Raw genomic sequence first — 144,179 nt, 5'->3', positions numbered from 1 at the left:
AAATGGACGATTGTCCATTAAAATAACCCTCAGTTGACCTTTTTTTGCTCTTGGCATGTACTTTCAGAGTGTTTGCAAACTAGTCAGTAACTTACATGCAAAGTACTGGCAACTGTGGCAATCTGCTTGTGACCAAAGCAATTACATGGAGGTTTTCAGTGCAGCACTTCATACGTCTTTGGTACCACTCATTCACCTGTTGCAGGCTTGTGTGACTCAGGCCTTAGTTTCTGTCACATCACGACTGCTGGTGTTTCATATTAAAATCAAATTTTTAAAAATTATTTTTGTGTGTGTTGGTTTCTATGTGGTTGGGTTATATCTGGACCTCCATCAAAAATAATGACTCAAAAATGTGTCTGTGATTTTTTTCCACCAATCCATGATTTTCACATCTGAAGATGTCTGCATGTTGTTTATTTGATCTCTGCAGACGCCCACGTGCAAAATCTGACGCCGTGCGCACCGACTGTGCTCGAGCTTCAAAAGCAAACCGGACACTAGCTTTGTGCTCCATATGTACTTCATGATGTTTAGATTAGTCAAGCAGTTTGCAAATGCGGTTTGCTTCAGGAGGTTGCCGTGATGCTGTGTATTCATTCAAATGCTTATCCACTGGAAAAAATGAACTTTTGTGGTAAAAAAAAAAGTTTAAATACTTACATTGCGAGGCGTTTAGTGTGCTTTGGAGATTGCCAGAAAATAGCAATGGCATAAATAGTTTTAAAACTGTGTGTTTATTAATCTAAACCTGCTGAGAGGCAAACAGTAGCTCCCTTTTTGACAGTGACGTGAATAAAGAAAATTTTATCTTTTTTTTAATGTAGGAGAAAGAGCGAGGTTTTAGAGACAACACGGACAGAAAATTGAGCATTTGGGCAGAGGACAGTGTGCCTGCAGGCAGTCATTCATGTGAGTACTTGCATCACTCATGAAGTGAGGACCTAAATCTGTTTGCACAGTCACACTGTGGGCAGAAAACAAGTCTACATAAATCATTACATTTCATAGGGGAAGACTTAAGTTAAGGATTAGGGAAAGTCTACAGGAAATGAATGTCAGTCTGCACGATGTCCTCTAATGTGATGGAAAAACAACTCTGTGCGTGTGAGGACTGACCACAGTGACATCACCGGCAGTGTTTTTACAGCACAGCGTTTCTCTGACAACCACAAAACAGTCACACAGAAGTCTGCACTGTCTGCAAACGTGTCATTCCACCTGTTGGAGCTTTTCATTGGGCTGCCGTGACTCCTTAATTCCCTTGTTTGTGTCTCTTCCTCACAACTCTAAGGATGGAAGAACTTCATTTTCCTAATGAGCAATGGGCTTTCGCTATGGGCAACAACTTAACTTTCCTATAATGAGGTGTAAAAACAAAAAGAGCAGCCGTTTTGTTTAAATAAGAGTGCATTTCATGTGATTTCTGCTCTTCCAACATTTATTATATTACAAGTCTGCTGTGGCCTCATGAAAAACGATTCTGAGAAATAACAATTATTATATTTTTACTAATGTCCACAGAGGGATTTTATTTTATAATAATCCTTCACAGACCTTAAATAACAAGCCGAGCTCAGCAGAATATGTTAAAGTAAGAGGCTACAGTGCAAAAACAGTCTGTGATTAAACTCCGGTAAGAATTGCTCATAACAACATTTTCCAGTGGATGATTAAGAACAACTGGTGAGACATGTAGCTCCATAAGCAGGAGTTTCTATTCACTTTTTTACGGGGCGTATGGATTCGAAGCTTTAATTTTTGAGTTATTTTCAAGTCAATCGATAATATAAAAGCTTCCTCATGTTTTTACATCTTACTCTTCGTCTCCTTGGAGATGCTCACAAGATTAATATCCAAAGTGATGGTAAACCTCACCCGATTCCTTGTTATACATCTCCGGAGACAGGAGAAAGCACGAGAGTGGGAATCACCTCGTGTGTCCTCACGGTGCGTTCAGGTTTCGGCCCCCTGCAGCTCTTCAGATTCACTTTAGCCGGAACACGAATGTGATCTCATCCCCCTGGTAGTGCTGTGTGTGGCTTTATGTGAAATGCTGCTCATATACAGATATGGATGTGGTATTTGGCTAATTCCTGCACTGAATGCCAGCTCCAGCATCCAGGCTTAAGCTTTCTTCTTGCTACAGTAAGCCATAAGCTAGTCTGAAGAAGGGGTAAGGCTGATGCTCAACATAAACTAGAAGACAATGAAAACAATCTGGCAGTGCACCACCTTTTATTCAAAGACTGGAGAACTTTGAGGCTTTTGATTTGCAAAACTGGAACTAGATTTCTTTTGAGACTATTTCCCATCATGTCCCGGATATAAATTTACAAGAACAAATATTGAAGACTGAAGTGGAAGTAGGGCCTTGGTGCAACATTTGACTGATGTCTTCCTGTATGTGATTGATCTTAAGCTGTTAAACATTCTGGATTTTCTTGTAAGTTCGAAGTTTTCTGGCCACCGTACACTAAATGATTAAATTGAAAAGAGCATGCCAGTTTCAAGAGTTTACTGTGACTCTCAGTAATTGCCTATGAGACTGGAATTGTTTGGAAACTGAAGGTGTAAGGCTGACATAAGTCACTTCTGCATAGCTTGTAGCATTTTAGCAAACATGTAGCACTATTGCACTTCTTGTGTCGACCTTAAAACAAGACTTTTAGGGGAGTATTTGGCTGGACATATCGAGTAATTTGAATACATGTAGGTTTTGCACATAATTTTTTTACATAAGTACAATGCAACCGAATCTGGTCAAATGAAATATACTTGGTTGGTATAAATTCACTTTGTACTAAGCATATTTTATTTGATGATTCATTATTTCAATAAGCAAACCTTTAATTTTCTATATTTCTGCTGCATTTTACTCAAAATTATTGCTTGACGTTTATGAATTTTAAGGCTTATTTTTGAGAGCAGGTCACTATCTTTGTGAATGAAAGGATTGTACAGTGTATAATAAAAACAGAAACAATGTATGTTCAGAACAGCAAGATTCTAAAAAATGCAACAAAATAAGCAGATACAATGAAAGCACAGTGAGTCTCAGTGAGAGCATGTAAAAAAACATCAGTATGCCAAAATGCTGACATTATTAGTGGATTAGATTCTCATTTGCATGGTATTTAATTTAGCAGTTGTTTTCACTCCTAAAATTCTAGTGTCACGATAACGCTTGTCTTACTCATGAAAGATGAGGCTGAAAATCTGTTTATTTCAGTTATTTTTTGGATGATATAGAAACTTTTGCCTGTTTAATCCCTTTAGAAGCTAACATGACGTAACATTATAATGTTTTTTTTAATTATAATGTAATACTGTTACAGAACTGACTTGTGATGATGCTTTCAGTCAGATTGCTCTTTCGTGCATTACAGTGTTTTATTATTATGCTTGGTTGATTAGGTTTGGAACTGTCGTGGTTTTACACATGAATGAACTGAACTTTTAAACCTTTAAAAATAGAGTTAAAACAAACCAGATGCAGTAGAACCGGCTTTTGTATTTTACGTGTTGACAACTGGAATCATTAAACATTGTTACAGTGGTTTTGTGAGTTGGTCCCTAGCTGTGTTACAGCTTTGAACAGAAAAATTAGGCCTTTATTAAGCCTTTCTGGTAGCTCTTCCCCACAATAACCTCCATAAAGGCAGTGTTTAGCTTGTAGTTTCAGGTCAGAGCTATTCCACTTTTGGTTTTGAGGTTAGACATGAATTAGTTTGCTGAGAGTTGACCTTGTACATTCTGCTGGAGGGAAATCGCAGCCTTCAAGAAAGCTCTCTGTGTGCAAATGAAAGAAAGAAAGAAAGACTAAGCAGATATTAAAACATTTATATGGAAACTGTTTGGTTAGACTGATTCGTCCAGTTCTGACCCCTCCTCCCCTCAACACAACAAAACAAGAATATATGTGAAAAATAGCAATGGAAAGATTTTTTTCTGATTTGACCTCTTTCAAAAGACAGCTGTGAAAATATGTGTATCGTATCAGTGTGCAACGCCTCAGAAACTGCAGTGAGGCAACAGTTTGTCACAGTGACATTTTTCAAGACCTTACAGCAGAAGAAGATACGGCCTGCACGCAATTACTCGTGTGGTTAAGAATGTGTTTTACTTTTAAACAATGTGACACTGTTTTGCAGTGAGAATATACAATTTATATATTCACAAATGCAAAATTTGTAACGAGTTTGTTCTGATGTTGGATCTCAGATTAATTCAGGGACAAACATCACACTATATCTAGTACTTTGTTTCAACATTTCTGCTGCTGGCTACCGCTTCGTATGCTGTGTGTGTCTTTGACCACTGTTATTACCAGTTCCAAGCCTCGGGGTGAGAGACAGCCACTCTCCGATGTCTCTCTGTCTTTTCAGATCTCCATTAGTTTCTTTTCCCTGTCCTCCCCTGAGGTTACGCTGTGTGCGTGCACGCACGTGTGTCTATGCGGTGTCTCTTTCAGGGAACAGTGACATACATTGGTGCCCCTCGCCTCTTTATCTTTAACCCCAGCAGGATTCAGAGCTTTCCACTACTCAGACGAGCTCCTCATTTGTCCACTCGCAGAAATAAAAACACTGTGGGAGCAAGACAAGATCAGATTATATAAGATTTAACATGGGGAGAACTAGTATCGTCAATTATGTTGTCACATAAGCTGAAAAGCATCTCTGGTTTGAAAAAAACTCTTCAGACCAGAATAATGGTTCATAAAAGATTTCATACACCACTGAACAATAACACACGCCTGGTGGTTCCTGAAAAGTTGACATACATTTTGTACATAAATGGTTTTTAACTAACAATAGTCAGTTAACATTAATAGTAGTGCACATGTTGAGTGAAGCTGGCAGTGGCTTGAGCAGGACCTGGGCATTGTACGGCCTCCGGGCCACATCCGGCCCTTTGGTTACCCCTGACTGGCCCACATGAGGAAAATTGAAATGAAAAATAGACAGCATGCGGTTTTCCCATTTCAACATCCAAACACTCCTTCATAAGCTCCATCAGGGAATGAATTACTGTTTTTTTTTAATTTGTGGGAAATGATTTTAATGGTGACTGCTGTTTTTCAAAGTTTATTTAGGTACATGCATGCAAATGACTAGAGCTTCACTGTAAATGCATTGAAATGGATGTTTGTGAGACATGTGAGTTTGCTAGACCTGAAAAATGTCAGCTCGCATAAAAGAAAAACACTGATGCAGAATGTAGAATTTTTAACAAGACATAGACTTTGAAATATTTATTTAATGAAGGCAGAGGCGACGTCATGTTAAAGATACAGATACAGGTACATGGGCATTGTACAGTGAAATTGGAGCGGAGCTTATGTCTAAGCAAATTTAGAATCCATACATTCTTACTGCGTACTGTATTATTTAATTCCACAGAAATTAAATTAAATTCCACAGAATTAAATAATACAATAAACATGTAATATAATAAGATAATTATTTAAATAGTGAGCAAAATAGTGAGTATAATAACATTAAAATAGCAAATATGAAAGTATAAATACTCATAAATACACATACAGATCTGCTAAAAAGGTTATTACACTTGTTGGTAGGTAGCAGCAGCCATGGAATGTGGGTGTTATTGAATATTTTACCGTTTTGTACTAGATGTAATGTTACATTTGGCACCATTGTACTGAATATTACTGGTGTTGGCCAGAGGGGCCGATGGCGCGATATGGCAGCCTCGCTTCTGTCAGTCTGTCCCAGGGCAGCTGTGGCTACAACCGTAGCTTGCCTCCACCAGTGTGTGAGAGTGAGAGTGAATGAATAGTGGAATTGTAAAGCGCTTTGGGTGCCTTGAAAAGCGCTATATAAATCCAATCCATTATCCATTAATATTACACGTTAGTTTGTGGATCGGATTGATGGGAAGAATTTAAGAGTTACAGTTTGAATGAGGGGAAAGATGCAAGAATGGCTGACGCAGAGTAGGAATCGACATCTAAACCTTTGCTAGCTAAGCTAAAAAGTAACAAGGACTTTTTTTTTACCAAGCTTCACACGTCCATGGATGGAGCAGTCTAGGCTAGCTTAGTTATTCTGTCATGGGGGATTTATCAAATGCCCTGATGGGGGGAAAAAGCATTTTAAGAAAAGGATGTTTTCCCTTCCCATTGTCGCCAGTAAGTTCATGCTCTGAGTAGTTTGTTGAGTCTTTTTCTGTAAAATCTTTACCTTATTATGTGAGCCCGCCAAAACATTGTTGAGAGGATGCTGAAGGTTATAGAAGACATTAGTTATAAGCAGAGAAGAGATTTTTTGAAAAAAAAATGATAGCTTGAAATTTGTCTTCTCAGTCAGGCTTGCACAAATAAGGTCAGCATGCATCACAGCACGAGACATACAGTTATGCAAAAATAAAAGATTTCAGAAGACTCGTTGCAGTTGTCTGAAAAACTAAGTCCTTGATTTAGTAGCTTGTGGAACCAACATTAGCAGCAATAACTTGAAGTAATTGTTTTCTGTATGATTTTATTAGTCTCTTACATTTATGTGGAGCACTTTTATTCCACTCTTCTTTATAAGGTTGCTTCACTTCATTGAGGTTTGCTGCCTTTTATTTATGCACAGCAGAGGCGGAGCCAGATATTTGAAACACCCGGGGCTTAGCCCAAAGAGTAGTATGCATGTGGGATTTTTTTTTTTTTTTTTTTTTTTTTGGGGGGGGTGTAGAAATGACTGAAAGATTAATAGGCTCTGTTCAAAAAAGAATGACTTCATATAGGGAAAAATATATATCACATGTGCAGGACACCTTAAACTAGTTTTTTAATTAAGCAGCAAGGCAGAACAAGGTCAGGGCTGCATCAAGACACGAGGACTAAACCCCAATTCAACCAGACCAAGAACTGATCCAGAATTAAAACAGGACTACAACAGTTCAAAATCAGGACTACTGAGGACTTAACCAAGACAGAACCAGAATCAGAACTAGATGATAGCAGCACTAAAAATCATCATAGACCTGCACTACACTTGTTTTTTAATTCTACCAAAGTCCACTATTTAGATTGAGAAAAGTTTATATAATTATTTAGCCTTGTTGTGCAAACAAGCTGCAGAACTTAATAAATACAGAATTTGAAAAATAACAAACCTAAAAAGAAACACTAGGTACGAGATACATGAGGACCTGTGATACGCTGATACTTGTGGTAAACGACCATTTGACTAACATGTGTGTCTCACCTGCTCTTGTTCATCTGTTCTGTCCTCGTTCTCCTCTCTCTCCCTCTTTGTGCTGACAATCATCAAATATACAGTTGAAACCAGATATTTACTCTTCAGATAAAAACACTTTTTTAATTGTAACATCAAATCAGACTAAATGTTTATTTTTTTAGATAAATATAAAAACATATTTGTTAACTTTAAGAGTAAAGAGAGAAACTGTCTGTGTTTCTTAATTGTAAATGGCACCAAATTGTATTCAAACTGAGCCACACTTATGGAGCTCCACAGTTCTTTTCCTGGTGTTTTGGTTGATATCTCTTGATTTTCCCATGTCAAAGAAACAGGCTCTGTGTTTTGCCTTATATGCATCCACAGGTGTGCCACCAATTTACTCACATGGACTCTACTAACCAATCAGAAGCTTCTTCAGCTCAGAATGGAATCGTCTGCAGTTTTCTTATTAATTAACAATAAATTTAGTGTACATGTACTCCTACATTTGATGAAAGTGATAAAAATAGCTCTGTCTCTCTTTATTCTGAAATTTAACTAATTCAAAATATATTTCAATATTTATCTAAAACAAAAATTTACTGTAAATTGATGTTGTACAGTAAAAATGTTTTATGTTTTCTCCCTAAAGTGTATGTAAATATCTGGTTACAAATGTGAATATCCTGCTGTGTACTGAAATCCCTCTTGTTTTGCATAGAAATATACTGAACAACATACAAAGCATAATATATAAAATAACATTTACCTGAGTTTTTTCTTTGAAAGAAGCCTCTAATGTCCATTCTTATATTTCAGTACATAACTGAAACCGATTTAGTCGGGGAGGGTAAGAACTGAAAATATGAAATAAACACACGTAAGCTAAGACTCTCTAAAAAAAATAGCATTTGTTCGGCTTTTCATTTCGCCATTTGTTGATTCACTTGAAGAGTGAGTAACGTAATATTGGTCAAGTGATCAGTTTGATATCTTTCGTGATGCACCGTCATATTTACATTATTTGTACGGTACGAATGATTTGCTTTGGTACCTGGTCAAACTTAAGCTCTCCTTAGTATGGCTGGCTCTGTTTCTCCAACAGCGCACTCACAGGCAGCAGCTGCCCCGCCCCCTCGCTCAGTCGCTTAGTGCCTGAGCTCGGATCATACCAATATCAGGGGGGATTCACGCACAGTCGTAAATTCCCACAGTGTGCACTATGTGCTTCGAATATTGTGTGTACTTTTTGTTTTATACAGTTGTCAGCCAGGCATCTAACTATGAAAAAATTACACTCCAAAATACCCCGGGCTTCTGACAAAACAACCCGGGCTTAAGCCCCGTAAGCCACCCCCACGCTCCGCCCCTGATGCACAGCTCTGTTAAGGGCCTTCCACAGGATTTCAGGACTTTAACCAGGCCATTGCAGCACCTCGATTATTTTCCTTTTCAGCCATTCTTTTGTTTGCTGGTGTTCTTGAATTCATTGTCCTGTTTGAGCTCTAGTTGTCGGACAGATGGCGTCACATTTGACTGCAAATACTTTGGTGTCCAGAGGAGTTCATAGCTGATTCAGTGTATGCAAGATGTCCAAGACCAAATCATCACCCCTCCCCCACCGTACTTGATAGTTGGTTCCTCAGGTTTCTAGTTTGTTCAGATGCAACTTTGCAAACCTAAGCTGTGCTGTCATGTTCTTTTTAGAGAGGGATGCACTGATTTTTTCACAGGACAAAAAGAAGACAGTTTACATGAAGTAAACTGATTAAAAATACCCAACCAAATGAAACAAAAAATCCCAACACCATTTATTTGCATTTTTTTAAGCATCGATGAGGTGAAGCGTTCCAATTCAAACCAGTTTTAGACTTTTCTAGGAATCTTTCCACGTCCTGAGAATGTAACTTGTCACCTTTTACTTGTAACCAGATTTAAACATAAAGGGGTGTTTTAAAAAGCTATGAAGGGCCGACTGGATTTAGCTTCTTGGCATGACTAGTGTAGACAGACACCTACTTGCGCTCATTAATGTCACTTTGTTCATGTTTCTAACTAGGGATGGGTACCGGTGTCCGGTGCCATCATGGCACCGGTTCTGACATAAACGGTAGTAACCAGACCGAAAAGCAGCGCACATTTCGGTGCTTTATTTCGGTGCTTTTTTTTTCCTGAGCTGTGATACACTTTTAGCCAATTGTTTTACGTTTCCGAGGATAGTAGGCGGGGCCAGGTACGTACGTTCTGTTAGAGCAGAGCTACGGATTAAAAATGTCCAAGGCGAAGCGTTAAAAGTCTGGCTGTACTTCACAGCAAAATATGCAAACTCAGCAGCCTGCAACAAGTGCTTTAAGCTGATACTGTGATACTGTCAAAGGAGGTAACACCTCAAATCTGATGAAACACCTGGCGAGGCATAGCGTTTTTTTTAAAAGCCGAGAAATGCACCGTATTTGATGGCAGCAGCAGCCGTTCTACTCTGCGTGAGTAGCTTAATGTTGTTCTTGTGTGATTGACGTTGAGTAGGTTAACCACGTTATTACATTAATGCACGTAAGGTGAACTAGCAAACATCATCATAGCTACATGCAGCTGTCTTCTTGTTTGATGGCAGATACTCCCTTCACCCTGGCCAAAAAGGCTAAAATGACCAAAGAAAAAGTGGAAAACAGTTAAACATGAGAGGTTTTGGACAAAGTTTGTGTTTTTTCCATTGTTTAAGCACTGCTTCCAGCCAAGAGTGATACCATATATGCCCCATAGCTGCAGAAAAGGCTAACATTGTTATCTTTTTACAAAAAAACAGCTGAACATGAGAGGTTCTTGGACCAATTTTGTGTTCTCCATTCTTTAAGCACCGGTTTGAGCACCGGCACCGTTTCAAAAGTACCGATTTGGCACCGGTATCGGATAAAACCTAAACGATACCCATCCCTATTTCTAACAGTGGCCACTCATGTTAAAAGTGTGACCACTGGTAGAATAGAAGAAGCCCCAGCGGCCCTAATGGCGTTATTCCCATAGAGCACTGTTGTAAAAAGGGTGTGTAAAACTGTTGACACCTCCAACTGCAAAGAAGGCTGATTATTATGTTTTTGTATCTATCTTTTTAATCCATAGCGGTATTATAGCTCTAACTGGAGCTTTATTTGGTCTGCTTCATCCCAATGTAAAGTTAAAGGCTGAGTGTTATGATGTCTGTTAGGTCAGTGATGCTCAGTGGGCTGCACAGTATGGAAGCGAGGGGGCAGGCGGGGGGTTGCCATCAGCTGAACACTTTTAATTCAAATGAGTAGGTGCCATCTTTGAGTTTAGTATTCAGTTCTCGACATTCATTATGGTCTTGCACTTCTGGATTTAGCAGTCACAGTCTGAGATTCACACACTGACAGAGATGATGGACTGCATTTCACCGCAACATTAAGGACATGCAGATGAGGCTGAAACTCAGTCAGGTGTTTCTTTGAAGTCTTTTCCAGGTTGGTGAGAAGCTCTACCTGAACATATTTCTACTTTTCCTCATCAGTCACGAATTACATTGTTGCTTGACCAGTGTCAGTGTGTGTGTGTGCTTATGTATGTATGAGATTATAACCCACAGCTGGCCTCTCTGATTACTGACTGCCTGGTCAGCCTGGATTAGACACACACACACACACACACACACACACACACACACACACACACACACACACACACACACACACACACACACACACACACACACACACTCTACAACTGAGAAGCTAAACACACATTTCATTTGGATCTTGAACTCTCAGTTCACTGACTTAGTCTTTCTCTGTCTGCGTCTTACTTTGTGCGTTTGTGTGTGTGAGAGTGAAGATGTGTGCATGTAGTTACCTGTGTGTGAGAGTGTGTGTGTAACTCCCAGCTCAATAGAGCAGATATATTTAATCCTTCCCTTGCTGAAGCTGATGTCAGCATGAGCTGGCTCTCTCGCTCTGTGTGTGAGTATGTGTGTGTGTGTGCACGCGCGCGCACATTTTTGAAGCTAATTCATCACAGTGGCAGATTAACCAGCTGTCTGCAGAACATAAAGTCCACCACTAACAACCAGCTGGAAGAGGGAGCGAGACAGGAAGTGTCTCCTGATAACTGAACCGTGACATGGGTTGTTTTGTGTCTCTGCCTTACACATTAGAGTGTTAGTCTCTATTTACCTTTACAGCGCTAAATTCTGCATTACCAGTGAGCCTCAGTCTCTGTGTCTAACAAGACACAGGGAAACTGTGCATGACGAATTAACAAAGAAAAATCTGGAAAGTAAAACTAAGGGAGATGTTTCAAGCTACGCTCCTGTCCGATGCAGACTGAGCTAGATCTAAAACTGTCTTCCACCAGAGATCACTCCAGCTAGTCTCAGGCCACACCTGTTCTAGTGGCCAACCTCACAGAAATCCCATGGAGCTAACGGCACAATGGCAGGCTGAAATGGGCAAAGCAAAAGAACCCAAAAGGCTCAAATAGACAGACTTATGAGCCAAGGCAGAGCAGCATACCCAGCTCCTCACTTTGGGATGCAGAACAGTCAACAAGCAGGCAGTTGAAAAGTTGAGGAGGGGGTTCAAGAACAAGCCTTCTAGTCACAGGAGAGGCAGATGAGCAACGCAGCAGGTGACTGAAACTAGAGAAAAAAGAAGAAGTAGAACAGCTTGATTCTGACAGCAGTTTCTTCCTGTTGAAAGGGAGTTTTTCCCTGCCACTTTCACCAAGTGCTTGCTCAAAGGAGGTTGTTTGATTGGTAGAGTTTTCTCTGTGTTATTGTATGGTTTTTACCTTAAAATATAAAGCCACTTGAGGCCCTTTCTGTTGTGATTTCACGCTACATAAATAAAATGGAATGGGATGAGCAGGGCCTTTACTTTTATTCCTCGAGCTGCAAACACCAAATACCTTTCCTAACATTATTTAAGTCAGATTTCAGTAATTTAAACTTCACAATGGCTCAGACTATATGAATGTAATGTAACCTGTCACAAATTCACATGAAAAAAAGATTGTCAGCACTGTTTCACACATTTTTTTGTAAAAATTTTATGTTTTTTATGTGCAGAAACTATAGTTTCACTCAAGCATAATGAGTTATTTTGTGCCGCTGTGCACACAGACGAAATCGAGTATCGATAGTAGAGGGAAGTAGACCTTGAGTTAGTGCCGTAATGATCGTGTCCCTGTATTTATATGAGTAATGTACATTGTGGCAGTAAACCAAACTAAATGAGAGGGTGTGTGTGTTTTATTGGAGGTCATGTGACTTGGCAGCGCTGCCAGGACAGCAGATGGACGCAGTCATGGTTTGACCTACACACACACATATGTCATGCTTCCTCTCTCTCCTTTTAGTCATTACTTCATCACTTTCCCTGTGAGCGTTTGATGCTTCGCGCTTTGTTTCACTCGTGTCTGTCCGTCCACCCGTCCGTCCCTCAGTGAGTCTTCCTGTTTAAGACATCCCGATGTTTGGTGTCACCTTCACGCTGGCGCTGCAGGCAGAGCTGCTATGTTGAATCACTTCAGTGCTATTTTGTGACGTTTCTCTTTATTTCTTTGCTAGTGTCTTTAAGATAATCTCTTCTAGTAACACATATTAACTGGTGTGATTAGGAAATTCAAGTTTCAGTTTCTTTGAATGTCATCTGAGTGGATTTGCAACTTATTTAATTGAGAGTGACTCCTTACAGAGCTGGTAAACCTTTGGAGCTGGCACACTGACTCCTGATGTAGGCAAATTAAAATAACCCTAACCTTTTTGCACCGCTGTTTTATAGTTTTATATATTATTTTATAGCACATGCTTAGCTCATGTTCAGGTCAACAAAACCTGTATCATAAGGGTTTTTCTGATGGTCAGCTCTTCAATTCAAAGTGTCAAAGCTCATTCAAGTTAAAATGAAAAAGTAGATGTCTTTGGTGTTTAGTTATTTTAAACCTTAATGCAACTTTTGGGAGAATTATCTCCTAATAATTAAATAATTTGTGTTTCTCTCTCTTCTCGTCTGCAGGGATGAAGACTCCTCTCAGCCCCTCTCAGTTCCTGGACAGTGGTTACATCTTTGGCTTTGGAGGGATGTGTCAAGAGCTGATGGACACGCCCACACCTACGTCCATCAGTCTCTCTGTCCCACACGCTACATCCTCAGGTGACTGACTTGTTAAGTGACCGGCAGCACAGTATACCTCTGCAACTCAAGGCAAACGATGTAGTTTTCTCCTCTCGTCCCTGCTTTTCTTTTCAGGTCAGAGCGGGACGTACTCGCTGTGTGAGGTGTGCAACCTGCAGCTGACCTCTGCTGCTCAGGCCCAGCTGCACTACAATGGCAGGTCTCACCTCCGGAGAGTGAGACAGCTGCAGGCTGGAGACAACAGGCAGCAGGCAGCAGGTTTGTCATGTGACTGTCGTATCACAGCAGCGTCTGCATGAGCGCATGTAAAAATCGTACGATTAGTTAAATAACTGTTAATTGTGTTCCCCGAGATCCAAACAAAGATTTGAATGGAAAGGAAACTAAATAATAATCAAGTATAGCAGCAGCAGAGATTCTTCTTATTGTCGGCTCTTTATATGTTCTAATGGGTCTTTGATGTCTTTGATATGAGTAGGGGCCCAGTCCAGGTCTCTTCCCCAGGTCACAGGGCTCAGTTTTCAGCCTGCAGGACTAACTCCGACTCCCGGCTTAAGTTCAGGCCTCAGCGCTCCTTCCAGCACGACTGCAGGTAGGACCAGGGCGACATCTTGTTTTGCCTCACATTTTCAGTCATAAACTGACAGTCAGGTGATTCGTGTCCTGCGTGAGAGGAAATAACTAGTCTGTACTTTGCACTCCCATGCCAACCATCATGCCAGTTGTCAGGATACCCAGAGGGGCATTAAGAGCTAAACGGGACGTTAATTTGTAAAGTCTGACTGCTGTCTGCTGAGCAAGCGTGACTTTGGCTCATCATCATCAACAGCTGCTGCCCCCTGGGAGAGGTTACACTGTGGTGTGTGTGTGTGTGTGTGTGTGTGTGTGTGTGTGTGTGTGTGTGTGTGTGTGTGTGTGTGTGTGTCTGTGTGTGAATGCTAGATTGGAGATTGAGGTCTGACAGGATAAACTGAACCCGCAAGTGACATCATCACTGCAGTTTTTTACGCAGCCTCTGTATGTTTAGCTCCGCCTCAGCATCTGCTAGTTATGTCAGCATTGTGAGCTATGCTGTGGCTGCTGTTGTATAGGCTGTGAGTCCATTCACTCTAAAATATCTCTGTTAAATTGATTATAATTCAACAGAGCAGTTCGTGACGGTTCCCAGTAGCTCTCAGTGACTTTTGTAATTGCCCGACTTGTCTTATAGTTAAAATAGAAATTAATATATATGAATACCTCAACATTTTTAAATAAAATAAAATGATTTAATGGTTTGGTTTAGTCTTAGTATTGCTGGGTCCCAAATTGAAAGCAATCGTCTTTAGACTGAAAAGATGTAAATTCAGAATTTTAAAATCCTTATTAAAACCACAACATTAAAAAATCTGTAAGAGGTTTAAGAATATCTAAGTCAACTATTAATACAAATTATGAGGTCATACAATACAGTGTAAGTGTTCTGTGTAAAGTATTGATGGAATATGATACAGAATGTGGATAATGTACAGCAGGGATCGGCAACCCTAGGCACGCGTGCCACAGCTGACACACGAAGGGATAACTAATGGCACGGCCATAGCTGAACTGGCCATCGGGCTTACCGGGCATTTGCTCGGTGGCCCGATGATTTTTTTATTTATTTTTTTGTAACGGTATAAACAATCAAAGGTGGTGGATTGGCCAGATGCTGGCCGGTGTATAAAAATAACCCAGTTGTTTGGTGGTGGCTATGGCGTAGCTTCCACAGATTCAGTAACATTAGCAAGTGGTGGAGGCCAGCGGGTGGATGAGAGAAAGGGGAGGCAGGAGGAGAGACCCGAGGCAGCCGCCGGTCCGAGTGTCAGGTGAGCTGAACTTCAGGTAAGAAGTTATGACCTGCAGTCTATCTGGGTCAGATATAAACCAAGTTTAGGTGGAGTTTATTTTCGTTGTGCTGACTTTTTACTGTCAGTTACAATAACTCGTACTGCGTACTAGCTAGCATGAACTTTATTTTATTCATAAGTTAGTAGAGTTGCCAACCGTCCTGTAAAAAGACGGAATCGTCCCGTATTCAGAGAAAATATTACACGTTTCGTATTGAGGTGAAAAGGAACAGCTTGTCCCGTACTTCAGCTAGAATGAAAAAAAGACACAAAGCTGGATTTATTCTGCCTTTACGCTGCACAGCTGCCTCTTCTTCTCTCATTCTCTCCTCCTGCCTCTCCCGTTTCTACTTCAATCATGAAACTGATCAATGATCAGCTGATCGGCTTTTCTCTCTTGTTTGTTTATCGCCCACTTTGCGCCAGAAAGAGGAAACCAGCGGATATTGCGCTAAACAACAGCAGCACGTTTAAGCTTGATCAGCTGTTGTTAGAATTTATTTTATATTAATCTCTAGTATCAGCTGATGTTTGCTGGAGCCACAGCTGTAAAGCTGTTGGTCATGATATCGGTTTGGATATGTGGTGAGAGGGAAACATGCAGATGAAACCAGGAGATGTCCTTACTGGATCATCAGAGCTGAACAGGTGATGGAGAAACAGGTTTACCTTTTAGGTGACATGAATGAGTTGAAGGGAAGTTATGAACTGTTTCTGAGAGACAAATAACACCAGGATCCTTTTTTAGGTAGCTGACAGCTGGTAACTGTGCAGGGGCGGGTCTAGCAAAGTGTTGCCAGGGGGGCATGTAGGGCATTAACAGGGAGAGGGGGGCACAAAGAAATACTTTCTTATTTTCATTTAAAATGTCTCGCTGTTATTAAATAATTATCTGAAGCTTACAACCAAAGTTTTTATCTGATGTAAAATGTATAGAAATCATACATATACCAACAAGACTGTACATCACTGTCACAACAGCGTTTGTTTTCATTCAAAGGCTTTATGGCTTTTCCTATAATACCTGGTGGGCCGGTCTCTAGTCAAAATGCCCGGGCCAATTTTCTGTCCCAGTCCAGCTCTGGGCACGACACACAGTGAGTTAATCTGAGAAGGTGCATTAAAAAATAAATGGCCACACCAGCGGTGCACATCGCAAATTAGCTCGCACAGACACATTAGTTGTGCTGCTTCTTAATGACGGTATCTTAACTAACAACCCCAAGTACCAGATTCAACTTGTAATTGGCTAAAAATAACTTAGCCTACTGGTGAGAGGGACGTTGTTAGCTTTCCACATTCCGATGCTTCAGGAGCTTTCTGCTCAGCACAGCATCAGCACCACAGAAATACACGGATACATCCGTAGACTCAAGACAGAATTCACAATGTGTTTTCGGGACTTTCAGGTGTTTGTACCAATGTTTCCTTTTCTGATCAAACCAGAAAGGTTTAATGAGCAGTTAGATTTGTCTCGCATTAACTGGCTGAGTTAATGCCAGTTAATGCAACATCGAAGCAGCTGGAATCCACAGCTGTGCGTGTTCATGGAGCTTGCATTTTCACCTGCTGGACATCACTACCTGACAAGTTGAACTGTCTTCAGAACATTGCAGAGGCCTTATTGACAGTATTTGGCTCTACATATCTGTGTGAGCAGATCTTCTCTCACATGAGTCCTCAGGTAGCCGTCTGAAAGCTGGACACTCGGAGACCTGTGTCTCTGAGTGGGAGACCAGAGATCACATTAACATGTGTATCCCTGTATTAACAAAAATGCCATATTGGCCCAGTTTATTTTTCTTATCATTGTTGTAAGGAGACCATAAATAGCGTTTGCATTTTCTGTTGTACAGTTCATTTGCTGTTATGGATAAAAAGTGTCTTTTTTTTGTTTCAAAATAGCTGATAACTATTCGCTGATAGCTGCCAACATCTACGAACAAATATAGTGCTATGAAGTTCTTCTATATAGTGTGTAACTGTTCATATAGAGCATTATTAAATTTATTGCTAATGCAATCATATGGCACACTGACTTCTAAGGAAATTTTAGATGGCACTCATCACCAGAAAGGTTGCCGACCCCTGATGTACAGGATCCTAAATTGTTAGTCTGAATATAAAGATCAAACCCTTAACATATTAATTCCAGTAAATATATCAAAAGCATTTGAATTCTTTATAACAGAACAATAGCAGCATTTCTCGCAGCGCCTTCTGCTGGTGAAGTTACAGCTCACATGCCTCGACCCCATTTAGCTGTTTGATCGGAGGAGACTGGAACAGCTTCGGAGCTTCCTCAGAGGTTAAGCCCCGCTTCTTTAAAGTCAAGCTGCTGGTCAGCAGAGCGAGAACGTGTTGTAAGATGTAAAGGAGTTAAAGTGGAGCAGCCAGCAGCAGGTCATTAAACTGGGACATGGCACCGCTTCGAATCCACCCCGACATCTCTCAAATGCATTGTGAACGTTTGGACGTCTGCGTGGAGACTAATACATTTAGTCTCCACGCAGAGCTGCTGTCACGGCATCTTTGTGTGACTCTTCCTGTCGGACTGTTCCAGTTTGTTGCTGAAAACACAAAGACGCAGGACACTTGTAAAAGTGTGCTGTAGTGTCGAGTGGAGCGAGAAACATACACCCACTGACACCTGTGTGTGTGCGAGTGCAGCAGATGTAATTATATACTGTGTGTCCATATCAGTGTGCAGGGTACAATAACGCTGATTAAAGATTAAATCTCTCTCTATTGGACACACACACACACTCAGCCTGAATGATCATGTCGTGCTCTCTTTCTCTCTCTCCATTACGTGATTCTCACTCAACGATGAAAAGCTCTTTGGCCTGAACTCAGTGCTCCTCCAGGCCAGGCTAAGTGTGTATTTGTGAGTGTGTGCGGTGTGTGACAGTGACCTGGCTGAGCAGCCTATCAGCAGTCAGGTCGGATGACATCACAATCATTGTGCTGCAGGAGGGCATTTGCTGCTATCAGTGAGCTCCAGAGAGGATGGCTTCCATATAAAACTGCTGTAAATCAGAAGAGCAGATTATTTTGTTTCTAGATCATCATTCGGCTGGTTGTCCGAAGACGCCGGGTCCATAGAGTCAAGTTTGTCATTTTCTTTTCTGTTTTTCTTCTCCTTGCACGAAGAGTAGACCTCAGAAGTGCTCCAAAGTTACAAACTGTCAGTAACGGAAGGACAAAGTTATTACTCACCAATCTGAGAATTACCCAGACACTTTACTCAAGTAGAAGTATCACAATAGTTTAAAAATGCTACACAACAAGGCTTGCACTCAAGAAATAAGTACTGAGTCTGACTGACTCTATCGGTTCTGTCTATTTACTGGGTTGCTATTACTGACTCATGACTATCAAGTTATGGAAATGAAATTAAATGAATAAATATAGTAAAATGTAGTAGTGCTAAGTGATTCCAGTTCTGCCCGGAGAGAAGCCTGTATGTAATGATGCAGGTAAAACTTGGTCAGGACATTTGATGATATTATTACAAACCAGGAAAAGATGAAATACCACAATTAACATTTTCTGTCAAAGACATGTAATAATACATGAGTAGAGTAAAAGCTTATATCATAACTTCTGCCAAAAAAATAAGAAATACCCACAGAAACTGCAACAAAATGAAGAGAATCTACTAAATATGTGCACAGAATCTATGTGGGTAAAAATTCAAAACATGAATTACATAACAGGAGGAGGAGGACTGCATAAGATGGTGAATCATCCATGAATAATGCATGGATAATTGGAAATTCATGATCCTGATATTAATAAAATTAGCTAGGAAGCCAAATGGAAGTCATGGGTGTGTCACCTGCTGCTTTTCAGCTTCGTCAGGTGAAATTAAGTCTACTAAATTAAAAACATTTCCACATTGCAGATTTCTAATAAAAATACAGAAAACAGAGTCAAATATCTCAAACCAAAAAAATACTAATGGGACTGTTTATGAGCTGTTGTGCCAAAGTGGCTCATTATGTCAGCAGAAGAGAAGGAATATTAAAAAATAACCCTCAGGTTTGAACTTCTCCTGTGGCAAATCATTTTCTGGATCAACAAGTCTGCACTTTCAAGGCAGTGACAAAGTGCAATACTAATTCCAATTTGGAGCATGTTCAATAACAAACTTAAACACACACTCAGCTTTATATTCCTGTATGGTTTACATTAATGTTTAATGAACCAGCTGTGGGGAGTCCTCCACTGCCAAAACTGCATTGTTGTATATCCTGCCTCCTTAAGGAAGAGTTTGATCTTGTTGGATAAAGAAGATAAACGTCACACCCTCATCCACCTATTTCTCAACAAAATGATTTTAGTATATCTACATCTACATACACTAGTGTCTGTCTCTTTTCCTGTGTAAAGTACTTAAATTGTCAGTCCTTCTGTATGTGACCAGTGTGCAAACAAATACACTCTCTGGCCACAGGTCATGTAGGCATGTGTACATGGTTGAGACGACCTGCTGCAGTTCACCCGAAGCATCAAAATGGATGATAAAGCCGCTTTAACTGACTTTGAATGTGACACAGTCCTTGGTGCCAGATGGGCTGGTCTGAGTTTCTCAGAAACTGCTGATCTGCTGGGATTTTCCCACACAAGCCCCCAGGACAAGCAAGGTGTACCTAATTAAGTGGCGAGTGAACATTTTAAACTGAACCCATCAGTTAAGCTCAGGAAAAACAAAACCACAAATGGAAAAAATGTGTTTTTAGCTTAAAGGGAAAGAGAGCCGTGACTTTTTAGACCATGAAGTGTGGATGTGCTGTACTGAGTGTACTTACAGTATATTTTTTTGCGTCAGTGGCAATTAGTGACCACCAGGAGGCAGCATACACACTTGTACCCGCACAAAGACACATTTATACACCCACAAATTCGCTAATTAAATGAGTGAATTCCCATGATCCACTTTCTCAGTACAAATGAAGAGATTAACTCACATGAGACTAATTACATTTACAATATTACAGCTCCTCTCCTCTCTTCCTTACTCCTCTCCTTCATTTCTTTCCTTTACTTCCACTCTCTTTCTTTCTTGTTTTCTTCAGATCTCTTTGCCTCCTCCATATTCTTTACGTCTTTTCTCTTCTCTTCCTGTAGAAGGTATTCTTTTCTTCTCTTCCCTCTTTCTTCTCTATGTCTGCAGTGTTGCTGCTGAAAACAACAGCAGCACTGTGCATGTGCTTTTTGTTGAAAGTTTCTAATTTGTTTACTGCTTTAACTAAATGTATTTTGGTGATGTTCTGAAAGGGTGAAGGAAGCACTGCGTTTTCCATTTCTCGAAGAGGTGCGGTTATGAATACTCCGTAGAGTTTGTTTTTAATGAATGTTTGATTTTAAGAGAAGATAAAGCTATTTTATAGGGATTATTTGGAGTCAGAATTCATGTGAATGCACTTTGAAAAGTGGGTTTTGTGTTTGGAGTTTATAGAAAAGGGTGAAAGGGAAAGAGTCCTGGTAATTGTAAAAACTGAGTTTCTGATTGGATGCTTCTTACGTACAGTGAAAATGTCAAAATCAACCCTCTGTTTTTTACGAGATCTCGCAAAAGTTGAATTCCAACAATGGCGGCAGCTACTTAGTTGTAATATTACTCTTTCTGGGTAACAAAATACACTTTTAAGATATTTTGAGGCGTGAATGTAGCTGTGTAAACGTCATATATCTGCTCGGTTTACAAGACATCACATATTTGCAAAAGTGCTCCAAAATTTTCGAGATGTATGAAACTTTTTGCGAGATCCCGAGTTTGTTTTGCGAGATCTCGCAAAAGTCCGTCTTCATTTTTTTCTTCTCCCATGTCCCCTGCGGGGCGCCGTAGTTTTTCCTTTTGTCATCTGACTGTGTGTGCGTGAATAAGCTAGCTCTAATTAGCTCTCCTGGGCTAATAAAGGTCACAGTGTTGTGCTGCTCAAACCCCATTCATAATAAGCAGGGAAATAAAGAGTTATTAATAGGCACATATTGAAACAGTGTGTGCATGTTTGTTAGACAGCAAAGGGGTAGAGCAAGTGTTGATGTGTGGTCTTGTGTTGATGTATTCAGCAGTGTATGAATAGATCCTGCTGATGGATTCACACACTCATAGTGCTGTATGGTGATGACAACAGGCTCAGCAGTAGCGACCGGGTACGATCAGCTATGAACCAATGATCTGTGCCTCCCTGACTATATCCTTGACCACTAACCCAAAATAATTCATGACCATGTTGGTGCTAAGACACTGGTAAAAGACTAGTATGACCAGTATAAAGCTGATGCATGCAGTATGGCTGGGCTACACAGCTTAAAAGCTGATTAGTTTATTGACTGCTGTCAGTTTTGGCTTCGCCCAATCTACAATGTACCAAACCTGTGTCGCGCTTTCTATCAGTGGTAGGTCCACAGTACATAATAATTATTGTATAATATAATAAATACAGATAGAATAGTGTGTAATGATGTGAATCGTTTTGTGTTGTGTGTCAGAACAATTAAGGGGGATTGCTGAATGAAAACAGGAGGAGTGATCGTCAGGCCTGCAGGTATCAGGCTGTGATGTTCACCTTTATAGTGGACAGAAATTATTTTTTGGAGTGGCACAAATAATTAGAGTCTTATTGAATGCAGAACAGCTGATTGTTCTGTAAATAGTTTGAAATGGTTATAAAAAAAAGAGTAAAAGGCAAATGGGTGCAAGTAACTTTGTTGTTTGCAAAACTTGTGCATATGATTTTAGAATTGACAATTTATATTTGCATGTAAAGTTATAAAATATGATTCAATAAACATGTTTGTGGTTGTTACAGTAAAAAATATAATTTTTTTCTACTCGGATTTTATGTTTTTTCTCTGATTTTAGATAAATTGTGTTAATACAGAATGTCAAAATGAAAACATAACTGTAAATTCAGACATGTGAGGTTGTGCTGAAAAGGATGATACCAAACAAGGCAAAGTAAATAGTTTTTAAAGGTGAAATATAGAAGTAAAAGCAAAGTAATTAAAAATTGCCAATTACACCCTGGCCCCATGGTTAAACGTTTTTTTTTTTTTTTAAAGTAACACAATAGTTACTATTCAAGTAATTAATTACTTTTAGAATCTTGTAACTCAGTTACTAACTCAGTTACTTTTTTGAAGAAGTAACTAGTAACTATAATTAATTACTTTTTCAAAGTAACTTGCCCAACACTGGTCATGATGGCGTTCAGTTGCAGTTTTGTACGTGCACGTGGACAGAGATAATTGCTTATGCGGACACTTTTTTTTTTTGGAAACTGTTTGCGTGGACATGATATTTTTGAAAACAGTAGAGGACAAACCCTGTTGTTGGTCAGTAGATAAATAATTTGTTGATTTATTCCTTTCCTTTTTTTTTTTTTTTTGTCATGATGCCACAAACTGCGAGCGAGCGAGCAACCCGGTGACACAGAGAGAGACAGACAGAGAGAGAGAAAGAGGGATTTCCACTGAGACACAGGGGCTGTCATCACCGTTCACCATGAATATCATCACCTCAGTGATTCACATACACTGTGCACTCTGTCTCTTTCTCGCTGTGTGTCGGTCGCCCTCCTCTACCCTCACACACGTGTCTCTCCGCGTTCACACAAACAGTCAGGCAGCGAGTCTGCGCTGTTTGGTGTGGGATTTCTCTTGGTTAGTTTTTTATGTTATCAGGGGAGCAGATGATAGGAAAGAGGGAGAGGAGGAGGAGGCTGAGGAGGTGAGACAGCTGTCTTCCTGTACGTAATGTGGAGTAGTTTCATGAGTCGAGGTAGGAAATTCTTATTCTGTTTATTTCTGTTTTAACGCCTCATTGAGACGCTTTGTTCTTTGATGCTTTTTTTTTTTTTAAGTTCTGTCTGAAATGTTGTTTATGTGGGCACTTAGGTGTTTATGGGAGAACCTGGAGGTTATGACCTGGATTCACACTTTCAACTGAGGCTGAGTTTTGTCTAAAAAAGGTTGAAAACTGTTACTGTCCAAGAGAAAGACTCAGCTGTTCATCAGAGGATTATTATACATATTTAAGAAGGGTTATGTACACAACTCATTGTCTGGAGCTGGTTTCTAGCATTGCTATTTCAGTACACATAAGTGCACATTTTTATTCAATTGTTTTACTGTATTTGGATTTTTTTTTTTTTATCATTTTAAGACACGAATAAAGTTATTACAGGTAACTACAAGAGGGATATTAATGTGTGAAATTTGCATAGCTTCATCTCACAGTTTTCAACAACTTCACTACAGGTAGCACTACAGTGTGTTCAAAATTGGTACCTACATAAAGCAGGCAGATAAACTGACTTTTTCATTTCTAATTGGCGGAATTTCCACTCAGGATTTATACTACGTGCAAAAAAGGGAATGCACACAAACATATGAAAGTGGACTGTACGCCTGACTTGTACTGACTACCATTGCTCGCTCAGATATGTTTCAGAAATCTCAGTGTATAGATGAACATTTGGGTTCCATATAGTACATGAAGGTTCATAGACATAACTGTGTATCACATAAGAAGAGAGTAAAGCCCACTGACTCTGTGACTGCTTCCTGGCTGTTCTGACATTCCTCTTATAATAGATAGCGTGACTGCTGTGATTACATGCACGCTGCTGCTCATCACCACAGAGCATCGTGTGCTTAGGAGACAAAAACACACACAGTAGATTCCCTTTACCACTGCAACCATGTCTGGTTTGATTTATGCAGATCAACCTTTCTTGGCAGTGTCCACAATCTGTGGACTGCAGTACTGTGCAAAAGTCTTGACTCACCCCTCTTTCTTTTATATGTTGCTTCCAAGAAGCCAGACTTGCTTGTAAATTTTTTTAATGATCTCAAGTAATAGTTCTTTAAGTTTTTTGTGTTTTTCTTTGGACATTAGCTGCTTTCCCCTCTTATTTCCAGTCCAGTCTTTGAACCTGACCATTTTCAGAGAAACAATGACTTACAAATCATTCAAGCATAAAAAAGACGCCTAAGTCAAGGGACGAACCACTTTTGTGCTGGTTCATCTTAGCAAAGAACCAAATTTAAATTATATCTTTAAGCACTTTGTTACTAGCAGCCTGTTGCAAAAAAACTAGAATTTATCCAGTTTGACAAGCATGAAATAGCATTTTTGCACCAACAAGATGATTTCCAAAGAGCTATAGCCAAAACCTTGGCATGTCTCATCATGGTATGCATGTGTCCTTTAAAAATGTGAGGAGGCTAGAAATTTGAATGTCTGTTCTCATTCAAATGAGATATTTCCACCTGAATAAATATTAAATCTGACACCATAATGGTTTCTAAGTTATCTGAGGCCTTTCTCTGTGGCGTGTGGATGTTCTCCCTTCGTGGGTCTCCTCCCACAGTCCAAATACATGCATGCTAGGTTAACTGCTGATTCTAAATTGACTGCAGTTGTGAATGTTTTTGCGTTTTGCATTTTGTCTCCATCTCCATGCATGCAGTTGACTGGTGACCTGTCCATGGTAAACCCCACCTCCTGCCCTATGGCAACTAGATTTAGCAGGTAATGGTATATATAGATGTGCTCTGGCGAGGACTCTGAGGTTTACTGCTTTTGTTTTATTTAGTTAGCTGCATCGACTGTCCTACTGTAGTGTTTTTATTGCTTTCTAGCCTCTAGCTGAAGTGAAAAGGTGTAATTTGGGAAGTAATACAAGAGTACATCATCGGCTTAACTTCACATTGATATCTGACACCCTTGATCTCTGGTGGCTGCACTAACAGGTGAGTGATGAAATGGAGATAAAGTGAAGAGTCTGAGGAGTCTGTTTTTTAAGCTGTGTTATAGGGTAGCTTTTGTTGCTTTAGATTTCATTCATGATGTAGATATTAAAGTTTCACAATCTTGTCGCCAGCAGTAAAAAATATACTAGAAAAATATTTTTGAGAGGGCTACAGATCATATAAAGAAATACTGTTGCGGCTCATCTCGCAGCTAATTTCAAAGTAAAAGTCTTTTGTCTCGTGGTGTTTCTTTTTAGGGTTGCAGAACATGATAATTCTTAACCTTTTAAGATTTTAATAAAAGTGACCTTTCCCTAGCACTGCCCTCAGGATAAGCTTTACATTTTCAGCCCCCACTATAGAGTCTAAGGAATTTTCTCCTGCAGGTGATTGTGCTGTTATGTTTCTGTCTGTTTCTACTGTTTTCTCTTGAGTCTCAGACGGGAGCTCTCCTGTCTGCTTTCATATTCTTGATTGGTCTGCTCTGGGTGTGTTTGTCTTCTTTTTGGATGAAGAAGGTTCCGAACATGACCTACTTACACACACACACACACACACACACACACACACACACACACACACACACACACACACACACACACACACACACACACACACACACACACACACACAAGCTTGTTATGCTAATGTTTGTGTTTCTCTGCATAATAATAATGCAGTGTGATGTCTAATGCTGCCGTCAGCAGATCCACACTCTGCCTATGTCCCTCCACAGCTCGTTCTCTGTGGATAAGGAATGTCTAAGATGCAGATGAAGGTAGTGAGACGAGTTCTCCTCCCAAAAGGATCAGTGGTGTATTAATATCCTGATACTTTCAGGCTTCATGTGCAGCTGCAGTGGTTTCAGCTGCAGGGTTTTCTGCAGTGGGAAGCAGGTGATGGATACTGTACTGTAAAGGATGTCCTGAGGCGGAACTCCGCACATAGAGGCTCCACTCGTAGGCTGCTCACCTGAACCTCTTTAGTGACACATGAGTAGAAAGTGGGGGAGCAGGGCAGGCAGGTTTAGGACCTAAGGATGCAGGATACGGGACTTCTGAGTAGAACTGAAAGCAAACCTAAGTAATCCAACAAGAAACAGAACCAGGGAGAAAAAAAACATCCCAGAAAACAGGAAACGCATACCTTAAATATACACATGAGGTAAGAGCAGAGTGGAGACGCCTGGGGAACACAGCTGAACAGAATCCAACTAATGAGTCAAGGGAAGCAAAACTGAACGTAACACACATGGGATGAGAGACTATCAAAATAAGAAAACCAACAAACACAGAGACAGAAACCCTGGCTGCTACTAATGATGACATTCATAGCTGCTAAGCAAATATAGAAGTCGTGTGTCATGGTTGGTACATACATACCATAACATAACATAAAACATTATGACTTCATTGTTTTCATAATTACCAACAGCTTCAAAATTAAGTCACAACTGCTGCAAACAAACCAATAGATATTGATTGAACAGACAATATAAAATCCTTTAATATCAGTAATCTGTATTTGCCTACTGCCTCAGATGAAAATGTCTGTTATGTAGAATGCCTGTGTTAGATGAGCGCAAGAAATTGTTTGTTCAACAGGACATCATTTGTTCCAGTGCAGGCTGTCACCAACATATACACACATACATGATAAACAGTTGGGACTGGTAGGACACAACGCCCATGATGGAGTTTTGAATTAATGGGCTGGTATTTACAGCTACGTTGCTAACTTTTTAGACAAAGACACATTTCTGTAATTTTACATCTGTACACCACCACAGTGGTTTTTAAACCAGGCAGCTACTTTCAGCTTTAATTTAGTAAATTGAACAAAAATACCGCAGTAACTGTTTAGGAATCACAGCCACTTTTAGACGTAGACGTGTTTTCAAAGGCTAAAAAAGTAATCAGACAAATAAAGCCACTTCACTGGTGCACAGAAACAAAATTGCAGAAGTCGTGTTATTGTCTAAGAAGTTACAGATCTAACTGTATTCAGTGGTTTTCTACTGTAACTGAGCACCGAAGGCCCTACTAGCTGCATCAATGCGCTGCTTTATTCTATGCCTTTAAGCACCTTCTAATTACCACAAACATACTCAAACTCTGATGGATGCTTTGGGAGCAATTTGGAGTTCAGCGTCTTATCCAAGGACACTTTGAAGTGCAGACTGGAGGATCGAACCACTGACCTTCTGCTAAGTAGAGGACCTGCTGTGCCTCCTGAGTATTTTTGCACTGGTGGGGTATCCTTTAACTGCGATGCTTTTTCCCCTCAGAATTTTCCATTTCTGTTGGGAACGTCGCTAAAACTTTCCCACTCCAAACTTGAATGAGCCAGCATTTCTTTTATCTAAATAACAACATATCAAACACATGGTTACTTTTACTCATTGCTTCCGCTGCTGTCGTTATTTTGATGTCGTCACATGAGCTTTCGCTGTGTCTGCACAGGTAGCCGATAGCCTGGCAGCAGATTCCCAGTTTCTTTTGCGCTACTGCAGCTAAAATATTTGAGTTTCTAAAAACGCCATAAGCCCTTATTCCATTTTAAGTTAGCAAAGGGACTTGCTTTTTGTCACCAGATGGGGAGGCGGGTGATTTCAGTGTGACTGTGTAAAAAGATTTATGTCCACACAACATGAGTAATATACACTCACGCAGACACACACGCACATACCCGTGGTAACCGTAGACGTGTGAACCGGCAACTGCTCTGATCTTATCTCACACACACACACATGCACACACAGCAGTGACTGCAGCGGGGTAATGTAATCTTTAATCCTCCGGTATAATCTGTAAGTAGTGTGTGTGGTCGTCTTTTCTTTCTCTCTCTCCCTCGCTCTCTCGCTCTCATCCCCAGGGATAGAGTTACTTGTCTCTAGAGGAAATAGCAGCAAGGGATTAGGAAGTAGCACACACACATAGAGAAACACACACCTGACGTTGAGGCTCGGGGGTCCAGATAGCGATGACACATGCCACTCTTGTTCCAGTCACCTGATACGTTCCCTCTCTCTGTCTTTCTCGCTCTCTCTCCCTAACACACACACACACACACACACAGAGTACATGGTGGGTGTGTTTGGCTGTTTGCATGTTTGTTAAAAGACTACAGCAGTGTAACGCGGATAAGTAGAGTCAAACTGAATAAATGCAGAAGGAAGAGGAAGAAAAGTGGGAACTAAAACATCAGGACTGAGATAAAAAACCCACCCCCAAAAAAGACACCTGGCTCAGGTAGGACCCTTCAGTTGGTTTAAATCTCAAATAAATATCTCGGTCTTCAAGGCCATCTCCATTGACATCCTCTCCTCCTCTTTCATCTTCATCACATCCTGCAGTGTGGAGTTACTTTAGCTCCGTCCATTCTAATAACTTTAGGGTCTGATTAACAGCACCAGATGTTTCTCTTTAGTCTTCTGAGCTGGATGATCATATGTAGAGTGAAGCTGCATTAACAGTGTGGATAAAGACATACTGAAGATTACATCACAGACAATTCTCTTTTCCAGAGGAGCATTTTCTGGTTCTGTTCCCCGTCAACATCCACGAGGAACAGAGCCTCATGGATGTTGACGAGGAATTTTCTGAAACACCAGATTAGTGATGAAGACAGCACGAGCTTTAATCAGATTCTCCGATGTTATATTCCTTTTCCGTTTGTCTTCTGTCTCTGACGAATGCATCTAGGACTTTTTTTTGTCTTTTTAACAGTGGCTTTGCGTCTGTTTTTGGCTATAGATATTACACACCTATGATGGACACAGGGGAATCTTTACTGCAAAGATAACACTGAGCTGTCTTTATAATGAAGTCAAATTAGCCAAGCTTTACTTAGTCTAGTCTCAACAATACCACTATTGTCAGATACTATTTCTAATGCAGTTTTGAGACCTTGATAAACCTTGATAATGCTAATGTGAAGACCAACCACAGTTTAAAATAAGGTAAGAGAAAACGTTCTTTATTTAGCTCATATTTGAGAAGTTCTTTTGTTACATCAGTTAATATAATAAGAATAATAATAATAATAATTATTAGTATAATAATTATAATAAAAACAAGTAAGGAACTAAGGAACAAGTAAGTAATCACAGAGCCAGCCTTCATGCTGCTGCTCTGTAATCCTTCTGTCACATTTATAATAGGTTTATCACGTCTTTATCACGCTAATGTCAAGTTGTCACAGCTAAGACATCTAAGTTTGCATTAAGAATGACTAACTAACTAAATGCCAGTGACCGTCATACAAATCTTAGACTGTAAATAAAAGATAGACATAGCCACCGTGATATCACAGATGGGTCTGACTGTCGCTATCTTGGTTAGCAGACTACATCCGTATACTGTCTGTATGCTGTCATCACGCAGACACCGATACCTGCTATTTAGTGCTAAGATCCTAATAAACTGCTAAAACTTTACTGGCCAAAACTAGAGCACAGATGTCTTCGGCTGGCTGTTAGTGTAGTTAATTGCTCAGCTAAGCAATATTATTTATCTGATAAGCCTTAAAAAATCACCAAAATGCATGAGCCTATAAAAATGTGCCTTGTTCTTCTGTTGGATTTTTGACCTTTCAGTGCATAATGATGTGTGTACAGTTTGTTTTCTGATGTCTTGTGCCCTTTTGAAATTGATTGGTATTTGGTATTGGTATTTACATTCAAGTATTCATCAGGAATTGAATGGACGTGACAATGGGATTGACTTGTCCTACAAAAAAGCACAGATCTTTTTGAAATATATGTTTAGGAATTGGGAAAAAAATTCTTTTTGACAAGAAAAGAATTGTAAACAGAAATCCTTCCGTATTAGTGGCTCAGCAGTGCTCCTTTCCACACTCTCAATCACTATAAATCAGTCTTTAACCTGCTACAAACACCAGAAATGCTCTGTGTATCAATTTATGCTGCTACTGTAAGCAAAAGGTTGTGTGCAGCTCAGCCGCTCCATTTGGATTTATACACCAGGGGCATGTGACTGATTAAATATCAGCCACATTTTTCAGTAACCATACCCACTGGGCACAGAGTTGCCCGGGTCAGATCACTTACAGGAGCCGCAGTCTGCAGCTCTCGGTGCAGCAGAGCACCGTGCAAGGTTTTCGTTTCTCATGTCTTTATCATGTGAGCCTCCAAGCAGAACTAACTGCGAGCGTAAATATGTGTTTGGATGTGTGTGTGAGAGGTGTGAATGCCAGAGATGACCTTGACTGCAGCCAGAGCCATAAATCTCACTGCTGTACGGGGAAACTCGGCTGACCAGCAGGAAGCTGGATGCTACAAATGAATAAAGGATCAGAATCAGTTTATAGGCAGCTTAATCTCAGCAGCTGCTGATGTCAGCAAAGGACACGCCAGGAGAGACGCTTTGATCATTTAAAATGTTTGGAGCTCTGACATGGTGTGATTTCTACAGGAATTTAAGGCAGGAATTTTGTAACTTCAGTGCTATTGCTCTAATTAGAAGATAAGAGAATTCCTGAATGTACACCTTTGACCTATAACGAGCGATCTGCACATTTCTAAACTTTGAGTGGAACAGAAGAAGCTACCATAGCTCACTAGCACCCTCCAATCATAGTGTACCCACACAGAATATTTGATTTATTTTTGATGACAACAGCTTCTTTCAGAAGTGTGTGGGTGGTTTCAGCTTCCTGACTTTCCTGTTAGCTTAGTTACAATTTTATTATTCACAGAGTCCTTTGGCCTCAAGCCAATAATACTCTGTAAGTATGGATTTACTGGAGCTGTTTCTTCCTTTTGTTTCTCACTTTGCAGAGAGTTTGACACTAGAATTGCTACCTAGCTAGCTGGCATGTAGCTGAAGGTGTAGAGAAGAAAGGAGGGAAGTTCAAAGCTGATAAAGCAGCTCAAGAAAACGAAACAGCAGCAACAGATTATGAGCTGCACGCCGTCTGTTTTCTCAAGACTGTGAATAAAATTAATAAATAACTGTTAATTATTGTTTAACCTGAGACATTCATTGTGTCTCGAGTGAAGAAAAAGACGAATTTTGATATCAAAGTTGAGATTAAAAATAGAGTAACAGACTACTTTCTTTCTCACATTGCTCACGTTTTCTTCTTCTTTTTCTTCCTCCCACCATTATTACTATTTGTAGTAGTCATAGAAGTTTGAAGAGGTGTGTTTACATTTTATAAGACCAACTAGTTTTCATCAAAAGCTTATATGCATGAACACACACATATGCATATACGCTGTTTGTGATTGAGACCCACTCTGTATCCCTGGCTGACTTGAGTGTTATTAATTAGCTCTCCATCTATACCTACAAGAAATCACAGTCTATTTCACCAAGAAGCGCAGATGACCTTTGAGTGCTTTCTGGAGTGGATTTAGCTGGTAGGTTCAAGTATCCAACCAAACTGGGCAATTCCACTTTTACTGGTTTAATCCACTCAGATCCAGTTCTAGTGTTAGACTACTCTAATTTGCTTAGTTAGGTTCCAGTTTTAGGTCATTCCAAAGTGGTAGGCGGTAAGTCTTCTGTGTAAGTCTTGGCAATTCAGTATTTGCCATTTGACAGCCATTTTGGTCACACCTCTGTGGCGTTATTTGGGTAGTTATTTTTAAAGGCCAGAGAATCATATCTTTAATTTTCGTATTTACTGGGACATAAAAGTTGCATCTACTGAGACGCCAGCCAAATCAGGTTAGAAAACATTGCAAGATATCATATACACAGCTACAAGACATTATGACTTAATTTGAAGCTCAGTTCTCAGTGCCAACACGGTCCATCTTTATGGCTGAAGCGTTCAACAAATGCCGTGCTAATTTAAATTCTGAATATGGTCAGCCAAGAAAAACAATGTCTTTGCTGCAAATGGCAAGCATATCTAACCACCACAGGGAGCATATCTATCCTGCCACCACAGAGTTTAAACAGTTCTGAACCTTTGCTGTGCACATGCATCAGTGCAGCAACACGATTGGCTCCAATGTTCCCCAGTTCAACTGTTGATTGGACGTTTTGGTCACAGGGGCAGAAATGTTACAAAATTCCCTCATAGATTTCTATTTCTCTTTATCTCATGATTTCTCTGGTTACAATTTCAGTGTCAGACTAAGTGACTAAGTGACTTTCCATCAGTCAATTTTATATTAGGCGCCAGTCTAAATTGGTCAGTGTTATTATGAGACAGGTGCAAACCTGCCAGCTCCAGTTTGAAGCGTCTCAACTTGTCAGCTTTTTGTTGCTTGTCCCACTTTGCAAAGTTGCACGCTGCGAATGGAAATAGTTTATTTAAAGAATCTTGTAAGAAAACTTTTTGCGTGTTTGTTTACAGCTAGTACCGCATCTCGGGGATCTTTTGACAAATCACCAACAGCCTGAAATAAAGCTGACTGGCTCATTAGTTTGCTGTTGGCCAGTTTTCATGCTGGTTTATCAAGTGTTTCCATGGGAGTGCAGTAGCAGATGTTTAGATCAGTATTTTTAGCAGCTTCTTAGAACAGCAACTTAGTGTAAGGGAGAAGGGTTACTGTGTGTGTGTTGTAACCAGATCTCAGAGGACAGAAGGACAGAATTAAGACCACTCTCTCAACACTCTGTTCATCATACTCACACATACTGAAAAATATCTTCAATTCATACCTATCACGAGTGGTCTACACCAGAGGCTAACAAGTAATTGAATTCAGCAGGTACAGTCACAACATAAAGCCAACATATATTTGCATCAGGAAACATTAAGGCTAGCAAAATAGTCAGCCAGCTTAAGATACAGGATTTGTAAAGGCTTAAAGGGTCCTCAAAAAGTCCTCCAGGATGTCAAAAGGGTCCTTGAAGAAGGTTAAGCCATCCTTGAGTAGTTTCAGGGAGGTCATAAAGAGGTTTCTGTTGTCCTTTAGGGAGTTTCACCATTTCTTTAATATTACTAGAGGACTGCAAGATCTCTATTGTCCCAGAATTCAGGAGATGTCACACCTCAAAAAAACAGAAAATCAAGTAAAAATAGAGTTTAATGCTAATGAGATCACTGAAAAGAGAAAGCTGCTGGTTGAGGTTGAGGAGGAAGAATGCTTAGGCTTTCTTGAAGTGGTTTCTGTGGTTCAGCTTGTTTTTGTCTTTAAAAAAAAAAGTTTCTCAAGCATTTTTTCACGTGGCATCGGTGGTGTTTGAAGAGGCTCCAGTGGTTCTCCTGAGTGATTTTTAGGTAACCTTAACATTGTGGCTTTATTACATGTTAATAGGCTTTTTAAATTGGCTGAACTTATCACCAAGGTGGTCTCAGTGGTGCTTAAACAAGCTCTGAAGGCATTATAGCGGCGCATCTGAAGGAGCTCCAGTATGACGCAGTAGGTTAACAAATATTTTGGTTGTTGTAGTAATGACGGTCTGCAGGACTTCTTTTTTGTAACCGATCCACCAAGCTGACACAATAGGCCACATTTAAAAATAGACACTAATGTGTATTTACTATCATAAATAACCCCCCGGATCCAGATCGTGATCTGAGCCGTATCTGCCCACCTTCACATTCGATTACAACACCGTCTCATGTTGTTCTGAACTTAATAATCAGCTGTAGTTATAAATACAGACACTGACTCACAGTGCTGCTATATGAGGATAAACTTAGAGAGTCAGCAGCCTGGCACACAGCTCTTCTACAGCTAGCCTAATGTTACACACACACACACACACACACACACACACACACACACACACACACACACACACACACACACACAGTATTTAAAGTCTGGGTGGAGCTATAGTGAATTTTTTGTTGGTTTGTTCTGAATAAGATTAATACATTGTGACTGGTTTAATGTGTTGTGGATCACAGTCAGTTACAGCTCATCAGAATAGATTATAATAGGTCTTAAAGTAGAGTTGTATTTCTATATTTTATTTCTAATCTTTTATAATGGTACAATTAGAGTTCATGTAGAGTGGATGTAAATGGGTTATAGTACTCACATGGATGCATTAGAAGTCATAAAGAGTTGGCCAGACTGTTATTTAAAATGGGATATAATCAGGTTTACCTTCATTACATTACACTGGACATATGCACTAAACCAACATGACCAGAAACCTCCTCCTACTCCTCTTCTTCCACCGCCTCCCCCTCCTTCATCAGGCCTGATTCAGATGGCATCAGTGTTTCCACCCACACACTGTTGTTACAAAAGATTTCACTGCAGGGCTTTGACATGCTGTAACTTTAAACATACACAGAATAATATGCTTGCATCAGGTAACTAGCATGAACTAGCAGCAGCAGGTGGATTCAAACATCTTCAACTGTTTTCCTAAAATTGCTCACATGTAACCGCCCTCCAAATAATCCACTGCTAATAATTCATGGCAGATTTAGAGTACTCAAGTTTTGTTTGTTGAAGAAATGTTTTGTAATAGTTGTGTATAGTGTGATGTGGTCAGCTTGGATTCTGCGTGAGCTCGGTTAGTGTACTTCCTGCCTTTTGAAAGTTTACACATCTTTCTGGCCGAGTGGCAGCTGGACACGTGGACTCATTATGTGAGCCAATCGTTCGCCCTCTCTTCGCTTTGTCTTTCTGTATTATTGCCTCTCTCTGCCCCGAGCAGCTGCAGCTCCATATGTTCTGTATCCATATGTTAGGTACTGTTAAGCAGATCTGCTGCTCAGGTTTCCAGGTCGTAACTCCAGAGATATCAAAGATGAGCTCCTTTTGTTTGCTCTTCAGAGAATATGCCAAGAAGTGTGTCTTTCTCTTTAACAGGCACAGCTTTAGATATATTTCCTGATCCTTACAGATGGTTAATTTGACAAAAGGCTATTTATGAAATCATTATTCAACAAATTTTTGGATAAAAGTTCTTAAATGTATTAATAAATGTAATTTAATTTCACCTTCATAAAGTGTCAACAGACTAATGACAAAACAGCTGAGGAATCATTATTAAAACTCAATAATGGCCAATATTTTTAGCCAAAAGGGACCAAACTAAATCCATAACATCATAAAATGGCTCACCCGTTTTATGTAGCGTGAATACGAGTCAACCAGGGTTTTTTTCTGGATTCATTTCTAGATGTTTTCAGTATGGAAAAATATAAGTATATCCTTATTTTCGGATTGTGGTGTGACTGTAGCAACTCTGAAGTGAAATTTGGGTCAATATAAGTTTCAGCTTCATCCTTAAAGCAGAAACTCTGCCCTGCAAACCTTTGTGTTGTTGCTGTTTGTTTGAAGTGTGTGAAAACAAAGGTATTAGAAATCAATTATTTAAACTCCGTGTCTGTTCCCAGGAAGTGGGAGTGGTGCAGTGGGCGGAGCGTTGCCAGGTCTCATAGGTGCCACTGGTCCCTCAGTCATGATGAAACCCTTTCTGCCGTTTCCTGTTGAGACAACGTCACCAGTTGGACTTTTCCCAAACTTCAACACGGTAGGTGTGTGTGGTAGTGACAGGTGAGCGTGTGTCATAGCTGCAGGTCAAATAGATCGAACAAAAAAATCTTTCATGGTGTCATCAGTACTCGGGTTGAAACAAGCTCGTGACCTCTGACCTCTGTGTGTCTCACTCAGATGGACCCGGTGCAGAAGGCTGTCATCAACCACACCTTTGGTGTTACCATGGTACCTAAAAGGAAACAGGTCATCTCCTGTACTGTCTGCCAGTTGAGGTTCAACTCTGATGTAAGTGTGTGTGTGTGTGTGTGTGTGTGTGTGTGTGTGTGTGTGTGTGTGTGTGTGTGTTTTGTTTCTGGTCGATATACAAGATATAAATATAAATGAAGTGTTTGCTTATTAATACATTTACACGTTTGCTAGAAAATGTTAGCACTGTATCTTAGAAATGTTTGCTCATTAGCACCTAAAGCCTGTGTAACTGAATTTTATTGTCTGACTTTTAAATTTTCACTGGCGTTACTGTGGATGAAAGTTTATTCTCAAGTAGTTTATAGTTAGTCTTGCTGAAAAGGAGGGTCCTACCACTAGAGAGATGAAGTCTTTTCTTTTCTTTTTTTTTTGTATAATTTTGTGAGGTGCTCCTGGAAAAGAACAGGTGCGTAAGCTCAGGTGTAACACCTCCCCTTCCACACCCTAATGACACAGATCTGCGTAAACGACACTCTGCCCATTCACAGACGACTGCTGTGCGGGAACGAGCTGCCTCATTAGGAACATGCCAGTCAAACATCACTTATTCATGAGCTGGTGAAATTATTCATGAGTGAACATGAAAACAGGAATCACGGCTCAGAGAAGTAAGAGAGGAGCGTGACCTCTTATAGGGGAATTAGTCTTATGGGATGTGATACGAAGATTTTGTGTAAAGCACTCTCTAGAAGACTAGATAAATATGTGCCTAATTTGATAACAGACGATCAACAAGGCTATCATAATATAAGACGTGTCCTCAATGTACTTTATGAGAAAAACAATAGGGAGGACACTGCGCTGCTATCACTAGATGCGTGCAAAGCCTTCGATAGAATAGAATGGAATTATCTCTTACAAGTGCTCCCCAGATATGGACTAGGTGAAACATTCCTGAAATGGATCCGATTATTGTATACACATCCAACAGCACAAGTTTTAACTAACAATAACGTATCAAAACCCTTTAATTTACAGCGATCAACCAGGCAGGGCTGCCCTATGTCACCAATTCTCTTTGTGTTAGCAATAGAACCTCTGGCCATAGCTGTGAGAGCAAATGCAGGAATATCAGGGATAAGAATTGGAGGAAGAGACCATCTAATTTCTTTATTTGCAGATGATATTATATATATTTTTTGACTAATCTGAAAGATAGTAACCCTAATTTAGTAACATTAATAAAAACATTTGGAGAATTTTCAGGAAACAAAATTAAAAATTCTAAATCAGAATTAATGTTTCTTAATGAGGAAGAAAGAAGAAGCCCTGTGGTGGCCACCCCATTTAAAACAACTACAACAGGCTTTAAATATTTAGGCATTAGGATCGCCCCAAGCATCAAGGACATAACCTCAATAAATTATGATCCCCTTGTAGAAGAGGTCACGGAAATGCTAAACCGTTGGACAAACCTGCCTGTATCTATGATAGGCTGGATAAATATCCTAAAAATGACAATTTTACCCAAATTTTTATAATACTTCCAAACACTTCCGTTGCCTCTACCAACTTCATTTTTTGACAGTTTAAACAAACTATTTAACCAATTTATTTGGAATAATAAGAAGGCAAGGCTCCGCTTACAACTACTTTACTTGCCCTATGAAAGAGGAGGTCTCCAAGTCCCCAACCTCAGATGGTATTATATGGCTGCCCAACAACACCTCCAGCCTGGGTTGACATCGAGCAAAAATCTGTTCCAGATCTTCCCTTACACACTTTTCTATATTCTTCAGACACTAAGACATTAAGAAAAAAATACAAGGAACCCTTTCTTGAAAAATACAATTATAATTTGGCATGCAGCTCATAAATATGTGGGCGATCCTCCATCGCTTTCGCAATTTACCCCTATTTGGGGAAATGAAAAGTTCACGCCAGGTAAAAGTGATGGAGGATTTAAAATATGGAAAAATAAAGGCATTCAAAAAATTAAAGACCTATATGCAGATGGAATGCTGCTCACATTTGATCAGTTGTGTAAAAAATATTTAATACCCCCAAAGCACTTTTTTCAATATTTACAATTGAAAAACTATTTGTCATCAAAACTGCAAAGGATTGCTGAACTTCCACCACTGACAAAAATAGAGGAGGTATGCATTAAGAATACAAAAGGGAAAGGTTTTCTCTCTATATGTTATAATTTACTGGTGCTTTCCTCCAAAGACTCAGCAGCAGATAAACTGGATGCTTGGAGAAGGGAGATCCGAGAGGACATAGATGAAAATGACTGGAACCAGGCTTGCTTAAAAGCACAAAAACAAACAATAAACACACGCTTTAAACTACTGCAATATAAATGGCTCATGAGAACCTATATAACACCTGTCAAGCTTCATCATGTGTCCAATGATATTCCGGACATCTGTACTAAATGTTTAGTTGAAAAAGGAACTCTTCTTCATTGTCTATGGGAGTGTCCTAAAATCCAGGACTTTTGGAAAGATGTTATCAAATATCTGTCTGAAGTGTTTAAGGTAAAAATCCCTTTAAAAGGAAAACTCTATGTACTTGGAATATATCCAAGGGAATTTAAGCAATCGGGGAAAAAAACCAAATTACTGGACTATGGACTACTTCAAGCCAGAAGAGCCATTGCGCTATGTTGGAAGAGTATGGATGCTCCCTCCATGGGACTCTGGAAGAAGGAAATTGCAGTCTCTCTAGGCCTGGAAAGAAACATTACCCTTCCTGTTGCAGTGTGAATACCCAGAAAACGAGGACTCGCATTCATCTGATTGGCCAAAACGCCACGTTACTGGATGATGTTTCACTGTTGGGAAAAGCTGAGCATGATGAAAAAAATAGCTATGGCAATTTCTTGTTAACCTTCCTGCTGCACAGATGCTCCGGCTTTATTCAGAGAACGAGGGGGCTGCACATTTTTCACGCATCGCCAGCCCAAAAGTGGCCTCAGGTCCATCTCCTGTGCATTTAACATTATATGTAAAGTCCTGTTTTAATCAGTCCGGCTGTGTACACAGGTGGCCCAGAGGCCTGGATTTAATGTGTGCTATATGTAGGTCTGTAAATAAAACATAAATGTATTTTCATGCTTCAAGCCTATTGTCCTTGTTTTGATGTGTGTAATTCCAGCGATTGTGCTCTGAGCTTTTCCAAAACACAGGTGTCCTATAGCGTGCATGAATGCCTGCAGCTCCAGAGCTGCTGTGCTGCTGCAGCTTTGCTAGCATGCTTTTCTATGCCTTCTATGGTTCAACAACTACCCTGAATTACTAAAGGGAGATTAGCCATAGAGACCAAACTTTTTGTATGCTGTAAACATGTTTATGTCTTCTGTAAGGTGAGCACCTTATAAAGCAATGTACAGGGTTCATTGTTATAGCTGCTCTGAAGTGGCTTTTCCAGTCACTGACTGCAGTCTCTGGCCCTTTCACATCGGTTTTATTTTGGAGGATGCTGAATGGCTCAAATACAAAACTTAAACTTTTCTATTTCTACATCTCAGTCTCAGGCTGAGGCTCATTACAGAGGAAGTCGTCACGCAAAGAAGCTCAAGTCTCAGGAGAACAAAGCCAAGGCTAAGCTGTCAAATTCTGCAGAAACCAATGGGAGCGTCTGTAATCCTGCTGGCCCCGCCCCTCTTGTCTCAGCTGTCCCCGTCCCTCTTGTCTCAGCTAACAGCAGCACTAATCAACACACAGGTTCATTTTTATCCAGTAATAACACTGATGTGAATTATGTTACTGCTGATGTTTTTTTCAGATATTGTTTCATTTTCCTTCCACTCTTCTCCCTTCAGATTTCTTATCCAGAACCGCAGACACTCCGTCTCCTGTCAAATCTTTCCTCCTCCCCTCTACCTCCCCTCTCTCTTCCTCCTCCCCCTCTTCTAGTAGAGCAGGCAGTGAGCCTCCTCCATCCAGCCCCCCATCGGGACTCCCAGCTCCAGGCCTCTCTTCCTCTTCGTCATCCTCTTCTTCCAAAGTGTCTTCCGCTTCCGCTCCCGCTCCTGTCACCACCTTGTCTTGCCCTGCTCCCCTTCCACCTGCACCCTCCCAGGATGCTTCACCTTCAGTGGAGTCAGAAGAGGAGAAGGCGAAAAAGCTGCTGTATTGTTCTCTTTGTAAAGTCGCGGTCAACTCGCTCTCTCAGCTGGAGGCGCATAATGCAGGTGAGGAGAGATATGCACCTTTGATTTTATATGATATGCATTAGCATTAGCATGCAAAAACAAAAGCTTCTGTGGCATCTAGTTCTTTGTTACACCTTCATTTACAAAATATTGAATGTATGAAAATTGTCGGTTCTGGTGAATGTTAAGTTGCTGAAATTTAAATTGAAGTTAAAGGACAGAAGGATTGATTCATCTTTAGCACAGTACAGGAAATATGTACAAAAGTGGCCTGTAGAGTCTCTTGGCTCTTGGTTTCTTTGAGCATTGCACAGTCTGACCTTGGGCTGGATTTGCTGGAATGCCCAATCCTGAATAAAATCTCTCAGCGTACGATGGGAGATTTCACATTGTTTGGTAAATATCCTTATAGTTCTTCCCGGATTGATGGGCTGATAGTCCCTGATGGTAATCTCTTTCCTCCTGAGCATTTTGTTACTCATCGTCTTAATTCCCGTGGAAGTATTAAAGATGGACATATTTTTGACTTTGTTTGCATTTCGGCTTCGTTTTTGTTGAATAAATGTTGATATTGTGTAACATATGACATGTTGTAACTCATCTGTGGTTTTATTTACCTAATTTCAAGACCTGCCAAGTGTCAGCTCATGTTTATTATCTCCTGATATGTGAAACCCTTGAATTGACAGAGTGTCTTTTTACCATGGCTGTAAATCAGTGAGGACAGGTCCAACTACAATATCGGCTGAGCGGTTGTGCTTCTTATTTACAGTGCTAAAATAGAGTAAGCATCAGGTGATTAAACTAAAATAATACAAAATATGTCTGTTGTGCATCTCAGCATAGCGCTTCAACTAATGTTACCATCTGTAAATACCAGCAATCAAGTGATTAAGTCAACCGGAGAATTTTCCTGGATGGAGATTACAAATGCAGTTCCCACGAGGCCTTGTCCTGTGTTTACTTTAAGTCGGACCCAAAAACCCCCCAAAAGAGATTCACATAAAACCAAGTTTTCTTTTGAAAGCTGCGGGAAGCTCACTCGAACATATGCTGTTTTTTTCACTCTTCATATCTCTGAATCTATAAATTAGGTGGACATTTCAATTGCTGGTAGTTATTTTACTTCCTCACAGAAACATACCAGGGTATATACATTTAGCTATATAGCTATAAACACATTTAGAAAGAGGAGAATTTGGATTAATGACACTGAAAGGTGGAAGGAGGGTGTCCCTTAATCTCCCTCAGCGGCTCTGTGCTGCCCCTGCTTGGAGATCTTTGGTATCTACTTTTACTCCTGTGACATTAAAAGATATTCAAAAAACAAATGCTGTGCTTCATGCATGAAACACACACAAGCCTTAAACTTATTAAACTTGTTCATAATCCAATATGGCCAAAAGGATTTGTGGAAATCCTGGAATACATCAACAGGGAGAGCTTTCAGCAGAGTTTCTGCACTTCTGTTTCCACATTATGATAATCACACATGAATATTTATCCTCGGCAAGTCTTTTCTGGTTGATTTTTATAGAAAGCTTTTGTAACCATGAAGATAAAGATCAGTGTAAAAGCAGACGATGTGTACAGGTTTTATTTTGATGGAATTAAAACAACAGACCCATATTTAAAGATATTTTTACCTTTCGTGTTTCCTGAGTTTGTTTTCCTTTGCTTTCAGGATCAAAACATAAAACAATGCTGGAGGCTCGTAGTGGCGCTGGGCCGATCAAAGCCTACCCTCGGCCTGGAGCAAAGCTGAAGAACGGCAGCAGCTCGGGACTGAAGGGCTCCGGCCTGCAGAACAAAACCTTCCACTGCCAGATCTGTGATGTCCATGTCAACTCTGAGATCCAGCTTAAACAGGTAGAAACTCGCAGCAGGTTCACAAATATCTAAAGGAAGGCAGCTACAGGATTGTCAGACTGTTCATATACACTCAAATATTTGCTACACAATACTAAGGTTCAGTAAAACCAGCAATTCACCTCAGCATTGCTGTCACAGAAGTGATCGTCGTCATATTGGACTCCTTTCACAAGGTTTTACAGCGTCCTGCAGAGTAAATAGACACATATTGACATCTGAGGTAAACAGTGGACTGACAGCCTACACTCACTACAGATGAACTGTGGCCAGAGTTTTGTCATGCAGTGGCCACCGTAGCTAGGATAATGCACTTAAATTGTGAGGGATAAGAAAGTCGAACTCAACTGACTCTAAGCTGCACACCCTAGTGGTGAGATTTCACATACTGTACCTTTAATGTAGTTTCAGTTTATGTTTAAAGTTTAAAGTAAAAACAGTCTTCTCACAGTTACAACTGGAAAATTAATGTTTATTCATTTTATTTTGGTTTTTAACCCCTGGAAAGGCCTTTTGCTGTACATTATCCGACTAATGTGTTTAACAACTCTTTACCTGAAATGACAAATGAACTTACACTAGTGAACTACATACTTGGTTGCTTTTAGTTTGTGAATCATTGTGAAATCTTGATCCTTAATTTCATTCAGGTTCTTCTGTTCTTGTGCAGTTTATAGTCTCGGTTGCTGTTGGTCTTGTCTGCCCTCAGATTTGCTTTCACTGTGACAGTGTTTGTTGTTGTTGCAGCACATCTCCAGCAGGAGGCACAAGGACAGAGTGGCAGGAAAACCCAGCAAACCCAAGTACAGTCCTTACAACAAACAGCAGCGCGGCTCACTCACTGTGAGTGTCTCTTTACCTCCCTTCCTCTAATTAAGTATTATTATTTACTTTTGTCTTCATTCTGTTTTTTTTCATCGATGTCTCTTTGTTTCCTCTCCTCCTCTCTTCTCCATGTTTGCTCAGAAGGAGCTGGTGAAGCCTGCGCTCTCACCTTCATTCCTCTCCACTCCTTTTGCTCCACCATCTACTCCGCTCACCCCCTCTCTATCACTCCCTCCATCCTCTCTGTCCTCTTCCCCCCTCCTCACACCCACATCCTCCCCCCTCACACCTGCGATCTCTATCCACCCTCGCCCTCCGGCCTCTTCCCCCCTTTTCACAGCCTCCTTCCTCCGTCCAGCACCTGGACCAATCAGAGCGAGCCAAGGATCGATTCTCTTCACGCCGTACTGATGCCAGCAGAAGCGGGAAGTCATACCAGCGAACTTTGACATGCTTTTTGTTGCCACTACGGGGACATGGGAGACATCGCATTAAGACTGCAGGGATTCAAACCTGCAACCTCCCCACTAAGAAAGTTGTGAACTGTGAACTGCCTCTTGCCGACCAGAAGAGGGGATGTACGTTTAAATAACCTGAACCTGGATGAACGAAAAAACAGAATAAAAAATAACAAAAGAGTTCTTTCATTGAGACATGTGAAGTTCCTGGAAACCAAAAAATACTGAAGTTGCTCAACATTGTTTAGAAAGCACTAAGTGACCGTAGAGACCTGCAAAATCTAAAACACAGGGCCCACCTTAGAGAAAGCCAAGTCGAGAACAAATATCCGTTTTTAGCAGCCTGCATTGGCCAAAAAAATAGGCTTTTAATGTATTTTGATTTGTCAGAGCTGACAAGACACTGAATCTAAAGACAACCCAGAACCTGCTCCCAAACTCTTACCAACACAGGTAACAGTGCTGTTACTGATTTTTTGGGGGGTAGGTTTTGAGGAAGTTTGGACGTTTTGATGAGGCCAGACACTAAAGCTGATGGGAACATTTTGCTCGAGATCCCAGCTCGGGTTCTCCCTCAGAGTTTGAAGAGGATTGGAGGAGCTGTTCTATCACCTGCTTGAGGAGCTTAGCAGCACAAATAAGACGTCAGAAACTCAGCAGACGTCGTCTATCGTGACCTAACACTACTGCAGCTGTCAGCGTGCCCTCACTCAGATGCTACTCTCGTGTTTCACATATACATAATTCCTGAAGAAAGTAAAAAAAAAAAGTTGGATGGAGTACACAGCATTTTGTACTTATTGTCAACAAATCACATGAAACACTCTAAAAACAGTTAGACGTCCTGTTGTGCAGCTCCGAAACCTACATGGTTTACAATAAAACCTACATGGTTTTATTTATTAGTGGGGACACGGTGGTGTGAACTGTTTGGTTGAACAGGCGGCCTGTTTTCAGCCTCTGCGAGTGTTTGACCTACTGATCTGTTTGGTGATGTCATTAAAACCTTATTATTTGGTTACTGATGTATAAAAACTTGACCAAAAATTTCACTTTTCTCCTTAAAAAAGAGCAGAAATAAATAAAATAGCTTTTTATTCACCTGTTGTTCAGTTCTAATATCTCCCTGCATCCAAACTGCCAGGCAAGTATGCAATTCAATTTGTAAAATGTTTCTGTTTTTTGTCCCAAAACAATTACATTTTGATACACGTGAGCTACGTAAATACTAAAATCAGCTTTAAAATCCTTAAAAAGTGTAAAACATCTGCAACTGGTGACATGACCTGACACAGCACTACAGCACATCCTGCTCTGTGTCCTCAGTGGCGGCTACAGCTTCACCAAGTTGCACTAAAGCAGATATATTCTTTAGTGGAAACATGAAAAGCAGTTTAAACCAGACAGCTTCTCGGATCAACATTGTCACATAACCGTTAATGGTTATCCAAAGGTTTTGCTCATCATTGTCTCCGACTGTTTTCTGCTTTCTGTGTGACTAATGTGTGACTAGTGTCCCCGTGTCCTGTCCACCTGTCTCCGCTGCCTGTTGAAAAATGATTTTGGACTCTGGATGGAGAAAAGGGCCTTCTGTCTGATTCTTTTGTTTTATTGAACCTTCCTGCTGTCACTGAACTTTCTGGAGTTTGAAGCATCTGAGCAGAACTTTTCTGAAAGCTGAAGAGTTGGAGAGACGTTTTAAAACATTACTAGAACTTTCCACAACCTGCAAATAAGCTCACGGACTCTCAATCGATAAAACAAACTTTTACCTACAGCTTTAATTAATGCTTCTCTGGTTATTTTTGTGCTCTAATTATTTATTTTACATTGTGTGTTGTATATATTTACCTAAAGCTTTTTCTTGATTTTTCAATAACTGCTTAAATTAAGACTTTTGGTCCATTTAGCACTCTGGTCCAGGGATGGTTATCTCAAGGTGCACGATGAACCCATTAGCTTTTAAAGCTTTCTTTGGCCTTCATATTACCTTTTTTCTTCATCACTCAAAGGTCCACTTCTTGGCTGTTTTCTGAACCTCCAGCTACATCTCAGAGCTTTGGGTGAGGTGTGTTTTTGTGTTTTTCACTTGTTCTTTATAGTCCAGCTCTGTTACCCAGGATAATAAAAATAGACTTGATCTAGGAGCAGAGAAAAATCTGTGTTGTCAAACCCACTGAGTGTGTGAATACACGCCAGCATCGCAGGATATTTATCCAGTCTTCCAAGAACAACAGGAAAGTGAAAATTATGCCATCCAGAAGAGCTAAAATGTTTTTTTGGCCACAAAACCTTGAGTAAAAACACGACTTTACCCCGGCTTGCTTAATATGTGATACACAGAGGGGCCTGTTTTTTTGGCTTTAACTTGTTCTACGTGCTTCGTTACTTATTCAGTTTTAATGAGTAACAATAGTCAAATCCTGTCTTTAACCTCCTAAGACCCGAACTCTTCCACGACATGCATTTTTAATTTCTCTTTGATATTTGGGCTGATTGGGACCCGATGAATGTAAAAACAAAGAATTACCAGATTTTTATTTTTTTTTACCTGATTTTTGTTTCTAAGAAAAATGAGAGCCACATATGAGGATATTCATTTAAAATTTCGATAGACCATTGGCAGTATAATGTCCTCGTAAGTGGATATCAGGCCCCTGTACACCAAAATTGAATATTTTGGTCTAAATAAGCCAAAATGTGATGTCCACATATGTGGACGCCAGGTCCTAGGAGGTTAAACTAACTGTTGCTGAATTTCTGTGCTGCCTGATAAACAAAGAAGAACAACATTCAGAATGACGTTCGTATGTTTTCTTTTTTCTTTGTTGACGGGGTGGTTATTTATCTTGTTTTGGTGCAAAGCTTTGAGGCTCGATGAAAAAATGATCAATTTAAAGTACACTTTTCATCTTGTGTATGTTTCCTACATTTAAATTATGTTGTTGTAATGTCTGGGTGCTACGGTGCTGTCGCATTTGCTGATTTATGTAAGCATTAATCGATTTTTTTTTGTTTAATTTAATTCAATTTTCCGTTTCAGTCATTCAGGTCATGTGATGAAGCTTTAAGGAGACGTGGTTGAAGGATGTGGGAAAAAGCCTTTTAGAGGGCCTTTGAGCAAGCATTATCACACAAACTGTTCACAGGGTCCCAGATGAACTTTTAATGCTTTAATATGTTTGTTTTTCTGTCCAACACACTGAGCACTGGAGCCTCTAGAGGGCAGTAGCAGGACTTTTGGCTGTCAGTCTGGTGTACTGCTAGCAGATAGCTTCTTTTAGCACTTTTAACCTTCAGGTTATTGTTTTCACAGTTGCACTGGAAACCAGAGAAAATGTTAATGTTACTAATGATGTCATGGTGTCTCCTCATCAAACTGTATAACAAATACTCTGATGTAACGCGATGTCACAGGAAAGCAGTCAGATACTGTGCAGACAGGTCTACCTGAGGAACACGTGCCCGCTCAGGTAAAAGGCAGCATGTGATTGGTCAGATTAACACTGGTGTCAGTCTTAATGACTTTGGAGTTGAAGGATGGGTTCATATTTTATTTGCAGCCAGTACGGACAACATTATCAACGACACTGAGCAATGCCTCACAGACATGTGATTTCTGTGTTACAGTAGACTTGAGGAAATGTGAACCCATCCTTTAATGGTAAAAGTGGTCTACTACTGGATAAATGTGCTCATTTTCTTAAAACTTTACATTAATTTCTTCTACAGGGTTATTGGGTGATGTAAACATCAGAAGCGCAGCATGTGGTGGCCTTCACATGATAGCCTGGTGGCAGCATTGTCTGTGTCCTCTATGCTTTGTTGGGAACTCTTCCATAGCTTCACCTTCTTGAGCTAGTCTTGGCTGCTGTAGCTCCTCATTGGCTTTCTTTAGTCCTTTGACCTTGAAGTTAGTCTTTTGTAGGAAATTCCACATGGATGTTGCCCACAGCAGCTGACTTTAGTCTAGAAATGAGGACGCACACTATACTTTGGAAATGGCCTCAACAACCAGACACTGGAACCTGGCTTGTTGCAGTTCATGGGAAGTTTTTGTACATCTAGATAGGTTAGAGTGTGATCCCTACTACCTCTTTAAGCTTCTTTATGAGGTCTGAATTCTTTTCTGTCAGTCAGAAGCTTGAAGTCAGAAGTGGAGGACAGTGGAAAACTAGCTTTGACCCTCTGGAAGTCTGTTTGTGGTGTCTGTGAGGACCTTATCATCCCACCACCTACGGCGCTTTTTGACATCCAGTTAAGATGTTGCTCAGGCTGCATGAGCCTGGCTGACACCGCTTGCAGGATGCATCCTTTTCCTTGTCTCAGGCAATAAAGCTGCTTGGGATTGGAAAGAGGTTAGTCACAGCACACATAAGGAAGTCCAGCATGCCCTGCTCACAGCCCCAGAGCTCCTTCCAGGACTGCAATGGCTCTACTGCTTCAAACCTATCCTCATATTGCATTGGGTGTTAACACCTACTGACTCTATGTGTTAGTCTTCTTTTTAAACTCTCAGCAGCATGAGTTGCCTCTTGACTTTGGCTTTGTTAGACCTGACCAATGATTTTCTAGTGTTTCAAATATTCTTCTGCCTCCCTCACTGCTTGAAACAGTAGTGCTTATTAAAGGATGGTTTCTTTCTCTTTGGTTTTTGGAGGTTATCTCTGGTTTCATATACTTAATTAGAAATTTAGCACATTTAGAAATGATCAATAGCTAACACGAGCACATTTACAGCATTGGTGTGAATGTCACTACGCTGTTTTTATGTAAATACTTTTGTTGCCATGGCAAGAAAAAAGCACACCAGGCCTCACAGCTAAAAGACTGTATCAGAAAGAGAAACACGAGCAGAAAAAGTCAGTAACCCTCACATTTGGAAATCGTCATCGTCAATATTGAATTTTCTGTGTTTTCAAGTGGTCAGTATTTTAAATGTCTTCCTGCCTCTTCCTGAAGAACTTGAAGCCTCTCAGTCTTCCAGTAACAAACAAACAGTTTGTGTTTGTGTGTGTGTGTGTGTGTGTGTTTTCTATGCAGTAACTGATCTCACAGCTCAGTAACTTACTTCAGTTCTTGTGTGTCAAATCTGTGTTAATGATGGCTGTCTGACTCTTCTACATCAAATCAGCTGTTCTCAACTTCCTGTCCCATGATGTCATCAGGGTGCAATATTGAACTGATCAGATGCTGCTTTTCTCAGCACTTAAGGCTTGGTAGACTTTACATTCGGGGGCCTGTAGTTGCAACACTGGTATGAATTAAACTGGGATGCACTGTTTAAATGGTGAGTGTGTTTGTGTTTGAGTGTGTGTGCATTCTTGGAATAAATGTTGACTATTTGCTTTCAACAAAAGAGCCCATTTCCATGAACATCAATGTCATGCAAACAGTGAAGTAAATTAAATGTTTAAAGGAGCGGTTCACCCAAACTACTACACACAGGGCTTCTTCTTTTTCTTTTTAAGCATCTCATATATTTGAGATAACTACAAAACATAGTTTGGTGGAGTGTTATATGTGTTATTTGTCAATTTTCGCCAAATATATTTTAAAAGCGCATTCAGGTTTGAAAGTGGGAAGGAAAAACTGGTGACGCACACGGTTCAGCTTCGATACATTTAGCCAGCCCTCTTCATTCAAATCCTTCACGGTTGACCTTGAATGGAAATGTTTGAAGTGCGCTCAGAGATGAATGTGAAAGATGTCTCCCTTTATATTCCAGTCTTCCTGCTTTAGAGAACCCTTGTCAGCTTCTTTTTTTAACGAAAATTGTTTATTATGATGTGAATATGCAAATTATATTATGCAACATTTCTCATATTTTATTCCTGTAAAAAATTGTTTTCATTAAAAACTGCTGTATATCCTACATCAGCCGTGTTTATTCTTTTTGAAGTAAAAGAAGACTTCGATGAAGAAACGCTGTCACACAGACCCTACGCAACACTGAATTATGACCAAATGTTTTTGTTATATATACCTATGTTAGTCATGATGCTTTAAAGCAGCACTGTGTAAAACAGTCCTGCTGAAAGCTAACTCACGTGGGTCAGCAGAGTGGTTTTACTCTCCCTGCAGTTTTTTCCAACAGTAGAGTCCATCTGTTTTCTTTTGATTGTGCAACATGAAATCAGATACTTGAACTAAGCTATTTAAAAAACATTTTGACATAGGCATGATCTAATGATCATCAATATGTGCTTGTAGGCACTTTAATTTCCTGCTTTTGTCGCTGATCAAACATAAGTTGTTTTGGCACGTAAACTCAGCGTCAGGTGAATGAAGTCAGGACATCATCCTGAAGTTGCCCTTTCTCACACAGCAGAGATACCACTCTGTTTGGTTTAGGTGAGGGTGCTGCTGGGTACAGCACGTAGGAGGCAGACTAGCTCAAATGCAAATGGATGGACTTTGGTGGGTTAAAGACTGTTCCATCTGAATGCACCTGCTCATTTGAATTTTCATACACTCATCCACTGGGCAATGCCGTTGTCAAAGTTCAGGTCTGGATGTTTGAAAACAGATAAGTCAGCCTCTAAAGGTTTATTTTTAAATTTTTATTATTAAAACACCTCCCAAAATCCATTGACAAAACCTGAGTGCTTTCTTTCTAACATTCACTGTCTGATGAACACATCAGATGACAAAAATGTTTGTACAGATATATACAAATATACAAAAAATATAAAATCATGAAGAGGCTTTAGTGTCTGTTTTCTGAGCTTGGTTTGTCTACATGACAGCAAGGCGTTTAGCCTAGAAGAACTGCCAATTCAGATCCTGGTAGTGGAGCTAGTGTGTAAAACAGACATTCTGCATGAAGCGTCCTAGTGCTTGCTGAACATCTTATCTTCCTCTTCTTTTTTTTTTATTTAACAATTTTGTTGATTAACATGTTTGGTTCTTGAGGTTCTCCTGTATCCTGTTGAATCACCCAACCTCATATAATGCACTTGTTCCATAATATGGTGTTGGGACACAGTGACTTCTTTCATCCAAACTTGGGTTTGTGTCCAAACATCTGTCTGGAGACATCTTCCTCTCTACTTTAATGCCCAAACTTCTGAAGGCCATGAGAATGGACCATAAAACCCCTGCACCCAGCTTCCACCAGCAGACACCTGGCTCACCATCCTGTCTACTCACAGCTGGTGATCAGTCCAGTGTCCTTGGAGAGCTTTCTTTCAGCAGCTTTGCACAAGCTCCAGAAACACGGATTGCTCATCTGATTCAGACAGATGAAACCAGACAAAAACGTCTGGTTGCAGGGTGATCAGGGAACTTCAGCTGCTGTTCGAGGTTGACCGATACCTGCCAGGCTCTTGCTGAGGTCAGGATGCCTGCAGATGGTCATTTGTCACTGTTTGGATTGCTTGTGTTTTCTGATTGCTCCAGCGATGGTCCTCAGGACCTGATAGTCCCTTTGTTGTGTTGGGATGTGTGGGCATCTTGCTTTAGAACAATGAATCCCAGAAGTGTTGAAGAAAACATGTTGAAGAGAACAGATGTTCTGTTGCAAATTCAAACTGTGCCACATGTTTCTGAGGTTCATCAATGTTACTGTTCGGTAACATTGCAGGGCATCTATGAAGAACAGCAATCAGCAGCTTTACTGTGGACTGACAAACACCAGAGTCATTAAATCGTTCAACTTCTCTCTTTTTTTTTTTTACGTAATATTTACAGTTAATCTTAAAAACAACCTACTCAAAGGGACCATCTGGCACTGTAAGTCATCTGGTTTGATGACAATAGGCGAAACCCTAACCCTGTACTTGGAGACACACAAAAAGTAGCAACAACAAATTACAAATTTGATAAAACATGGTTAGAGTCAGGATCATCACTGATAATAACCTAGTGCTCAGAGAGTTAATGTAGTGTGTTTTTTTATTATTTCAAATTGAATGTCCTGAACCAAAGAACCTGATTAAAAAAAAAAAAAAGAATAAATTGCAACTGTCTAAATGCTGCACTCGCTCTGCTTAGACCTTTCACCTGTAAAACAGGCACTTTGTCTCTTCCTCAGCTGCCTGCTTTCTCTCTCTCTCTCTCTCTGGTATGATGAGTTGTCATGAGTAGCTTCAATGTGAAGTCAGATTTTTAAGGAGGAGAATGAGAGGAGTTAGAGGTGGAATTCTTTTTTCTTGCCAGGGATAAAAGTTTTGAAGCAGCAGCGAGCTCCTCCAGACGGAAGCTGACACTGATACTACACTGACAATAACTCTATCAAGTCAGCCACGATATATTGCACTCAATGCAGCAGTAGCTGAAGATTTTTTCTCTTTGACGCAACACAAGTGATTTGCACATATTTTAATTTGGCCTCCTTATTGGTATTTTTTTTTTTTTTACCACTTGTATGCACATTATTGTGACAGTATTAATGTTTTTTTAATCATTTGTGACTGAATTTCTTCAGTGACAATACACTAAAGGCTGAGAAGTAAGAAGCAGAGTGAACTAGAATACAACAGAGGCCAGTAAAATGCAGGATTATGAGGCATCCATCTCATTTCTTGGGACGTGGGGCCGGTTTCAGATGAAAGTCTTCTTTTTGCTGTGTGTCACCTGTCTTCCTGCCGGGTACAACATCCTGTCTGTCATCTTTCTGCTGGCTACCCCCCCACACCAGTGTTACATCCCAGCACACAGGAACCTGAGCCAGGACTGGATGCAGGCGGGATGCTGGCCTTCTTACTGCAGGTAAGAACTGAATGATTCTGGATGTAATTCACAGAGTAGTCAAAAACAATCACTCATTCACACACAATCTTTATAGTCATCTGTGTCATTTCTGTCAGTGCAGATGAATTTTACCTGTTTACACAGTTGTTGTGGGTCTGATGGTTGCTGCTAACAAACATGACAAAAGCCCTTTATTCTGCCCACTGCTCCTCTGCTGTTTGCAGCTGTAGTTGAATTACTTTGTTGTAATATAAGCGTGAGAGAGCCTCGCACTAAAACAGTCAGCTCACCTAAATCTGCAACAAGATATCCAAGTCATTTACCCCTGCTGGTCTCTTGCACTGCACAAGCTCATGACGGTTACTTTGTCAGTAACATGTTGTCCTCACGTTTGTTCATTTTTCTTCAACTCCCACACACATATCAGCACAGAGGAGGTAAAGTAACTATTGTTCGCAAAGCAGTGAAACTGATATTTAAGAAGCTACACATGCAAGATTTCGTTCTCAGCTGTTCTCAATGAAAACTGTTATCAGCAATGAGACAAGGGTGGACGGAGCGCTCAGATCTCTCACAGTAAAACAATGAAAAACTACAGCAGGGGCGTGTGGCTGCTGTTGCTGTTATGTCACACCAGACAATAATTGAAATTGTGCTGATGCATAAATGTAGAGGAAAGAAAATAATAACAATTTAACAATAAAAGTTTAAGCATTCACATTGTGTGTGTGTGTGTATATATATATATATACACACACAATGTGAAGGCAATGTGAAACTTTACTTTATATCGGTGCTCTGGATCCAGCTGTGATCCTCACTTTTGTCAGAACTGGTCTAACCTGAACTGATGTAGCCTGCTCTGGCACATGTCACCTCCCTGCTGCTGCAGTGCAAGTTGGCAATAACAAATATATTGTTTCCTGCTCAACAGGTGGCTGGGCAGCTGGAAAGAAGCAGTTGTAGCCGGTATGAGCTGGACCTGGTGCAAAACCTGTCTGAGCTGGGAATCAGACCCAACCTAGGCCAGATCTACAACTATTCTGCACTCGGAGCAAGCGCAGGGGTCATGCTGTCCAGCCTGAAGCAGGAGGAGTGCAAAGATGGATGGATCTACAGCACAGAGCACTACGAGTCGACTGTAGTCACTGAGGTACTGTTACTGTCTAAATGATATTGTTCAGATCCAAGTCTCCCTGGATCACAAAGGACTTCCTGGTTAAATTATATAGTGGCCTGCGAGCTTGCTGAGTCTCCTTCCAGTTGCAGGTTACATTCGCCTGTTTGCTTTATATTCCAGTGTACGCGTTCGATATTTTATGTTTTTATGCCTGCTTCAGAATATCTATTTTATTTTATTTATTTATTTAGGACAGTGCATGTTAATGAACATAAATGTAAAAAAAAAATGACATGAATGTAAACATGCCAGATTATAGCCAAAGGCTAATTTCCATCTGTTGTCCTTAAACATAAAAAAAAAATAGACATAATAATTCATAAAAATTCATCATTCATTCATAATAAAAACTCCATCACCAAACTCACACATACACACCATTCTGTTCCCAAATAAAACATTAAAACTATACAACTCATACATGATCACACACTTGATTTGTCCATAACCCGTTTTTAACCTTTGCCTTAAACAAATTGAGTGTAGAGCATTCTCTAACTGGTTGAGGAAGACTGTTCCACAGATGGCCTCCCTTAACAGAGAGGACGTTCTGCCCAAATGCTGTCCGTCTGTGGGGTATAAACAAGTCTCCTCAGATTGTAGCTTGAGTGGTCCTGTCTGAGCTTTCTTTATGCCTAATGAACTGCTTTAGTGGTGGTGGAGCAAGGGAGTGTAAGACTTTATATATTAATTAAACACAATCTTTTAAGTTTCACTAAGTTATTGAAGTTCAGTAATTTATGTTTTTTTTTAACACATGACAGTGGTGGTGGGAAGTTGGTTTTTTGTCAAGTAGTTTTAAACTTTTTATAAATGTTTTCAATAGTTTTAAGTGTTGTTGGACAAGCAAGTGACCAGGACGTCAAACAATAGTCCATATGAGAGATGATCATTGAGTAAAAATAAGTTTTTGCAACATTCATATTTAAATTATTACGTATATGATTAAAATTTCCATTATTAAATTTAAGTACCTGGGACACTTTATTTATGTGACTCTTGAAGGATAATGTTGGGTCTAGAATGACCCCAGGATATCTATATGTTTTCCTTGTCTTCTAGTTTAACCTTGTGTGTGGCAACCGGTGGAAACAGCTACTGACCTCTCTCATCTACTTTCTGGGAGGACTTTGTGGCTGTTTCCTCTCTGGACAGCTATCTGACCGGTAAATTTACAGTTCAACAATTCTCTAAAGTTATAGTCTCTAAAGTTAGCATAAATGCAATGTTTTTCATTAAAACATGTCTGCTAGTTAGCTGTGAGCTAGCTCATGTAGCACTTGGTAAAGTGTAAAGCTAAAATATGTCCAAAACATTGCATAAATCTGTTGGTATTTGTGTTATTCAACTATATGTTTGGATTTTTGGCTGCTACATGTTTTTCCACCAGTAGGGGGCAGTCACGAAAAAAGAAAAACTATGTTCGAAAAAGGAAAAGAAGAAGAGTGTATTTTTGGGCTCTGTATGTGAAAGCCACGGTTCTGAAGTACCCAAATAAACTCGGTTCTGCTGTTTACACCAAGTTGTCCTGGAGTGGTGTAACATTTTGGAGGTTCCACCGAGATAGTTTTTGGGACTACTTCACACAGAGGAACACAGTAAAGGAGCGTGACAGAGCAAAGGAGCTAATGCTAACGGATTGCGACAGTCTAGCTAATGCCACGGAAACTGTGTTTTCTCCGGTCGGATACACTGAGAGAGTTTTACTCGTCTTAGTTATCTTTCAAGCATGTCTGTGAACCGTGAAGATTTTTTGTTGGAATTGGAGCAGAAGTTATGTGGACTTTCTTTGGAAGAACTGCTCAGAGTATGTGAACTATGTAATATTACAGAAAAGGGCAGCAAAGAAATACAAAGCAAATCTCGCAGAGCTCTCGTTAAGCTTATTAGCCAGTTTTGTGAACGAGAAGAGCTTTTACAGCGAGAGGATGAAGGCATGTCGGTGCTTCTGGAGCTAAATGATGTGCTGGTTTTGCTGGTGGAGGCGCGGTCAGCGGCTGTCGGCGCAGGAGCGGTGGTCCGGTCTTCATCTTCAGACAGAGCGGAGATGACGGTGGAGGCTGTGCACGAGGAGCAACTGGCAGCGGCGCGGGCACCTCCGGAGCAGCGGACAGGGCCGATGACATCGCTAGAGCATCAGGCGGCTCAAGGGACATCAGCGGAGCAGCAGGTGGCCATGAGGACGTCGCTGGACGGCGAAACACAGCGCAAGGGGAGAGACTGTATTGGCAACAGCTGCTGTAATGTTTCATCAGGTGGATTCAGAAAAGACTTCAGGATAAGTGGACATGTGAGTGAGTCTACAGCTAAAGACACGCTGAGTTTCAGTAGCTTAGAGCACCAGATGGAAAGCGGCTTAAAAACGGGCTACTCTGAAGCTGTCATACGTGCCATCAGTCCTGGGTTAAAACTAAGGAGCTATTTGGAAGGGAAAGAAGATCTCACATTGACCAGCCTGAGACAAGTTCTAAAAGCCCATTATGCAGAAACGGATGCAACAGTACTGTACCAGCAATTAACCAAAGCTACACAGGGGGCAAATGAAACACCACTTGAGTTCCTGATTAGAGTGCTGGATTTGCGTCAAAAAATCCTTTTCGCATCTGAGCGCACCTAGTCTAGCCTAAAGTATAACAAAGAACTTGTTCAAAGTCAATGTTTTCAGTCCATTAGAACGGGTCTTCTAAATGACAATGTCAGAGCAGAAATGAGAGCATATTTGCAGGATGAAAACTGTAGCGATGAACTCTTATTAATGAAAATGCAAACAGCCCAGTACAATGAAAGTGAGAGAGCATTAAAGGCAAAAGCCCACAGGTCATTTAGAACAGGACTAAATGTAGTTGAGCAGAATGTAGCGCTTACTGATCCCCGCACAAGCCAGCCTGACACAAAACTGGCTAAAACCCTCAAAGATAACTCCTTATTTGCAAAAATTGAGGAAAGTAACTCAGCAATTAGGGAACTCACAGGACAGGTAGCTTCACTAGTGCAAACTGTCCAACGAGATAGAAGTGGTGATGGTGGTAGACAAGTCAGGGCGTACAGAAAGGCAGCTCAGAGACCAAAAAGGCGATGCTCTGCATGTCAACAAGAAAACAGGGACTGTGACCATTGTTTCAAATGTGGCAGTGACTCTCACTGGGCAAAGGGATGCAAAGTAAGGGGAGCTCAGAAGCAGGAAAACTGGGCGGGGCTGTGACTGCGGGACAAGCCACAGCTTTACCACCAATGTCCCAATGTGATAACATTCCCAAGGCCCAAAGCTTATCTCTAGCATCACCAACTGACTCAGGAAATCCTAAAATTAGGAACCAACCCCCAAACGTGTTAAATTTAAGTACCAAAAAAAGAAAAGTAGCACAGCTCGTGGGCAGAAAGTGTCTAGTATGGTGTAGAATGAATAACTGCAAAACACAGGCACTGTGGGACACGGGAGCCCAAGTTTCAATAATGAGTGCATGCTGGAAATCAGACAATTTACCTCACTTAGAAGTTCACCCCATCAGCGATTTACTAAGTAAGGATGAACTTTTAGACTTGAGAGCTGTAAATGGATCTGAAGTCCCTTTCCAGGGTTGGGTAGAAGTTAGTCTTAGCCTTTGTGATTCGAGAGGAAAAGCTGTAGCTCAGAATGAGGTTCGGGTTCCAATCCTAGTAAGTCAGGATGTGATGCAAAAACCAATAATAGGGTTTAATGCTATTGAGGAACTGATAAAAAAAGACACTACTCAGTCCAGTGAAAGCTTGTCTTTACTCAGAAACTCTCTAAGAGTAGGATCAAGCAAAGCAGAAGCACTGTTGAACCTTATCCACACCACCAGTAGCGAGATAGTTACTTATCCTATCAGATCAGGACGCAAAGCTATTGTCGTACCGAGTGGACAAATGTACGGCGTTAGTTGTTCCATCAAAACAGACCTAAAGGTAAAAAGTGAAATGCTTTTTGAGCCAGATGAAAACTTGTCTTTAGATGAGGGTCTGAAATCTAACTGCCAGTTGCTGTCTATATCAGGCAGTACCCGCAAAGTCAATATCTATGTTACTAATGCTACCAAACATGACATTGTGCTGCCACCTAAAACCCTTCTAGGTAACATAGAGAGGGTAACACATAGTTATCCTGTAAATCTCAAAGAAGCTCAGATAGGCTCGATTGTAGAAAAAGACAATCAGAACCCACCTAGCTCAGCAGAAGAGCCTTGGGAACCACCTGTCAATTTGGGCCACCTTAACACAGAACAACAGGCAGTTGTCTTGGAAATGTTAAGGGAGGAGTCAGGCGCATTTGCTAAACACAAAGAGGAAGTTGGTTACATAAAAAATTTAAAAATGGATATCAAACTCACTGATCAGATTCCTGTAGCCAAATCCTATAATGCGGTCCCACGTGCTCTCTATGATGAAGTAAAAAGTCACATTCAGGACTTGTTAAAAAAAGACTTTATTCACAAATCAACCTCACCATATGCCTCTCCAATAGTGTGTGTGAGGAGGCGGGATGGAGGCCTGAGACTGTGTGTTGATTATAGGGGCCTCAATAAAAAGACCATTCCAGACAGACACCCTATTCCACGAATACAGGAAATCCTTGATGGACTTGGCGGCAATAGGTGGTTTAGTGTGCTTGACCAAGGCAAAGCGTACTATCAAGGTGAAATCAGCGAAGACTCAAAAAAATATACCGCCTTCACAACACCCTGGGGGCTGTATGAATGGAATAGAATCCCATTTGGACTCACCAATGCACCTGCAGCTTTCCAGCGGAGCATGGAGGAAAGTTTGGAAGGCTTGAGGGACAAAATATGCACTCCATATTTAGATGATGTTTTGGTGTACAGTCAAACATTTGAACAGCATATTGAAGATTTGAGATCAGTTCTCAAACGTCAGCGGGCTTGGGGAGTAAAACTAAGACCTGATAAATGTGACTTGTTTAAAAATGAGGGCCGCTATGTGGGCAAAATCATTTCAGCAGACGGCTACAAAATGGATGACAAAGAGGTACAAGCAGTACGAGCTTTGAAGGACAACCCACCAACAAACATTAAAGAGCTGAGAAAGCTTTTAGGATTTTTAGGATACTACCGAAGCTATGTACAAGATTTTTCAAGACATGCAAAGTGCCTATATGATTTACTCTCAGTTGACCACACCCAAACACCAGCGCGGTCAGCCAAGGCGGGGCATGCTGCACCCACCCAAAAAATCATATGGAGTGACAGCCACCAAAAAGCACTAGACTATTTGGTGGATGTTTTGACTAATCCACCTGTGATGGCTTATCCTAAGTTTGAGGAACCCTTCATTCTGCACATCGATGCTTCAGAAGAAGGCCTTGGTGCAGTTTTGTATCAGAGGCAGGACAGTAAATTAAGAGTCATTGGATATGGGTCAAGAACATTAACACAAGCTGAGAGGAACTACAGGTGGCACTCAGGGAAACTTGAGTTTTTGGCACTAAAATGGGCTGTGACTGAGCGCTTTAGAGACTATTTGTTCTATGCTCCCTCAGTGACAGTGTACAGTGATAACAACCCTTTAACCTATGTTTTAGGCACAGCTAAACTGAATGCAACAGGGCACAGATGGGTTTCCGAGCTGGCTGATTTTAACATAACACTGAAATACCGACCCGGAAAAAGTAACGTTGATGCAGACTTTTTGTCCAGAACACCTTCTAGTATGGATTCATACATGTCAGAATGTACTGAGCTGTGTTCGCCTGAAGTGTTAAGCGCAGTACTGAATGCCATTGAAACACAGGAAGACAAACAACTGGATTGGATATCAGCCATAACATGCAATCCAGAAGTAAACAAAATACTTACAGAAAATCTGCCAGATGTGAGGATCACAACGCAGGAGCTATTGCAAGCTCAAAAGCAGGACCCTGCCATAGCTTATGTTCTTAACTTAAAGAGTACTGGTGCGAGTCTTGACAAGACATCAGCGCTCAAAACCCCTACAGGAAAACAGCTACTACACGAGTGGAAAAAGCTGTTTATCTCAGATGACGGGTTGCTGATACGAAAGACTGTGACTTACACTCAGATTGTGATTCCGGAATCGCACAAAGAACTGGTGTACAAACACCTTCACTGCGAAATGGGTCGCTTGGGGGTGGACCGTGTGATGAATTTGGCAAGGAGTAGGTTTTATTGGCCGAATATGTACAGAGATATTGAGTTTTTCATCACACAGGTGTGCAAATGTAATATTCAGAAAAAACCTACAGTTCAGTGTAGGGCCCCCATGTGTCACGTGCCGGCTACTGCACCCTTTGAAATGGTTTCAATAGACTATGTCCATCTCGAAAAGAGCAGGGGAGGGTATGAGTATACTTTAGTGTTACTTCACCAAGTAACAACTTCACCAAGTTTGCTCAAGCCTACCCTACACGCAACAAATCTGGCAAAACAGCAGCAGACAAAATTTTTAATGACTTTTCCTTGAAATTTGGTTTTCCTGGTAAATTACATCACGATCAAGGCAGAGAATTTGAAAACCATTTATTCAAACAGCTGCAGAAGTACACAGGAATAGCCAATTCAAAGACCACACCCTACCATCCACAGGGGAACCCAGTGGAAAGGTTTAATCGCACCTTGCTGTCAATGCTCCGGACCCTGGATGAGGAAAAGAAAGGAAACTGGAGTGACTATGTAAACAAAGTTGTGCATGCCTATAATTGCACAACTAGTGACTCGACAGGGTACTCGCCCTTTTATTTACTCTTTGGTAGACATCCACGTCTCCCTATTGATGTAATTTTTGGACTGAGTGAGACGAACAAATGCAAATCATATGAGGATTATGCTCACAAATGGCAACAACAAATGAAAGAAGCATATGACATTGCATCCAGAAACATTAAAAAGACTCTGGCAAGAGGGAAATCACATTATGACCTGAAGAGACAAAGTGCTGTACTCTCACCTGGGGACAGGGTACTTGTCAGGAACATGTCAGAGAGGGGAGGCCCGGGAAAGTTACGCTCCTATTGGGAGGATCAAGTTCACATAGTGATCTCTCAAAAGGGGGAAAACAGCCCTGTTTATGAGGTTAAGCCGGAGCGTGGTGCTGGGCGAGGCCGTATCCTCCACCGCAACATGTTAATGCCCTGTAATGCATTACCGCTTCCCACAATAACAAGAACTGAACGAAGCCACACTACACAGACACAAAAACAAAGAGACCTACAAGACGCATCGAACCATATAGAGAGCTCAGATGATGAAGAACAGTATTGGTCTCAGAGAGTGAGGCACCACCACTGTCAGCCTCAAGGGGATTTAATGGTGTCTGCACCTGCTACTGAACTGGACCAGGACCTTCAGCGAAAGAGCACGGAGCTTAGAGTGGATGCTGAAGAGTTTCAAGTAGAAATGGTGAATGGACAAGGTAACGCTGAACATGACACCTCAGCATCATCAGACACTGTTGCTTCGCCAGGTCAGCCCAGTGAAATGAACCCAGAACTGTCGGAACCGCAGCCGAGAAGATCTCAGAGGGAGAGATGTCCACGGAAAATATTGACTTATGATGCGTTTGGCCAACCAGTTCAAAGAGCAATTGGTCACAGTGTTAACCCATTGTATGCCAGTGCAGCAGCACCGCCATTCTATGACCAGTTTGGAGTACCTTGGGCAGCTCTACAGATGCCTTACTATGCAGCTTATGTGCCAGTTAGTTATTATTGAACTGTGAAAGAGTTTTTTTGAATTTAAATGATGTTACTTTTCAAAAATGTATGGGGACTTACAAGGCCTTACCAATATGGTGACACAAGTATTTGATACTTTTGGGATGGTAGCGTAAGACATTGGATCGTTATGTTTGATGAGGTTAATTGTGATTAAATGGTTACTATCTAAGTTGATAAGCTCCGGAGCACGTGATAAAGTGATAGTAATGTCTTAGAGGGTAATAATTGTATGTGGACTGTTGGAAACAACTCAGCATTGTTATAAGCCGATGCTTATCTGGTAAGAGAGTAACATGTGATTCTGTCACCTGAGGTCCAATAGTGCATCATGAAAGTGATCTTAAAGCACTGCTAAATCCTATTCCGACTTACGCCATCTCTACGTTGTCACAAGGAAAAGAGAAGTATAGTTGTTTATTTTTGTTTCTTATTGTCATGTTTCCTCAATGTTGGGACAACATTTATTTAGCAGGGGAGGAATGTAGCACTTGGTAAAGTGTAAAGCTAAAATATGTCCAAAACATTGCATAAATCTGTTGGTATTTGTGTTATTCAACTATATGTTTGGATTTTTGGCTGCTACATGTTTTTCCACCAGTAGGGGGCAGTCACGAAAAAAGAAAAACTATGTTCGAAAAAGGAAAAGAAGAAGAGTGTATTTTTGGGCTCTGTATGTGAAAGCCACGGTTCTGAAGTACCCAAATAAACTCGGTTCTGCTGTTTACACCAAGTTGTCCTGGAGTGGTGTAACACTCACACTGTACCAAATAAAATATGTTGCGTTCTTGGATAGTGGTCATGCTAGCTGCTAATGCTTTATTCCTTTTAAAAAACCAAAAACATAAATATATAAAAAGAAGAACATATGTGCTCATGTGGCTGATTGCGCTTTTGTTGTATTTGTGCTAAAGGTTTGGCAGGAAGCCTGTTCTCTTTGGTGCGATTGCCACACTTAGTATCTTCAGCCTTGCTTTGAAATTTGCTCAGTCCTGGGCCGTCTTCGCTGTGCTTTTCTTCATGGTTGGCATGGGTCAGCTCACCAGCTACATAGTTCTGTTTGTATTGGGTAAGTGTGTTCTCTTGTTTTCAGGATACTACTTTCCACTGGCTGCATGCTGTACTGCTGCTTTCTTAATCAAATCTCATTGAAAAATAAACCTTTTAATCAACAACTTCTGCCTCTCGGCCTGGGGCTCGGTCACTCTGGCACAACTGGCTGCCGGCGGAGCTCACAGGCACGTCACTGCAACCCCCCCCGGCTTCTGCTCCACGGCTGCTGAGTGACCCCTCATCTGGGGTTCTCCTCAGCTCTTTCTGGGACAGTGGCGCAGCTGCCCCTCTGTTGGTCTCTTGTGTTCTGGGGGCCTCTGGATGTCTGGAGTTTTGATCTCCTCCATACCTGCTTCATGCCCTGGTGGACGGGGCTGTGGCCCCCCACACCCTATAGCAGATCATTACATGAAGGAACCTTTTAAAAACAAGCGCGCTCATGCTCACAGGTGTACACACGGGTGCTCACACACACAAACTACACCCTTTTTGGCTCCTACCTCAAAGCACACTGTGTTCTGTTGATCTTATGTGCTGCACAATAATGTTTAATATTTAGTATTTACTTTTATATTCACATAGATCATTGTGATGTTGTTTATTATGTTGCTCTTTTTTTTCTTCTGCTTGTTTTCTCTTTTTTCTTTCTCAACAGGTGATCCAGGTGATTGATATATGTATTGTCATGGTTCTGGGTCAGTTTGACCCAGTATTTTGAGTTGTTATGTTTTGGTGTGTTTTTGCATTTTGGATTCTTTTCTTATTATGATGATAATGATGATTATGACTCTATGTTTCAGTTATTCTTGTTTAGGGATTAGTTCGTAGGTTTTTTGTTCTCATGTTTATTCCAGGTTTAGTTCAGTGTCTAGTCTGTCTCTGTGTCGTGTCTGCGTCTTTGTTTAGTGGTGTCCTGTTTCCTGTTTTACTCTGAAGGTTCATGTTCCTGTCTTATGTCAGAGTTTCTAGCTTTGTTCCCCCTGTCTCATTAGGTCTTATTCCTCCCAGCTGTGTTCCCCTTCTGTCTCTAATTCCTTGATGACTTCCTCAGTGTATTTAAGCCCAGTGTGTCTTTGTGTCAGTGTCAGATCGTCTGTTATCCTCATCTTGTATTTTCGTAGTTTCCCCTATTGTGACACTGTGTTTCATAGCCTGCTTAGTTACTCTGTGTTTATAGTTTTTCCATAGTTCCTTCACAGAGTGTCTTAGCCTTTTTAGATTACACAGTGTTCTCTGTCTTCTTAGTTTTCCCAGTTTCAGTGTTCCCTAGTGTTTTTGTTATGCCTTCAGCCACGATAAAGGCTTGCCTTATTTTGGAAACCTAGTTCTGTCTCCACCGTGTCTGCTCTTGGGTCTACCTCATTCTTCACACCGGCGCACCCCGCCGTGACATGTATTTTTTGTCTGCTTATTTTGTTGGTTTTTGTTTTTTGCCCTTTATCCACGTCCCTCTTCACCGCTGTTTTTCTTTCCCTCTTTCTTTCTCCCCTTTCTTTTCCCCAGTCAAATCTGTCCCGTATTTAGCAAGTGAAAATAAAATAAAATAAACAATAAAAAGTGAATCAAATAGACCATTACGGCAAGACTGGGATGGTCCATTTGGTAAAGTAAATCCGTTGGGCATCTTTCTTCGCCTTTAGACAATAATTCTGATGGCAAAAGAGCCAAACGGGACAGGCAAAAACAAAAACAAAAAACAAAAACAACTTCTGCACTCTTGTGAAATTTCCCCACAGGTTCAGAGATCCTCGCTGGCTCATCTAGAGTTCTCTACTCCAGCATGTGTTTACCTTTCATGTATGTATTTGGTATGATGCTGCTTCCTGCTACTGCCTACTTGCTCAGAAACTGGAAACACCTGTCGCTGTTAATGGCCCTGCCTGGGCTGGCCAGCCTCCCCCTCTGGTGGTAAAATGACCTCACTACACTATCAAGATTTTTTTTTGCTGGTGACATTTTCAGAGTTAGACTTAATGGAGAGTGTGCGATAGACAGAATGTTGAGGAATTTGTGTAAATGCGCTTCAGTGTAAAAAGTATTTTAGGTCATTTTCATTGCCTATCATGAGATTTTTCTTTCTGACCAAAAACATGTACGATTGTCCAACACTGATGCTTAAAACCAACATTAAGCTAAATGTGTAGCTTAGTGTCTGTTCGTCATCCATCCATCCATCCATCCATCACTTTCTTCCACTTATCCAGATGTCCTTTTGCTTCCTTGTTGGGGGAACCTGAGACAAAAGAGATATGTAATCTCTCTAGGTCTCCTTCATGCTGGGCATGCCTAGAAGGCCATGTTAGATGCTCATTTCTGCAAAACTGGATTTTGCTGTATGAGATCATTAAAGGGGGCAAACCCTTTAAAGTTCAGAAAATGGGTTTGGTGTGTTTGCATTCTTACCCATTCTTTCAGTCACACTTGTTTTCATAGTTGAAGGTGCAAACATAGATAAACTGGTAAACCAAAGTCTTCTGGCTCCACTCTCTGTTCACTACAAAGACCTGACATAACACACATTTTACAAGTGAGCCCACACAAATGCACTTGTCCATCTCATAGTCCATGTTCCCATCACTTGTATTCTAGATTGAGAAATACCCAAAGAAAGCAATAGTTAGTTTGAAGACAAACAACCACCAAAATGGAACTGAAGCATGGTCTCAGTCATCCCAGCCACTTCACACTCGGCTGCAAATATTATAATGAATGTGACCTTCTGATCACATTATCTACCAAAGGAGTGGACCCTCATTGCCCCAGCTCAGATCCTGATCATGAATACTGCAAACAGGATTGTAGACTCAAGACAAACCCGCTGACGTCTAGCACACATTCCTGCTCATTTATTTTCAGCATGGATGTTGTATTTCTACTGTGGATCAACTAAGCAAACACTAAATGCGTGTTTGAAGTGAAACTTTATACCTTTCTTTAGCGTGACTATGCCATCTACACCTATTTGGAGTAGATTTTCACTAATTTTACAGGTGTTCTTATTGTTCTGAGATAAATTCTGAACTTATATATTTCAACAGCAACTTAATGAATAATTAACACTGTCTCCGTCTACTCAGGTAGATGTGTTTTCACCTAAGTGATGACTTGACTGATGAACTGCAGACAATCTAGATTTGTGTCTGTCTGTCCACCAGGCTGATTCCAGAGTCTCCTCGCTGGCTAGTGTCTAAAGGCCGTTTGCAAGAAGCAGAACGCTTGTTAAGGTCAGCGGCTCTGGAGAACGGAGTGGAAGCTCCTCCTGTTATCTTCCTCTCTGCAAATGTAAGGGCTTCTGACATCAACTTTGTTCCACACTGTAAACTATTGTGGCCACTGCAATGACGTTTCTCTGTCACTGTAGGTTCAACAGTCTGATAGCAAGAAGGCTGAGACCCTCAATTTCCTGGACCTCCTAAAGGCCAAAAGCATTCGAAGTGTCACACTCATACTTTGGTTTCTCTGGTGAGTTGAACCTTCTCCTCTGCAGGTGCTCTCAGGAACTGATTTCTTGCTAACTACAGTATAGCATAATTGATAGTTTCATTATTCCGGAGCAAGAACATTAAAAGGAAGTAATCCATGTTTTAAAGGTTACTAGGGAGGACATTACTAGTGACTTCTGTGGCCGCCAACATCTCTTTGGACATGCTGACATCATCAGGATGTATTTTGAACCCTTTGAACAGTCAGTGACCTTTCCTTTAGTGCCATTCTCATGAAAACTTGATTTTTTTGCAGTTTTAGCTATTCCAGCCGACGGACCCTGCTATTGCTCATCCTGTAATGAAGCATCCATCATCCATCCAGTTGCCCCTCAAGAATTCACAAGACTCACTCCTCCTCCTACAGAATTGTTCAGAATTTAACTAAACTTACATATAATGAACATCTAATTCTGGGGTGTCAAACATAAGGCCTCAGAGCCAGAATTGGCACTGCAAAGACTACAATGTGGCCCATTGGATGACTTTATAAAATGTGAATGATGGCAGACATTTTGGACTTTTAACTGTATTTTAAGTTTTTTCTCTACTGATAAGAGACACCCCCTGTTGTCATTCGTACAACACCCAAGTAATTAAGTAATAGGTAAACAATAACAATCAAAACATAGAGAAATTCCTGTTTTTTCAGAACTAGTACAGAACTGACCGAAAGAGGTGCTTCCCTGGTTCATCCCAGTTCAGATCAATGTGGCTGTATGTGGCCGTCCCTGATCTAATGGGTCTTCATGCAAATTGTTGTCAAGGTTCACATCACATTTGCTGTTTTAATAATCATAACCTGTGAATAGCGATAGATTGTGAGCTGGACAAGTTTCTACGTCACCGACGTTTTGGTTTATTGATATATTCGACATTACAGCGTCTCAGTGATGCTAACAGGATTTAATTTCTCTCTCTTTTTTTTTTAAATTTTTTCTCTTGTTGTTTGCAGGCTTTCTACACATGTGACCTATTCTGGGTTGTCATTCAATATGTCTACACTCTATGGCAACCCCTTCCTGAATTACTTCTTGCTGTCAGCTGTTGAGCTACCAGCATACACTGTCAGCTGGCTAAGTGCATGCAGGCTTTCCCGCCGCCTGTCTTTTATCAGCTTCTCCCTGCTGGGGGCGCTAGCACTCTTCCTCATCCAGGTCACTCTGCACAGTGAGTGAGACCACTATAATCTAGTACTCCCCCGTTGCACTTTTCTCACTCTCTTTGTGAACATAATCATTAATTCATCTAAACAATAAATATTTTGAACCCATAATTGTTTGTATGGCCAAGCCCCAGAGTAACTTTGATTTTCTTAAGAGCCTTTTTTGGTGAGAAGCAGGACTGGACAGGTCACAAGTTCATCTCTGGGCCAATATGCCAGTAGTGCTCGAAAACACTCTTCATCAGATAATACACAAAACTGACACACAGGTACACTGCAAGCCTTTAAAGGCTCTTATCTATATCAGATATTATGACATCAACATTTTGTAAAATATGCCTTAAATGTTTGCAACCTGCATGCTGCTGTTGGAAAATAACATATATAGAAAATCTGGCCTGGCATTTAAGAGAGGGAAGGCTCTTTGACTATTGGTTAGTGTTTCTAAATAATTTGTTTCCATCCTCAAAAGCTTACGCTCTTTCCCCTCCCTCCAGGCCATCCAGCTCTCACCCTGTTCCTGGTGCTGCTGGGTAAATTTGGTGTTCTGGTTGGCACGGGCATTTTGTACATGTTCACTGGAGAGCTCTCTCCCACAGTCATCAGAAATACAGTGATGTCATCCTGTGCCATGCTCTCCAGAGTGGGATCCTCTATTTCCCCATACCTACTGCAGCTGGGTGAGATATTTGGGTTCAGATTATCTTTAAGGGAAGTCTTGGTGTGTTGAAAATAAGTAAAAAAAACAACAACAACCTTAATGCTTTGCTACCTGTCTCTAAACTTAGTAAACTGACCTGCAGGTTAGTGATGCAGTCTGTAGCAGACAAAGACTGACTTCACTAATCTTGTATAATCTGCTTTGGTCTTGTCCGCAGCTGTGTTCTACGAGTTCCTGCCGTGGATGCTTGTGGGTTCTCTCTCACTTGTCAGTGTCGTGCTCTGCTTTTTTCTTCCGGAGACCTTTAGAGAGCCGCTTCCCGACACCATCGATCAGATGCAAGCAATTCAGAGGTAAGTCTGTCCAACCTTATGACTGCTCTTACTGAGGGTTGTGTTCTGTTTTCAGGGGCATATTTGAAGCGCTAATGTTCTGTACATTACCACAATAGGTTTGTAAATGAAACAACTCAGATGCAGATGAAGTGCAGACTTTCATTTTTAATTCAATGGGCTGAACAAAGCATTGCAAATGTGAGGAACGAAAGTATTTTAACACAATCCTGCGATCATCCACCACTGTTTACCACTTTCTGTCTTTCTAGCAATTTCTCAGATGGGCGTTTTATCTACTTAATTGATAATGACATAATGAAATAGCCTTTGAGCAAAGGCTCCAATTACTTTTCGTCCCTTTAAAAAAGAGGGTAGCACCTGTTAAATAGCTGAAACCCTTAAACCCTTCACCCAATTTGAATGTGGATACCCATAAATGAAAGCTGAGAGTTTATACATTATGTCCATGTCTATTATATAACTATATTTGGAACATGTTTCAGAAAACAGTAAAAAAATAGAACTTGTCAGTGTCCAAATATATATGGACCTAGCAATATGTAGAAAATATTGGTGTTTTCCATATAAAAAAAAAAGGCAAAAAAAAAAAAAAAGCCACAAAGAATCAGCCGTACTGACACAGCTCTTTTCATCTGCTTCCAGATTCAGGTGGCCATGTGCCTTCAAGCCACCCCAGAAGGATGACATGAAATCAGCTAAAGACCAAACGTCTCTGCCTGAGATCATCTGTTCAACGCGCTTTTAAGACTCGGACACAGAAATGAATGAAGCTGCCTTCACCAACACTACCACCAACAACAGAATGTGAAACAAAAGACCTTAGTCCATTCTGACAAGATGGTTGTACTGTTTTCTGTCTCCATCATCTTCAAAGACTGTGAGAGAAACCGTAGAAACCTTCTCTCTCCACATTACAGAGCAAGGGGAGCTAATACACAATGAGTGTAATTTTTTTACCTTTTAAAAGCAAAGGGGGGAAAAGTTTACCACGATGAAGGTCTAGTTTAGCGTTTTTCCCTCCATCGTTTAAAACACCCGTGCCTTTGAGATAAACGTTATTGTCAGTCATATGAATGTGAATGTGTTTAAGAAATAAAGATCAGAAAATATACATTTCAGATGAAGATTTTTGTTGCTAGATTGCAATTTTTTGGTTCAGTCCTTGGTTCAGTCCAGCAGGACATATCAGAAAATGACATTAAAAACTGCTCAGACACAAATAGCAATTAGCCACTGGGTATGCACTCACCAGCCACTTTGTTAGGTACACCTGTTCAATTGTGCGTTAATGCAAATATCTAATCATCCAGTGATAAGACACCAACTCAGTGCATTTAAGCATGTATACATGGTCAAGACGGTCTTCTGACATTCATACTGAGCTTCAGAACGGGGAAGAAAGGTGATTAAAGTGACTTTGAATCTGGTGTGTTGACTAGCTGGTCTGAGTATTTCAGAAATTTCTATTGTAGGTTCTCTGCCTTACAACATAAAGACCTTTGAGTTGGCTCCTATTTAAATTAAACTGAATTGAACAGTAATTGCTGATTTACTGGGATTTTCCTGCACCACCATCTCTTGGGCTTCTAGAAAATGGTCCAAAAGAGAGAAAATATCCAGTCAGCAGCAGTTCTCAGGGTGAAAATACCGTGTTGCTGCCAGAAGTCAGAAAAGAATAGCCAGGCTGCTTTGGGCTGATAGGAAGGCAACAGTAAATCACTTGTTACAACAGGGGTGTGCACAAAAATCACATTGAACCTTGAAGCAGATGGACTACAGCAGCAGAAAACCTGAACAAGTTCCATTCCTGTGAGCTGAACAGGAATCGGAGGCAACAGTTTGCACGGATTTAAAATTGGACATCAGAAGGTTGGAAAACGTATCTTCTGAATCCCAAAACATTTAGAAGATTGGGCTAGAATTTGGAGTAAACAACGTGACAGCAAAGACCCATCCTGTCTTATCTGAATGGTTCAGGCTTGGTAATTCCAAATAAGTGGGTTCAAATGGGAACTTTAAACTGTAACATTTGTGCAGTAATTTAAATGAATCATCTTTACTCCTCTTTCTTATGTTTTGGCAAAACAAAGTACCAAGAATAGAGCTTTTGCACAGCAGTTTTGACACTTCATATGTTTAATTACATTACTTTAGGCTCTGCATAGATCAGAACTGTCATTCAAGTCAACTGTAAGGCCAAACTGTTCAGCATCAGCTTCTAAACTATAACATATCTGCAACTGATGACATGAACTGTACTACAGCACAGCTCCATCTGTCCTCAGTGGCAGCCACAGCCACCAAATTGAAATAACCCGGCATGTATTCTTTAATAGAAACATGTTCCTGGTATCATAGAAACTCCACAACACCACAAATCAACAAACATTTACACAGAGACTCAAGACTTTACCCTTCCTCTTTTAATATGTAATAAGTGAAATGTGAATGCACCTGCTGTACGTGTTTTGTTCAGTTTTAATGAGTAACAGCAGTCACTTCAGCTTCTTATTTAACGACTCCGCAGCAACTCAAATCAATGAACTTTCACACAGTTTCACATAATGGTTAATTCAGAAGTTTGTTCTTCATTGTTCTCACATGTTTCCGTGTGTTTGAAACTGTGTATTGTCTTTTAAAACATAAGGGACAAAGAGAAAATTAAGGATTCAAATTGTTTTGACTACAAAACAGGACTTTATCCTTCCTCTTTCAATATGTGAAACATACATTCACCTGTTTTCTTTGGTTTTAACTTGTTCTACATGTTTTTCTATTTTTTTTTTTAACTTATTCAGTTTCAAGGTTCTTTATCAAACTTTGTGTGGAAACTTGTTCCTCTTAAAAAATGTTTAACCCACAAATAAAGACTCCATGACAACTCAGATCAATGACCGTTTTATACAGTTTCACATAATGATTAGTTTAGGAGTTCCACATCAGTTTATCCGGGTTTCTGTGTGTTTGAAACTTTTTAACTAACATCCTTCAAAACATAAGAGCAAAGTGATCTTATGTTTATTTATCTAAAATGCTTTTGGATAAATAAGTTTGCCCTTTAATATGTAAATCATAAAGCCAGCTGTTTTTATGTTGTCCTTTAACATGCTTTACATGTTTTTTATAATGAGTAACAAGAGTCCTTTCCTGCCTTTGCAATCACCACAGTAAGAGCTGAATTTCTGGGCTACCTGGCAAAAAAAACATTGACTTAAAAAAAAAAAATCTAGCCTCAAACTGGATAAAACCTTCTCAAATTTCAAGGAAGCGCACTTGTGGGCTCCTATATGGGGGCTCCATTTTCCACCTCCAAAGGCTACCACTCTGTACACGGATGATTCTCTGAATGCGGTGCCCTTCAAATCCTCCAAACATACTTCAAAGATTCTCAGTTGCAGGAAACCTCAAAATGCATTTTAAAGCCATCAATCGGTAAAAACAAGCGCTTTCTCACTGTAAGATAAATATAAAAATAAATTCAATAAATTTCTTTAATTTGGAAAGAAATTAAAGAAACTTAATTTAACTGAACGTCAGATCTATACGAAATTTAATAACCACTGAAATTTTAGTGCTACTGTATTATTATGCATATTGTTTAACTCCACTATAAAATTCCAGTATTTGCATACCTCCAATTTGCTTTCAACTCTGTTAAGCCCTACCATTTACCCCCCCCCCCCAGCCAAATAATGTCACAAGATTTTTGACATGAGCACAGAGGAAGTGACAACACCCTGCAAAAAAGTCAGCAAAAGCAGATGCCACTCTATTATCGTACCCATATCTTAAGTTTTCTATTGCCAGGCTGAGTTGATCCGTCTTAACGCTGCAACTGTTTTCACAGGACTCTTTGCAGTTCTGTGAAAAACCAAGCAAAACCTTAAACTGTTACAAAGGAGTTAAGAGTGTAAGCAGCAGCCAAGTGCAGCTAACAAAACACACTTGATTAACTGATCATAAGCAAATGTAAAAACCCCTGTAACAACAGAAGTTTTGGCAGTTTGCTGCCAAAACGTTGTTGCAATACTTTATAGTCCTCAGTCAGAATTTGAAATATTAAAGTCATGAGATTCAAAGTAGAAAAAGACAGAGTATGACTTGTTTGGAAGGGTTTCCATTAGAAAGCTACTTCTTAGACCTCTGGAATAATGTCCTGTGGAGTGACGAGACCAAAGTAGAGATGTTTAGTCCTAAAGCACACATCAATGCATAGTTTTGAGACAACACAAAGGTCGAGGTTAGATGAAGTTAGGATGACTTGCTTTGGCAGTCAAACAAAGCAGCTTAAAAATAAAGGAAAAGTGATGTTGTTGGGTTTTTGCTGAAGAACTAAGAACTCAGCTCCGTTCAGAGTGCTCAGAGTTTGAAAATGTTTGGAGGAGCTATTCTCCCATCTGCTCAAGGACCTTCAAGCTCTTCTTCTTTCAGCTGCTCACTTTAGGAGTCCCCACAGCAGATCATGTACCTCCCCCTGTTCCTATCATCGTCTTCTGTCACACCATCCACTTCACTTCTCTTGCATGAATTTTGTCCAATATATCCACTCTTCCTCCATGTCCAAACCACGGCAACCTTGCCTCTCTTCAAAACCGTTCAACTTCAACTATCCTTCTCTTATACTCTTCCTGATTATCCTCGTATTTGATCAGGGAAAGAATTTGATTTTTTTTTTTTAATACAACCCTCCCAGTTGGGCGTGGGACTGGCACTCGGAGTATGCTGGCTCATGACTCATGACTCATGTTGGCAGGTTACCTATCAGAACCAGGATGCCAGAAAACTTAGTGGGCATGACTGGCCATGACCTAACATTATTTCAGCTGCCAGCATGCCTTCACTCAGAAGTGGCAAGCCCTTGTATGCTTAAAGATGCAGGATTTCTGCAGAAAGGGAAATTAAAGGATGGAACAGACAGCATTTTGCACTTATTGTCAACAAATTGCATCAAAACACTGAAACTAACAACATTTTTCCATCTCTAAAGAAGCTAGTCTTTCTGTCTTGCAGCTCTAAATCCTTTGTTTCCCACTGAAGACAGACAACTACACTTAGACTGTTTGCTGTTTTATTCATTTATGATTTGTATTTTTTATTTTGATACCAAATAGCAAAGATGGGTTTCACCAGGTCCATTAATTCATAACAGGACAGAACCCTCACCAATTACATTGTAACATGTTGTTTCATGTTTGCTGAATGAATTCAGAGGGCTGTGTATATATTTAATATATGCTGTTTATATGCTGTATCATTTAATAAATCAGTATTAAGCCATTCCAAGTGCTCATTTTCAAAATGTAACAGACTGTCCATTAATTTAATCGTATATAAGTTATTTTTCATTGTTATTAGTCAATTTTAACATGTTGATTCATTCCAGAGTTGTCTTTCTTGTGTTGTTCCTCTGTGCTCTTCTTGTTTCCTTCTTTCCACAGAGGAAGCTGGCTAAAGTCTTGCCTCTCACCCTAATCTCGCTCCACCTCCTTGGCTCCACTTTCCTCTCCTCCATCCCTTCAGTCTCTCTCCATCCCTCCTCTCCATCCTTCTCCACCCACCTTACACACACCTCACTCCTTCCTCCATTGTTTGGGGAACAATTATCAGATCCACAACAAAAGAGGGACCACCTCCAGGAAAGTTGAGTGAATGATTCTGATTTACTCGAGGAGACAAGAAACTGAATCTAAACACAACCGATCCTGTTCCCAAACTCAAAACAAAAAACTTTTCTTTGGAGTCTTTGAACTGCATTTTGTGTAGAGGCCAGACCCAGCTCAGGTCAGGCTGAAGGGGATTTGTTTGTCCACGTTGTTTGTCCAGGAATTGAGCAGCACAAACAAAATGAATTTTAAAAGATATTTGGCAGAATACAGCTTAAAATGTTTGAAGATAAAATCCACAAGCAACACTTAGTTAGCTAGCATTTATTCCAAACAAGGCTCATATATAAATATATTCATTGTTCACTGGAGAGTGAATGTTAGACAGAAAGCATTCAGGCTTTGGAAAAGAGTGCCATATAATAAACCTGTCCATTTACCAAATTCCCCACTCTCTCCATGTTGTTGATGGATTTTGGGAGTTGTTTTAATAATAAAATTTAATTTAAAAAATAAACATTTAGAGACTGGATTATCTATTTTCAAGCATCCAGACTTAAACTGCGACAACGGCATTGCCCAGTGGATGAATGTATGAAAATTCAAATGAGCAGGTGCATTCAGATGGAACAGTCTTTAACGCGCCAAAGTCCATCCATTTGCATTTGAGCTAGTCTGCCTCCTACGTGCTGTACCCAGCAGCACCCTCACCTAAACCAAACAGAGTGGACTCTTGATTAAAACAGTTGAATAATATTGAATTAAAAAACAAACATTACATAAAAACAGCAAACACACTTGTTGTAAGCATGATATTATTTGATGTCACCCAAACATGACAACAACATAATACTGCAATGGGAAATGGACTTAAACCAGTGCAGGATGCAAATGTTGTTACAAATGTTGTTAAAACTGAATAAGTAATAAAACACATACAGCAAGTTAAAGGACAACAAATACTTTTCATATATTAAGAGAGGGAGGCCAACGTTCCTCTGCATAAAAATGAGGTATTTGAACCCTTGTTCATGTTAAGAGGAATACATCTGCATTAAAGAATGAAGTTTATTAAAACGTGTCAAAGAGATGAGATGTGCTGTAGTATTTTAGTGTATGTCATCGGTTACAGATATGTTGCTCAAATTGGCCTCAGCATGACATGAAGCCCATGCTTTACTAATCACATTAAAGTGCTGTTCTTGTGCAGATTTCATTAATTGGAGTGAGGGCATGGCAACACTGAATTATAACCATAACTTTTTGTTATATATAACTATGTTACTCCAGAGGCTTTAAAGCAGCACTGTGTAAAACAGTCCCCCTGAAAGCTAACTGGTTTAGCTTAGCAGAGTGGTTTAACTCTCTCTGCCATTTTTTCCAACAGTAGAATCCGTCTGTTTTCTTTTGATTTGTGCAACATGAAATCAGACACTTGAATGAAGCTATTAAAAAATATTTTGACACAGGCATGATCAAATGAACAGCAATATGTGTTTGTAGGCGTTTTAATTTCCTGCTCTCTGTTGTTATTTTTACACATGAACTCAGGTTCAGGTGAATGAAGTCAGGACATCATCCTGAAGTTGCCCTTTCTCACACAGCAGAGAGTACACTCTGTTTGGTTTATGTCAGGGTGCTGCTGGGTACAGCACGTAGGAGGCAGACTAGCTCAAATGCAAATGGATGGACTCTAGTGGGTTAAAGACTGCTCCATCTGAATGCACCTGCTCATTTGAATTTTCATACACTCATCCACTGGGCAGTGCCGTTGTCAAAGTTCAAGTCAAAACAGATAACTCAGCCTCTAAAGGTTTATTTTTTTACATTTATTATTAAAATGCTTCCCAAAATCCATCAAGAATATGGGAAATAGACTAGTTCATTATATGGCACACTTTTCTAAAGCCTGAGTGCTTCCTGTCTAACATTCACTCTCCAATGAACACATTGGGAACAACTCTTCTCACCCAAGAATCATCATGGCAAGCAGACTGGAGCAGCCAGGGATCAAACCACCAACCTTCGTGATTAGTAGATGACCTGCTCTACTTCCTGAGCTACAGCCACCCTGAACTTTATATTCACAAAAACCTTAGCTATACTGTCACACATGTTCACTATGTTTAACCCCTTAATGCCTCATGTATCATATTTCATACATTTAATTTTTGTGAATTTTTGAGACACTATCTGAACAATGAATATATTCATATGTGAGCATGTGTGCTTGTTTGGAATAAATGTTAGCTAATTAAGTGTTACTTGTGGATTTTATCTTTAAACATTTTAAGCTGTATTTTGCCAAATATCTTTTAAAATGCATTCAGGTTTTGAAGCTGGAAGATAAAGTGTCCAGAGTTAGTAAATTCCACTAACTAATCATTAAAGAGGGAAGATTGTGTATGTTAATCAAACATCATGCAACATTTTTCTTATTTTATTTCTGTTATTTTCTTTTAAACTCATGTCATACATCTACCATTTTATTTTCTATTTGATAAAGAAATTCCTTGATACAGAACAAAAACAAAACTAGCCAGCCAAAATTAAGTTATGAACTTAATATTGTAATATATTTCTATAAAACTACTTGTTTAACTAGAAAACAAATAAAAATTATCATAAAAACAAAATCATTTGAGCTAGCTTATGCTAGCTCTTAGCATTAGCTAAATATAATTTAGCCACTTCTTGAAGTTGAAAAAAATCTATTTTGTTGCTCAAACATCTTATGAAATGATTTAATTGATAAATGTGAAAACATTTCAGTCATAGTTCATGGGTTTTAATGCACAACTGCATAAAATAGAGCTGCTGAGAGCTAACTTGCTCAACAGACTTCTCTGCAGTGTTTGCCTCCACTTTGCTAATCCATGTGTTTTTTGGTAACCCATCCATCCATCCATTTTCATCCGCTTTGTCCGGGGCCGGGTCGCGGGGGCAGCAGCCTAAGCAAAGAGGCCCAGACCTCCCTCTCCCCAGCCACCTCCTCCAGCTTATCCGGGGGAATACCAAGGCGTTCCCAGGCCAGCCGAGAGATATAATCTCTCCAGCGTGTCCTGGGTCTGCCCCGGGGCCTCCTCCCGGTGGGACATGCCTGGAACACCTCACCCAGGAGGCGCCCAGGGGGCATCCTTGTCAGATGCCCGAACCACCTCAGCTGGCTCCTTTCGATGTGGAGCAGCAGCTGCTCTACTCTGAGCCCCTCCCGGATGGCCGAACTTCTCACCCTATCTCTAAGGGAGAGGCCAGCCACCCTTCGGAGGAAGCTCATTTCTGCCGCTTGTATCCGCGATCTCGTTCTTTCGGTCACTACCCACAGCTCGTGGCCATAGGTGAGGGTAGGGACGTAGATCGACCGGTAAATTGAGAGCTTCGCTTTTACACTCAGCTCCCTCTTCACCACGACGGACCGGTGCAGCGTCCGCATTACTGCAGCTGCAGCCCCAATCCGTCTGTCGATCTCCGGCTCCCTTCTCCCATCACTCGCGAACAAGACCCCGAGATACTTGAACTCCTCCACTTGGGGCAGGAACTCATCCCCGACCCGGAGTGGGCACTCCACCCTTTTCCGGCTGAGAACCATGGCCTCAGATTTGGAGGTGCTGATCCTCATTCCCGCTGCTTCACACTCGGCTGCGAACCGCTCCAGTGCGAGCTGGAGGCCCTCACCCGATGAAGCCAACAGAACCACATCATCTGCAAAAATCAGAGATGAGATTCTGAGGCCACCAAAGTGAAAGCCCTCCGCCACTTGGCTGTGCCTAGAAATCCTGTCCATAAAAATTATGAACAGAACCGGAGACAAAGGGCAGCCCTGGCGGAGCCCATCACCCACCGGGAACGAGTCCGACTTATTGCCGGCAATGCGAACCAAGCTCTTGCAACGGTTGTATAGGGATCGAATGGCCCGTAGCAATGGGCCAGACACCCCATATTCCCGCAACACCTCCCACAGGACACCCCGAGGGACACGGTCAAATGCCTTCTCCAAGTCCACAAAACACATGTAGACTGGTTGGGCAAACTCCCATGCACCCTCAAGTATCCTGGAGAGGATAAAGAGCTGGTCCAGTGTTCCGCGACCAGGACGAAAACCGCATGAAGTTTTTGGTAACTTCAAGTCAAATTCTTGAGTGTAGCTATTATTATTATTTAAAAGAAATGCTTGTTAAGACTTCAAAACACTGACTGCTGCTGTAGACAAATGCCATCACTGAACAGATATCAGCCCTCCCCTATTAAATATCAGGGATGTGTGTTTATGCAGTTTTTAGGTACTTATATACAGGGAGTGGAGAATCATTAGGCAAGTTGTATTTTTGAGGAATAATTTTATTATTGAACAACAACCATGTTCTCAATGAACCCAAAAAAATCATTAATATCAAAGCTGAATGTTTTTGGAAGTAGTTTTTAGTTTGTTTTTAGTTTTAGCTATTTTAGGGGGATATCTGTGTGTGCAGGTGACTATTACTGTGCATAATTATTAGGCAACTTAACAAAAAACAAATATATACCCATTTTAATTATTTATTTTTACCAGTGAAAATAAATTAACATCTCCACATTCACAAATATACATTTCTGACATTCAAAAACAAAACAAAAACAAATCAGCGACCAATATAGCCACCTTTCTTTGCAAGGACACTCAAAAGCCTGCCATCCATGGATCCTGTCAGTGTTTTGATCTGTTCACCATCAACATTGCGTGCAGCAGCAACCACAGCCTCCCAGACACTGTTCAGAGAGGTGTACTGTTTTCCCTCCTTGTAAATCTCACATTTGATGATGGACCACAGGTTCTCAATGGGGTTCAGATCAGGTGAACAAGGAGGCCATGTCATTAGTTTTTCTTCTTTTATACCCTTTCTTGCCAGCCACGCTGTGGAGTACTTGGACGCGTGTGATGGAGCATTGTCCTGCATGAAAATCATGTTTTTCTTGAAGGATGCAGACTTCTTCCTGTACCACTGCTTGAAGAAGGTGTCTTCCAGAAACTGGCAGTAGGACTGGGAGTTGAGCTTGACTCCATCCTCAACCCGAAAAGGCCCCACAAGCTCATCTTTGATGATACCAGCCCAAACCAGTACTCCACCTCCACCTTGCTGGCGTCTGAGTGGGACTGGAGCTCTCTGCCCTTTACCAGTCCAGCCACGGGCCCATCCATCTGGCCCATCAAGACTCACTCTCATTTCATCAGTCCATAAAACCTTAGAAAAACCAGTCTTGAGATATTTCTTGGCCCAGTCTTGACGTTTCAGCTTGTGTGTCTTGTTCAGTGGTGGTCGTCTTTCAGCCTTTCTTACCTTGGCCATGTCTCTGAGTATTGCACACCTTGTGCTTTTGGGCACTCCAGTGATGTTGCAGCTCTGAAATATGGCCAAACTGGTGGCAAGTGGCATCTTGGCAGCTGCACGCTTGACTTTTCTCAGTTCATGGGCAGTTATTTTGCGCCTTGGTTTTTCCACACGCTTCTTGCGACCCTGTTGACTATTTTGAATGAAACGCTTGATTGTTCGATGATCACGCTTCAGAAGCTTTGCAATTTTGAGACTGCTGCATCCCTCTGCAAGATATCTCACTATTTTTGACTTTTCTGAGCCTGTCAAGTCCTTCTTTTGACCCATTTTGCCAAAGGAAAGGAAGTTGCCTAATAATTATGCACACCTGATATAGGGTGTTGATGTCATTAGACCACACCCCTTCTCATTACAGAGATGCACATCACCTAATATGCTTAATTGGTAGTAGGCTTTCGAGCCTATACAGCTTGGAGTAAGACAACATGCATGAAGAGGATGATGTGGACAAAATACTCATTTGCCTAATAATTCTGCACTCCCTGTATTTTGAGTTTGTCCGGCCAGCCATTCTTGCAGTAGAGTTTGATTTGTTTTAGTGTTTCGTCTTTGTCTTGCTGCTCTCTTATTTGTTGTAGTCTCTCCTCTGTTGCAGGAAGACCTGAAATCACCTGATGTGCATACAGATTCATTTCGTCTCTTAATGTCTCGTCACAAACAGTTTTTTCTGGTGCTCTGGACAGCACGTCTGCAGTTGCAATGTGTTTGCCTGGGACATGTGAGATGGTGAAAGAGTACCGCATTAATCTCATTCTCAGTCTTTGTACTCGTGGTGGCAGTTCGTCTAAGTTCTTGGAGCCCAAAAGTGGTACTAAAGGCTTGTGATCTGTCTCAACATGGAATTCAATGCCTATAAGAAAATCAGAGAATCGCTCGCATGCCCAGGTTATGGCTAGTGCTTCCTTCGCTATTTGAGCATACCTTTGTTCTGTGGGGGTTAATGCTCTTGAAGCGAAGGCCACTGGCTTGGTTGTGTCATCCTCTTGTTTCTGAAGTAGCACCGCTCCCAGTCCATAAGAGGATGCATCAGCTGATACTGCTGTTTGTGCTTTGGGGTTGTAGGGTGCCAAGTTCGGTGGTTTACTCAGTTCTGCCTTAATGTTGTCAAACACAGTTTGTTGAGCCTCACTCCAACACCGCATGTTTTTGGTACTGAGTAGTTCTCTCAATGGCTGTGTTTTCTCTGCTAAGTGGGGAAGGTACTTGTCTAGATGGTTAACCATTCCCAGGAATCATCTCACTCCACCCACATCGGTGGGTGCGTCCATGTTGCTGACCGCTTTCACTTTTTCTGGGTCTGCTTTGACTCCTGTAGTGTCAATGATCTGTCCGAGGAACTTGATTGAGGTCTTTGCAAACTCACATTTCTCACTTTTCAATGTCACCCCAGCTTTTGTGAGCCGTTCAAGGACTGCGACCAGTCTCTTGTCGTGCTGGGCCTGTGTGTCAGCATAAACCAGAATGTCATCCATTTGGCAGACAACTCCGTCCAGCCCCTCCAAAAGCTGAGACATTCATTTTTGAAAATGCTCAGGTGCTGAGGATATGCCGAAACAGAGTCTAATGAAACAGTACCTTCCGAATGGTGTGATGAAGGTTGTGAGGAGAGCTGAATGCTTGGACAAAGGTATTTGCCAAAATCCTGAGTTAGCATCGAGTTTTGAGAACAACTTTGCGCCCTCTAGCTGTCCTAGGGTGTGCTCAACTGATGGCAACATGTGTCTTTCTCTTTTCACAGAATTATTTAGTTTGGTCAAGTCCACGCACACACGCACTTCATCTCTGTTTGCTTTAGGTACTGGAACTCCTGTGTCAATTTTGAGCCAGCAGTCTACATGGTTAACTTTTATTTTAGTCAACCACGCATCCTCAGTTCTCTCTGAGGCTACTGTTCCCAAAAATGCTACCTCCCTTTCTTCACTGTCACCACCTGCTGCACGTGTTTCTCCTACTGCCCCAGGCCTGCACACTCTTGCATAGCGACCTTTCTTTTTACACTGATTGCAGAGTACCTCTTTGGCTGGGCACAGGTTCTTGCTGTGAAAGGGTGTCTTTCCACATTGGCTGCATTGGCTTTTCACATTCCTCTCTGTGTTTTGTGGCACAGTCTTTCTTGGTTTGAAGTGTTTTACTTTTTCTTTAATGACGTCCACATTACAAGGATTTTCCTGCTTGAAGTTTTTTTTAAGAAGATCCTGCTGCTTCTTAACAAGCTCACTTTGGTGAATCCGTATCACTGCTTTTTCTAACGTGAGCTCCGCGTCCATTTGCAGTTGCTTCGAGAGCCTCTTGTCTCTTATTCCAACAACGAGTCTGTCTCTTATCATTTCACTGTGCAGCGCCCCGTAGCCACAATGCTCAGCCAAGGCATATAGCGATGTAATAAACCCGTCTGCAGTCTCTCCTGCTTCTTGCTGTCTTTGGTTGAACTTTGCACGTTCAAAGATAACATTTCTTCTGACTACAAAGTGTGCCTCGAGTTTGTCTTTGAGAGTGTGATACTCACTCGCCTCCTCTTCGGTCAGGTTCAACGAAGTGATCACGTCTTCAGCTTCATCGCCCATTGTATATATCAGAGTGTTAACCTGGTTTTCGTCCGATTGTAGCTCGAGTCCGGATGCTATCCTGAACCTCTCAACTCAAAGCACAAGAACAAGCTCTGAGTACAAGATCCATAGAGGCTGGGGTCTATCACACCAGGCAAGACCCCAGGTGCAGGCTGTGTAAAGATGCCCCAGAGACAATCCAGCACATAACAGCAGGGTGAAAGATGCTAGCAGGCAAGGCATACATGGAACGCCATAACCAAGTGGCCGGCATAGTGTACAGGAACATCTGTGCCGAGTATAACCTGGAAGTCCCGAGGTCAAAATGGGAGATGCCCCCAAGGGTGGTGGAGAATGACCGAGCTAAGATCCTGTGGGACTTCCAGATACAGACGGACAAAATGGTGGTGGCGAACCAACCGGACATAGTGGTGGTAGACAAACAGAAGAAGACGGCCGTAGTGATCGATGTAGCGGTTCCGAATGACAGCAATATCAGGAAGAAGGAACACGAGAAGCTGGAGAAATACCAAGGGCTCAGAGAAGAGCTCGAGAGGATGTGGAGGGTGAAGGTAACGGTGGTCCCCGTGGTAATCGGAGCACTAGGTGCGGTGACTCCCAAGCTAGGCGAGTGGCTCCAGCAGATCCCGGGAATAACATCGGAGATCTCTGTCCAGAAGAGCGCAGTCCTGGGAACAGCTAAGATACTGCGCAGGACCCTCAAGCTCCCAGGCCTCTGGTAGAGGACCCGAGCTTGAAGGATAAACCGCCCGCAGGGGCGTGCTGGGTGTTTTTTTTTTATGTGTGTGTGTGTGTGTGTGTGTGTGCGTGTGTGTGTGTATAATATATATATATATACCTCATTACAGATGATGTGTCAGTAAAGGCAACATTGAATCCCTCCATCACACAGTAATTTATGAGAAGCTATTGCTTAAGGATGTCCTCTAAAGTTTACCTTAGCCTTATGCCACTTGTGGTCATACAAACAGTGACAGGAATAAGAAGTCAAACAGCCTGAGGAGTAAAATATGGACAGAGACAAACTCATGTTACACACCCATCAAAACAAAGCAACATGGAGGCTAATGAAGCAAACAGTCTGCACAGGGACTGCTGGAAGACAGAGATTAGTGCCCAAGTATTTCCTTCTATGTTCTTATGCCTGCTTTAGATCACCCTTATGTGTACCCTGTCTTCTAGTTTAACCTGGTGTGCGACAACAAGTGGAAACAGCCAATGTCCTCTCTCATCTACTTCCTGGGATCACTTTGTGGCTGTTTCCTCTCTGGACAGATCTCTGACCGGTAAATTCACAGTTTCAGCTCAAGCAGTCTCTAAAGTTAGCAAACCTGCAATGTTTTTCACTAAAATATGTCTGCTAGTTAGCTGTGAGCTAACTCATCCAGGACTAAATAAAATAAAGGATCTATCTTCCCAAATCTCGGTTACCTTTAAGTTTGAGCTAAATGAACTCCATTTTGTTGTTGATAAATCCTAATGTAGGTGCACTGAGCACATGACTCCTTTGCTCTTGGTTAATAATAATAATAATAATAATAATAATAATAATAATAATAATAATAATAATAATAATAATAATGTATACTTTATTGATCCCCATGGGGAAATTACTTGTTTTTTCTCTGCATTTGACCCATTCACTCAGTGAAGCAGTGGGCAGCCACTAAGCAGGCGCCCGGGGAGCAGTGTGTAGGGACAGTACCTTGCTCAGGGGTACCTCAGGGTAGCTGTCATGCTAGCTGCTAAAGCCCTGTTGAGGCTAATGGGCCTATTTTGAGGCTGTTGAGGCTAATGGGCCTATTTTTTAAGCATTAACATCTAAATAGAAAACTGTATGTGCCCATGTTGTGGCTGATTGCTGTCTTGCTGTATTTTTACAGTAGGTTTGGCAGGAAACCTGTTCTGTTCAGTTCCATTTTCATACTAAGTGTCTTCAACATCGCTTTGAGTTTTGCTCAGTCCTGGGCCGTCTTCAATGTGCTTTTCTTCATGGTGGGCATGGGTCAGGTCAGCATTTGCATAGTTCTTCTTGTACTTGGTAAGTGTGTTTCTTTATTTCTAGGATAGTCTGCTCAACTGCTGCTGTTTTTAATGTAATAAGCCTTCGGCCAACACCTAAAATGAAACAAAAAGGAAACCACTTGTCTTGTATTGTCAACTAGTCACAACCTTTGACTGACTTTTCTGATTTACACATGTGCAGTAAACAGATAACAGAAAACAAAATATTTTATTGGACATTAGTTGTAATATAACATTAAGTACAACTTCCTGATTTCCTTTAAACTTTGCCTTTTCGTCACAGGTTCTGAGCTCCTAGTTGATGTTCCAAGAGTTCTCTTCAGCAGCCTTGCTTTGAGCTTTTTCTATTCAGCTGGTATGGTGGCATTCCCTGGCACTGCCTACATAGTCAGGAACTGGAGATATCTATCAGTGTTAATGGCTTTGCCTGGTCTGGCCTGTTTCCCCCTTTAGTGGTAAATTGACCTCAGTACACTACTAGGATTTTTGTTTCTTGAGTATTTGCTGATTTTTTCAGCAGATTTTTTTTGTTCAGTATATAAAAGGTTGTTGAGGAATTTGTTGAACTGTGGAATGTGTTAAGCTAATGTAAACTAAATGTGCGCCTCCATCCATCCATCCAGTCTTCCATCCATGCATCCATCCATCCATCACTTTGTTCCACTTCCTCAGATGCCCTTTTCCTTCCATTTGGGGGATCTTGAGACAAAAGAAAGGGATTTATAATTTTTTATTCCAGTTCCCGTTCTCCCCATAGATCTCCTCCCAACTGAACGTTGTTAAAGGCTCATTTCTGTTTAAACCTGTTTTGATTTGATGATCAAAGTTCCAAGGTTGTATCTGCAATCTCATTCATTCAGTCACAGTCAAGCATAAAGTGTTAAATAAAAAATCTTTGGCTTCTGGCAAAGTACATTTTTCACAGATTTTTACAGTTATCATTATGGCACTCAGATGATCCACTGTGGCCACCCGTACAGGGACAGCCAAAAGAAGACGTTCGTGGCATCCAGATAATTTCTAACTCATCGCATCCAGATAATTTCTAACTTTTCCAGCATCTGCTTGATGAATAAATAATACTCTCTCAAACACAGATAGATGGAGCAGGAGGCTCTTGTATTTTTCTTCAGTTTCCACCTGTGCTGACTTGACTAATGAACTACACATTTGTGTCTGTCTGTCCACCAGGCTGGTTCCAGAATCTTCTCGCTGGCTAGTGTCCAAAGGCCGTTTTAAAGAAGCAGAACTCCTGCTAAGGTTTGCTGCTCTGGAGAACGGAGTGGAATTTCCATCTGACCTCTTTCGCTCAGCAAAAGTAAGAGCCTCTGACCTTATCCTTGTCCAACGTGTACCACACTAAACTACATTGGCTAATGTAATGAATTTTCTATGTGGCACATTGATCAGTCTCAACAGTCTGAACAGTCGCAGCAACCCGAACAACCTCAACAGCCTGAACAACCTCAGCAACCCGAACAACCTCAACAACCTGAACAACCTCAGCAACCCGAACAACCTCAACAACCTGAACAACCTCAGCAACCTGAACAACCTCAGCAACCTGAACAACCTCAGCAACCTCAGCAACCTGAGGTTTCTGGTTACCTGGGTCTGCTGAGGAACACAACCACTCGAAGTATCACACTCGTAGTGTGGTTTCTCTGGTGAGTTAAAGCCTTCCCCATGAATCTATGAACTCAACGAACTGAATATAAACCAGACTAAAACCACACACAGAAGTACACGTGAAACTAAAACTAGAGAATAGAAATATAAAGAAAACTCAGAATGCTGGTTTTGGGCATCAGTGACTCTGACATGTTTTACAACTGCTTATTGATGTAATTGACTGAGCGATCCTAACAGGATTCATTTTATTTATTTATTTTTTGTTCTGTTGTTGTTTGCAGGTTTTCTTTGAATGTGAGCTACTTTGGATTGTCATTCAATATGACTACTCTCTATGGCAACCCCTTTCTGAACTACGCCTTGCTATCACTAATGGATATCCCGGCACACTTGGTCAGCTGGTTTAGCGCAAAATATTTTCCTCGCCGCGTGTCCTTTATTGTCTTCTCCCTGCTGGGGGCGCTGGCACTCTTCGTCATCCAGATCACTTTGCACAGTAAGTGAGACCACTGTCCTTTTCTTGCTCTCTTTGTGAATATAACTGTCATTGTGTTGAAAAATATCAACACAATAAGCCTTTTCAACAAGGCCTCACACACACAGCCTCTATGTTAGAGGTGCTGCCCTAAATGAGATTTATAGACAAAATAGACAAAACAAGATTATTTGAGGGAAGGTAAACCTGCTCACCAAATGTTTGAAAATAACTTGTTTCACTCCTTGTAAGCTTAAAGTCCTTCTCCTCCCTTCAGAGTATCACAACATCACCCTCACCCTGGTGCTGATAGGTAAATTTGGAGTCCTGGCTTCTGAAGGAATCCTGCACCTGCTCACTGGAGAGCTGTCTCCCACAGTCATCAGGAATACGATGTTGTCGTCTGCTGCCTTATTCTCCAGAGTGGGGTCCTCTATCACCCCATACATATTGCAGCTGGGTGAGATATTTGGCATCACAATCACCCCATTTCCCCCCAACAAAAGAAAAAAAAGAAGAAGAAAAACGTTAAATTTGGGACAACTGTTACAACTGACAATACTCGTATTAAAAATGTCCTAAGCTTACTCTCCAACACTTTCTACTGGTCTTGGGTCTGAGAAAAGAAGCTATGGAGTGGGCTATGATGAAAAAAAATCTCTTTAATCAAATAATCCAAGACAGTAAATGTTGAAATTAAGTAAATTTTAAAAACTTCGCTAAACTTCGTTTTGAGGCAAGAGCGAGAAATGATTGAGAAAGTTGTGCAGCGCATCAAAAAACAGCAGATGGAAAACTGAACAACTAATTCTGTTTCAATATGTTTTTGTTACGATGTCTTTGTGCTCTATTCAGTGCCCTGTAAGCTTCTAATGATCTTAATAGCCGTCTGTTTTTCATTTACATGTTTTCAAAGCATCCCTACTTTTGTGTAAACATCATACTAGGATAATTATTCTGCAATAGAGCACTTTGTAGTGTACACAGAACCTTTGTGCCTTTTTTATGAGACAGGTGTCATTGTGTAGAGATGAAGTTTTAGTTCACTTTAATGACAAAAGCATCCTTAATGCTCAGCTTCTCAACTCTAAATCTAACAAACTGACCTGCAGCTCAGTGATGACAGAAGTCTGTAGCAGAGAAATAATCTGAATAATGGGCTCTGGTTTTGTCTGCAGCTGTGTTCTACGAGTTCCTGCCGTGGTTGACTGTGGGTCTCCTGTTAGTCATCGGTGTCTTTGTCTCCCTTTTCCTTCCGGAGTCATTTGGAAAAACGCTTCCTGATACCATCGATCAGATGCAAGTCATTAAGAAGTAAGCTTGTCTATTGATTATGCTAGTAATGCTGCTTTTGCAGAGTGTATATTCAGGTGCGTTCATGTCTGCACTCTATATAATAGATATCCTATGAATGGATTGTAATAAAAAATATATAAATAGGGAAATCTGGTTTGATTGTTTACTGCACTGTGGTCTTAAAGTGTTATGTGGGTAGGTCTGTGTCATGAGACCAGAATAAGAAATATACAGTTCATTTTGAAATATCAAAAATAAAGGTGGGTACAATGTGAAAAAAACTGAAATGAAAAAACAAAACAAATAATGCAAATATATATGAAATATCTATTGTTTAATATTGCCTAACTGATGCAGCTCTCCTCATTTGGCTTCCAGGTTCAAATTTAAAGGGCTCTGTCGCCAAAAGGATGATGGGAATTCAGCTGAGGCTCCAGCTGTCAGCGAGACTTCTCTGTCTGAGATCAAATGCTCAACTGCCTTCTAGAGCTTGAGATGCAGAAATGAACAAATGATTTGAATTTGCTTTTCTAGTCTTGTGTTAGTAATTGTTAGCCACATTTTTAACCATGTGTATGTTCTTTTTATTCTCTAAACTTTTTTTTAATATATTCCCCCCCCAATAAACTATACAGTGTCTACCTCATCATGTAGAAAGGCCCCAGTCATGAGACCAGGAAGACCAGGAACCTTCTTGTTGTGAGGCCGCAGCGGAAATTACCACAAAAACACTTATTCATCCTGAGCAGGAATATGGAAGTGAAACAAAAAAAAGAAAAAAAGAAAATTTTTAAATCAACTTGAATTTAAGTCGTGTGAGCAGTTGCCATGCTTGGATTATACGATTTAAAATTTGTGTTTAAAACTTACAAACTGCCGAGTCTTTTTATATCATTTTGATGAAATAAAAAGACTTTGATTGGTTACTGATGCTTTGGATTGTTGTTGGTTACATAATAGAAATAACAATAATAATAGAGATGATGATAAGAACAGTAATATTAATAATAAAATCCTAATAATCCTGATAAGAAAAAATGTGACTTGTGTGTATTTTCTCTTTCTCTATGCCGTCCATACAATAATAATTACAAAGACTAAAACTAACACTGAAACCAATAAAAGGTAAATTTAAAAAAAAAATCAAAATGAAGTAAATAATAATAATTATAATAATGATAATATAATACAAAACGAAACCTCCCATAGAGGATGGGTGCCAGACTAGAATTTCTACTACACCAATGTAATAATTCACAGATAAACAGTTAAATTAAACGTTCTTTTTTCCCACTATCACAGTGGGTCCATAGTTTTGTTTGTTTGTTTTTCAAGGATTTTTTCAGTCAATTAAGAAAAAGTTTTATAATTACATGACATGGTATTCTTTGCACTGAACTACCGGAACTTTTTCTGTACTTTTACACATTTATCATGTACCACGATATTTATATTTGTATTTATATTTATTTATTTAGCAAAGTGGCCACGTGTGTGCCCTGATGTAAAATGAATACTGAGGAAATGGGGAAAATAAAACTTTACACACACACACACACACACACACACACACACACACACACACACACACACACACACACACACACACACACACACACACAACATATTTCCAATGTTTCTGAAAAAACCAAACGAAAAAAACAAGAGGGCAAAAGTGTGCAAATCGTGGTTGTAAATAAATGCTGATAAGTAATGCATAAGTAAACATTGGCTCCTCTATAAAATGTGGTGAGAAATTGTTCCTCCAGGCATTTATTTGGAAAGTCGTTTTCACCGGAAGTCGCGTTCTTTGATTTGGCTACACTGAGGCTGCGCACAACAGCCAGCTCCAACGCCTGCCTTGTGAGTGTGTGTTTGGAGTAGGACTGCAGCGGTGTTGAAAGCGTACTGTGAGCTCGTTGAGCTCCTCGGTGTTTTTCATGGAGAACAGATTCACTATCTGCTGATAAATCCGCCCGAGAGGACACAGAAGAGGAGGAGTAGGGAAGAGAGAGGAAGAAGGGAAAAACTGCAGAGGAGAAGAAGCGACAGAGGAGAAGAGGAGGGGGGACTAGGAGGAGGAAAAAATCGGGACAGGGAAAAATGCCGCAGATTTGACTGAAAAGGTAAGAAAACGTGCGGGATCGATAGCTGCTGTTGTGGATCCCGGAGCTGCCGAGGCTGGGCGGGTCGAGGTTTGCGGTGAAGGGGAGGTTACGGCTGCAGCAGCCGCAGTCTGCAGCTGTGAATGTAGGTCATTGTGTCTGTGGGCCGAGCCGAACCAAGCCGAGACACACCGAGCTGGGCCGGATAAGCTGCAGGAGGACGAGGTGAAGCCCCATCAGCAGCAGCACCAGGAGGAGATAGACACAGACTGGTGCTGCAGGGACCAAATCATTTAATCTAACTAATACTACATCTGCTGCAAATAGCACAATGAACACCTTTGTGCCAAATCATAAATGTGACGCAAAGTTTAGCAGAGGAGTAGAACAGAAGATAGTGGAGCATGAGTTTATACTTTTTTTTTTTAAAAAAAGAGGTAAAAATGATAAAATATGTCATGACTGAAAGAATTTTGTTTTTCAAAATCTTCAACTAGTCAGAACTGTGTGATCATCAGATGTAATAAAGCAAGGACCCCACAGCTCTCCAGACACCAGATCGACATGACTCACTGTAAGGCCAAAAACAAGAATACTGCAAACACAAAGCTTTAATATAACTCCAAGTTAGAAGCTCGATAAAGTGCTGAGTGTCTGTGTGCCACATCACGTCAAGGTCACTATGTGAACTGCATGATTGCACTCAGCATGCCTGTGTAACTGAATAAATCCGAACACTACACTAAAATTAAAGGAGTTGCAATCCTGTGTTATGGCTTGCATGGGGGTGATTGCTGTGTCTCAAATTACAAGCAACAGAAAGCAGCTTAGATGGTAAGGAGCTAAATCTACAAAAACACTGAGATGGAATAAAAAAGGAATAGTTTGACATTTTTCTGTAGAGCCCACATTAAGTCCTCCAGCACTGCTGTAATTAACTGAAAAGCCCAGACTGTTCTTTAAAGGAGCACAGCCTTTAATAGGAGAGTGTGAGAAACAATGCAACAACTGTAGAAAGGGCGGGGGTTAAAAAAAATCACCACAGATGTTAAGTCGGCCGATAAGCTGACAGAAATGCAAACTGACTGATTTACTGGCTGACTGCTTGAACTGTGCTGACATGCCGATGAGGCGGGCAGTAAATCGCAGGCCGAGGCCGGAGCCAAGAATCTGAATCGGCCGGGAGAAGCGCCAGCTGAGAGAAAATCCGCACACGAAAATCACAGTGCTGCTTCGCTGATATTGCTCTGACACTTCGGAGCTGGACGCAGCTTTTTAGCAGCCACCCCCAGAGCTGTTTTTTATCACCTATGGCTGCTGTGCTCCTGCACTGACTTGCAAGGACGCTGTAAACTCGTTAGCTGCGGGATTTCTGTGTAGTTTGTGCACATTCTGGTCAAGCACCTCAGAGCTGTTAAAGTGTGAGCCTGTGGGCCAACATCTGATCGTGCAGGTTTGAAAACTGTGGTCTAGTGTTGGAGTTTATTGACTATCTCGTGTAACAGTGGGCCTCTTTTCCACTAACTCACACTGCTTTTAGCTTTAGAAAGGATACCTTAGACTTAAGGAGGAAAAACTGTCTGCATGTGTGTTTACAGATGTCTGCTGTCACAATGGAAGCGACCACCATCCTCCCCATTCTCAAGAAGAAGCTGGCCTTCTTGTCAGGTAAAACACTTGGATTTAAAAGAAAAGAAAATGAAATATCGACACCTGTTTCCTCAATCCTGTGGTCATCCCAGTTTGAGCTGTAATCTGATTCCTCCCCTCTCCCACCCGTCTGCCTGTCACTCTTTAGGGGGTAAAGACCGGCGCAGTGGTCTGATTCTGAACATCCCTCTCAGTTCAGATCAGACCAGCATGGAGGAGCTTAGCGCCACGCTGGACTACCTGCTTAGCATCCCAAGGTACACACAGAGACACGACTGAGGACAGTCTGGTGTGTGTCCCAGAGCAGTTGTGTCACCCAGAGACTGTTGGATTTCACTTTTAATGCTTTTAGACATGTTTGGGTTTTGGCTTGTCAGCGAGGAGCTGCTGGATTTGAACCCTGTGGCTCGAGTGTAGAAATCCAGCTTAAAGGATGATTCTAGTTTATTAAGTGTTACTATTTTTCAACTCGTCCTTTTTGAGCGTCCCCAGCACGATCTGACAGCGGTAATTCTTGGCAGCTCCACAGGTGATTCAGTCCCATTTTCCATATCTGGCCTCTTCAGCTCACGCTTCGTTTCTTCCAACACACGCTGGATGAGCTGTTTAAGCTCCTGTAGGTTGTTTATAGCTGACAAACTGGTATATAGATGGACTTGAAAGAGGAGCAGAAATATACCCGATGCTGGGAATGTGTGAAAAGCATATAAAACAAATAAAAAACAGTCTCAGGCTTTATTTTTGTTACCATTTGTACTTGTGAAGAAAACATAAAGTAGCCTCGGTAGCAGCAGCTTGGTGAGCTGGCTACCCAAATGATGCTCAAACAGGAAACTGTGTATGTAAATGATGGGGTGTGCGTGCGCTGTTGGTAACACACTCCCTCTCTTTGTCTGTGCCAGTGAGAAGTGTAAGGCTCGGGGTTTCACTGTTATCGTGGATGGACGGAAGTCTCAGTGGAACACCGTGAAGACTGTGGTGCTCATGTTGCAGGTAGAAACACATTTAGAGTCCCCGCAGGCACAACGCAGGCTTAAGCTGTGTTAATGCATTGGCTGCTATGGGTGTTCTTTAAAAAGCAGCGGGCTAATGATGGCGTTGATGCTGTTTCAGAATGTGATCCCACCTGAAGTGTCGTTGGTCTGCGTGGTGAAGCCAGATGAATTCTGGGATAAGAAGGTGACACACTTCTGCTTCTGGAAGGAGAAAGACCGTCTGGGCTTTGAGGTGAGTCTCTGAGCTGCTTCAGCTTGCAGCTAACTTTACACTTAAAACACGATCTCTCTCTGGAGCAGTGGGTTTGTGGATGTTGAAGATTTGTACCTCAAATGAAAACAAGTCATATTTTGCCTCACGTGAAGCTGTGATTTTCCCCATCTGGGGCCATTTTAAACAAATGGCCAGCGTGTGAGAAGCATTTCTTGTAAACCTCAGATTATTAGAGTGGGGTTTGGTTCCCTTCATCACTGCTCCAACTTTCCATGTTCCATATAACCTTAAGAAGAAACAGAGACTAACACTGTTCTTTTTTGCAGTATTATACATGTTTTGGTTTTGAGAAAGCTCTGGCTTTAGATTTCTGTCACACGTGGTGTAAACTCTTAGTTTCCATCTCCAGCCTGTCAAAAATCAGCTTGATTCCCACATGTAGACTTTTAAATTCACAAGCAGCTGCTTGCAAGAGAGGTAGTCCTTCCCCTAGCACTTGAGAGGGCCTAACAGCATATGGTGGCTGCTTTGTTTGCTTATTTTTACGCATGCAGTTGTTAAGTTTGCGTGTCGGGATACCTGCTTGTAGGGAAATAACATCTGCTTGCAATCATGTTTCATCATGCTCATCATTTTATGACGGAAATCCATGGCCACACATCGGCATCAGGGCAATAACTTACAAACTGTGCTCACGTCGGCTTCACTTTGTGCTTATGCTAAACTATAGAGGTGGTAGTGGGATACCTGTAAAACTTAACCTTGTTAGTACTGGTCATTATCAGCAGGCTGCTTGTGCTTTTTTTGGCGTCTCTCGCAGTGCAACGCTCTACCCTAAGTATAGCCCCACACAGCTGCGTGGCTCCAGACTCCTGTTACTGCGGCTGTGAGAAGTGGTTCTAATAAAAGCGCTATACAAATACAGGCCATTTACCAATATTGTATTTATTTTCTTTTCACTTTGTTTTGTGCTGACTCTTAAGTCAGTCACTTGTGCACTGGTTACTTCAGGGCCAGTTTATGCGAAATAATCAGTTTTACTATTCATCCTGGAAAATCTTTGGTTCCTACGATACTTGAAAGTAGAATGGGAGGCAGAGCCTTGAGGTTTCAGGCCCCTCTTCTGTGGAACCAGCTTCCAGTTTGGATTTGGGAGACAGACACCTTCTCTACTTTTCTTTAAGATTAGGTTTAAAACACTTCTTTTCGATAAAAGGATCATGTGGCCCTGAAATCCTCTCTTAGTAACTCTGCAGGAGGCTGAGACTAGAGCTGGGCGATATATCGAGTTTTTAAAACATATCGATATTTTTTTATACGAGATATAAGATGTGACAATATCCTTTATATCGATATAGTCTATGTTACGTTATAATTATAGTTGTGGAGCCGCAAGTTTGCCTCTCTTTCGTCCACTTTTGTCTCTACGCAACGTTACTCCGCCTCGCCTTCACTGAAGACAACTCCCCCTCCTCCCCCATCGCTTCACGTGCAGGCAGCGACAAGACGGACACGGCAAATCTCCGTTAACGAGTTACTGCGCATCGCCCCATGCGTGGGGCTGGACGGCGTCAACGTGCTAACGAGCTAAACATGCTAACGAGCTAACAGCGCTAACCCTAAAATCCTTTCATTCTCTCAAAAGTTGATAGCGCGCCTTATGTATGAATTCTGGTTGTGCTTGATGGCCGCGAACCGATTTTATGTGGTACACGGCGCTCAGCAATCTGTCAAAAATGTTTGAGTACGACTTTGGTAAGCTACGGAGCTGCACCGCTTGATAGATTGTCGGCGCATTACGGCTACCGAAGAGCTTCGCGGAGTGATACGTACTGTGCTTCAACGTAATATTACCGTACTGTGTGTGTATAAGGACCATAAATGGCACCTGTAAGAGACGTGGTTATGAAGCGGATTTCAAACTCCAGGCTATCAGTCACGCAGTAAAACTTGGAAATTGAGCTGCTGTGAAATCTGTCTGTCTTTGTTATTACGCTCAGCGTCTTTTAGTTTACATTTTGACTGCACAATTGTGAGCTCTTTGTTTAGCACAAAAACAACCTTGTTTTCTTTTATTTATGGAGCATGATTATTTAATGAATGCTCATAATTTAATTTTGAGTAATTTTTCATGTACATCTGTGCTGTATGTTAATAAAAGTGCCTGTGTGACATCTGGGACACAGCTTTGACTAAGAACTCTCTTTTTGTTCTTACTTTATGGCTTAAAAAAATATATATCGAGATATATATCTTATATCTCCATCCAGCTAAAAAATATCGAGATATGAATTTTGGGTCATATCGCCCAGCCCTAGCTGAGACTGCTGGGAGCTTCCCATGATGCACTGTTTCTTCTTCACTTTCTATGTATTTATACAACACTTTGTATTTAATCATTACTTAGTATTAAGCTCTGGCTCTCCCTTCCACAGTATGTCTTTTGTCTTGTCTTCTTCCCCTCACCCCCAACCAGTCACAGCAGGTGGCTGCACCTTGCTGAGTGTGGTTCTGCTGGAGGTTTCTTCCTGTTAAAAGGGAGTTTTTCCTTCCCACTATCACCAGGTGCTTGCTCAAAGGGGGTCGTGTAGTTGTTCGGGTTTTCTGTCTGTTATTGTATGGTCTTTATATTACAGTATAAAGCACTGTGGGGTTACTGTTGTTGTGATTTGGCATTATGTAAATAAAGTTGAATTGATTTCTTCTCAGTCACCAAAAGGTTGTTGGTGCAACTTTGTGTCCTCCCCGTCTTCAGACAAAAACAGTGCAACTGCCACACCTAAAGGATGAAATGGCTGCTTTTACGTGGAGGACTTGGACCAGTGTGAATGTCCCAGTTTTTCTCCAACATTGGAATGAACCAAACGATTTTTTTCATTCTCATTTTCTTTTCCTCTTGATTTTTGGTTTAAAACGCACACGTACCCTTCTGATCTTTGTTGTCACCCGATATCACGCACAGAGCAAGTACGCCAGTTATAACAACCTTAAGCATCGTTAACTGTCCTGAGTGCTGCTGGAAACCTGAGACAGGATCAATGGAGTGTGAGTGTGTTTGTGTGTCTGCCTCCTCCTCTATTACAACAGATGGTTTTACCGACAGAGATCAGTAGTCATTGTGACCCAGATTTCCACAGCCACGTTGGCTCCACGATTGTTACCATGGCAACCGGAGCAAGTTGGTTGATCTGTATCGACTTGATAGTTGTTAAATAAAGATAATCCGTCACAGCCAATGTTAAGGTGACTTTATTTTAGTAGTGAAATTGGAGCTTTTTTGGTTTTTGTTCTCAGGGCAAGAAATCTCCCTGGTGGTGCGTTTAAGGACATGTGAACATTTCAGAAGTCGGCTCATGAGCTAAATATTTAAAATAATATGGTCAAAAGAAAGAGAGCTGGTGGTCTCATGAATTACATCTGTCTCATTCAATGCACTGGAGTATTACCGCTCATACACAGACCATCATCACTGAGCTTGTGGCTGATTGCTGGCGGTCTTGCGGTTGCATAGCTAAACCTCTAATATATTTGTCACACTGTCATATCTCAATCAGTTATTTTTTTGTCTTTTCTAAATGTATTAACAGTTGCTTCAAAGTTTAGATAAGTTTTAAGTATGCACTGGCATACCCAGCGGTTATTTATTTATTTATTTTTTTTCTGTAGTCGCTACAAGTTGCTGAATTTCATACATGCTGCGTTGTCACTGGTGGCCACATCTCTGCTGTGCACGCCCCTCTGCGCACACGCACACACAGTTGTTAGAGATTCCAGTGATGGTGCTGAAATGTTACTATTCCGAACTATGGAGTGTCTCTGAGGGTGACACAGCAGGGTGTGGGTTGTACAGCTGCTCAAACATCTGACCTCACATTTAAATAAACATGCAGACACACGCTAGCTGAGTCCAATTCGTCTGCCGGCATCTGTTGCAGTGACAACTGGAAGTTCGACTCAACGTCAGCTGTCTTAGCAGGTTTACTTACAAAGCAGCAATTAAAAAAGCAAACAAAACAAAAGGCACTTCATATTTGTTTGTTCTCTTTTAAAAACTACATTTCAGGAATGCTGAACGCGCCACCTTCAGATTTAGAAAGCCAAAAGAGAAGTTTATTGTGTTCCAAGCACTCCGCTTGGTTGATGGATCCAAACAATCAGCACTCAGTGCAGTGGCTTCTAAATGTCCTCTGAAAACAAGGACTAGTTATGCATGCCCTTCCTCAGACATACCTATGTCTCACAGGGCTCCTGAGACATGAACACACAGACTGGCTGCCTGGCATGTGGCAGAGATTGAAGAAACTGTGTTTAATCCACCAATCACTGATATCAGAGCCTCAAATTAGACAGACAAACATGATCTTAAATGTAAGGATTGTTTATTGGATTAGAATCCGTAGCAGCCAGTGACTGACATCTAGAATCCATGGACATCACCATATTCTGTGTTTCCTCCCTAAAGCTACTCTGCTGGGCCTTTGCTGCAGACGCATTCAGTCACTGCATGTTTGTGAGTCTTTCTGTGTTCAGTTTTGTATTTAATAACTGAAATGCACGCTCTGCTGGGCTGAAATCAGGTGACTGACTTTGCCGCTGAAAAAGTCTTGATTTCTTTGCATCGAGACACTCGACACTTGTTTTTTTGCTGTATGCTTTGGGTCATTATCGATTTACACAGTGAAGTACAGTCCCATCAGTTTTGCAGTATTTGTCTGAGCAGAGTCTTTAGCCCTGTACACTTCACAATTCATCGTGCCTCTCCTATCAACAGTCACATCATCAATAAACACATCTTCATCGGTTCAGGACTGTGCAGGTGTTATTTTTTCTTTCCTTTTCTTTTCTTCCAGTTTCAGGTTCATGCCAGAGGACTAATTGGGATTCTATGTATTAAAACCTGTAATTCCATGGAGTTAACGCAATGCTTTAATTAGTTGAATTCAAGCTGATATTCTGCACTTCAGTGACATGTTGTCACATGTTGTTTGATTGAAAATCCTCTGTGGTAGCAAAAAAATTTGTATTTGTCCAACAAATGATGGACTTGAATGTATACAGTTTATTGACATGCCCTACTTCAATCCAAATAAAATATCCTGGGTGGATGCTCATTCATGTCCCATGTAGCCTTACGTTATACATTTACACATTGATCCACATAAAAGCCACAACAAATCAATAGATAATCAACAAGTTGCCTTGGTGTCTTACCACTTAGCCATTAATGAAACTTTGAGATTCGGCTGATAGAAAGATATTTTATTCGTCGTTGTGTGTGCCTGTGTCTTTCTGAAGACTCTCTTCCAAGTCTGTAGCTTAGTTTCCCTGCTGGTTGTGTGGTTTCAAAATCCAAGACATATAAGAGTGTCTCGTGGTAAATGGATGCAGCACCATATGTAGCACCTAACAACCATCTTGAAATCGTCTGCCCTCAATGTTCCTTTTTCTCCTGTGCCTTTTTTATTTTTTGTGCCTTTTTGTATTAGCTTGCAGGTACAATTGAGTGCGCCTCTATTTAGTTTTGTGGTGCGTGCGCGTTGCATATCGATGTGCAGATCACAGCTACAACTAGTACGGACAGATTTATAGTCACTGGAGGCCAGATTTGGGCCCTTGGGCCTTGAGTTTGATGCCTGCTGTTACATATATGTGATGAAGCTATGGACTAATTAGTAAATGCTTCTAACAAAAGGTAAGATTTCCAAAACATTAATAAAGCATTTCTTTTAAAAGGTCACACAAACTGTAATTCTGAAAGTAATATTGAGTGGCTTTATGATAGACTGTCTGTTCTGGCTGACTTAGATGTTCTGAAGTGTTCTGTAGTTTCGTGTTAGTTTCTATAGTCCAGGTTGACCTCTGTGTTACTTCTATATTGAAACCTACATGACATTTCTCAAAATAGCACACAGTGTGTTTAGTGTGTTTCTCCCTACTGATATGTGTTGCATGTTGGCATCTCTGCTTCCTGTCAGGTGATCCTGGTTTCAGCCAATAAGCTGACTCGTTACATTGAACCGTGTCAGCTGACGGATGATTTCGGAGGAAGTCTGGACTATGACCACAGCGACTGGCTCAACAAGAGACTGGTATCTATCTATTTATTTATTTATTTATTTATTTTTTTATGCTTTCGAGGGATTTCTGTAACTTAAAATATTTGTTGCCATGGTAACCTGGCACCAGAACTGAGTGTTTGGCTTTGTTGCAGGTTTTTGAGAAGTTCACGAAGGAGTCTACGTCACTGCTGGACGAGCTGTCGATCATCAATGATGCTGATAAAAGCAGCTCAATGGACAAGGACAAGTAAGTATACACACACACACACACACACACACACACACGTACGTCTACAGTTTAAACTAAACTGAGGGCAGACGGGTGAAATCCAGAGCCGTGTGTCTTGTCTGTCCTCTGCAGATCTGCCGACTGTGCCCTCTTGCCATCGTTTGACCCTGAGACTGTCCTTCAGACTGGTAAATATACATTTTCTTTACTTTATCCTCTTTCAGGAACTAAGATAATGTAAATGTGATTGCATTTGTACTGCTGGACTAGCAGGTAAAATACATGCAACTCTCGATAGTAACAACACCCAGCATGAGGAGGCATTCGACTTTTTTTAAGCCTCTTTAAATGATTCAGTGGATTGAAAGGTCAGTTTAGCGTTGACCTGAGGAGTGATTAAATACTCCTGATAAGATGAGCAGTGGTTTTGAAAATCAGGTAGTGGACATTTGTGAATGGAAAAATAATGTAGTGCATTCCTCTTTTCCCCATTGAGGTCCAACCTACTTCTTCACAAAGCACACAGTGATTTCTATGATAGCTCCTAAAGCACAACGATAAACTGTATCAAGCTTTCAGGTCAAGCAGGCGGCAGGAGGGGAGAGAATATCTCGATAATGAAGCACAGACATGATGGTTGACTGAACAATCATTCTGCTCTTCTTGCTGCAGAAACATACAATTCTAACACAGGAAAAATTAATAGAGCATGTTTAAATACATCAAATGTTGACTGGAGTGCTTTACAAAGACGTGACAACTACAGCTTGCCAAGAGCACAAACAGTCTGTCTGTGAGGATTTGGGCAGTGACACAATTTAAAGTAATTTTGCTTTTATAGACCACTGCAGCAGAATGATCATTTAGGAAGTCGAGGCATTTTGCATAATCTTTGCTACAGTGTGCTTGGGTGTGTGTGGGTGCTGCACACTGTGGAAATAAAAAAATAAACACAGATATTTCTTAAAGATTTCAAAGATGTCAGCCACGCTGGGTGCTCTAGTGGAGCTGTTTCTAAGGTTATTTGCTGATTAAAATCTGTATTTTAACTGGTAATGTTGAATGAAAAGTGCTGATTGATAAGGCAGGTGGGCGTTCCACTCCCACTCGAGACTCTATCCACTTGATTGAGTTCTTGGATTCTAGAAAGCGGTGGTTTCGCAGTTCAGTAACTACAGCGGAGGTATTAATGATTAGCCAGTCAGCACAACACACTTGGCTTCTGCAGTCCTGAGCCATGGGCACAAAACTGGAAGAACACACACAACCATTTTTCAAACAGTAAAGACACTATTTTTTTTTCAGGTTATTTAATGCAAAAATAAATAATTTTGTACTCATAAATATACACAAATATATAACACAGGCTGTCAGCAGCAAAAAAGGCAGTGCTTGCTGACAAAAGAGTTCAGGACATCCTCAACATTCACCTCAGTATCGCTGTCATCGAACAGAAGCGATCTTCACTAATTCATCAACTCATATCGGACTGCTTTCACAAAGTTTTACGGCTTCCTCCGGAGTAAAGGGATGTGGACACATATCGATAGCTGGGTTAAACAGCAAACTGACAGCCTACACTTACTACGGATGAAGGGCAGCCAGAGTTGTTTGTCCTACAGTGGCTACTGTAGCTCGGATTATGCATTCGAATTGGGAGCGGAAAGAAAACAGGACTCAGCAATCTGCGATTTATTGAGATTTACTGGTGAGATTTTACTCACTGTACCTTTAAACAAAGCAAGCTGTGTGGTTTTTGTTTTGATTTCATCGTTGCATTTACAAGGAATGTTTTTAAATTGTATTTTTTAAACATGTTTTCCCCATTGCAAGTTTGCTACCATCAAAATCTAAAGAACACACTGAAAACACAGGAAGGATGGATGTGTTGACTGTACAGAGGGGCCTATGATTGTGTGTGTGTGTGTGCGTCTTGGGCTGAGGTGAAAGGAGTCTTTGTTTGTAGTACCACCCTCCTCCCTCCACCAGATCCTTTCGTAATTTAGCAACATTTACACAAGCATTGACTCATTATTGCTTCTGATGCTTTTTTTTACCACCTTTTTAAATCTCAACTCTCCTCTCTCTCTGTCTCTGTGTGTGTCTGCTGAAGGTCATGAGTTGCTGTCGGAGCTGCAGCAGCGACGTTTCAACGGCTCAGAGGGAGGAGGAGGAGGACAGGGAGGTGAGCAAGCAGCTGTCAGTCACCCAAATGTCGCTGTGCTGGCTCAGCTCAGACGGAAGGGTGATGCACAGATTAATTAAGAGGTGTCCTTTGTTTTCTCTGGAGTTTGGCGCATGAATGCAGCCATTCATTTCCTGGAGAGTACTATGCACTGTGTACAGTACAGTGTGACGCTGTGTTGGCTACTGGAGTTCTGTGTAACATTGTTTAAGAACTAAGAAACATCACAGCTGAGGCCTCAGCATCCACTAATTCAGTTCATGCTGATCTGCTTCTACTGTGGTATGTCTTCAAGAAGCTGCACATGTAGAATCATCACAAAATGCTGTGAGGTAAATGCAGTATAGCATCGTCAGGCCTGATGGGACTAAACCTTGCACTGGCAGAGAGCCAGAAAAGTTGCTATGGAAGTATAACCATGGAAATGAAAGTAAATTTAGATGGAGCCCTTCTAAACTCTAAGCTTAAAGTTTATCAGTCTCTCACATCACTGTGGAAGAATTCTAGCCCATTGTGTTTTTTTGTTTTTTTTACACCATTGCTTCAGTTTTTTGGATTTGGAGCATTTGTTGATGCACAGCTCTCTTAAAATCCCAGCTTTTCAATCCGGATGAGCTCTGGATCTTGGATTCTTTTCTTTTTCAGTCATTCTGTTGTGGATTTGCTCCTGTGCTTGGGATCATTGTCCTGCTGCATAATCCACATTTGACTAGAATAATTTGTATGCAGAGGGGTTCATGAACAATTCAGTGACTGCAAGCTGCCCAGGTCCTGTGGCTGCAAAACCAGCCCAAATCATCACTCCTCCATCACTGTGTTTGAAAGTTGGTAAGAGGAGTTTGATTTTCACCAAATGTGGTGCTGCGCGTTACAGCCAAACATCTCCACTGTGGTGTCGTTTGTTTGTCCAAAGAGCATTGTTCCAGAAGTGTTGTGGTTTGTTCAGATGCAGCTTTTCAAACCGTTGTGCTGCTATGCTTTTTTTTTTTTTTTTTTTTTTGAGGCTTTCGCCAACCCTTCAACACAAACCATACTTGTAAAGTCTTTTCTAATTGCACTGTCATGAACTTATGAGATGCCACTTTTGAGGGTTTTTTCCCCTGAATATATTACATGGTCAGACTTTAGAGTGAATTTGCTGGGACATCTATTCCTGGGAAGTTTGAGACATTTTATTAAAAACAACTGAATGTTCCAGTGCAGCAAACGTCCCAAACTACTTCTTTAGAGAGGTGATCACACTTGCAGATGATCAGTTTAGTTTATTTCCTCAATCCACCTTAGCTCAGTTTTCCTATTGTGAATTAATCATTAAAGTTTAGAGAAACAGTGATAAAGTTTTATTTGAACAGTTCATTTTATAGTGCCGGGGTATCCTACACGAGAGAGCTGATATTTCAGTTTCCTGATGAGGAACCACTGTCAGCACGTTTTGTAAGAGTAGATGTGAAATGCTAAAATCCCACAGACCTTCTTCCTGACCTCTCTCTGAACTTCAGGTCCAGCCTGGTGTCCAATGGAAGAGGAGCTGCTGGCTCAGCCTCAGGTGATGAAGCTGCTGGACTCCCTCAGAGAGCAGTACACCAGATACCAGGAGCTCTGCAGGCAGCGAAACAAACGCACCCAGCTTGATGAGATCCACGCCAAAGTCATGCAGGTAACGCGCACACATGCATCGAGTGTCCATCTCAATATATTTCAGTTTCATGTGCAAACACTGCTGCGTTTCATCCTTTTTAGCAACTTTTATTTTTGACCCTTGGTGTCAGTGAGCTGCCTCACTGCTCAGCAGCACTTGAGGGCGAGATGAAGTAAACTCGCTTGTTTGTGGAGTTCTTTCAGCTGCAGGGGCTGATGGTTAACACCAGTGTCTTGGAGATGAGCCTAGGGTTACCATAGTAACTGAAAAATATCGGTCACTAGCTCGGAGGATTTGAGGTAGTTGTGGAAAGTTGGCCTAGATCTTGATCAAACTGTTCATGTGTGTGCCCAAGCTCTTCAAGGCATCACTGACCTGATAAATACAATCAAGTTATGATCCTGACACACACACACACACGCACACACACACACACGCACGCACGCACGCACGCACGCACGCACGCACGCACGCACGCACGCACGCACACACACACACACACACCTGGATAAGCGGTTACTGTGCTGTATAAATACAAGCACACAGACAGCCTTCATACTGATAGCTGTTTTTAGATTATTGAGTAAAATGATGATCATGCAAATACTGCTTTCCAGGGAAACCTTACACACATTTCAGACCCATCACCAATTCTGCACATGAAGCCCGCTTTCTTGATGTGATGTCACAGGTGTTGGCATCCTGGTTTTTCCTTGTATTTAAAACTCACTACATGAACAGGCAGACTGGGTTTAGAGTTTGTGAGAAGGAAACATTTACCAGACAGAGGTAAATGCTTCCTTTTTAAAGAAAACGTAGGTTTTGTTGTGGAAAAAGGGGGGAAAAAGAAAAAGTGTGGCTCCACTCTTTGATGTTGACAAGGAGAAATCCTTTTTAATTGCTTACACATTGGTTTACTTTACACTGATCATTCTAATTTAATTCTCAAGCATGTGATGATCTATACTGATATCACGTCTGGCAGCAGTAGGTTCAAAGATCCTGCTGGTCACTCTGCTGCTCTGAGATGCACCAAGGTTCCTGTTGGAGAGTGAAATGATCCAGAAGTGCATGCAATCCAGATGCTTGAGTGGCTCTACTACCTAGGCCGTTTGAGTACAGTAAACTCATTGCCATGGTCAAGAAACCAGTTTGAGATGATTTGAGCTTTGTTACATAGTTGGCAGGAAAGAGATGGATATATATACAGTTAGGCTGTGGCGTTTAAACGATGCTCTGTTTGATGTAATGGGCCTAAAGTGTGGCAAGAAAATCCCACACCATTAAACCATCAGCAACAGCCAGCATTTTTAATACAATGCTGCTTTCCTGTTGTTTATGCCAAATTCTGACCCTATCATCTGAATGTGACAGAAGACAAGGCAAAGTTTTTCCGGTCTTCTCTTTCTGATTTTGTGAGCAGCTGTGAACTGTAGCCTCAGCCTCTGCCTTTGGCTGACAGGAGTGGTACCCAGTGTGGTCTTCTGCTGCTATAACCCATCTGCTTCAATGTTTTATTACGTTCAGAGATGCTCTTCTGCATACCTTGATTATAACAAGAGGTTATTTGAGTTACTGTAGCCTATTTTAACCCAGAGAACTGCTGCTGACTGGATGTTTTTTCGTTTTTGGGCCATTCTCTGTAAACCCCAGATATGGTTTTGTGGGGGGAAATCCCAGCAGATCAGCAGTTTCTGAAATGCTCAGACCAACCTGTCTGGCATCAACAACCAAGCAACGCTCAAAGTCTTCAACGTTCTCATTCTGATGCTCACCTTGATCACATTTACAGGCCTAAACACATGGAGTTGCTTCCATGTTATTGGCTGTTGATTTGTATTCAGTGTGCCTAATGTAGTGGCCCATATGAGGAAAGACTTTATTTTTATTTATTTTATTAACATCACGTTATTAAGGAGTGTAGTTAATGTAGTCAGATTCTTTAAGCACTGGGCTTTGCTGTGGTTTCCCTTAAGTTCTTTCAAATTCTCCTTCATGCATTATCGACCTCGCGTTGAAGTTGTTGACAGTTTCATTGCTTTTTAACTTGAAGCATTAAAGAAAATGGTAATAAAAACAGCCAAATTCAGCACAGATGCTTCAGTTTCAGTGTACTGGCTCTGCGTGAGATGTCAACCAAATGTACATGTTTCCTTACATTTTTATGGTCACCATTTTTCAAGTTTGCCGGCTTGCGAAGGTACCCAGAGTAGATTGTCCTCCTGACTCTGTAGGAGATCATGTATTTTGTGTTTCTCTCTTCCAGGTGGTCACCTGGCTGCAGGGTCCGGGTTCAGAGCTGCTGAAGACTCAGCAAACGATCGGGGACTCGATTCGATCAGCTCAGGCTCTGCAACAAAGACACGAGGAGATCGAGAGCCAGCACAGTGTAACGAAACACACACATCATGATCAGATACATGTGATTTGAACAATCTGATGAGTCGGCTGCTGTTTTTAGTTTCCCTGTTAAAAGATCACAGAAACTCGCTTTTGGTGTTTGAGGACTGTGAGGCACGAGCTAATTCTGTCTCTCGCTGTGTGTACAGGAGTGGTTTGCTGTTTATGTGGAGTTGAACCAGCAGATTGCTGCCTTGCTCAGCACCGGAGAGGAGGAGGAAGTGGCCGAGCTGAAGGCACTGCAGCAGCAGCTGAGCGACGTCTGCTACCGCCAGGCGGCTCAGCTGGAGAGCCGACAGAACGTCCTGCAGGCAGCACAGGGCTTTCACAGCACCACGCAGGAGGTAAAGCACAGTCTTAGCACTGCTAGGCTATTAGCCTAGCTCGACAGCAGAAATCTACTCTAACCTGTAATGTTGTCTTGCTGTTATCCAGGATGGGTAGACCTGTGAAAATGCTAATGACTTCTTCAGACTGATCCAGGTTTGTTTTCTGTCTCTGCAGTTGTCTCAGCAGTTGGACGGTCTGCTGGGCATGCTCTGCGCTGATGTGGCTCCAGCTGATGGAGCGGCTATTCAACAAAACCTCAAACTGCTGGAGGAGAAGCTGCAAACCGTTGGTTTGTACCCAGAACAATCAATCCCCTTATTTTCCGTCAGGATAATTAATGGTTTTCATGAAGGTGCTCCGTCACATTAACCATCTCCTCCAATGCAGAGGCAGGTCTTACCTCGCTGCGACAGAAGGGGGCGTTGTTGCTGGAGCAGACGTGCAGCCAGCCGTCCTGGCCTCTGGAGGAAACGGAGAGTCCAACCACAGAACAGCAGGACAGCGTTCAACACATCCAGTCTGTGATGGAGGACATGCAGCTTCGCAAGCAGAGGTTACTTTTGTCTTGTTTTGCTACAGGGAGGGGTGAGTGAGGGTTTTTGGGGGGCTTTTTTGCCAAGAAGGAAGCTGTATTTAACTCCCCACTTGAAGCTAGAGTCAAAAACTGCCTGTTCCCACTCCTAACAGGATAAAAACCAAAGCCGATATCTGAAGTCCCCGATCCTGATTGTGATTCTCTCAGATCTCACTCATGCGATAATCCTCAAAAAATGAGTGAATAAAGCTTAATGGCTAAGGAAAAACAAAGAGTTGTTTGCTTCTGTGCAAAATGCAGGTGGATATTTAAAACAAATACTGCTGTCCTTTTATTTATAATTTAACAAGGCTAATATCATGTTTTTTAAAAATTCCAGAAATATCAAATGTTTTACACAGTGAACTTTCCAGTTTTGGGCTTCATCTACATTCTGGGTTTTCTCATTTACACCCACAAAAAAAGGGAACTGTTCAAATATTAAACTTTTCTCTTCCCTGTCCTCTGGCTCCACCTTCAGGACAAACTTTGTATTGCCGCTCCATTAATGGTTCAGATTCTGAGGTATGTGGTTTGTTTGTGGTAGTGGCAGCGGTTTACACAATTACCTAACAAGCAAACCCCCCCAGGAGATTAGACACAGTTCCCTGTGGTGTTGTGTCAGCAAGAGCATGTGGTGTGAAAATCTGTTCTGCTGTTTGTTTTCCAGACTTGAAGGCATATTTAACTGTGTGTGTTGCAGATGTGAGGACATGGTGGACGTAAGGAGGCTGAAGATGCTACAGATGGTCCAACTGTTTAAATGTGAAGAAGACGCTTTGCAGGTGAGGAATGCAACACAAAACGCAACAAAACACACACACATATGTGGATTTCATGTGTTTATGTTATGATTAATTTGTGCATGCATCTGGTTAGGCAGTGGAGTGGCTCAGTGAGTTGTTGGACGCCTTGTTGAAGACTCACGTCAGACTGGGAGACGACTCTCAGGAGACCAGGACCATGCTGGACAAACACAGGAAGTTTGTGGATGTCGCTCAGGTGAGACGCTTCACTTGATCTTTAGCTAACATAAAAAATCCAGCTGATGTACCTAAACATCAGCATGACAGTGCTCATAACGTTTTTGCCTTATTCCTCATGTCTTAGTGTTTTGTGTGTTTTTCACACTTAAATGTTGGAAACCATCAAACAAATTTAAATATTAGACAGAGACGACCCTGATTACTGCCAGAGCTGCTGAATCAAGACACATCAAGCCACAATCTAAAGAAACAGTTTGGAAAAGGTTACAAAGTCATTTTTTTCTTTTTTTTCTTTTTTTTTTGCCTGTCCCATTTGGTTCTTTAGCCGTCACAGACCGTCCACTGGACGCAGTTAACGTGTCCACCCTCAAGTCCCTATATATATGTGTTATGAGAGTGTGAGTAATGTGGATGTCTAAGTTGTGGAATAAAATTGAGGCACAGGCAGCCAGAAGGGGACGGGGGGGGGGGGGATGCCTCCCCTGCACCCTGGTGACACACCCGCACCCCAAGGCCCTACTTGTGTGGGTGGGTGTGTTGGGGCGGGAAGAGGGAGGCAAAGTCATTTTTAAGGCTTTGGGTACTCCAGTGAACCACAGTGAGAGCCATTGTCCACAAATCGTGAAAACTTGAAGCAGTGGCAAACCTTTTATGAATGGCCTGTTGACCAAATTTACTCCAAGTGTGCAGCGACCGCTCATCCAGGAGCTGACACAAGAACACAGAACAACATATCTAAAGAACTGCAGGCCTCACTTGCCTCCGTTAAGGGCAGAGTTCATGCTTTAACAATGAGAGAGACTGAAGACTGACCAAAAGAACTCAAAGGTTCGTCGCACAATTGTCAAAAAATATCTTAATGATCCCCAAACTTTTGAGAAAATATTCTGTAGACTGACAAAAGTTTAACTTTTTGTGAGGTTTGAGTCCTTTTACATCTGGAGTGGAACTAACACACCATTTAATAAAACAAACATACCAACAGTCAAACCTAGTGGTAGTAGTTTGATGGTCTGTGGTTGCTTTGTTGCTTCAGGACAAGCTCAAGCACACCTGGATTATCTAGAAGGAACATGATCTGAAACACAACAGCAAGTCCAAAACACGAAAAACAAAATGATTCTTTTGGAGTTGCCTAGTCAAGTCTGGACTTCAATTCAAGATGAGATGCTTTAGTATGACCTTAATAGGCACTCAAACTCTCCAAGTAGCTGAAAATTGAAACATTTTGCAAAGAAGCCATACTAAATTAGTTTCATCTCGCTGGAAGAGTGTCCAAACCAGTTTCATGGAAATCTATTTGCTAGTTTAAGGCTGGCTACTCAAAACCAAAACTGTGAAGCTAATGATGCCGAAGGATCACAAATGTCGTTCGGGTTTCATCATCCAGGTGCCGTTTCTGTCTGAATGTCTGCACAAAATGAAGTGCAGTCAGTCTAACAGATTATATTTAAATATTAATATTAGATGTTATTGAACTGAATATGTTTCTGTCTTCTTGTTCCTTCAGAGCACCTACGATTATGGCCGCCAACTGCTGCAGGCCACCGTCGTCCTCTGCCAGTCTCTGCGCTGTACGACGCGCTCGTCCGGAGACACTCTGCCTCGCCTCAACAGAGTCTGGAAACAGTTCAGCGTCAGCGCCGAGGAGCGACAGCAGAGACTGGAGCTGGCTCTCAACTTCCACACTGCTGCTGAGAGGGTGAGAAAAACACTTTTAAACTGTCAGATGTTACATCAGTGTCGAGTCTGGACGCGTCAGCATGCCATTATTGACTAAAAATAAGCCACACGGTTATTTAAAGTCTAAATTGTATGTTTACTATGGTCCAGGTGTTACAGCAGGAACGTGTGGAGGCAGAGTCTTTAGATGAAGTCGACTCTTTGGGCAAAACTCTGCTGGACAGACTGACCATGCCTGTGATCTTCCCTGATGGGTACGTACACATTCATTTGACGTACCTGAATTATGACTTTATATGTTTAATGCTATCCTAAATCATACAAACACTTATTTGGCTATTTAGAGCCACATGAATTCACTTTGCTTTTGTTACCAGTAATTACTGGCATAAACCTAACATAAAGAGCCAGTTATCAACACAGAAATGTAATAAACTACCTCATGGCTTACAGGTGTCATGTCGCAGCAAGGTCCTCTGAAACATGCCTGCATTATCAAACCTGATGAGTTCAGTTTTCAGTTAAATTCTGTTTTATTTATATAGGACCAAATCACAACTGCAGTCAGCTGAAGGCTCTTTATATTGTAAGGTAAAGACTTTAAAACAATACAGAGAAAACCCCAACAATCAAACAACACCCTTTGAGCAAGCACTTAGCAACAGTGGGAAGGACAAACTCCCTTTTAACAGGAAGAAACAGGGTCAGAGAGGGGTGGCCATCTCACACAATCAGCTGGGGATGAGGGAGGAGAGGATAAAACACAGACTGTGGAAGAGAGCCACAGATTAATAATTACTAATGATTAAAAGAGCAGTGCTGATTTCGCATGAAAGCTGAAGGCTCTGCCTCCCATTCTACTTTTAGATATCTTAAGAACCACAAGTGAGCCTGCAGTCTGAGAGTGAAGTCCTCTGTTGTGGAGATATGGTACTATAAGGTTTTTAAGATGAGATGGGGTCTGGTTATTCAAGACCGTGTGTGTGAGGGGAAGGATTATAAATTTGATTCTGAATTTAACTGGGAGCCATTGAAGAGAAGCCGATATGGGATGCTCTCTATTTCTAGTCCCTGTCAGTAATGGTGTAAAAGCAACTCATAATCAGGGTTCTTGTGATTTCAGGAGCGAGCAGTTCTTTGGGAGTCCCACTGACACGGCGGCAGCAGCAGAGGGTGTCAGAGAGCGCCTCCTGTTGGTGGAAGAGCGGCGGCTGCAACTGCAGGAGGCGAGGCTGCACAATGATGGGGATGAGAGGGAGGAAGAAGTGTTGAATGGGCAAGATGCAAGACTAGATGTAATTGGAGAAGAACTTAGTGAGAAAGAAGACCAAGATGAAGAGGAGGAGGATGTAGGGCAGCAGGATGAAGATTTGGAGAGGGCTACACAGGATTGCTAATGGATCGCTGACGATGTTAAACCAAGCAGCCTTAATGAAGCCTGTCAGCGAAGGGCTGCTGATTTCTACAGACCTCTCGTGTTCTCGCCTAGGGCAGGATCGCCTTCTGTCGGCTGCTTCTCTTACTGCAGCGGCTTTTCCCTACATTAAGACTACACTGCACCATCAGCATCACTGCATAACACTTCCTGCAAGAGGATAAACATGTTGGACACCTTTCCTCCATCTGGTTCTGGAAGATCAGGCATAACAAATGTAAAATACTGGAATTGTTTACTGGAATGTCTCCTTTGATGATAATCAACTGTAAAATAATCCATTTCAGGTGAGAATAGTCCCAGCTTGTATCTAACTGCTTCCTCCTCCTCAATCCCTACAGTAGACAGAGCTTCTATGGTGCTTCCTGTTGGTCTCATTCCTGCATCAACAGTCCTGATACTTTAGTACAAACAGGCTGGAATAAAAACTTCTGTCCAGCTTTCTGGAACTCGAGGAAATGTTTAAAGTTCAAAAAGGCATCAGGAACAAATTTCATTCGGTGTAAAGTAAAAGGTTTGTACTCGTTGGAATTTGTTTTAAAGTCTGCCTGAAGTTTAAAATTTTCTCTATATTAATCACCTTATTCCTAGCCTCATGTTAGCGGCGTGCTACACGTGTCATTCCTTTTTTCCAGCAATAAAAACTCTTATAATAATGAATAATGCAGGAATACAGCCTGTTACACCTTAAACAGTACATCATATATAGAATAAGGACACCTGCCTTCTGCTACCAAGGGTTCACAGAAACTGGCATCAGAGTAGTAAACTGCATTAACTAATACTCAGATAAATTATGCTAAGTGAAAATGGCGTTTAGGCTCTTATTTGGATGAACTTCTTTCTGCTTTAACATAAAAAAAACAAAAAAGCAAAAGTCCAACTTTATTTTCTTGGACACAGGAAAAAACAACTTTGACCTGCAAGAGCAGGGCTTCACAGACAGAGGTTAGCATTAGCATAGCAGAGCTTTTCAGATGCTTCATTTTATGTTACATGAGCCACTTTGTAGATGGCAGAGCTGTGTTCCTGCAAATATCTTAGTAAAGGTAAACATGTACTAAAGGACTGACTTAAGTAACCAGCAAACTTTGCATCTGTAGTTTAAACAAAGTAACATGGGAGTAGGAAAAGGTGTCTATGATTCAGCTTCTAGGAGGCCATTTTTTCATCAAGACACACCATCAGGTACTGTTTTAAAGATCATGAATGTGCATACTTTTTTCAGTTTCTGGATGAGTGGCTACCATTATTTTATGCTAATGAGTTTTAACTCAACAGTGAAGGCAGAGACTGTTTGACGTGGCTAGCTTTAGTGTGGCTGAGTCAGCAGTTCTCACACTGCTTTGTACAAATGAGTGGGTGTAGTTTCTTTTTCAAGTGATCCCATTTTCCTGTACGTGAGTCATGATCCAGGATAAGGAGATGGATCACTCTGACCATAGCTGGGGTCGAGCAGTGTGTGTGACTACAGCGGTTAGTGTGATGTAATAAAGTATATCAAATGTAAATGTCAGATTATTCATTTATTACAGTTTTATATTGATCATGGACTGACATGCTATATCCAGATATATATTTAGGGTTTGGCTGTTAGAACACTGCCCCCTGTTTTTTTTTTTTTTTTTTTTTTTTTTCTTTTAAAAACATTTCTTCAAAATATTGTTTTTGTATTCTTTTTGGGCCTTCATATCTGTAGTTACACATTCGAACAAATAAATGTGCATAAAGGAGAGCGATTTCTTTTTCATTTCAGTTGGACTTTAACTTTTTCCCGTTGATGCAGTCTCTGGGACGTCATCCATCACTGTTGTAACATTGTGTTCATGACTCTTACGTCTGTCAAGGACTTGAAACGTTAAACTTCCTATCATAGTGGAAATCAGACCATGTGCTGTTCACTCAGAGGCCAGTATCTGGTTGTCATTAGCCAACGTAGCAACATCCCAAAAGGACGGATTCTTTTTTTTTTTTTTTTTCCCCTGACATTTTTCAAGCAAACCTCTCAGTAACTGGTTGGTGTTTGACCAATAATTGCTGCTGTAAGTGTAATTGCTATATGCTTTGTTCCTTCTGTCTATTCACATGTACCATGACACCAATACAGCATCCTTCTCTAAATAAAGCTTTTGAACTTCATGGATTTGTTGCTTTCATGATGACAATTTTTGTATCAAACAGCAAAGCATAAAACAGGTTAATGGGTAAATGTATGGCTACAGGTAAAGAAACAGCAGGTAAATTACAAAATGTATGGTTATTTTTCAGGTTTGAGTTGCCAAAGGCAGCTTATTGTTCAACATTTCTAATAGAACAGCTGTAAGATAGCTCTGAAACTTTAAGTTGAATACATTTCAACTTGATATCTAAAAATAGATCCTACTGTGAATATTTGCAAATTAAGTTTATTTTTTAACTTCCACATTAAAACATTGAAATATGAAAACCAAGTTTGTTCTCTTGCTGCTTAAATAGATCATTATTCATTATATTTACACAGCCAATAATGAACTCAGCACAATTACTGTTCCATTTTCAGCCAGCTGCCACTAGGTGGTGTATATATCCTTTCAAACCCCTTCATTTAAATACAACACATTACTTCTATGTGTAAAATAACAGCAGGTGGCTTTAAGGATGTATTAACCTTATAATCACAGAGGTGACAAATTCAGTTAAACACAAGTTACTCTGGCAGCTTAACAAAGAATCCTTTTAACGATCCTCTTGAACTTTAGCGGTTTCCCCTGTACGGTATTCATGCTCATTCAAGCAGTACTTTGAAGCTGAGGGGGGATGAAAGTCTTTAGTGCTCATTGACAGTGTGCATCATCGGCGAGTCTCTTTGTCCAAAAGGTCTTTAGCTTCGTTGATCTTGGCAGCGAGATACGGGGAACCACCTGCAAACACAAAAACAATTTTGGTGCAACTCACTAAACCGGCTCTACGTGCAGTCTAACAGACAGGTTTTGGTTAGAGGCAACTTTATCTCTTGAATTAATATCACAGATAATCACAGATAACAGATCGATCTGGTTTAGGTTTACCTTTATCCGGATGGTTCAAGACCATAATCCTCCGATGGGCCTCTCGTACCTTGGCTTTAGTGCTGGCTGGGCTGGATGTAACATAATACATCCATGTGATTAATTAGAAATGATAAAAATATGCCACATTTTAGAAGACCAACATTATTTATACCAAAAAGATGCATTACCTGATGCCCAGAATGAGACTGGCCTCTCGTTTGGACATCTTCTGCTCAAAACCTCCTTTGTAGTATGATGAAAAAGTCTGAGGAGACACCACAGTATTAGACCTTTGATTATGTATGCCAAATAACTTTATGATAGAACAGATTTTTTTAGATCATTCCTCTAAAGACAGGCTAAAGCTACAGCACCCTCTGGCTTTCTTTAAAAAGGTTAATAGTCTGAGGAATATATTTCAAACATACTTTTTAAATGACGTGTGAAACATTCAGGGTGACAAATGCAGAACATTTATAAAAAACAGCACAGCACAAGTGCACACGCAGGCAAAAAAAAATGCATAAAAGTTCATGAAACCTAAAAATAGTTCCCTTTATTATTTACATGGTTTGGGTAATGACAGGTGAAAAAGACTCAAGACCAGTATTTCCTGAATCCACCTGCCTGTAATATCTGAGATCAACATGTTAACGTGGCACAGTGTGTAGCAATTAGGGCTGCTCGATTATGGCAAAAATGATAATCACGATTATTTTCACTGAAATTGAGATCTCGATTATTTGATGATATTTATTTAACCCTTTAAGACCTACCATAGAACCAAGTCCGCCAGAGCTTATATTATTTTATTTTATTTTTTTTTACATGCTGTTATAGCCCATATTTTAATAATATGTATGCATTAAGTCCATAGTAATTACATTAATTGCAAAAAAGCGCAATAAACTACAAAAAAATTGAAAGTCGTTTTTTGGTTTGTTTTTTTACATATATTTCTACTTGAGGAAATTTAAGAGGTTTATCCCTCAAAACTTTAAATACAAAAAAGTTGCAAAAAATAGTTTCCCACCACAGGAAATTTATTTTGAGTGTCTTCATAGTGTTATTTTGGAGATACAGCAATTTTTATATACTGCAGGAAAAACAAAAAAAACAAACTATGATGCAAATTTGCAAAGAAAACAGCATCTGCATCAAAATAAACTATTTCCAGCAGTGCAATTTGAGTTCTAAGCATCACAGAAACTATACAGAAAAGTATAGAGTCAAATATGAATTATAAAAACACCAGTATAGGCTTTTAAGGCCTACAAGTAAAAAACTACATTTTCCGCGAAAATGATGTCACTTCCGGTTTCGGACAGGAAATGGCAGACATGCGGTAGTTCGCATCGACGTCTTTTTCAATGTGGGAAGTGTTACAAACAGCTGATCGGATCGGCAAAGGTGTTTCTGGAATATTATGTTTTGTTGCTGCAAGCGCTTTTTATGCAATTTCTGCAAAGCTTTATGTGGAAGGAAACCGTGACCGAGGACAAGCTGATGACATAAGATGTAAGTACAACTCCTCCGGTTTCATATGCAAAACAAATTATTGCGCTAGCTTACACGGTTCAGGTTCTACAGGGATTTAAAGGGTTAACAATAACAATGTATTGAATAATGACTTTAAAAAAAATAATATAAAATAGTGTGCAAATACTGATAACAGTGCAAATGTTTGCAATATAAAAAATAAATGAAAAATGTAAACATCTATGTTTAGTGAACTTTGCAGTGTTGCTCTGTGGTGCAGCTACGACACTGTAGCAAAGTTTACACATTATGTCTACTTGATCCACGTCTGACTCCGCCAACCCATAATGTTTCCACACCACTGAAGTTTTTTTTTTACCTCTCTTTTCAACCAAAGGCAGTCACTCTCCTCTCCAAATAACTTCTGCTTAGCTTTCCGAGCTTCCTTTCGGTCCTCTTAATTGTTGTGAGGCGTGTTCGAAATGCAGAGGTGCGCTCGATTTGCCACACGGAGCAGCGCGAGAGTAAAGCACGAGGGAGGGGCTAATAATCGGCTCAGTCATTTTTAATGATCGTTGAAAGCCCAGATCATAATCGTGATTAAAATTCGATTAATTGAGCAGCCCTAGTAGCAATTATTCACCTGGAGTAGATATAAGCATTACAGTGGATGTGCAGGATGTTCATCATTTACTTACTGACGAAGGCATCTTCTTCACAGTTTCAGAGAAGACTTGGCCAAGAGGCTTCCAAAGGTGGAAAGCATACCGGCCTGTAGATTAAACACAAGACATGCACAAGAATTTTAAACCAGAAAAAAAGAAGAAGAAGAAGAAAGCTTTCAAACTACAGAAAAAAAAAAAAAATCAAATTCAAAATCAAACCATTATTACCTGCAAACCCTGCTGCAGCCACACCAAGACCAACTGCAATTAATGTCCGTCCCTGTCACCAAAAACGAAACATCCAGCTGTTAGCACACTGGGTCAGACAGGTCATTCGACACAGATACTTGAGTAACTTCACTATTTAAAGTTAAACTTTATTGACTTGTGTCTGCTGATCATGTTTACAGTGTTTTAAAGCAAATAACCTTTGCTTTAAAACAGACACCTTTTCCTTTGGAGTTCTCTCTATCCCCTCCCATGATCCATAGCTTCAAAGCTGACTCTGGCTTTTCGTCATGTTTCTACAGAAAAAACATAGGCCAAAAATGATGCTTTTCTTGCATCATTTTTGAATGGCCATTTTAAACTTCTAATATCTAGAAACCTACTTCAGCTAGGAACTTAAATTTTTTTAGGGTGTATGTCTGGTACTAGAGCGCTACGAATACAGACCTCAAGGTGAGTAATTATGCCAGAATGCCAGATGCTTCAAGCCCAAACTATTTGGACCTCCGATATCTAAAAACAGACTTTGAGGCGTGTTGCCGATTGTTGTTTACAATTTCTCATATTCGAGGTGTTTTTGTTTCCCCCCCAAACAGTCCAAATGAATGTGAAACTAAATGGTTGCACAGATATTAAAGCCTCATTATCAAAAATAAATAAATAAAAACAAATAAATAAGAAAAAATACATTTTCTTCCAGCTTCCCTGTAATACCAAGTATGACACCATGTACCAAATCCAAATGAACTTTTTTGAAGGCACAAATTTCTCTTCATCATTATATCCTCCTGACCCACGTTAACACATGGACTGAAAATACACACACCCACAATGGACAACTGTACCCTCAAACACACAATAATAACATGGACTGAAACACCACTCACAACCACCAGCACTTTATATAGCCTCTGTAGGAATTATATCTCACTTATCATAACTGCACTACTGTATAGCTCTGTAATAATCATTCTGTACATACGATAATTTTTAACCCTACAACTGTTTACAACTTGCACAGTTCCCATTTCTGTATAGCTGTATATCTCAGATTCTGTAAAGTTATTTATTTCATATTCTGTATAGTTTTTCATATTTACATCCTGTTCATAGCCTGTACATAGCTTGTACTCACTACAGCCTGTACATACTTATAGTTATAGAATATTCACAACATACTTCACACCGTGTACATTATAACATTCCATAATAGACCCATTTCTGTAATATACTCACATATCTATATTATTGCTAATATTTATTGTAATATATCTATATCACTAAAGCACTTCTGGATGGATGCAAACTGCATTTCGTTGCCCTGTACCTGTGCATGTGCAATGACAATAAAGTTGAATTCTATTCTATTCTATATCCAATATTCATCATGGTGATCGCTCTTATTTTCCCAATAACATTTTTAGAAATCATCCCAGTAATGCAACTTGAACTTCTCCGTGTTCATAGTACCAGATATTTAATATAGAAAACTGAAGTAGTGGTAATTTTCTAATACTGATAGTTTACTGTTTCTCGATGCCAGAGATACGTCTAAAACAGCCCTACCTCCATAATTAAATAAATGGGACCTGAAAACGTGCATTTTTTAAAGCGTGTCTTTCCCCTGTTTAAACCTCAGTATATTTTGCATCGTATTTTTTAGGCCTCACAATAAATATTAATGACATCTAAAAGAACCTCTGCAAGGGCTCTGTGTTAACCCATCGACATACAAACGTCACTGTTCCTTGGAGTCATACATGTAACCCACATGTAGCTAGTTTTGGCTAACCAGGTTACGATTCCTCATCTACTGTTGTTTAACCCAGAGAAAATGAAGATTGCACCAATTAGCCCTGAAAGCTCGTGTCTGTGAGACATTCTTTATAGCTTACTTTGCTCAGGTTAGTTCGCTAGCTTCTGTACCTGATGCAATAGACCGACGTGCCGTTAGCGGTCATTGAGGTTACTTAACAGAAGCGTCAGCTGCTATCCAACCACCTCGATTTAGTTTGACAGACACAAAAGTCCTAAGTATTTAAAACAGGTACTTACCAGCTGCCTGTCTATCTCCGCGTCACTTCTAACACTGGTTTTTGGAGAGTACTCAGTGTATCGCATCAGGTCTCCATCCACGGTCATTCCACCGGCGTTCGCCATGTTGCCTCACAACTGTTAAACCCAGAAATGACTTAGAGCACATCCGGTTGTGACTTTCACAATAAAGTCGTCATCTTTGTTGGAATGGGGACTGTGTGGCTAATTGCAGGGAACATTGAGATTTTTTTGTTTAAATTAACTAAATGCCATTAAAAACTCATTTTCTTAATTTAAATGAAATAAACAGAAATGACAGTATGCTTCAAAGTAGTTCAGTTAAAACACTGTTGGAGAAAGATTATTGGATCTCATGATGAAAATGCAAGTTTGCTTACTTGAAGTACAGCATTCCAGTCAAGTCATAGCAAACACCATAAATAAACCAACACTCACCCTACCACAACCCCCCCGGTAATAATAAAAATCTAAATAAAATCTGATGTTTCATCTCCAAAACATAAAGCCACAACATTATTGAACATGTGTGCTCATGTGTCAAACAACGCTATACAATTGTGTATATATCATAAATATACACACAATGCTTTTTACTGAATACTATTTTCATGTTTAGCGCAGAAGAAACTGCAAAAATAGTATTTTCCAAGGACAGCACAAAAAAGAAAAGCGAATTTTAAAAAAATGCCACGGCTTTCCTATTGGTGTAAAAGTGAATCATGTCGACCAATTAAAAAAAAAAAAAGATTTGACAACATGTGGGATTTGGTTATTTAGTGAGAGGGGAAAGTTTTGGAAGTGACGGCAGCAAAAAATCCACCAATATAGACTATATTTATATGAAACGAGCATACTTACTGCATTTGGTGTATTTTAACCATATATAATGCATATTACTCGGTTGTCTGGCTGTTATCATTTCTAACTTACTTAGCTGACTATTACAATGACAGGGACACTGTTTGCTTTTTAATGTAGACAACTTTATTTTTACTTCAAGACATGAAACTGATCATTTCAATTTTTCTGTGATGCCAATTCACAACAAAACTCGCCTGAAGGAACTTCATACCGTAAGCTGAAAACCCTCCATAAGGTGGAGAAATCCCCGACAATCAAGTGAAAGCATAGAGAAAGGAGAGTATAGAGATGAGAAATAACTAGTGGAAAGAGAAGACAGACATTAATGATGTGCAGTGGTGGAATCACTGAAATACAAGATTGAGAAATGGACCAGGGAAACCTATAGAGTCTGACAATGTTAGTGACATTACACACTGATTCAATATTAGTTTTAGTGGCCTCATTACTGCTGAGATGAATTTTAACAGTCTGTTTTTCAATAGCCAAATGTTTTAAATTTGTTTAAGTGAGATTAAGTGAGGCACTCACGTCATGTAAGAAAAATCAAGTGTTACTCTGCTTGCCCTTCTTTTGCTTCTCTGCAGCGGTGGTCCTCAGCCCGACTGTGATTGAAGGTGTTAACGGACATGTGGCTCCTGCCATCTTCGTAGTTTGCTCTGGCCCTCTCATTTGACCTGTCAAAGCAGTTTTGGTCTGGCTTCCTCTTACTCGCCAAGATGGAATTCTGTGTCCTGTAGCCACTGGTTGAGCAAGATGAACCCGTAGAATGATGGCATTTCTTCTGGTCATGATCTGACCTTTCACGTTGGTATGTTTTTTTTTTTTAAGATCTGGGTCACTCGTATCCTTTTTATCTTCTTCCAGATGTTTTCTTTTAAAGTGTGATTTGATTGGAAATATTGGAAATGTGTGAGCAGTTTTACAGTGACTGGGCCTGATGAAGTTCAGGCTGCTCCTCTGAGAAGAAGGATGGAGGCCAAGGGTGGGAGTTCTTTTGGGCAGGTTGTCTGGTGTCAGAGGTGGGCTGGTGCAGAGACCCACACCCTTCTGTCCCGCTATCTGACATCCCTGTCTTCTATATTTTAAAGCTATTAATGTGCTCATAGCAGGACTTAACGCTGCAGACAATGAATCATGCCATATGTTAAATTACTCATTTAAATGATAACAGCATTTTCACATAAAGCAAAGTAATATGTAATAAAATAAAAGACCAGATTATTTTTAATAACCTTATTACTATTAGAGTTCAACAAACATCAGGAGATCACACATTTCTGCAGTTTTATCTGCATAATCCTGAGGCTCGGTGGGGTGGATCTAAAGGGTGATCTGCCCACTATATGGTCAAAAAGTATACTTACATGTAAGAGGTCATCCAGAGACTTATTCATCTTTTCTCCACGAACTGAATACCAGACTCTTGGAAATACAGTTCAGATGTCTGAAAAGACAGTCTGAAATTTTCTTTGGGGTTGTCCTTGAATCTCCATCATGTATCTCAGCTGAGAGCACAGCAGAACATGTAATCAAACTAGGAGTCCAGCACAGACTTTTAACTGACATGCATCATGTTATCAATCTTTTCTATTAAGCTTGAAATCAAATTCTTCAGAAGAAATAAAAAGTGCTCTTGTATTGCTTTACTTACCATGGCATACTCACTGTACCCAGGGTACAGCAAGGAACCAGTGTACAGACTCAGCCACGCAGCCCAGGGACCATACATCTATGGCTTTTGTAGATGGAAGCCCCAGAATAATCTCCGGAGACCTGATGGACGACAAAGAGAAATGATTGTCACATTTTTTGTTTATGTTGACCATTTGGATAAGTATTATTTATACTACAGCTGAGAAACCCCTAACAGAAATCACAAACACTGGAGTTTGTGTAACTGTGTGAGGAAGAGATTCAATTTGATTCCAGCTACTTACCAGTACGGACAGGTCTGAATGTAAGAGCCCCACTTTGGCAGCTGAGGTGTCATAGGCGAGGTCAAAGTCAATAATTTTATTCAGTACGGCTCTTGGTGATATTTCACCAACATTACATTTTATAATTTCAGGTCTGTGTGTATTGTTCCAAGAGACTTGAGGTGATTAAACACTATTCCAGTCTGAGAGGTATCAAAGAATATGTCATGTTACGATTCAAATTTGATCAGTATCCATTTTCAGAGCATTAATGTAAAGAATCATGGAGTTAATCATACCTGCACGATGATGGGATGAATTGCCTTTTAATTGAGCAGTTTGAAATTTATTCCTTTCATGAAGTCAAAAAGACTTTTTAAAGATATTCAAACTCAGGAATATATTTGGTTTGTTGGAGTTACAGGCGTTACGTTTTCACATGGCAGTGAGCTAGAAACATGAGATGGTTTTTACATTAGTTTAACAGAAAAAAACATTTTATAGGCATTTCATCACAGTCCTTACATCCACTGCACACATCTTTCTAACTGAAATTCTAGGGAGCAGTTTTTACCTCTTGGTTTTCCAATGGGTCTTTGGGTTCTCGTTTTTCATAATGGCTACAGCCTTTTTGTCAGCCATACTGACACATTTTGCAAATGTGCCATAAGACCCTTCTCAAAGGAGAGTTCAAATTTGGTACTTGGAGGATCTGGAGGTGAGCCAGACTCCTGGGACTACCTTGTCCTGGGCATTGTTGGGGAACATGTCTGATAAAACAATAACAGATAGAAGAGAAAAGCAGATTTAAACTTAAATTATAATAAAATAACATAGATGGTAAATACTAATGCGAATAGAAGATACTATTATAGACAAAAATACTAGTAAAGTATTGTGAGTGTAAACCAATCTGTTGCAAGCTGGATGAACAGACAGCAGATTATACACTGTACACACTAACCAAATTAATGTTTCTTATTTCTTCTTCAAAATGTAAGATGTGGTCAGTGTCATGTCAATCACAAATTTAACAATCCAACCAGAGAACAGATGGGTTTGGCTGTCGGAGTGGTGCTTTACTGAGCTTTCAGGTCCTAGAAGGGTAACCAGTTTGAAGCTGGAGGATCTTTAAATAAATACCCCATAAGGCTCATACAAGCTAGGTCCCTTAACTTTGGTCTGTAAAAATTGTAACTTGTGTAAATATTTTTTTATAAACACAAATTTTCGTCTGTAGATGCACAAACCTAAAATTTTCTGATATTTTGTGCTGTTCAAAACTACGCAGCCTGTTTACAAGTACAAAATATTTATGACCACTACTTGAGCCCATACACGTGGTTCTTTTTCCCATCTCAGCCACGGGACTGAAGGCAGTACTGCTAAGATCAAGAAACGCAGAGAAAAAAAAAAGAAGAGGAAAACCCAGAGTTGAACTGTAGGGAAAGAAAAGGCCAGCGCACTTGCTGGAAGTCCAGAGCCGGGTGACTGGATCAAGGAGAGAAGTACAGTTGTAAGATGGGTTATTTATGGAAGCCCGTTTCCACCACTAAAAAAAAAAAAAAAAAAAAAAAAAAAGGGATCCATAACTCAAAATTTCGAGTTATTTTCTCGAAATTTCGACATATTGGCCCTGTTTCAGGAAGCCGGTTTAGAAAACTCAGAGTTAAAAACGATACGCAGGGTTGAGTAACCCCGAACTGTCCAACTCGGAATATTCGGTTTCAGAAAGGCTGATAACAATTAGTTCAGTCAACGCGGAGTTGCTTTAACCCCAAGTGAAGCGCGCGGACGAGGATACATAAAGCCCTGATAAGCGGAGCACAGATTAAGCGAGTCACCATGGAGACGGAGGGAAAGAAGGCGTGGTCAATGTATTTTACAGCGCTTGAGGCCGAAATTCTGATGGCAGCATATGCCGATAACACGCAAATTCCGCGGAAAAAAGTAACACAGCCACAGCTGCGAAAGACAGGGAGCATGCATGGCAAAACATAGCCGACAGAGTCAATGCGTGAGTGTTAATATAAACATTGATCTAGGGATTTCCACCCATTTAACACGTTATTTTATCATATGTTATTTTATTTGTTATTTTATACATTTTATTTTGTGATGTGATGTGAGCGCAGGTGCAACCCAACAGGCCCCAAACGTTCCTGGCAGCAAGTAAAAATGAAATAGAAAAATATAGTCCAAACAGGTAAGGTGTAATTGTATTATGAGCCATAGTGCTTGGTCTGTTTGTCCCATGTAAATCAATTGCAGTTAGAGGCTACATTAATTTCCTTTCTGTAAGCACTTATTGAAATTATCTGAGCACATTACAAGTACATATTTGCTTACTCTGTATGCTCAAATGTGGCCCGTTATAGCCAACAGAAAAAAAGCGGAGGCCCGAAAAACAGGTGGGGGTCCTCCACCACCACCACTCACAGAGGCTGAGCAGTTGGCCCTCAGCCAAAACAGTGGGCGCCCTGTGGCCGAAGGCATCTCTGCGGGGACATCCTCTGAGTCAATAACCCCGCAAGACACAAGTGCCTACATAGGGGGTAAATTCAAAATAATACATGATGTGCATACATCCTTTCTTCACAGTCACCTTTGCAGTGCTGCTCATTCATTTGATAAACTCTTTACCATAATGGATTATTTTGTAGTGAAGTTATTTTCCTACTGATTTTGCCTTCCCTCAGTCTTGGTTGTCTTTGAGAGCATAATGACAATGAAGTGTAAGGTGATTGGTATGTTTGTTAATTGCCATTTGGTCCCTTGTAAGTTATAAGTGACCTGTATAAACCTCATATTCTATCAGTTGATGGTGGTGGTGTACTGCATCTGGTGCAGCCTCCTGTTGAGCCAGACCAACATGCAGTTGTGAGTAATACTCCACAGATTATATGAGTGTACAGTAGAACAGCAATGTTGTTTATTTCTTTACTACAGGAAAATAATGAAGAAACATTGACAGCTGTTACAGAGGAGGAAGCAACAGAGACACTTTATGAGGTTTACATCTTTTAATACTTTGTGTACAGGAAATACAGGCGACCAATAAAGCCAGTTGAACAAAAAATCTGTTTATTCTTCTTTCAACATGTTGAGGTGATGGGTCAAAAGAAATGATTGTGACATATGGTGTCTCTGACTGCGCTTCCATCTTGTATGTCCGTGGGAGGGTCAGGATGTTCATGGTTTGGATCACTGCTGATGTTTGGTTCAGAAGGACAGTGTTCTCCTCTAATTGTGGCAATGTTGTGAAGAATCACACATGCCACAATAATGTCACATGCCCTTTCTGGGGTGACCCTGAGTCTTTGCAGGCACTGGAACCGGGCCTTAAGCATTCCGATAGTCATTTCAATTCTGGCTCTTGTCCTGCAATGAGCCAGATTATATCGCTGCTGTGGGCCCGGTTCAGGGTCAGAGTAGGGGGTAAGCAAATAGGGTAAACATGGATACCCCCTATCACCAAGCAAGTAGCCAGTGAACTCTCCTAAGACAGAAGGATACACTTCAGTTCAAATGTCCCTGAAGCAATTGGTCTTTATATATTTTAAAGTATTCTCAACTCACCATGTCCAAATTTTGTGCTCAGTGTACATTCACGGAATATTTGTGAGTCATGGACAGAGCCTGGCCACTTGGCTTCCACATTTGTGATAATGTTGGCAGCATCACATATGATCTTCACAGTGCAGAGAACACAAATTAGCATCCATTACTATGATGAAATAATTTGTTAGTTTGAAATGCTACAGGGAACTATGTACCTGTACATTAATGCTGTGGAAAGACTTCCTGTTCACATAGTCTCCTTCATTTACTAAAGGAGCAATGACTGGAATGTGAGTGCCATCTATACAGCCAATCACGCCTGGGAACCCTGAAAATAAATGTAAAATTTAAGTAGTAGTCCAAGTATCACCACATCATGAATTAAGTTTTGGTCATCCTGATACCTGCAATTTTGTGGCATCCCTCTTTGATGAATCTTGTGGGTCTATGACCGGGGAACACCACAAACGAGTACAGGAGACGTTTCATTGCAACTGTAACATTCCTGACTGCCCGACAGACGGTAGCCTTGGAAACGTGCTCAGCGTCACCAATATTATACAGAAAGCTCCCGTTTGCAAGAAACCGAAGTGCAATACAAATAATATCTAATGAACTGAGAGCATGTCCGCGATGTGTCACATGCGTAATATATGGCCTGAGGATGTTATTCAAATAACTTATAGATTGTGCTGAGAAACGGTAACGTTCGCACAGAAAATCATCAGGAAATGATAAAATGTCCAAACGCGCTCTGATCACTCTCTCCCGGCGGAGAGCTCTGCGGAGAATTTGGGCTTCACGATCTACTGGCTCTTCAAGGAAGTGACACGCCATGTCCGACACTTCCTACAGTCAGGTTTCCGACAAAGGGGCGGAGACAGTCAGGGTTAGTTGTAGTAAACCTGCTAGGGGGCAGGTTAGCTTCACGGCGTGTGTCGTCATAGTGACTCACTCAGGCTTCAGCTGAACTCGCTTTGTGAAACCGAAAACCCAGAGTTTTCGTTAACTCAGGGTATACTTACTCAGTTTTTCCACTAAACCGGCTTCCTGAAACAGGGCCATTAACTCGAAATTTCAATTTATTAACTCAAAATTTTGAGAAAAGCAACTCGAAGTTTCGAGTTAGCGCTGCCAATCAGTAATCTACGTGAATGACGTCATTTCCTTGTTACCCGGAAGCTGAAGCCCTCAGCTACAAATGCTACAGCTAAGCTACCGGTATTACATCCAGTCGTGAATGCACAGATTGCTGAGTGTTTTCAGCCTGGCTTCACAAATGATGAAATCCCTGTGTTATTAGCTGAATCACATGGTGTTACTATCAGCAAACGTACTCGCGAACAGTGTTGCCAACTTAGCGACTTTGTCGCTATATTTAGCGAGTTTTCAGACCACTTAGTGACTTTTCTTCTAAAAAAAGTCGCTAAAAAAAGACGTGAAAGTGCGTATCGCTTTTACTCTCAACAAGCAGCGGGTGCTGTAATGCAGTCAGTTCTTCTTTTACTCTTTTACTCTTATGCTGTTTTGTGGATCACAAGGTTTAAAACTACTTATAAACACACACACAAAGTAACTCCACCAGAGTGCCTATTTCGGGTCACTTTTGCCGGTCCAAGCCCGGGTAAAGGAGCAGGGTTGGAATTGTGACATTAAAAAAAAACAATAATTGCTAAAAGAAATTTAATTTGTAGTTCTAAATAAACTCTAAATGCATTTAGGACGCTTTTTACTCACTTTATGTCTCTTCCACGATGTTATTTCTCTCTCCAACAACATAAGTTACAATTAGATTAGCATGACCAATTATGCAAATTAGGCGATGACGTCATTTAGCGACTTTTAGGACAACCAATAGCGATTTTCCTTACTGAGGAGTTGGCAACACTGGACGGAGAAAGGGAGCCAGGGACAACAACATCACATTAGAAAGGTATAGTAATCGTCCACAACTATTTTCAGTTGCGGATGATAAAGGATTCAGAAAGTTTATTCATGCAGGCCAATATGACAGAGAATATGCATCTTCTTTTTGTTTTCATATTGTAATTTATATTTAATTGTGTTGTGGTTTGCAGTGTTTTGTGTTGTTTCATTTAAAATTTGTTTAAAAGGAAAAAGCTGAAAATTTAAATAGTTAAAAGTTGAAATGTGAATAGTTGGTTTTTGTATTATATGATTTATTTATTACATTTTATGTGGAGTGAATAAATAAAAGTATATTTACGGTGGCCCCTAGAGACAAAGCACGTACAAACTCCAAAACACGTACAAACTCCAAAACACGTACAAACTCCAGAAGCACGTAAAAACTCAGAAGCATGTAAAAACTCCAAAACACGTACAAACACAACAGAAGTGCTCCAGGATGCTGGGCGCAGTGTTGAGCTTTTGTTACCTAGTGGCTACACAAGCCAGCAAGTACCAACGACCGGATTTGGTGTGTGGTAGTAACAGGTAAATTAACTTTTTTCTAAAATTATTTGAATATATATGAGTGGTTGTGTATAAATACACAAACCATACACATATGCTTTCAATTGTGTAATTTAAGTGATCTAGTAGCTCTGTTTTGGAAGTTCAGTTAAAGCTAGAAATGTGTTTTGGAGTTTGTACGTGCTTTGTCTCTAGGGGCCACCACATATATGTTTATATATAAATATATAACTAAAACCACTTTTTTTACATTAGTAATTCCTTTTGTGCATAATTGTATATTACTGTTAATAATAAATAAATTAAAGCAACAAAACAACCTGAAGAGCCGGTTCGGAGCCGAAAGAGCCGGCTCTTTTTAGTGAGCCGAGCCGAAAGAGCCGGTTCTCTAAAAAGAGCCGGAAATCCCATCACTACTGCGAACACGCCCCCCTACACTTTTTAGGTATCCCAGCTGCTCCAGTTTATCTGCTGATGGGTGTACCGTGACTGACTGTGTACGTGACAAATAAAATTTGAATTTGAATTTTACTACTCGTTAAATTAAATGGTAAATGGCCTGTATTTGTATAGCGCTGTACTTAGTCCCTAAGTACAGCGCTGTTTAAATGAAAACAACTTTAATGTTTTCATTTAAACATATTTTTAAGTTAATTAAAAATTAAATCTTTTTATGCCAGCTTTTTGCTTTGCTTGACAGTGTATAGAACAAACCCGATGACACAAACTCCCAGAAAATGTAAACATCAAACACATCCAGACTTTGAGGGCTGTGCAAAAAACAGAGATGACCAACCCACCAAAAAACAGCTGTAAATATTTGTGGCTATTACAGTAAACACTGCGGTGTTTTCCTGTATATTTTATTTTATAATTTGATTTATAGTGAGCAACATGAATGTTAACAGACTGAGAATTTTACAACACCGGTTGTAACAGTCATTGCTTTCTGTCTTTAAGAGTCTCATTTTTTTCCTTCCCTGTTTGTACGAGGATTTCTCCAAAACATGTGATGGTTACAACTATTGACAGTCTGGTTTAATAAGTATTTTTGCTTTGAATTTTGCTAGGCTTTGTGTCATTGGCTGTATCCCAATTCAGGGACTGCAGCCTTAAAAGCCGCATTTTAAGGCCGATTACGTCACAGCAACGCGACGAAGACTGTCCCAATTCGAAGGCTGCTCGAAATGCGGCCCTCAAATGCGTCCTTCATTTCCCTGAATTTCAAGGACGTGGCGGTGTAGACTTCGTGGCCCAACATATCCCAGAATGCATAGCGCGGCGCTGGGTGTGGATAATTTTGCCGAAGAAAAAAAAACGGCGGATGAGGGGCGCCCGAAGAGTAAACTTTAAGTAAGTACTGAATATTATATCACTTATTTATGTGCAAATGTTTAATAACGAAGAACATTAAAACATTACTGTTGGCCACATGTCGGCAAAGTTATGTGACATTAGTGGCGTTTGTACTAACTTGGTTTTAAAGCCTTTACTTTAAAATACACGCCGTTCAATAGCTGACCTTAATCTTACAGAGAATAATCAAAGCTCATGTAGAAACAAACAAACAAATGAACAAAAGGTTTTCTCTTTCATTTCTGTCAAACAATGCTGTATGAAACGTTTCCAGCTGTTAGTATCATGGTTGCTAGGCAACCTGGGCAGCGCAACGGAGGCTAGACCGTCCCATTTCACAAGCCTCGCACTTCCGGCCTTAGTGGTTTATAAGTACGCGGCCCCTGAGGATCGTTGAGGCTGCGTACTTTAAGGCTGCAGATCCTGAATTGGGATACAGCCATTGTTTCACAGAACAGCATCATCAAGATGTAGTGATAGCCAAACTGGCCAGCAGGTGTCACTGTTGAGATGGGTTTAGATCATTAGATACCCACTGAGCTCAGACTAAATGTGACTGCAGCCATTGTTCTCCAGAACACAAGACTTGAGACTTTATTTTTTATTTGTTCCCTAACAAGGGATTGATTTTTTTTAAATGATATTGGAAAACACACAACACTTCCACAAGTATCTGGTATTTCTACTGGCATAAACATAACTTTAGATTTAAAAGGTTGCACATTTTTAGCTACAAAAAAAGAAGAAGTTAAAATGGAGTGAAAATGACATGTAGGATAAAATAAAAGGCACAGCTGAATTAGTAAATACATGTCAGACAGTGGTCAATGAATTATTCTGTTGTATGTTTTTCACAGATCCATTTTATAGAGGCTGAACATGAAAGATCATTCCACGATGCATCAGTTTCTACTTGAACGCAGTCCTCTTCACCCCACTTTGGGTTTCCACCACCGTTATCCGGTTGTTTTGCCATCCAGTTCCTGACAAGTTAGTGAACAAGAGAATTATTGTATTTGACAAAAGACTTATATAAAGGAGACCCCCCCCGAAAAAAACAAATCAAAAAACAAGACAAAACACAAAAAAACTAAACAAACAAACAACCCAAAAAGCAAAGAAACATCAGCTTAATTTTCTATTTTTTTTAATGCAGTGTTTATAGCAATATAACTGTGGTAATTTGCTGAGCAATTCTTCTGACCGTATAGGGCCTATACGGTCAGAAGAATATGATATAGATATGATATATGATATAGCATAGCCTATAGTATAGGCTATGCTAAATATAACTCAGCAGTTTCTAGTTTGACTAAACCCACTGACAGCTCAGCCCACCAATGAGCTTATTTCTGCTGAAAATTCAGTAAAAGTAATAAATTCAATTAAAGTGTACGTTCCAAAAGTACATGTTATGAACCTTTCCAAACCAGTTTTCCTTGCTGAACATATTATCAGGTGGGTAGGAGAATTGATAAGGACTTTGAAAAACAGAAGAGCAGTGTGCTGAGAACCTGAATAACATTCTCTACTCTCTTTAACAAAGTCACTGGATGTCTGCCATGTTAAAATAACCAGGAAATGACTACAAATTGGGCATATGACTTCAGCACCATGATTTCTTAAACTACTGTTTTACAGAGGTCAACCTTTGAAACATGTGAAAAATAAAACTTAATTACAAAGGGTGATATTAAAGGAGAAGGAATATTTAGGGCCAGATTTATTAAAATATGTGGCACTCAATTTACTGCCAATTGCTCTAAATCTAATGCTCTCATATTAGAGACTGTCACAGTAAATGTTTTGTCTTCTTCTACATTTGTACAGCTATTACAAAATTTTGGACTTATAGCCCCCTTTCCCTGTTAATGCCCTACCTGCCCCCCTGGCAAAACTTTGCTAGACCCGCCCCTGCACAGTTACCAGATGTCAGCTACCTAAAAAAGGATCCTGGTGTTATTTGTCTCTCAGAAACAGTTCATAACTTCCCTTCAACTCATTCATGTCACCTAAAAGGTAAACCTGTTTCTCCATCACCTGTTCAGCTCTGATGATTCAGTAAGGACATCTCCTGGTTTCATCTTCATGTTTCCCTCTCATCATATATCCAAACCGACATCATGACCAGCAGCTTTACAGCTGTGGCTCCAGCAAACATCAGCTGATACTAGAAATTAATATTAAATAAATTCTAACAACAGCTGATCAAGCTTAAACGTGCTGCTGTTGTTTAGCGTGACAGCCGCTGGTTTCCTCTTTCTGGCGCAAAGTGGGCGATAAACAAACAAGAGAGAAAAGCCGATCAGCTGATCATTGATCAGTTTCATGATTGAAGTAGAAACAGGAGATGGAGGGTGAGAGGATGAGAGAAGAATAGGCAGCTGTGCAGCAAAGACACAGAATAATTCCAGCTTTGTCTTTTTCATTGTAGCTGAAGTAGGCTACGGGACAAACTGCATTTCTTTTCACCTCAATATGAAACACGTAATATTTTCTCTGAATACGAGATAATTTAGTTTTTTAGAGGACGTTGGCAACATCATAGCACCCACCCAGCTGTATAGAAACTCCGTCATGCTAGCTAGTACGCAGTACGAAAATGTCAGCACAACGAAAATAAACTTCATCTAAACTTGGTTTCTATCTGACCCAGATACACTGCAGGTCATAAATTCTTACCTGAAGTTCAGTTCACCTGACACTCGGACAGGCGGCCACCTCGGATCTCTCCTCCTCCTGCCTCCCCTTCCCTCATCCACCTGCTGGCCTCCACCACTTGCTAATGTTACTGAATCTGTGGAAGCTCAGCGATAGCCACCACACGAAGTAACGAGTAATGACCCTATCTAAATCCCAGTAACGATTAACGCGTTCCTGATTTTGGCATAATAACTAGTTACCGTGCTCGTTACCACACTAATAACGTAGTTACTGTAACGCGTTACTTAATAACACGTTAGTCCCAACACTGTAAACGAGGTAATAAAAAGGAGTATTTCCTAGGAATTTGTAGTATTCAAACAGCATTTACTATAGTTGATATGCAGATTCTCCTGGGTGACATCACTCAGTTACGAACCTTCCTGAGCAAATGAGACCACTGGAGCAAAGTGAAGACTTACTTTAGATTCAGTGGAGTTCCATCGACCCATTTCCAATTTCCTTCCTCTTCCTTGTCATTCAAACCAATCCAAGCATATTCCTTAATGTAACTAGATATAAATGCCTGTAAAATATTTATTGTTTAAAAGAGTGAGGAAAGTAATTGATATAAAACATTTTCAGGAGTGTAATTTTGAATAACTATTTACAAACACAATGACACATGCATACTGGTTATGCTGTACCTTGTCTTCAAGGCTTTCTATCACCACCAGATCTGCTCCTTTGCTTCTGCAGTCGTCTCTACCTTCATCCCAGGAACCAAGCTTTTCAGATAATACATAACAGCTATGACCGAACATGATCCATCCTTCAGGACACACTTTCTCTGCAAAAAACATTGAACAAGAGGCATTATGGATGCACGGGCCTGGCACATGACAGCTATTTTGTGAATTCTTGATGTCACTCTGTAAACAGGCCAAATAAAATGTACACAAAGATATTATGTCACTGATGTTACAATGTTTTAAATCAAATCAAATCAAAATTTATTTATATGGCACATATTAAAACAACATTGTTGACCATAGTGCTTCACAGTCAGTAAAAGCATGAGACAATTAAAACAAACAATAAAACAGGACAACAAACCATAGGTAACAACACAACAAGCTAGAACAGCCAACTAGTTAGAATCAAAGGCCAAAGTAAAAAGATAAGTTTTAGATAAGACGTGATTTAAAAGACTGGCTAGACTCGGTAGTACGAATATGAACAGGGAGGTTATTCCAGAGTCTAGGTGCCACGGTTGCAAAGACCCGGTCACCTCTCGACTTCAGTCGAGACCTAGGTTGTGCTAGGAGCATGTGATTGGACGATCTAAGTGCTCTGTTGGGATTGTATAAGTGGAGTAGTTCAGAGAGATAGGTGGGCGCTAAATTATTCAGAATTTTAAAAGTGAACAAAAGAATTTCCTCAGTGATAGTTTTTTTTAAAATTAATTAATATGTGCTTCACTGAAAGTTGATGTAATCATTAGTTCTTAGTTGAGTTGGTATTTGCTTAAACATTTTTCAGCAGTAGTTGAGTCCTGCACTTCAGCCCTAAAACGAATAAGCAGTTACAAAAAAATGCAAACATGGCCTGACATCCCAGTTAGCAGTTAGGTAGAGAGCTATGAAATGCAAATGACAACTATCTTGTTCTCGTTAGGATTTTATTATAGTAGTCAAAAGTTACAACTTTTACTTAAAGCTACAGTTCAGCTGACTTTCGTTTTCCCCCTTAAAACGAAAGGTAGGGTGTAATCAATTTGATTTGTTTGCTCGTCTGTCAATATCAGGGTTGTCAAACTTAAATGAGCTGTGGGCCACTGCTGACAGAGTCATCGCATTGGCCAATTTAGTGTTCAAGTAGTACAAGACAAACAAGAAAACACACAAATATTTCCAAAAATTTGGTGTTTTGTTTGTTTTTTTCATTTCAAAAATTGTATAACAAGACAACTACAAACGTGAACGCAATTATTTTTCATCTCACTCTTAACTAACCAAAGTCTTTCATTGAACTACCAAATAAACAAACTGGTACTCTCTTTCTGGCCAGACACGTGGCAGCACTTCTGCTATACTTTTGTATGTGTCACGGTTCTGGGTCCGTTGGACCCAGTATTTTGAGTTTATTATATTTCGGTTTAATTCTGCTTCATGGATTGTTTTCTTATTCTCGTAGTGATGATGATTATTTCTTGTTTCTGTTTATCCGTGCTTAAGGATTTGTTCTCAGTTATATCTCACGTTTAGTTTAGTTCAGGTTCCATGTGTCATTCTCTGTCTGTCTCTCAGTGTAAAGTCTGCATGCTTGTTTAGTAATTCATGTGTCCTGTTTTATTGTGAAAGTCTTTGTCTTATGTTAGTGTGTGCAGCTTGGTTCCCCCCGTCTCGTTAACCCTGATCTCTCCCAGCTGTGTCTCCCTCCTGTTGCCCATTCGCTGATTACCACCCTGTGTATATTAGCCCTGTGTTTTCCTGTGCTCAGTGTCGCGTCGTACCCTCAGACCCTGCCTGTGTGTTCCTGCTTGGTTTGGGTTCTGTTTTTGTTTCATGTCAGCAATAAAAGCTGTGGTTTTAGTTACATTTCGTCTCGGAGTCCTGCATTTGGATTCACATTTCCACCTGCCCGCACACAGAGCCCTGACAGAATGTATTTAACAAACTAAAAATCCAGACATAAGTATACACATTAGTTTTTGACTGCTAGTGAAAACTGTTTTCTTTACAAATAACTCTCACCGAACTAGCACGACCAATCCCTCAACGTGTTTGTACTCTCTGCTCAATATGCCTTCATATTAAATATTTCTTTTGCTTTTTAAAGAACTTATTTTAACATTGCACTAAACAACAAAACAAATCCTCCCTAACAAAAAAAGTAACTTCAAGGGCCAAATTGCATCATATTTCTTCACGTCAATATGCCCAGGCCGCAAGTTTGAGACCCCTGGTTTATGTGTTTGTTAGCAGTATAGTGTCCTCAGTTTTTGAGATATCATTTTCAAATTTTTTGTCATGGTGGATATCAATAACAGCCAGAGCTGATTTAATTTAGGTGAAAATCGGGTTAAGGTTGCATAAAATATTAAAATATTAAAATCCATAAAAACTTCATTTTACCTTCATCTTACCTACAATTTTTAATGGATCATCTTGAAACTTCACAACAATATTCTAGGCCTTAAGTACCATTGTCGTTTTTAAACCAGTGCACACAATATAGCCAACAATGGCTGTTTTGTACAAGCAAGTGCTAGGAAAAAAAAAGTCAAAGTAATTTAGTGTAGCACTGAATTTGAGATGCCACATCATTATATCATCACCAGACTGTGAATTTATCACTGAATTTTTCAACAAAACCACAAAGAAACAAAATAAGTAAATCTCAACAGCAAATACAAGGACTCACTCTGTTTGGACAAACTCTGAAGGTTCTTCAGCTCTTTGGTGGTTTCAGTGAGGTTGGCTTGCAGCAGATCTCTCTCCTCAGTCATAGAGGAAAGTTTGTTACTCACAGCAGAGAGATTTGCATTCAGAAGGTCTCTCTCTTCAGTTATAGCGGAAAGCTTGTTAGACTCAGCAGAGAGATTTGTAGCTGAGACATGATCTGAAATAAATCAAAATGAATGATTTCACTCATAATTGAACTGCTTTCTCATAAATCTAAATTTAAATATTTCAAAATGTTACCAGAAGACAATGAAAGATGTTCATAAAATAAATGGTTTAAAGCTTAAGTGTTTTCCAAGTGCTATTAAACAGACAAGGAATTTTGAACACAGCTTTTCCAAAACATCCTGCTTACATTATTTTACTTTGCAAACAGAAACAAAATAATTTTGCAAAAAAATAAATTTACCATGGTCAAAATGATTAGCCCCCTGGGACTAATAGTCAATTGTGTATTCTCCTTGCTGAATAACGGCCTGCAGCCATTTGTTGCAGTCTTCAATAAGTCTCTTACACGTCTCCTGACTAATCCCAGCTGATTCTTGTTAGGCAGCTACTTCTGGCATGGACCTTGGTTTTCAGTTCACCACATATTTTAAATGGGATTCAAGTCAGCGCTTTGTGCAGACCAGTCAGCAACGTGCACTTTAGTTGTCTGGCGATTGTTCTTCACTCAGAGCAATGGATGTTTTGGATTGTTGTCATGTTCAAAGATGAAGTCATGACACAGACCCAGTTGTGTTTCTGACTGCTTGAGGTTTTATTTGAAAATCTTTACGTAGCCTATTTTCTTCATGATTCCTTCCACCTGACAGGATCCCCAGTTAGAGATGTGTTTATGCATAATGCTCCCACCACTGTGATTCTCTGTCTGGACATATTGTTTGAGTTGTAAGCTAATAATTTTGTCCTCATCTGTATTCCGTGTCATATCCTGTATGTATCTTTGGGAAAATGAGAGTAAAAAATTGCTTTACTGTGAATGAGGAACTATTGTTTTTGTGTTCTTTAAATGTTTTGGATCAGTGAGACTTCTTAAGTTCAAAGCTTGTGTAATTTGTCAAATTAGTTATAGATCGGGCTGATGCCATTCTACTTTTTTTTTTTATGTGGGCTGATTAGTGTTTGAGTGATCATTTATGAAAAACCAAACTCACAGTAAACACCGAGGGTGATGAGTCCAATCAGCAGGAAAACACTCAGCATTCCCAGACAGATAATAATTCCTAAATGGGAACTCCTATCACAGCCGCTTGTTCCTTAAAATAGAAATGAACACAGAAACATTCAAGCTGTACAACAGTAATAGGTGTTAAAATACATTTTCTTTTCTGTCACTTCTTTCTTACCTGTGTGACCTGGTGAAGGTTTTGAATTGTTATGCTTGGGGTATTCAACATTGACATAAATTTCCTCCATGGTTCAGATGCAGATTATTACTTAGAGCTCAGCTCTGCAACACAGGACAGATGAACTGTTTGAACACTGTCAGTTTCCTTTGAGGAAGTCACACATTTCAGATATTAATACTTTCACATAACACTATACAAGCACTGAAATGTGAAAAGACAAAAAGTCAAACTTCTCTTTGGTTTAGTGTTCATTGCTGTGGTTTATTCTTGTGAAAGATGTAAGGAGGCATTTAGCTTTTCACAGAGGTGCAAAGAGTCCTATGCAAACCCTGTTGTTTGTGTCACTATTGGTCTTACGTACTTTAAAACAAAAAATGCATATAATATAAAGTAGATATCTAGATTATCAATCACTCTTGCTAAATACTTATAATAAAAATGTTGTCCACCATATATCTGCATGGTATTGTTTTCAAAAAGAAAGGGCAGCAGTCTACACCTTTTATAACTGTGACTCAAACTAACGTTTTAGAATGAAGTGTAAATTTATTTCTTCAAAACACAAATTTGCATTAGACTTGTTCCTTTTCACATTTCATTGCTGGTATATTTTTGTGCGAATATAAAGGCTAAATTGTGACTTCCTCAAACTCTCCAAATAAACTAACACGAGTGATATGATTTGCATGTTCTCTGCTGCAGAGCTGAGCTCTGAGATATAATTTGCATCCTTATGAGCCATGAAGGAAATAGATGTCAATGTTGAATGGGCCAAACCTAATAATCATTAAATACCACAGGTATGAAAGAACTGAAAGAGAAGCAAACAGATGTATGTCAACATGTTAGTAACAAAATGCCAACTCAACACTCAAAAATGTTTAAAATGCTGATACTAAAACTGGAGTCAGTTTCCTTTGTCAAGTTATGAGGAAGTCAGTTTCTAAAACGATAATGGATATTTTACTGTTTAATTTTGGTCATTAAAAATTAACAGTTCCTCTTGTGTTATTTATTTTTTACATCATGAGGAAGTCACACATGTTCACAACAACATCAACAAGAATGTTCGGAGGTAGATGCTACCTAATTCATTTTTTACAAATTTTGTTATTGAAGTGTTTATTTATTAATAATGTTAATAATCTCTGATTACAGTTGAAAAATCCTATTCTGTGGGGGCAGGGAGCACTGTTTGTATAGTCCCTCATTAAGACCAGGCTGAACACTGTTAATTCTCACCTATCTGTCAGCTTTTCTACCTATAACTAATAAATAAATACTGCAAGTGTGACACTTATTTGTGCAACATGTACCAGTTGTTGAATTTAGTGTCACTTTCACACACAAAGTACTAAAATAAATGGGATTTACTTTACCAAGATTAGCGACAGAGCAGGCGTGACTGTGATCGTTGCTGCTATGATGGTTATTTAGAAAGCGTAAATGGCGAGAATGACCAATAGTTTTACGCACAGTGCCAGAGGTTTGTGGTTCATTCCTAAAACAGCATTTCACTGACCTTATTGAGAACAAAATGCCAAATATTTCTGGCAGAAATACACACACATACATATTGTTGCACAGAGTTTATTTAAATTTAAATTTAAAATCAAAGGAGCTACTGCACTGTTTTATTATCTGAAAGGTTGGACTCTTTTTTTTGTGGGACAGGCACTGTATCTGTTGTAGCATTTGGAGTGTCCACATAACGGCTTTCGGGAAGACACACAAACTCAAAGTCTAAGTTTTCAGATTTTATTATTTAGTGGTTGGAATTTCAAGTTAATAATTTAATTTCTAGAATTTCAACTGTCCAGCACTCCAGACAAAGAAAAGAAGGGGCCACTCCCTAGTGTGCAGGGTCATCTTCCTGTTTGTGTATGTTAGTGTCTGTGTGAAGTCTACTTTCAATACTCTCTTCTCCTTGACTCTGACTTGATGAGTGATGAAATATTTCTCCCTCTGAAAACGCTATGTCCAGATGAACAGAATCAACTTTTTAGGGGGGATTTCCTTACTTGCATGCATCAAGACAATTTGCATTTGAATTTAAATTTTCAGTTTTGAATGAAAAACAACATGACAGTGCCATGTTTTCATGTTCAGAAGCATTATTCAGCAATAATGCAAACATCACTTTTTGTTTTCTGCTGTATCTCGCTTCAGTGTGCACAACCTCTATTTGTATCTCTACTTTTAGGATTAGGCTTTAAACTTTACTTTTTGCTAAAGCATATAGTTAGGGCTGGATCAGGTGACCCTGAATCCTCCCTTAGTTATAGTTAGGCAGTTTAGGCAGCTGGGGGATTCCCATGAGCATTCAGTATTTCTTCTTCAGTCACCATGTGTTACTACACCTTTCTGCACTGAAATATACTTGTTATTAATCTCTGGCTCTCTTCCACAGCATGTCTTCTATCCCGTCTTCCTTCTCTCACCTCAACCGGTCGCAGCAGATGGCTGCCCCTCCCTGAGCCTGGTTCTGCCGGAGGTTTCTTCCTGTTAAAAGGGAGTTTTTCTTTCCCACTGTCGCCAAAGTGCTTGCCCATAGGAGATCATATGTTTGTTGGGCTTTTCTCTGTATGTATTATTCTAGGGACTATCTTACAATAAAAAGCATCTTGAGGCAACTGTTGTTTTTGATTTGGCACTATATAAATAAAACTGAATTGAATTGAATACTTATAGAACCCCTGATCAACACAAGGGGCTCTGAAGGGCCTCTCTCTCTAATGTCTAATGGTGTGTGCGAGTGTAGCAATCTACTTGTAAAACTACCAAAAATACTCTTAATACTTAAGAGTGGAGACTATTATTAGCATCACAGCAGATTCTTTTCTCACACATAGGTAATTATTCAAAATTAAGTTCCACCAGTCTCAGAAATAACCCCCACATCTGGTTTGAGATCTATGAGGAAGTCTGTGTGCAAGAACATTATTTTTCTGTATTTAATTTTCTTCTGAATTGTATGTATTTTGAGCCCATTCTCACTCTGACCACATAATATAGCCACGATTTTTCACATCCCAAGGTGTTCCTCAGGAACATAAAGGTAACCTTCCGTGTCCTAGATGGAATCCAATAGATTCACGCTCCCGGCGGTAATACACGTTCAAGACGTGTATTCCCACCTTAACCCTAACCGTATTTCTAACCATAACCTTATCCCTAACCTTAACTACCACCTTAATCGTGTTAGATAATGTTTTCCAAAGTGATTACAGTAAAATAAACGTACATGTGTAGATTAATTCCAAATGGAACTACAAAATATACTCCAAGGATACAGTGATGGAAACACGGCCAAATTTCAGTTTGAGTGGATTTGTTATGATGTGATGTTTGTTATGATGTGCTATAATTTGAATGAATTTCTATGGATTTGGTTGGATTTGTTATGATTTGAATTGATATCCAGGGATTTGTTTGGATTTGAATCATTTGAGTGGATTTATTATGATGTGTTATGATTTGAATCGATACAAATACATATGTATGACATATTTAATTCATTATTGACACATTTAATTTTATTTATTTCATTTTGGCAGTCCTGGCCCTAGGGTTCAGGACTGCTAAAATGAATTAATTAAATACACCATTAAACATGTTTAGTTATAAAGGGCACCTTTACTCTCATTCATGAGCAGTATTAGTTTTATTCTGATATCCAGAAGTCTGCACGATGTGTTTCATAGTTTCTAACAAGCCTTTGACAGTTAAATGTAACATCACTGAAACACCAACATAAAAAAACCACCTCTCACAAATCAGATGTTAACCTCATGTATTTTTATTTTAGTAAACTTTGATAATTCTAACAGACAGCTGGTGCTGAGAATACAGCTGAATAACTATTAAAAACAGACGATGTAATATTTCTGGACAGGCTGAAGTTTTTCAGTATCCACGCTGCTCCTCTTGGTGGAAATACGCCTTCTCTTTCCTCTTTGTATAAAAAAAGATTTTTAATATTAGTTTTAACTCGAAATTCAGAGTTTAAAAAAAAAAAAATCACACATATGAATGCCATATAGAGAAAAGCGAATGGTTCAGTCTAACCTGCTCCAGTGAGACATTAAACTTTGCAGCTATGACACGTAACTTTAATCTGAGCCAAATCAATTTGCTCAGTTGTAAATAAAACAGTGAAGTAAACATGACCCGAAAGAAAGAACCTGAGTGAATTAAGTCCAGTGTTTAACCACTGAGAGCTAAAACTCAGTGGAGGTTTTAAAGCTGCGTGCAGGTGACTGGCTATTAGCCACTAATAAAGTGCTCTGTAGTTTTCTAGGTGTCCATCGCTCTCTGTTTAAATCCCGTTTGTCACCTTTATCCCAGGTCAGTCACTCTGATGGAAACACAAGCTCCAGCAGCCCTGAACTCAGGAAGAAAAAAAACAAACTACATTTATCCACATAGCAAGCAGGTCTGGCCCAGATCTGGTATCAAGCCGGCACTGCTGGCTGACTTCTGGTATGATAAGACATATGTCATCTAGATATGGGCCAGGCCTGGCGTACATGGCACCGTTTACTGTATGTGATGGCATGCCATATCTGGCTCGATTGTTTGTGTTTGGTTTATGTGGGCCAGGTCTGGCAATGATGGCACTATTTACGTTCATATTTTCCAATTTTAGTTAGAAGACCCAAATGCCATGATACAATGCTATACTGCTATGGTAGCCAACGTTTTAAATGCAGCTTTGACAGGTTTGTGAGTGTACACTTTATCCAAAACCTAGTGCGGGTTTACTCAGATTTACCACTGGGTGGCTGTAGCTCAGGAGGTAGAGCAGGTCACCTACTGATCGGAAGGTTAGTGGTATGATCCCTGGCTCTTCCAGTCTGCATATCAAGAGTGTGAATGCGTATGAATGTGCTTAGGAAGCACTCACTTTAGAGATAGTGTTTGATTGGGTAAATGCAGCATGTTGTATAGACCGCTTTCAGTGATCCGGGATAGTGAAAAGTGTTACATAAGAATCTGTCTGAACAGAGTTTCGTCATGTTATTATGCACGTTGTTTTTACATTGCTTGATTAAGGTACACATTAGGCTGAGCTGAAACTGTTCTGGGACAGCACAGGGCCACCAGTGTGTCTGCAACTGGTCTTGTGCTGGCCCATGTGTGGGCCACCTCTGTCAAACCAAAGGGCCGTCATTCTGTGCGGTATGTGGGCCATATGTAAGGACATTGTGTGGGCCAGATTCATACCAATTTTGCTATGTGGGTACTTAACTTGTGAAGAGTAATGTGCCGACATTGCATTATATCGAGCTACAGCTGCCCACCTTAAACTGTGACCATCACCAGGTAACGTGGGCGTGTTTCCTGAATAAGCAGCAGGTGTTAAACAGCTGACAGGTGAGCAGGATGTGTGCAGGTAAATTGAGGGTCTGTTGAACTGATCACTGGTGCCGTGAGGAAAATCAAGTAACATCTCCGAAAACATTGGAGTACTTTTGCAAACATGTTCTATATTGACCAGCTGACCAAACATGTGAACTTTACGCCACTACATTCACGGCTAAGTATAGTTGGTTTAATATTTAGTATTTACTGTCATATTCTCATATATCATTGTGATGATTGTTTATTCTATTACTCTTGATCTCTTCTGCTTGTTTTCTTTTTTCTTTCTCAGCAGGTGACCCAGGTGATTGATATGCATTTTTTTTCCTCTGCCCGTTCTGTTGGTTTATGTTTTTTGCCCTTCTCCCCCGTCCCTCTTCTCAGCTGTTTCTCTTTCCCTCTTTCTTTCTCCCCTTCTTTCCCCCAGTCAAGTCTGTCCCGTATTCAGTAAGTGAAAATAAAATAAACTATAAAAGGTGAATCAAATGGACCATTACGGCAAGGCTGGGATGGTCAATTTGGTAAAGTAAATCCGTTGGGCATCTTTGTTTGCTTTTAGACAACAATTCTGATGGCAAAAGAGCCAAACGGGACAGGCAAAAAAAAGAAAAAAAAAAAAAGTATAGTTGGTGACAGACAAACAGGGTATTTAAAAACTTACATGTTAGAGCGCCACCGCCATTGCTATTTGTGATGTGAAATGCATTCTGGGCAGTCTTGAACCCTAGGGCCAGGACTACCAAAATGAAATAAATAAATACATCATGAAATAATTACTTAAATGTGTCAATTAATTAAATGTGTCAATAATTAATTAAATAAATATGTTATAAATATGTATTTAATCAATTCATTCCAATTGTAATTAATTATTGGTGTATTTAATTAATTTATTTTGGTAGTCTTGGCATTCCATACTATTTGTTATGATTTGAATTGCTTTCTATGGATTTGTTTAGATTTAAATGTGATTTGAATCAATATATATGGACTTGTTATGATTTGAATCCATTTGAGTGGAGATATTTCAATTTTTTATGATTTGAATTGAATCTATGGATTTGTTTGGATCCAAACCGATTTCTGTGGATTAGTTTGGAGTAGAGATGGACCGATCCGATATTACGTATCGGTATCAGTCCGATACTGACCTAAATTACTGGATCGGATATCGGAGAAAAATAAAAAATGTAATCCGATCCATTAAATATCACGAAAGCACCTCACAAAACTTGCAACACGCCCAGTGGCGTGTCTAGAAAATTTTTGTTGGGGGGGCCAGGTAGGGGCACAGATTTGGAGAAGGGTGGCAGATTTAATTGGCAGATAATGTTTAAAAAAAAAATTCTACCAACCCTTAACCATAATTCAATAATCCTATAAACCTAATAACCAAATGCACTTTTAACTCTTATTAGAATGAGATTTTAACCACTACGGTGCAAAGTTTTTAGATACTGCGTTGATAAAGTACAAGAGATACAATCAGTGCTTTGTCAGTGTTTACTCAGCATTCAAGGACATCAATATTTGCATAGTATTTTTACTGACATATAGTGCACATATGTTTTGGGCAAAAACATTTTTGAAAATTAAAATACGAACATTTGTAACAAACAATTGACAAATTAGCCAATGCAAAACTTTCTCTGCCTGTTAAAAAAAGAAGATAATCTTCTCACAAACTGGTGTTTGATTTTGAAACAGGAAAAAAGTGGGGAAACAACTGATAAGACTAACATTTGAATAAAACCTGAAAGCAAGTAAATACTTTCTATGCTGCCTTATGGTAAACTTTGGTAATATTGATAAAGAACAACACTGGCTGATGATAAAATACAGTCAGCTGGCATGGTGACACTGCCAGTATTAACCTGCAGGGCTGGACTGGGACAAAAAAATTGGGCATTTTTACTACAGACCGACCCACCAGGTAGTAAAGCCATAAAGCCTTTGAATGAAAACAAATGCTGTTGTGACAGTGATGTACAGTCTTGTTGGTATATGTATGATTTCTATACATTTTACGTCAGATAAAAACTTTGGTTGTAAGATTCAGATAATTATTTAATAAAAACTAGGTATTTTAAATGAGAATAAGAAAGAAAAGTATTTCTTTGTGCCCACCTTTCCCTGTTAATGCCCTACCTGGCCCCCTGGCAAAACTTTGCTAGACCCGCCCCTGCACAGTTACCAGCTGTCAGCTACATAAAAAAGGATCCTGGTGTTATTTGTCTCTCAGAAACAGTTCATAACTTCAACTCATTCATGTCACCTAAAAGGTAAACCTGTTTCTCCATCACCTGTTCAGCTCTGATGATTCAGTAAGGACATCTCCTGGTTTCATCTTCATGTTTCCCTCTCACCACATATCTAAACAGACATCATGACCAGCAGCTTTACAGCTGTGGCTCCAGCAAACATCAGCTGATACTAGAAATTAATATTAAATACATTCTAACAACAGCTGATCAAGCTTAAACGTGCTGCTGTTGTTTAGCACGACATCTGCTGGGTTCCTCTTTCTGGCGCAAAGTGGGCGATAAACAAACGCGAGAGAAAAGCCGATCAGCTGATCATTGATCAGTTTCATGATTGAAGTAGCAACAGGAGAGGGAGGGGGAGAGAATGAGAGAAGAAGAGGCAGCTGTGCAGCATAAAGACAGAATAAATCCAGCTTTGTGTCTTTTTTCCATTCTAGCTGAAGTCCGGGACAAACCGCGTCTCTTCTCAGCTCAATACGAAACGCGTAATATTTTCTCTGAATGAGGGACCATTCCATTTTTTTAAGGAGCCGTTGGCAACTCTACTAACCTTATGAATAAAATAAAGTTCACTATCAGTAACATCATAGCACCCACCCAGCTGTATAAAAACTCCAAGCTGGCTAGAACGCAGTATGAGTTATTGCAACTGACAGTAAAAAGTCAGCAACATGAAAATAAACTCCACCTAAACTTGGTTTAAATCTGACCCAGATAGACTGCAGGTCATAACTTCTTACCTGAAGTTCAGTTCACCTGACACTCGGACTGGTGGCTGCTTCGGGTCTCTCCTCCTGCCTCCCCTTCCCTCATCCACCTGTTGCCTCTGTGGAAGCCCCGTCATAGTCACCACCAAACAACGGAGTTATTTCTACACATCGACCTGCATCTGGCCAATCCACCACCTCTCATTGTTCATGTCATTACAAAAAAAATAAAAAATAAGTCACTGGGGATATGCCCGATGGCCAGTCCAGCTATGTTAACCTGCAACCAAATTTGCAGCTCCATACAGCAATGTTACGACTTAGATTATATCTTATAACTCATAACTCTTATGTTAGCTGCCCTCAGTAGCATACTGTCTGAAATATTCCACAGCTGCAATAATTCTTTAAGTGTTATTTTTTCCTTGGTATTCTAATTTCACCGAAGTTTACTAAACTCAACAAACTTGATATTACTTACCGGGACATTTATTCTGTCCTCATTTTCTTTCACCGAAAAATTGTTTCCTGCAGTGCCGTCTTTCGCGCTTGGCTCTCCTACCTTTGCTAACGTGATGCGCATAGCGCAGAAGCGATGCTGCATTCACTTACACTCGGATATCTGAGCTTCACCGTGAAAACATAATCGGACATTTGATATTTGATTGAATTTTATTGTTTTGCCTTTGGGGTGGCACCTGGGGTGGCCAGTCTGGTTTGGGGGGTGGCCTGTGCCCCCCCAGGCCACCCCGCTGGACACGCCATTGAACACGCCGTAACTCACCTCAGAACGTTAGCACATCGGAGCAGTATGCATCACGTGATAGAGCGGCTGTGGCATGCGGGACCTGTCGGTGGTCTGGATAGCATGTGGGGCTTTGCTAGCAACCCGGAATTTCATCTCCAACAAAGTTATTCCCGAGAGAAGTAAAGCAAGTGTGTAAGTCCATCTCTAAATGTTTGTAAAGCATTCCTGCGTTAAGCTTAACAACTGATATATGGAGCGACTGCCTCTTCTTGCTGCTACTTCAATCATGAAACTGCTTAATGATTGGCTGATCGGCTTTTCTGTCGCGAGTCCGTCTCACTTGTTTGTTTTTGGCCCACTTTGCACCAGAAAGAGGAAACCAGCGGATAAACAACAGCAGCACGTTTAAGCTTGATAAGCTGTTGTTAGAATGTATTTAATATTACTTTCTACTCCAGGATCTTTTTCTACGTAGCTGACTGGTAACTGTGCAGGGGCGGATCTAGCAAAGTTTAGCCAGGGGGGCCGATAGGGCATTAACAGGGAAAAGGGGGCACAAAGACATACTTTTCTTTCTTATTCTCATTTAAAATGTCGAGCTTTTAATAAATAATTATCTGACGCCCAAAGTTTTAATTTGATGCAAAATGAATAGAAGTCCATTACTGTATATAGTAACTATTAAGTCTAATATATATATATACCCTAGTAAGCTATAGTACTTTTTCCTTTGGGAAGGTACCATCTGTGCAGTCTGCAATTTTGTTGAAGAAAGATGTTGAATCTATTTAATATTTTAATATATTGAAAAATAATTTATTTCTGTGCATTTTTTTTTCCACACTGCATCAAATTAAGGTTGATTACATCGATTAAGCATCATGAGGTGGAGCGTGAGGGGTGGTTCCCTATTTTTTATTTATTTATTTTTGTTGTTGCTGGGAGTTGGAACCCTATTAGTTAGGTTGCTTAATATTTACGCTAAGTACTCTTTAAAATACCAGAATAGGGAGGATGGTGTAGGTTTAAGTTTATTCGATTGATCAGTATTGCTGAACTATGAAAAAAAAAAATTGCATACAGGTATAACAGAATAGCTTTAGTGTAGTTGTTGTTTTAAACTTGAGTATGAACTTATACAAAATGCAGCAAGATATTTAAAACAACAGTTTTGTTGATTAAAACACACTATATCGGATTCATATCGGTATCGGCAGATATCCAAATTTATGATATCGGTATCGGACATAAAGTGGTATCGTGCCATCTCTAGTTTGGAGTTTAATCCATTTGAGTGGAGTTGTTTGGATTTGTTATGATAGGAATTGATATCCGGGGATTTGCTTGGATTTGAAATTTTTTGAGTGGAATTGTTTAGGTGTGTTATGATTTGAATCGCTTACTATGCATTTGTTTGGATT

General features: G+C 40.4%; 5 protein-coding genes, 2 long non-coding RNA genes and 1 pseudogene across 8 annotated transcripts; 4 read left to right on the top strand and 4 right to left on the bottom strand.

Annotated features, from left to right (window-relative positions):
• Positions 1–9,404: 9,404 nt before the first annotated feature.
• znf385b (zinc finger protein 385B) lies at positions 9,405–43,057 on the top strand. Its single transcript, XM_026144659.1, is given in 14 exon segments — positions 9,405–9,432; positions 13,226–13,363; positions 13,460–13,603; positions 13,824–13,937; positions 35,269–35,405; positions 35,546–35,656; positions 39,096–39,291; positions 39,390–39,761; positions 41,407–41,591; positions 42,339–42,434; positions 42,558–42,695; positions 42,697–42,859; positions 42,862–42,900; positions 42,903–43,057. Coding segments are annotated over 13 exon segments (1,887 nt in total). The 5' UTR covers positions 9,405–9,432; positions 13,226–13,227; the 3' UTR covers positions 42,959–43,057.
• Positions 43,058–50,865: 7,808 nt separating this feature from the next.
• On the top strand, positions 50,866–68,425 carry LOC113008161 (solute carrier family 22 member 4-like). Of its 2 annotated transcripts, none has more exons than XM_026145378.1 (11): positions 50,866–51,568; positions 52,493–52,721; positions 53,811–53,914; positions 61,368–61,522; positions 63,243–63,414; positions 64,662–64,788; positions 64,868–64,968; positions 65,944–66,158; positions 66,651–66,833; positions 67,032–67,167; positions 67,813–68,425. In XM_026145378.1, the coding sequence occupies exons 1-11, from the start codon at positions 51,369–51,371 to the stop codon at positions 67,913–67,915; spliced, it is 1,725 nt and encodes a 574-aa protein (XP_026001163.1). In that variant the 5' UTR covers positions 50,866–51,368; the 3' UTR covers positions 67,916–68,425. The 2 variants fall into 2 exon arrangements, with proteins under 2 accessions (XP_026001163.1, XP_026001162.1); XM_026145377.1 differs by having other exon boundaries at positions 51,510–51,586; positions 52,503–52,721.
• A 13,341-nt stretch (positions 68,426–81,766) lies between these two features.
• LOC113007375 (solute carrier family 22 member 5-like) lies at positions 81,767–86,624 on the top strand (annotated as a pseudogene).
• A 1,298-nt stretch (positions 86,625–87,922) lies between these two features.
• Positions 87,923–110,760, top strand: sestd1 (SEC14 and spectrin domains 1). Its single transcript, XM_026144653.1, has 19 exons — positions 87,923–88,263; positions 89,841–89,910; positions 90,041–90,149; positions 90,795–90,885; positions 91,006–91,119; positions 97,077–97,190; positions 97,313–97,407; positions 97,522–97,577; positions 99,503–99,574; positions 101,074–101,231; positions 103,480–103,602; positions 103,763–103,957; positions 104,118–104,232; positions 104,331–104,496; positions 105,221–105,302; positions 105,397–105,519; positions 107,014–107,205; positions 107,337–107,440; positions 108,310–110,760. Exons 2-19 carry the CDS (start codon positions 89,841–89,843, stop codon positions 108,581–108,583), a joined length of 2,253 nt encoding a protein of 750 aa, XP_026000438.1. The 5' UTR covers positions 87,923–88,263; the 3' UTR covers positions 108,584–110,760.
• Positions 110,761–111,008: 248 nt separating this feature from the next.
• dnajc15 (DnaJ (Hsp40) homolog, subfamily C, member 15) lies at positions 111,009–116,246 on the bottom strand. Its single transcript, XM_026144654.1, has 6 exons — positions 116,078–116,246; positions 114,023–114,074; positions 113,828–113,901; positions 111,839–111,915; positions 111,669–111,739; positions 111,009–111,521 (listed from the first exon to the last, which is right to left on the bottom strand). The coding sequence occupies exons 1-6, from the start codon at positions 116,180–116,182 to the stop codon at positions 111,451–111,453; spliced, it is 450 nt and encodes a 149-aa protein (XP_026000439.1). The 5' UTR covers positions 116,183–116,246; the 3' UTR covers positions 111,009–111,450.
• A 1,199-nt stretch (positions 116,247–117,445) lies between these two features.
• LOC113008300 (uncharacterized) lies at positions 117,446–118,707 on the bottom strand. Its single transcript, XR_003270005.1, has 3 exons — positions 118,596–118,707; positions 118,309–118,449; positions 117,446–118,062 (listed from the first exon to the last, which is right to left on the bottom strand). It is a non-coding gene; the product is annotated as an uncharacterized LOC113008300 (long non-coding RNA).
• A 185-nt stretch (positions 118,708–118,892) lies between these two features.
• Positions 118,893–124,185, bottom strand: LOC113008299 (uncharacterized). The gene is made up of 4 exons (XR_003270004.1): positions 124,159–124,185; positions 119,435–119,630; positions 119,160–119,310; positions 118,893–119,063 (listed from the first exon to the last, which is right to left on the bottom strand). It is a non-coding gene; the product is annotated as an uncharacterized LOC113008299 (long non-coding RNA).
• A 2,674-nt stretch (positions 124,186–126,859) lies between these two features.
• On the bottom strand, positions 126,860–133,784 carry LOC113008148 (CD209 antigen-like protein C). The gene is made up of 6 exons (XM_026145346.1): positions 133,673–133,784; positions 133,481–133,582; positions 132,283–132,480; positions 129,564–129,706; positions 129,339–129,442; positions 126,860–127,196 (listed from the first exon to the last, which is right to left on the bottom strand). Exons 1-6 carry the CDS (start codon positions 133,740–133,742, stop codon positions 127,046–127,048), a joined length of 768 nt encoding a protein of 255 aa, XP_026001131.1. The 5' UTR covers positions 133,743–133,784; the 3' UTR covers positions 126,860–127,045.
• Positions 133,785–144,179: the final 10,395 nt, after the last annotated feature.

The sequence above is a fragment of the Astatotilapia calliptera genome, chromosome 16 (genome assembly GCF_900246225.1).
Source record: "Astatotilapia calliptera chromosome 16, fAstCal1.2, whole genome shotgun sequence".
NCBI classification, from domain to species: Eukaryota; Metazoa; Chordata; class Actinopteri; order Cichliformes; family Cichlidae; genus Astatotilapia; species Astatotilapia calliptera.
Note: the sequence above shows the minus strand (reverse complement) of the source record. Positions and strands in the feature narration are given on the sequence as shown.

Bases quoted from the DNA above. Each gene is read 5' to 3' on its own strand.
- LOC113008161 (XM_026145378.1), top strand. From the start codon at position 51,369: ATGCAGGATTATGAGGCATCCATCTCATTTCTTGGGACGTGGGGCCGG. The intron at 52,722-53,810 runs GTACTGTTACTG...CTTGTCTTCTAG, and splicing joins AGTCGACTGTAGTCACTGAG to TTTAACCTTGTGTGTGGCAA. The intron at 53,915-61,367 runs GTAAATTTACAG...TTTGTGCTAAAG, and splicing joins TCTGGACAGCTATCTGACCG to GTTTGGCAGGAAGCCTGTTC.
- sestd1 (XM_026144653.1), top strand. From the start codon at position 89,841: ATGTCTGCTGTCACAATGGAAGCGACCACCATCCTCCCCATTCTCAAG. The intron at 97,191-97,312 runs GTATCTATCTAT...GCTTTGTTGCAG, and splicing joins ACTGGCTCAACAAGAGACTG to GTTTTTGAGAAGTTCACGAA. The intron at 104,497-105,220 runs GTTACTTTTGTC...TGTGTGTTGCAG, and splicing joins ATGCAGCTTCGCAAGCAGAG to ATGTGAGGACATGGTGGACG.
- dnajc15 (XM_026144654.1), bottom strand. From the start codon at position 116,182: ATGGCGAACGCCGGTGGAATGACCGTGGATGGAGACCTGATGCGATAC. The intron at 111,916-113,827 runs GTAAGTAAATGA...GTGTCTCCTCAG, and splicing joins TGAAGAAGATGCCTTCGTCA to ACTTTTTCATCATACTACAA. The intron at 111,522-111,668 runs GTAAACCTAAAC...TTGTGTTTGCAG, and splicing joins CTTGAACCATCCGGATAAAG to GTGGTTCCCCGTATCTCGCT.
- LOC113008148 (XM_026145346.1), bottom strand. From the start codon at position 133,742: ATGGAGGAAATTTATGTCAATGTTGAATACCCCAAGCATAACAATTCA. The intron at 132,481-133,480 runs GTGAGTTTGGTT...GATTTATTTCAG, and splicing joins CATCACCCTCGGTGTTTACT to ATCATGTCTCAGCTACAAAT. The intron at 129,443-129,563 runs GTACAGCATAAC...AATATTTTACAG, and splicing joins TAGAAAGCCTTGAAGACAAG to GCATTTATATCTAGTTACAT.